The sequence below is a fragment of the Saccoglossus kowalevskii genome, chromosome 15 (assembly GCF_978046115.1).
Source record: "Saccoglossus kowalevskii chromosome 15, keSacKowa6.1, whole genome shotgun sequence".
NCBI classification, from domain to species: domain Eukaryota; kingdom Metazoa; phylum Hemichordata; class Enteropneusta; family Harrimaniidae; genus Saccoglossus; species Saccoglossus kowalevskii.
In genome coordinates, this window is record NC_140655.1 from 2,829,243 (window position 1) to 2,953,245 (window position 124,003).

Genomic DNA, 124,003 nt, shown 5'->3' on the forward strand with positions numbered 1-124,003 from the left:
GCCACTATATCCTGAGGTAAGTGGGGCTACAGACGCAATGGGGAGGTCATAGCCACTGTGTACTTGGGTAAGTGGGCTACATATGCAATGGGGATGTCATAGCCAGTGTACCCTGGAGTAAGTTGGCTATAGACACAATGGGGAGGTCATATCCACTGTACCCTGGAGTAAGTGGACTACAGACACAATGGAGAGGTCATAGCAACTGCACCCTGGAGTAAGTGGGCTACAGACGTAATGGAAAGGTCATAGCCACTGTACCCTGGGGTCAGTGGGCTACAGACGCAATGGGGAGGTCATATCCACTGTTTCCTGGGGTAAGTGGGCTACAGACACAATCGCGAGGTCATAGGAACTGTACCCTGGGGTAACTGCACTACAGACGCAATGGGGGAGGTCATAGCCACTGTACCCTGGATTAAGTGGGCTACAGAGACAATAGGGAGAGCATAGCCACTGGATCCTGGGGTAAGATGGCTACAGACACAATGGGGAAGTCATTGCCACTGTACCCTGCGGTAAGTGGGCTACAGACACATTGGGGAGGTCATAGCCACTGTACCCTGGAGTAAGTGGGTTACAGACGCAATGGGGAGGTCATAGCCACTGTACCCTGGAGGAAGTGGGTTACAGACGCAATGGGGAGGTCATAGCCACTGTACCCTGGAGTAAGTGGGCTACAGACGCAATGGGGAGGTCATAGCTACGGTACCCTGGGGTAAGTGTGCTACAGACACAATGGAGAGGTCATAGCAACTGTTCCCTGGAGTAACTGCACTACAGACGCAATGGGGATGTCATAGCCATTGTATATCGCATTATGTGGGCTACATACGCAAGGGGAGGTCATAGAAACTGTACCCTGGAGTAAGTGGGCTACATACGTAATGGAAAGGTCATAGCCACTTTGTACTTGGGTAAGTGGGCTACAGACACAATGGAGATCTCATAGCAACTGTACCCTGGAGTAGTAGGCTACAGACACAATAGGGAGGTTATAGCAAACTGTATCCTGGGGTAAGTGGGCTACAGACGTAAACGGGAAGTCATAGCCACTGTAACCTGGAGTAAGTGGGCTACAGACGCAATGGAGGGGTCATAGCCACTGTATATTGAGGTAAGTGGGCTACAGACGCAATGGGGAGGTCATAGCCACTGTACCCTTGAGTAAGTGGGCTACAGACCAATGGGGAGGTCATAGCCACTATATCCTGGAGTAAGTGGGCTACAGACACAATGGAGAGCTCATAGCAACTGTACCCTGGAGTAAGTGGGCTACAGACACAATGGAGAGCTCATAGCAACTGTACCCTGGAGTTTGTGGGCTACAGACGTAATGGAAAGGTCATAGCCACTGTACCCTGGGGTCAGTGGGCTACAGACGCAATGGGGAGGTCATATCCACTGTTTCCTGGGGTAAGTGGGCTACAGACACGATGGCGAGGTCATAGGAACTGTACCCTGGGGTAACTGCACTACAGACGCAATGAGGGAGGTCATAGCCACTGTACCCTGGGGTAAGTGGGCTACAGACACAATGGGGAGGTCATAGCCACTGTACCCTGGATTAAGTGGGCTACAGAGGCAATAGCGAGAGCATAGCCACTGGATCCTGGGGTAAGATGGCTACATCACAATGGGGAGGTCATTGTCACTGTACCCTGTGGTAAGTGGGCTAGAGACACAATGGGGATTCATAGCCACTGTACCCTGGAGTAAGTGGGTTACAGACGCAATGGGGAGGTCATAGCCACTGTACCCCGGAGTAAGTGGGTTACAGACGCAATGGGGAGGTCATAGCCACTGTACCCTGGAGTAAGTGGGCTACAGACGCAATGGGGAGGTCATAGCCACTGTACCCTGGGGTAAGTGTGCTACAGACGTAATGGGGAGGTCATAGCCACTGTACCCTGAAGTAAGTGGGATACAGACACAATGGGGGAGGTCATAGGCACTGTACCCTGGAGTAAGGGGGCTACAGACACAATGGAGAGATTTTAGCCACTGTACCCTGGAGTAAGCGGGCTACAGACGCAATGAGGAGGTCAAAGCCACTGTACCCTAAAGTAAGTGGGATACAGACACAATGGGGGAGGTCATATGCACTGTACCCTGGGGTAAGTAGGCTACAGACACAATGGAGAGGTTGTAGCCACTGTACCCTGGGGTAAGCGGGCTGCAGGCGCAATGGGGAGGTCATAGCAACTGTACCCTTGGGTAAGTGGGCTACATACGTAATGTAAAGGTCATAGCCACTGTACCCTAGAGTAAGTGGGCTACAGACGCAATGTGGAGGTCAAAGCCACTGTACCCTGAAGTAAGTGAGCTACAGATACCATGGAGAGGTTATAGCCACTGTACCCTGGAGAAAGTAGGCTACAGACGCAATTGGGAGGTCATAGCCACTGTATACTTGGGTAAGTGGGCTACAGACACAATGGAAAGGTCATAGCCACTGTACCCTGGGGTAAGTGTGCTACAGACGTAATGGGGAGGTCATAGCAACTGTACCCTGGAGTAAGTGGGCTACAGACACAGTGGAGAGGTCATAGCAACTGTACCCTTGGAGTAAGTGGGCTACAGACACAATGGAGAGGTCATATCATAGATAATGTACCCTGGAGTAAGTGGGCTACAGACACAATAGAGAGGTCATAGCAACTGTACCCCGGAGTAACAGTGCTACAGACGCAATTGGGAGGTCATAGCCACTGTACCCTGGAGTAAGTGGCCTACATACACAATGGGTAGTCATATAGCCACTGTACCCTGGAGTAAGTGGGCTACAGACGCAATTGGGAGGTCATAGCCACTGTATACTTGGGTAAGTGGGCTACAGACACAATGGAAAGGTCATAGCCACTGTACCCTGGGGTAAGTGTGCTACAGACGTAATGGGGAGGTCATAGCAACTGTACCCTGGAGTAAGTGGGCTACAGACACAATGGAGAGGTCATAGCAACTGTACCCTTGGAGCAAGTGGGCTACAGACACAATGGAGAGGTCATATCATAGCCAATGTACCCTGGAGTAAGTGGGCTACAGACACAATAGAGAGGTCATAGCAACTGTACCCCGGAGTAACAGTGCTACAGACGCAATTGGGAGGTCATAGCCACTGTACCCTGGAGTAAGTGGGCTACAGACGCGATGAGGAGGTCATATCCATTGTATCCTGGGGTAAGCGGGCTACAGACGCAATGGGGAGGTCATAGTCACTGTATCCTGGGGTAAGTGGGCTACAGACGCAATAGGGAGGTCATAGCCACTGTATCCTGAGGTAAGTGGGCTACAGACACAATGGAGAGGTCATAGCAACTGTACCCTGGAGTAACTGGGCTACAGACGCAATGGGGAGGTCGTAGCCACTGTACCCTGGAGTAAGTGGGCTACAGACGTAATGGGTAGGTCATAGCCACTGTACCCTGAGGTAAGTAGGCTACAGAAACAATGGGGAGGTCATAGCCAATGTACCCAGGAGTACGTGGGCTACATGCACAATGGAGAGGTCATAGCATCTATACCCTGGACTAAGTGGGCTACAGACGCAATGGGGAGGTCATAGCCACTGCACCCTGGAGTAAGTGGGCTACAGACACAACGGGGAGGTCATATCCACTGTACCCTGGGGTAAGTTGGCTACATACACAATGGAGAGGTTATAGCAACTGTACCCTGGAGTAAGTGGGCTACAGAAGCAACAAAGAGGTCATATCCATTGTATTCTGGGGTAAGTGGGCTACAGACGCAATGAGGAGGTCAAAGCCACTGTACAATGAAGTAAGTGGGCTACAGATACCATGGAGAGGTTATAGCCACTGTACCCTGGAGTAAGTAGGCTACAGACACATTGGGGAGGTTATAGCCACTGTATCCTGGGGTAAGTGGGCTACAGACGCAATGGGGAGGTCATAGCCACTGTACCCCGGAGTAAGCGGGCTACAGACACAATGGAGATGTCATAGCAACTGTACCCTTGAGTAACTGTAACACAATGGGGGAGGTCATAGGCACTGTACCCTGGGGTAAGTGGGCCACAAACACAATGGAGAGGTTGTAGCCACTTTACCCTGGAGTAAGTGGGCTAAAGGCGCAATGGGGAGGTCATAGCAACTGTACCCTTGGGTAAGTGGGCTACATACGTAATGGAAAGGTCATAGCCACTGTACCCTGGAGTAAGTGGGCTACAGACGCAATGTGGAGGTCAAAGCCACTGTACCTTGAAGTAAGTGGGCTACAGATACCATGGAGAGGTTATAGCCACTGTACCCTGGAGTAAGTAGGCTACAGACACATTGGGGAGGTTATAGCCACTGTATCCTGGGGTAAGTGGGCTACAGACGCAATGGGGAGGTCATAGCCACTGTACCCTGGAGTAAGCGGGCTACAGACACAATGGAGATGTCATAGCAACTGTACCCTTGAGTAACTGGGCTACAGACGCAACGGGGAGGTCATAGCCACTGTACCCTGGAGTAAGTGGGCTACAGACGTAATGGGGAGGTCATATCATAGTCAATGTACCCTGGGGTAAGTGGGCTACAGACGCAATGAGGAGGTCAAAGCCACTGTACCCTGAAGTAAGTGGGATACAGACACAATGGGGGAGGTCATAGGCACTGTACCCTGGAGTAAGTGGGCTACAGACACAATGGAGAGGTCATAGTAACTGTACCCTGGAGTAAATGGGCCACAGACACAATGGAGAGGTTGTAGCCACTTTACCCTGGAGTAAGTGGGCTACAGGCGCAATGGGGAGGTCATAGCAACTGTACCCTTGGGTAAGTGGCCTACATACGTAATGGAAAGGTCATAGCCACTGTACCCTGAAGTAAGTGGGCTACATATACCAAGGAGAGGTTATAGCCACTGTACCCTGGAGTAAGTAGGCTACATACACATTGGGGAGGTTATAGCCACTGTATCCTGGGGTAAGTGGGCTACAGACGCAATGGCGAGGTCAAAGCCACTGTACCCTGAAGTAAGTGGGCTACAGATACCATGGAGAGGTTATAGCCACTGTACCCTGGAGTAAGTAGGCTACAGACACATTGGGGAGGTCATAGCCACTGTACCCTGGAGTAAGTGGGCTACAGACGCAACGGGGAGGTCATAGCCACTGTACCCTGGAGTAAGTGGGCTACAGACGTAATGGGGAGGTCTTATCATAGCCAATGTACCCTGGAGTAAGTGGGCTACAGACACAATAGTGAGGTCATAGCAACTGTACCCCGGAGTAACAGTGCTACAGACACAATTGGGAGGTCATAGCCACTGTACCCTGGAGTAAGTGGGCTACAGACGCAATGAGGAGGTCATATCCATTGTATCCTGGGGTAAGTGGGCTACAGACGCAATGGGGAGGTCATAGTCACTGTATCCTGAGGTAAGTGGGCTACAGACACAATGGAGAGGTCATAGCAACTGTACCCTGGAGTAACTGGGCTACAGACGCAACGGGGAGGTCGTAGCCACTGTACCCTGGAGTAAGTGGGCTACAGACGTAATGGGGAGGTCATAGCCACTTTACCCTGGAGTAAGTGGGCTAAGGGCGCAATGGGGAGGTCATAGCAACTGTACCCTTGGGTAAGTGGGCTACATACGTAATGGAAAGGTCATAGCCACTGTACCCTGGAGTAAGTGGGCTACAGACGCAATGTGGAGGTCAAAGCCACTGTACCTTGAAGTAAGTGGGCTACAGATACCATGGAGAGGTTATAGCCACTGTACCCTGGAGTAAGTAGGCTACAGACACATTGGGGAGGTCATAGCCACTGTACCCTGGAGTAAGTGGGCTACAGACGCAACGGGGAGGTCATAGCCACTGTACCCTGGAGTAAGTGGGCTACAGACGTAATGGGGAGGTCTTATCATAGCCAATGTACCCTGGAGTAAGTGGGCTACAGACACAATAGTGAGGTCATAGCAACTGTACCCCGGAGTAACAGTGCTACAGACACAATTGGGAGGTCATAGCCACTGTACCCTGGAGTAAGTGGGCTACAGACGCAATGAGGAGGTCATATCCATTGTATCCTGGGGTAAGTGGGCTACAGACGCAATGGGGAGGTCATAGTCACTGTATCCTGAGGTAAGTGGGCTACAGACACAATGGAGAGGTCATAGCAACTGTACCCTGGAGTAACTGGGCTACAGACGCAACGGGGAGGTCGTAGCCACTGTACCCTGGAGTAAGTGGGCTACAGACGTAATGGGGAGGTCATAGCCACTTTACCCTGGAGTAAGTGGGCTAAGGGCGCAATGGGGAGGTCATAGCAACTGTACCCTTGGGTAAGTGGGCTACATACGTAATGGAAAGGTCATAGCCACTGTACCCTGGAGTAAGTGGGCTACAGACGCAATGTGGAGGTCAAAGCCACTGTACCTTGAAGTAAGTGGGCTACAGATACCATGGAGAGGTTATAGCCACTGTACCCTGGAGTAAGTAGGCTACAGACACATTGGGGAGGTTATAGCCACTGTATCCTTGGGTAAGTGGGCTACAGACGCAATGGGGAGGTCATAGCCACTGTACCCTGGAGTAAGCGGGCTACAGACACAATGGAGAGGTCATAGCAACTGTACCCTTGAGTAACTGGGCTACAGACGCAACGGGGAGGTCATAGCCACTGTACCCTGGAGTAAGTGGGCTACAGATGTAATGGGGAGGTCAAAGCCACAGTACCCTGAAGTAAGTGGGATACAGACACAATAGGGAGGTCATAGCCACTGTATCCTGAGGTAAGTGGGCTACAGACACAATGGAGAGATTGTAGCCACTGTACCCTGGAGTAAGTGGACTACAGACGCAATGAGGAGGTCAAAGCCACTGTACCCTGAAGTGGGATACAGACACAGTGGGGGAGGTCAAAGGCACTGTTCCCTGGGGTAAGTGGGCTACAGACACAATGGAGAGGTTGTAGCCACTGTACCCTGGAGTAAGTGGGCTACAGGCGCAATGGCGAGGTCATAGCAACTGTACCCTTGGGTAAGTGGCCTACATACGTAATGGAAAGGTCATAGCCACTGTACCCTGGAGTAAGTGGGCTACAGACGCAATGTGGAGGTCAAAGCCACTGTACCCTGAAGTAAGTGGGCTACAGATACCATGGAGAGGTTATAGCCACTGTACCCTGGAGTAAGTAGGCTACAGACACATTGGGGAGGTTATAGCCACTGTATCCTGGGGTAAGTGGGCTACAGACGCAATGGCGAGGTCATAGCCACTGTACCCTGGAGTAAGTAGGCTACAGACACAATGAAGAGGTCGTAGCAACTGTACCCTTGGAGTAACTGTGCTACAGACGCAACGGGGAGGTCATAGCCACTGTACCCTGGAGTAAGTGGGCTACAGACGCAATGTGGAAGTCATAGCAACTGTACCCTTGGGTAAGTGGGCTACATACGTAATGGAAAGGTCATAGCCACTGTACCCTGGAGTAAGTGGGCTACAGACACAATGTGGAGGTCAAAGCCACTGTACCTTGAAGTAAGTGGGCTACAGATACCATGGAGAGGTTATAGCCACTGTACCCTGGAGTAAGTAGGCTACAGACACATTGGGGAGGTTATAGCCACTGTATCCTGGGGTAAGTGGGCTACAGACGCAATGGGGAGGTCATAGCCACTGTACCCTGGAGTAAGCGGGCTACAGACACAATGGAGATGTCATAGCAACTGTACCCTTGAGTAACTGGGCTACAGACGCAACGGGGAGGTCATAGCCACTGTACCCTGGAGTAAGTGGACTACAGACGCAATGAGGAGGTCAAAGCCACTGTACCCTGAAGTGGGATACAGACACAGTGGGGGAGGTCAAAGGCACTGTTCCCTGGGGTAAGTGGGCTACAGACACAATGGAGAGGTTGTAGCCACTGTACCCTGGAGTAAGTGGGCTACAGGCGCAATGGCGAGGTCATAGCAACTGTACCCTTGGGTAAGTGGCCTACATACGTAATGGAAAGGTCATAGCCACTGTACCCTGGAGTAAGTGGGCTACAGACACAGTGGAGAGGTCATAGCAACTGTACCCTTGGAGTAAGTGGGCTACAGACACAATGGAGAGGTCATATCATAGATAATGTACCCTGGAGTAAGTGGGCTACAGACACAATAGAGAGGTCATAGCAACTGTACCCCGGAGTAACAGTGCTACAGACGCAATTGGGAGGTCATAGCCACTGTACCCTGGAGTAAGTGGCCTACATACACAATGGGTAGTCATATAGCCACTGTACCCTGGAGTAAGTGGGCTACAGACGCAATTGGGAGGTCATAGCCACTGTATACTTGGGTAAGTGGGCTACAGACACAATGGAAAGGTCATAGCCACTGTACCCTGGGGTAAGTGTGCTACAGACGTAATGGGGAGGTCATAGCAACTGTACCCTGGAGTAAGTGGGCTACAGACACAATGGAGAGGTCATAGCAACTGTACCCTTGGAGCAAGTGGGCTACAGACACAATGGAGAGGTCATATCATAGCCAATGTACCCTGGAGTAAGTGGGCTACAGACACAATAGAGAGGTCATAGCAACTGTACCCCGGAGTAACAGTGCTACAGACGCAATTGGGAGGTCATAGCCACTGTACCCTGGAGTAAGTGGGCTACAGACGCGATGAGGAGGTCATATCCATTGTATCCTGGGGTAAGCGGGCTACAGACGCAATGGGGAGGTCATAGTCACTGTATCCTGGGGTAAGTGGGCTACAGACGCAATAGGGAGGTCATAGCCACTGTATCCTGAGGTAAGTGGGCTACAGACACAATGGAGAGGTCATAGCAACTGTACCCTGGAGTAACTGGGCTACAGACGCAATGGGGAGGTCGTAGCCACTGTACCCTGGAGTAAGTGGGCTACAGACGTAATGGGTAGGTCATAGCCACTGTACCCTGAGGTAAGTAGGCTACAGAAACAATGGGGAGGTCATAGCCAATGTACCCAGGAGTACGTGGGCTACATGCACAATGGAGAGGTCATAGCATCTATACCCTGGACTAAGTGGGCTACAGACGCAATGGGGAGGTCATAGCCACTGCACCCTGGAGTAAGTGGGCTACAGACACAACGGGGAGGTCATATCCACTGTACCCTGGGGTAAGTTGGCTACATACACAATGGAGAGGTTATAGCAACTGTACCCTGGAGTAAGTGGGCTACAGAAGCAACAAAGAGGTCATATCCATTGTATTCTGGGGTAAGTGGGCTACAGACGCAATGAGGAGGTCAAAGCCACTGTACAATGAAGTAAGTGGGCTACAGATACCATGGAGAGGTTATAGCCACTGTACCCTGGAGTAAGTAGGCTACAGACACATTGGGGAGGTTATAGCCACTGTATCCTGGGGTAAGTGGGCTACAGACGCAATGGGGAGGTCATAGCCACTGTACCCCGGAGTAAGCGGGCTACAGACACAATGGAGATGTCATAGCAACTGTACCCTTGAGTAACTGTAACACAATGGGGGAGGTCATAGGCACTGTACCCTGGGGTAAGTGGGCCACAAACACAATGGAGAGGTTGTAGCCACTTTACCCTGGAGTAAGTGGGCTAAAGGCGCAATGGGGAGGTCATAGCAACTGTACCCTTGGGTAAGTGGGCTACATACGTAATGGAAAGGTCATAGCCACTGTACCCTGGAGTAAGTGGGCTACAGACGCAATGAGGAGGTCAAAGCAACTGTACCTTGAAGTAAGTGGGCTACAGATACCATGGAGAGGTTATAGCCACTGTACCCTGGAGTAAGTAGGCTACAGACACATTGGGGAGGTTATAGCCACTGTATCCTGGGGTAAGTGGGCTACAGACGCAATGGGGAGGTCATAGCCACTGTACCCTGGAGTAAGCGGGCTACAGACACAATGGAGATGTCATAGCAACTGTACCCTTGAGTAACTGGGCTACAGACGCAACGGGGAGGTCATAGCCACTGTACCCTGGAGTAAGTGGGCTACAGACGTAATGGGGAGGTCATATCATAGTCAATGTACCCTGGGGTAAGTGGGCTACAGACGCAATGAGGAGGTCAAAGCCACTGTACCCTGAAGTAAGTGGGATACAGACACAATGGGGGAGGTCATAGGCACTGTACCCTGGAGTAAGTGGGCTACAGACACAATGGAGAGGTCATAGTAACTGTACCCTGGAGTAAATGGGCCACAGACACAATGGAGAGGTTGTAGCCACTTTACCCTGGAGTAAGTGGGCTACAGGCGCAATGGGGAGGTCATAGCAACTGTACCCTTGGGTAAGTGGCCTACATACGTAATGGAAAGGTCATAGCCACTGTACCCTGAAGTAAGTGGGCTACATATACCAAGGAGAGGTTATAGCCACTGTACCCTGGAGTAAGTAGGCTACATACACATTGGGGAGGTTATAGCCACTGTATCCTGGGGTAAGTGGGCTACAGACGCAATGGCGAGGTCAAAGCCACTGTACCCTGAAGTAAGTGGGCTACAGATACCATGGAGAGGTTATAGCCACTGTACCCTGGAGTAAGTAGGCTACAGACACATTGGGGAGGTCATAGCCACTGTACCCTGGAGTAAGTGGGCTACAGACGCAACGGGGAGGTCATAGCCACTGTACCCTGGAGTAAGTGGGCTACAGACGTAATGGGGAGGTCTTATCATAGCCAATGTACCCTGGAGTAAGTGGGCTACAGACACAATAGTGAGGTCATAGCAACTGTACCCCGGAGTAACAGTGCTACAGACACAATTGGGAGGTCATAGCCACTGTACCCTGGAGTAAGTGGGCTACAGACGCAATGAGGAGGTCATATCCATTGTATCCTGGGGTAAGTGGGCTACAGACGCAATGGGGAGGTCATAGTCACTGTATCCTGGGGTAAGTGGGCTACAGACGTAATAGGGAGGTCATAGCCACTGTATCCTGAGGTAAGTGGGCTACAGACACAATGGAGAGGTCATAGCAACTGTACCCTGGAGTAACTGGGCTACAGACGCAACGGGGAGGTCGTAGCCACTGTACCCTGGAGTAAGTGGGCTACAGACGTAATGGGGAGGTCATAGCCACTTTACCCTGGAGTAAGTGGGCTAAGGGCGCAATGGGGAGGTCATAGCAACTGTACCCTTGGGTAAGTGGGCTACATACGTAATGGAAAGGTCATAGCCACTGTACCCTGGAGTAAGTGGGCTACAGACGCAATGTGGAGGTCAAAGCCACTGTACCTTGAAGTAAGTGGGCTACAGATACCATGGAGAGGTTATAGCCACTGTACCCTGGAGTAAGTAGGCTACAGACACATTGGGGAGGTTATAGCCACTGTATCCTTGGGTAAGTGGGCTACAGACGCAATGGGGAGGTCATAGCCACTGTACCCTGGAGTAAGCGGGCTACAGACACAATGGAGAGGTCATAGCAACTGTACCCTTGAGTAACTGGGCTACAGACGCAACGGGGAGGTCATAGCCACTGTACCCTGGAGTAAGTGGGCTACAGATGTAATGGGGAGGTCAAAGCCACAGTACCCTGAAGTAAGTGGGATACAGACACAATGGGGGAGGTCATAGGCACTGTACCCTGGAGTAAGTGGGCTACAGACACAATGGAGAGATTGTAGCCACTGTACCCTGGAGTAAGTGGACTACAGACGCAATGAGGAGGTCAAAGCCACTGTACCCTGAAGTGGGATACAGACACAGTGGGGGAGGTCAAAGGCACTGTTCCCTGGGGTAAGTGGGCTACAGACACAATGGAGAGGTTGTAGCCACTGTACCCTGGAGTAAGCGGGCTACAGGCGCAATGGCGAGGTCATAGCAACTGTACCCTTGGGTAAGTGGCCTACATACGTAATGGAAAGGTCATAGCCACTGTACCCTGGAGTAAGTGGGCTACAGACGCAATGTGGAGGTCAAAGCCACTGTACCCTGAAGTAAGTGGGCTACAGATACCATGGAGAGGTTATAGCCACTGTACCCTGGAGTAAGTAGGCTACAGACACATTGGGGAGGTTATAGCCACTGTATCCTGGGGTAAGTGGGCTACAGACGCAATGGCGAGGTCATAGCCACTGTACCCTGGAGTAAGTAGGCTACAGACACAATGAAGAGGTCGTAGCAACTGTACCCTTGGAGTAACTGTGCTACAGACGCAACGGGGAGGTCATAGCCACTGTACCCTGGAGTAAGTGGGCTACAGACGCAATGTGGAAGTCATAGCAACTGTACCCTTGGGTAAGTGGGCTACATACGTAATGGAAAGGTCATAGCCACTGTACCCTGGAGTAAGTGGGCTACAGACACAATGTGGAGGTCAAAGCCACTGTACCTTGAAGTAAGTGGGCTACAGATACCATGGAGAGGTTATAGCCACTGTACCCTGGAGTAAGTAGGCTACAGACACATTGGGGAGGTTATAGCCACTGTATCCTGGGGTAAGTGGGCTACAGACGCAATGGGGAGGTCATAGCCACTGTACCCTGGAGTAAGCGGGCTACAGACACAATGGAGATGTCATAGCAACTGTACCCTTGAGTAACTGGGCTACAGACGCAACGGGGAGGTCATAGCCACTGTACCCTGGAGTAAGTGGGCTACAGACGTAATGGGGAGGTCATATCATAGTCAATGTACCCTGGGGTAAGTGGGCTACAGACGCAATGAGGAGGTCAAAGCCACTGTACCCTGAAGTAAGTGGGATACAGACACAATGGGGGAGGTCATAGGCACTGTACCCTGGAGTAAGTGGGCTACAGACACAATGGAGAGGTCATAGTAACTGTACCCTGGAGTAAATGGGCCACAGACACAATGGAGAGGTTGTAGCCACTTTACCCTGGAGTAAGTGGGCTACAGGCGCAATGGGGAGGTCATAGCAAATGTACCCTTGGGTAAGTGGCCTACATACGTAATGGAAAGGTCATAGCCACTGTACCCTGAAGTAAGTGGGCTACATATACCAAGGAGAGGTTATAGCCACTGCACCCTGGAGTAAGTAGGCTACATACACATTGGGGAGGTTATAGCCACTGTATCCTGGGGTAAGTGGGCTACAGACGCAATGGCGAGGTCAAAGCCACTGTACCCTGAAGTAAGTGGGCTACAGATACCATGGAGAGGTTATAGCCACTGTACCCTGGAGTAAGTAGGCTACAGACACATTGGGGAGGTCATAGCCACTGTACCCTGGAGTAAGTGGGCTACAGACGCAACGGGGAGGTCATAGCCACTGTACCCTGGAGTAAGTGGGCTACAGACGTAATGGGGAGGTCTTATCATAGCCAATGTACCCTGGAGTAAGTGGGCTACAGACACAATAGTGAGGTCATAGCAACTGTACCCCGGAGTAACAGTGCTACAGACACAATTGGGAGGTCATAGCCACTGTACCCTGGAGTAAGTGGGCTACAGACGCAATGAGGAGGTCATATCCATTGTATCCTGGGGTAAGTGGGCTACAGACGCAATGGGGAGGTCATAGTCACTGTATCCTGGGGTAAGTGGGCTACAGACGTAATAGGGAGGTCATAGCCACTGTATCCTGAGGTAAGTGGGCTACAGACACAATGGAGAGGTCATAGCAACTGTACCCTGGAGTAACTGGGCTACAGACGCAACGGGGAGGTCGTAGCCACTGTACCCTGGAGTAAGTGGGCTACAGACGTAATGGGGAGGTCATAGCCACTTTACCCTGGAGTAAGTGGGCTAAGGGCGCAATGGGGAGGTCATAGCAACTGTACCCTTGGGTAAGTGGGCTACATACGTAATGGAAAGGTCATAGCCACTGTACCCTGGAGTAAGTGGGCTACAGACGCAATGTGGAGGTCAAAGCCACTGTACCTTGAAGTAAGTGGGCTACAGATACCATGGAGAGGTTATAGCCACTGTACCCTGGAGTAAGTAGGCTACAGACACATTGGGGAGGTTATAGCCACTGTATCCTTGGGTAAGTGGGCTACAGACGCAATGGGGAGGTCATAGCCACTGTACCCTGGAGTAAGCGGGCTACAGACACAATGGAGAGGTCATAGCAACTGTACCCTTGAGTAACTGGGCTACAGACGCAACGGGGAGGTCATAGCCACTGTACCCTGGAGTAAGTGGGCTACAGATGTAATGGGGAGGTCAAAGCCACAGTACCCTGAAGTAAGTGGGATACAGACACAATGGGGGAGGTCATAGGCACTGTACCCTGGAGTAAGTGGGCTACAGACACAATGGAGAGATTGTAGCCACTGTACCCTGGAGTAAGTGGACTACAGACGCAATGAGGAGGTCAAAGCCACTGTACCCTGAAGTGGGATACAGACACAGTGGGGGAGGTCAAAGGCACTGTTCCCTGGGGTAAGTGGGCTACAGACACAATGGAGAGGTTGTAGCCACTGTACCCTGGAGTAAGTGGGCTACAGGCGCAATGGCGAGGTCATAGCAACTGTACCCTTGGGTAAGTGGCCTACATACGTAATGGAAAGGTCATAGCCACTGTACCCTGGAGTAAGTGGGCTACAGACGCTATGTGGAGGTCAAAGCCACTGTACCCTGAAGTAAGTGGGCTACAGATACCATGGAGAGGTTATAGCCACTGTACCCTGGAGTAAGTAGGCTACAGACACATTGGGGAGGTTATAGCCACTGTATCCTGGGGTAAGTGGGCTACAGACGCAATGGCGAGGTCATAGCCACTGTACCCTGGAGTAAGTAGGCTACAGACACAATGAAGAGGTCGTAGCAACTGTACCCTTGGAGTAACTGTGCTACAGACGCAACGGGGAGGTCATAGCCACTGTACCCTGGAGTAAGTGGGCTACAGACGCAATGTGGAAGTCATAGCAACTGTACCCTTGGGTAAGTGGGCTACATACGTAATGGAAAGGTCATAGCCACTGTACCCTGGAGTAAGTGGGCTACAGACGCAATGTGGAGGTCAAAGCCACTGTACCTTGAAGTAAGTGGGCTACAGATACCATGGAGAGGTTATAGCCACTGTACCCTGGAGTAAGTAGGCTACAGACACATTGGGGAGGTTATAGCCACTGTATCCTGGGGTAAGTGGGCTACAGACGCAATGGGGAGGTCATAGCCACTGTACCCTGGAGTAAGCGGGCTACAGACACAATGGAGATGTCATAGCAACTGTACCCTTGAGTAACTGGGCTACAGACGCAACGGGGAGGTCATAGCCACTGTACCCTGGAGTAAGTGGGCTACAGACGTAATGGGGAGGTCATATCATAGTCAATGTACCCTGGGGTAAGTGGGCTACAGACGCAATGAGGAGGTCAAAGCCACTGTACCCTGAAGTAAGTGGGATACAGACACAATGGGGGAGGTCATAGGCACTGTACCCTGGAGTAAGTGGGCTACAGACACAATGGAGAGGTCATAGTAACTGTACCCTGGAGTAAATGGGCCACAGACACAATGGAGAGGTTGTAGCCACTTTACCCTGGAGTAAGTGGGCTACAGGCGCAATGGGGAGGTCATAGCAAATGTACCCTTGGGTAAGTGGCCTACATACGTAATGGAAAGGTCATAGCCACTGTACCCTGAAGTAAGTGGGCTACATATACCAAGGAGAGGTTATAGCCACTGCACCCTGGAGTAAGTAGGCTACATACACATTGGGGAGGTTATAGCCACTGTATCCTGGGGTAAGTGGGCTACAGACGCAATGGCGAGGTCAAAGCCACTGTACCCTGAAGTAAGTGGGCTACAGATACCATGGAGAGGTTATAGCCACTGTACCCTGGAGTAAGTAGGCTACAGACACATTGGGGAGGTCATAGCCACTGTACCCTGGAGTAAGTGGGCTACAGACGCAACGGGGAGGTCATAGCCACTGTACCCTGGAGTAAGTGGGCTACAGACGTAATGGGGAGGTCTTATCATAGCCAATGTACCCTGGAGTAAGTGGGCTACAGACACAATAGTGAGGTCATAGCAACTGTACCCCGGAGTAACAGTGCTACAGACACAATTGGGAGGTCATAGCCACTGTACCCTGGAGTAAGTGGGCTACAGACGCAATGAGGAGGTCATATCCATTGTATCCTGGGGTAAGTGGGCTACAGACGCAATGGGGAGGTCATAGTCACTGTATCCTGGGGTAAGTGGGCTACAGACGTAATAGGGAGGTCATAGCCACTGTATCCTGAGGTAAGTGGGCTACAGACACAATGGAGAGGTCATAGCAACTGTACCCTGGAGTAACTGGGCTACAGACGCAACGGGGAGGTCGTAGCCACTGTACCCTGGAGTAAGTGGGCTACAGACGTAATGGGGAGGTCATAGCCACTTTACCCTGGAGTAAGTGGGCTAAGGGCGCAATGGGGAGGTCATAGCAACTGTACCCTTGGGTAAGTGGGCTACATACGTAATGGAAAGGTCATAGCCACTGTACCCTGGAGTAAGTGGGCTACAGACGCAATGTGGAGGTCAAAGCCACTGTACCTTGAAGTAAGTGGGCTACAGATACCATGGAGAGGTTATAGCCACTGTACCCTGGAGTAAGTAGGCTACAGACACATTGGGGAGGTTATAGCCACTGTATCCTTGGGTAAGTGGGCTACAGACGCAATGGGGAGGTCATAGCCACTGTACCCTGGAGTAAGCGGGCTACAGACACAATGGAGAGGTCATAGCAACTGTACCCTTGAGTAACTGGGCTACAGACGCAACGGGGAGGTCATAGCCACTGTACCCTGGAGTAAGTGGGCTACAGACGTAATGGGGAGGTCAAAGCCACTGTACCCTGAAGTAAGTGGGATACAGACACAATGGGGGAGGTCATAGGCACTGTACCCTGGAGTAAGTGGGCTACAGACACAATGGAGAGATTGTAGCCACTGTACCCTGGAGTAAGTGGACTACAGACGCAATGAGGAGGTCAAAGCCACTGTACCCTGAAGTGGGATACAGACACAATGGGGGAGGTCATAGGCACTGTTCCCTGGGGTAAGTGGGCTACAGACACAATGGAGAGGTTGTAGCCACTGTACCCTGGAGTAAGTGGGCTACAGGCGCAATGGCGAGGTCATAGCAACTGTACCCTTGGGTAAGTGGCCTACATACGTAATGGAAAGGTCATAGCCACTGTACCCTGGAGTAAGTGGGCTACAGACGCAATGTGGAGGTCAAAGCCACTGTACCCTGAAGTAAGTGGGCTACAGATACCATGGAGAGGTTATAGCCACTGTACCCTGGAGTAAGTAGGCTACAGACACAATGAAGAGGTCGTAGCAACTGTACCCTTGGAGTAACTGTGCTACAGACGCAACGGGGAGGTCATAGCCACTGTACCCTGGAGTAAGTGGGCTACAGACGCAATGTGGAGGTCAAAGCCACTGTACCCTGAAGTAAGTGGGCTACAGATACCATGGAGAGGTTATAGCCACTGTACCCTGGAGTAAGTAGGCTACAGACACATTGGGGAGGTTATAGCCACTGTATCCTGGGGTAAGTGGGCTACAGACGCAATGGGGAGGTCATAGCCACTGTACCCTGGAGTAAGTGGGCTACAGACACAATGGAGAGGTCATAGCAACTGTACCCTTGGAGTAACTGGGCTACAGACGCAACGGGGAGGTCATAGCCACTGTACCCTGGAGTAAGTGGGCTACAGACGTAATGGGGAGGTCCTATCATAGCCAATGTACCCTGGAGTAAGTGGGCTACAGACACAATAGTGAGGTCATAGCAACTGTACCCCGGAGTAACAGTGCTACAGACGCAATTGGGAGGTCATAGCCACTGTACCCTGGAGTAAGTGGGCTACAGACGCAATGAGGAGGTCATATCCATTGTATCCTGGGGTAAGTGGGCTACAGACGCAATGGGGAGGTCATAGTCACTGTATCCTGGGGTAAGTGGGCTACAGACGCAATAGGGAGGTCATAGCCACTGTATCCTGAGGTAAGTGGGCTACAGACACAATGGAGAGGTCATAGCAACTGTACCCTGGAGTAAGTGGGCTACAGACGTAATGGGGAGGTCATAGCCACTGTACCCTGAGGTAAGTGGGCTACATGCACAATGGAGAGTTCATAGCAACTGTACCCTGGATTAAGTGGGCTACAGACGCAATGGGGAGGTCATAGCCACTGTACCCTGGAGTAAGTGGGCTACAGACACAACGGGGAGGTCATATCCACTGTACCCTGGGGTAAGTAGGCTACTTACACAATGGAGAGGTCATAGCAACTGTACCCTGGAGTAAATGGGCCACAGACACAATGGAGAGGTTGTAGCCACTTTACCTTGGAGTAAGTGGGCTAAGGGCGCAATGGGGAGGTCATAGCAACTGTACCCTGGAGTAAGTGGGCTACAGACACATTGGGGAGGTTATAGCCACTGTATCCTGGAGTAAGTGGGCTACAGACGCAATGGGGAGGTCATAGCCACTGTACCCTGGAGTAAGTGGGCTACAGACACAATGGAGAGGTCATAGCAACTGTACCCTTGAGTAACTGGGCTACAGACGCAACGGAGTGGTCATATCTACTGTATCCTGGGGTAAGTGGGCTACAGACGCAATGAGGAGGTCAAAGCCACTGTACCCAGAAGTAAGTTGGATACAGACACAATGGGGGAGGTCATAGGCACTGTACCCTGGAGTAAGTGGGCTACAGACACAATGGAGAGATTGTAGCCACTGTACCCTGGAGTAAGTGGGCTACAGACGCAATGAGGAGGTCAAAGCCACTGTACCCTGAAGTAAGTGGGATACAGACACAATGGGGGAGGTCATAGGCACTGTACCCTGGGGTAAGTGGGCTACAGACACAATGGAAAGGTTGTAGCCACTGTACCCTGGAGTAAGTGGGCTACAGGCGCAATGGGGAAGTCATAGCAACTGTACCCTTGGGTAAGTGGCCTACATACGTAATGGAAAGGTCATAGCCACTGTACCCTGGAGTAAGTGGGCTACAGACGCAATGTAGAGATCAAAGCCACTGTACCCTGAAGTAAGTGGGCTACAGATACCATGGAGAGGTTATAGCCACTACCCTGGAGTAAGTAGGCTACAGACACATTGGGGAGGTTATAGACACTGTATCCTGGGGTAAGTGGGCTACAGACGCAATGGCGAGGTCATAGCCACTGTACCCTGGAGTAAGTAGGCTACAGACACAATGAAGAGGTCAGAGCAACTGTACCCTTGGAGTAACTGGGCTACAGACGCAACGAGGAGGTCATAGCCACTGTACCCTGGAGTAAGTGGGCTACAGACGCAATGTGGAGGTCAAAGCCACTGTACCCTGAAGTAAGTGGGCTACATATACCATGGAGAGGTTATAGCCACTGTACCCTGGAGTAAGTAGGCTACAGACACATTGGGGAGGTTATAGCCACTGTATCCTGGGGTAAGTGGGCTACAGACGCAATGGGGAGGTCATAGCCACTGTACCCTGGAGTAAGTGGGCTACAGACACAATGGAGAGGTCATAGCAACTGTACCCTTGGAGTAACTGGGCTACAGACGTAACGGGGAGGTCATAGCCACTGTACCCTGAAGTAAGTGGGCTACAGACGTAATGGGGAGGTCATATCATAGCCAATGTACCCTGGAGTAAGTGGGCTACAGACACAATAGTGAGGTCATAGCAACTGTACCCCGGAGTAACAGTGCTACAGACGCAATTGGGAGGTCATAGCCACTGTACCCTGGAGTAAGTGGGCTACAGACGCAATGAGGAGGTCATATCCATTGTATCCTGGGGTAAGTGGGCTACAGACGCAATGGGGAGGTCATAGTCACTGTATCCTGTGGTAAGTGGGCTACAGACGCAATAGGGAGGTCATAGCCACTGTATCCTGAGGTAAGTGGGCTACAGACACAATGGAGAGGTCATAGCAACTGTACCCTGGAGAAACTGGGCTACAGACGCAACGGGGAGGTCGTAGCCACTGTACCCTGGAGTAAGTGGGATACAGACGTAATGGGGAGGTCATAGCCACTGTACCCTGAGGTAAGTGGGCTACATGCACAATGGAGAGTTCATAGCAACTGTACCCTGGATTAAGTGGGCTACAGACGCAATGGGGAGGTCATAGCCACTGTACCCTGGAGTAAGTGGGCTACAGACACAACGGGGAGGTCATATCCACTGTACCCTGTGGTAAGTGGGCTACAGACGCAATGGGGAGGTCATAGCCACTGTACCCTGGAGTAAGTGGGCTACAGACACAATGGAGAGGTCATAGCAACTGTACCCTGGAGTAACTGAGCTACAGACGCAACGGGGAGGTCGTAGCCACTGTACCCTGGAGTAAGTGGGCTACAGACGTAATGGGGAGGTCATAGCCACTGTACCCTGAGGTAAGTGGGCTACATGCACAATGGAGAGTTCATAGCAACTGTACCCTGGATTAAGTGGGCTACAGACACATTGGGGAGGTTATAGCCACTGTATCCTGGAGTAAGTGGGCTACAGACGCAATGGGGAGGTCATAGCCACTGTACCCTGGAGTAAGTGGGCTACAGACACAATGGAGAGGTCATAGCAACTGTACCCTTGAGTAACTGGGCTACAGACGCAACGGGGAGGTCATAGCCACTGTACCCTGGAGTAAGTGGGCTACAGGCGTAATGGGGAGGTCATATCATAGCCAATGTACCCTGGAGTAAGTGGGCTACAGACACAATAGAGAGGTCATAGCAACTGTTCCCTGGAGTAAGTGGGCTACAGACGCAATGGGGAGGTCATAGCCACTGTATCCTGGAGTAAGTGGGCTACAGACACAATGGAGAGGTCATATCCACTGTACCCTGGGGTAAGTGGGCTACATACACAATGGAGAGGTCATAGCAACTGCACCCTGGAGTAAGTGGGCTATAGAAGCAACGGAGAGGTCATATCTACTGTATCCTGGGGTAAGTGGGCTACAGACGCAATGAGGAGGTCAAAGCCACTGTACCCAGAAGTAAGTTGGATACAGACACAATGGGGGAGGTCATAGGCACTGTACCCTGGAGTAAGTGGGCTACAGACACAATGGAGAGATTGTAGCCACTGTACCCTGGAGTAAGTGGGCTACAGACGCAATGAGGAGGTCAAAGCCACTGTACCCTGAAGTAAGTGGGATACAGACACAATGGGGGAGGTCATAGGCACTGTACCCTGGGGTAAGTGGGCTACAGACACAATGGAAAGGTTGTAGCCACTGTACCCTGAAGTAAGTGGGCTACAGGCGCAATGGGGAAGTCATAGCAACTGTACCCTTGGGTAAGTGGCCTACATACGTAATGGAAAGGTCATAGCCACTGTACCCTGGAGTAAGTGGGCTACAGACGCAATGTAGAGATCAAAGCCACTGTACCCTGAAGTAAGTGGGCTACAGATACCATGGAGAGGTTATAGCCACTACCCTGGAGTAAGTAGGCTACAGACACATTGGGGAGGTTATAGACACTGTATCCTGGGGTAAGTGGGCTACAGACGCAATGGCGAGGTCATAGCCACTGTACCCTGGAGTAAGTAGGCTACAGACACAATGAAGAGGTCAGAGCAACTGTACCCTTGGAGTAACTGGGCTACAGACGCAACGGGGTGGTCATAGCCACTGTACCCTGGAGTAAGTGGGCTACAGACGCAATGTGGAGGTCAAAGCCACTGTACCCTGAAGTAAGTGGGCTACATATACCATGGAGAGGTTATAGCCACTGTACCCTGGAGTAAGTAGGCTACAGACACATTGGGGAGGTTATAGCCACTGTATCCTGGGGTAAGTGGGCTACAGACGCAATGGGGAGGTCATAGCCACTGTACCCTGGAGTAAGTGGGCTACAGACACAATGGAGAGGTCATAGCAACTGTACCCTTGGAGTAACTGGGCTACAGACGTAACGGGGAGGTCATAGCCACTGTACCCTGGAGTAAGTGGGCTACAGACGTAATGGGGAGGTCATATCATAGCCAATGTACCCTGGAGTAAGTGGGCTACAGACACAATAGTGAGGTCATAGCAACTGTACCCCGGAGTAACAGTGCTACAGACGCAATTGGGAGGTCATAGCCACTGTACCCTGGAGTAAGTGGGCTACAGACGCAATGAGGAGGTCATATCCATTGTATCCTGGGGTAAGTGGGCTACAGACGCAATGGGGAGGTCATAGTCACTGTATCCTGTGGTAAGTGGGCTACAGACGCAATAGGGAGGTCATAGCCACTGTATCCTGAGGTAAGTGGGCTACAGACACAATGGAGAGGTCATAGCAACTGTACCCTGGAGTAACTGGGCTACAGACGCAACGGGGAGGTCGTAGCCACTGTACCCTGGAGTAAGTGGGCTACAGACACAACGGGGAGGTCATATCCACTGTACCCTGGGGTAAGTAGGCTACATACACAATGGAGAGGTCATAGCAACTGTACCCTGGAGTAAATGGGCCACAGACACAATGGAGAGGTTGTAGCCACTTTACCCTGGAGTAAGTGGGCCAAGGGCGCAATGGGGAGGTCATAGCAACTGTACCCTTGGGTAAGTGGGCTACATACGTAATGGAAAGGTCATAGCCACTGTACCCTGGAGTAAGTGGGCTACAGACACATTGGGGAGGTTATAGCCACTGTATCCTGGGGTAAGTGGGCTACAGACGCAATGGGGAGGTCATAGCCACTGTACCCTGGAGTAAGTGGGCTACAGACACAATGGAGAGGTCATAGCAACTGTACCCTGGAGTAACTGAGCTACAGACGCAACGGGGAGGTCGTAGCCACTGTACCCTGGAGTAAGTGGGCTACAGACGTAATGGGGAGGTCATAGCCACTGTACCCTGAGGTAAGTGGGCTACATGCACAATGGAGAGTTCATAGCAACTGTACCCTGGATTAAGTGGGCTACAGACACATTGGGGAGGTTATAGCCACTGTATCCTGGAGTAAGTGGGCTACAGACGCAATGGGGAGGTCATAGCCACTGTACCCTGGAGTAAGTGGGCTACAGACACAATGGAGAGGTCATAGCAACTGTACCCTTGAGTAACTGGGCTACAGACGCAACGGGGAGGTCATAGCCACTGTACCCTGGAGTAAGTGGGCTACAGGCGTAATGGGGAGGTCATATCATAGCCAATGTACCCTGGAGTAAGTGGGCTACAGACACAATAGAGAGGTCATAGCAACTGTTCCCTGGAGTAAGTGGGCTACAGACGCAATGGGGAGGTCATAGCCACTGTATCCTGGAGTAAGTGGGCTACAGACACAATGGAGAGGTCATATCCACTGTACCCTGGGGTAAGTGGGCTACATACACAATGGAGAGGTCATAGCAACTGCACCCTGGAGTAAGTGGGCTATAGAAGCAACGGAGAGGTCATATCTACTGTATCCTGGGGTAAGTGGGCTACAGACGCAATGAGGAGGTCAAAGCCACTGTACCCAGAAGTAAGTTGGATACAGACACAATGGGGGAGGTCATAGGCACTGTACCCTGGAGTAAGTGGGCTACAGACACAATGGAGAGATTGTAGCCACTGTACCCTGGAGTAAGTGGGCTACAGACGCAATGAGGAGGTCAAAGCCACTGTACCCTGAAGTAAGTGGGATACAGACACAATGGGGGAGGTCATAGGCACTGTACCCTGGGGTAAGTGGGCTACAGACACAATGGAAAGGTTGTAGCCACTGTACCCTGGAGTAAGTGGGCTACAGGCGCAATGGGGAAGTCATAGCAACTGTACCCTTGGGTAAGTGGCCTACATACGTAATGGAAAGGTCATAGCCACTGTACCCTGGAGTAAGTGGGCTACAGACGCAATGTAGAGATCAAAGCCACTGTACCCTGAAGTAAGTGGGCTACAGATACCATGGAGAGGTTATAGCCACTACCCTGGAGTAAGTAGGCTACAGACACATTGGGGAGGTTATAGACACTGTATCCTGGGGTAAGTGGGCTACAGACGCAATGGCGAGGTCATAGCCACTGTACCCTGGAGTAAGTAGGCTACAGACACAATGAAGAGGTCAGAGCAACTGTACCCTTGGAGTAACTGGGCTACAGACGCAACGGGGTGGTCATAGCCACTGTACCCTGGAGTAAGTGGGCTACAGACGCAATGTGGAGGTCAAAGCCACTGTACCCTGAAGTAAGTGGGCTACATATACCATGGAGAGGTTATAGCCACTGTACCCTGGAGTAAGTAGGCTACAGACACATTGGGGAGGTTATAGCCACTGTATCCTGGGGTAAGTGGGCTACAGACGCAATGGGGAGGTCATAGCCACTGTACCCTGGAGTAAGTGGGCTACAGACACAATGGAGAGGTCATAGCAACTGTACCCTTGGAGTAACTGGGCTACAGACGTAACGGGGAGGTCATAGCCACTGTACCCTGGAGTAAGTGGGCTACAGACGTAATGGGGAGGTCATATCATAGCCAATGTACCCTGGAGTAAGTGGGCTACAGACACAATAGTGAGGTCATAGCAACTGTACCCCGGAGTAACAGTGCTACAGACGCAATTGGGAGGTCATAGCCACTGTACCCTGGAGTAAGTGGGCTACAGACGCAATGAGGAGGTCATATCCATTGTATCCTGGGGTAAGTGGGCTACAGACGCAATGGGGAGGTCATAGTCACTGTATCCTGTGGTAAGTGGGCTACAGACGCAATAGGGAGGTCATAGCCACTGTATCCTGAGGTAAGTGGGCTACAGACACAATGGAGAGGTCATAGCAACTGTACCCTGGAGTAACTGGGCTACAGACGCAACGGGGAGGTCGTAGCCACTGTACCCTGGAGTAAGTGGGCTACAGACACAACGGGGAGGTCATATCCACTGTACCCTGGGGTAAGTAGGCTACATACACAATGGAGAGGTCATAGCAACTGTACCCTGGAGTAAATGGGCCACAGACACAATGGAGAGGTTGTAGCCACTTTACCCTGGAGTAAGTGGGCCAAGGGCGCAATGGGGAGGTCATAGCAACTGTACTCTTGGGTAAGTGGGCTACATACGTAATGGAAAGGTCATAGCCACTGTACCCTGGAGTAAGTGGGCTACAGACACATTGGGGAGGTTATAGCCACTGTATCCTGGGGTAAGTGGGCTACAGACGCAATGGGGAGGTCATAGCCACTGTACCCTGGAGTAAGTGGGCTACAGACACAATGGAGAGGTCATAGCAACTGTACCCTGGAGTAACTGAGCTACAGACGCAACGGGGAGGTCGTAGCCACTGTACCCTGGAGTAAGTGGGCTACAGACGTAATGGGGAGGTCATAGCCACTGTACCCTGAGGTAAGTGGGCTACATGCACAATGGAGAGTTCATAGCAACTGTACCCTGGATTAAGTGGGCTACAGACACATTGGGGAGGTTATAGCCACTGTATCCTGGAGTAAGTGGGCTACAGACGCAATGGGGAGGTCATAGCCACTGTACCCTGGAGTAAGTGGGCTACAGACACAATGGAGAGGTCATAGCAACTGTACCCTTGAGTAACTGGGCTACAGACGCAACGGGGAGGTCATAGCCACTGTACCCTGGAGTAAGTGGGCTACAGGCGTAATGGGGAGGTCATATCATAGCCAATGTACCCTGGAGTAAGTGGGCTACAGACACAATAGAGAGGTCATAGCAACTGTTCCCTGGAGTAAGTGGGCTACAGACGCAATGGGGAGGTCATAGCCACTGTATCCTGGAGTAAGTGGGCTACAGACACAATGGAGAGGTCATATCCACTGTACCCTGGGGTAAGTGGGCTACATACACAATGGAGAGGTCATAGCAACTGCACCCTGGAGTAAGTGGGCTATAGAAGCAACGGAGAGGTCATATCTACTGTATCCTGGGGTAAGTGGGCTACAGACGCAATGAGGAGGTCAAAGCCACTGTACCCAGAAGTAAGTTGGATACAGACACAATGGGGGAGGTCATAGGCACTGTACCCTGGAGTAAGTGGGCTACAGACACAATGGAGAGATTGTAGCCACTGTACCCTGGAGTAAGTGGGCTACAGACGCAATGAGGAGGTCAAAGCCACTGTACCCTGAAGTAAGTGGGATACAGACACAATGGGGGAGGTCATAGGCACTGTACCCTGGGGTAAGTGGGCTACAGACACAATGGAAAGGTTGTAGCCACTGTACCCTGGAGTAAGTGGGCTACAGGCGCAATGGGGAAGTCATAGCAACTGTACCCTTGGGTAAGTGGCCTACATACGTAATGGAAAGGTCATAGCCACTGTACCCTGGAGTAAGTGGGCTACAGACGCAATGTAGAGATCAAAGCCACTGTACCCTGAAGTAAGTGGGCTACAGATACCATGGAGAGGTTATAGCCACTACCCTGGAGTAAGTAGGCTACAGACACATTGGGGAGGTTATAGACACTGTATCCTGGGGTAAGTGGGCTACAGACGCAATGGCGAGGTCATAGCCACTGTACCCTGGAGTAAGTAGGCTACAGACACAATGAAGAGGTCAGAGCAACTGTACCCTTGGAGTAACTGGGCTACAGACGCAACGGGGTGGTCATAGCCACTGTACCCTGGAGTAAGTGGGCTACAGACGCAATGTGGAGGTCAAAGCCACTGTACCCTGAAGTAAGTGGGCTACATATACCATGGAGAGGTTATAGCCACTGTACCCTGGAGTAAGTAGGCTACAGACACATTGGGGAGGTTATAGCCACTGTATCCTGGGGTAAGTGGGCTACAGACGCAATGGGGAGGTCATAGCCACTGTACCCTGGAGTAAGTGGGCTACAGACACAATGGAGAGGTCATAGCAACTGTACCCTTGGAGTAACTGGGCTACAGACGTAACGGGGAGGTCATAGCCACTGTACCCTGGAGTAAGTGGGCTACAGACGTAATGGGGAGGTCATATCATAGCCAATGTACCCTGGAGTAAGTGGGCTACAGACACAATAGTGAGGTCATAGCAACTGTACCCCGGAGTAACAGTGCTACAGACGCAATTGGGAGGTCATAGCCACTGTACCCTGGAGTAAGTGGGCTACAGACGCAATGAGGAGGTCATATCCATTGTATCCTGGGGTAAGTGGGCTACAGACGCAATGGGGAGGTCATAGTCACTGTATCCTGAGGTAAGTGGGCTACAGACACAATGGAGAGGTCATAGCAACTGTACCCTGGAGTAACTGGGCTACAGACGCAACGGGGAGGTCGTAGCCACTGTACCCTGGAGTAAGTGGGATACAGACGTAATGGGGAGGTCATAGCCACTGTACCCTGAGGTAAGTGGGCTACATGCACAATGGAGAGTTCATAGCAACTGTACCCTGGATTAAGTGGGCTACAGACGCAATGGGGAGGTCATAGCCACTGTACCCTGGAGTAAGTGGGCTACAGACACAACGGGGAGGTCATATCCACTGTACCCTGGGGTAAGTAGGCTACATACACAATGGAGAGGTCATAGCAACTGTACCCTGGAGTAAATGGGCCACAGACACAATGGAGAGGTTGTAGCCACTTTACCCTGGAGTAAGTGGGCTAAGGGCGCAATGGGGAGGTCTTAGCAACTGTACCCTTGGGTAAGTGGGCTACATACGTAATGGAAAGGTCATAGCCACTGTACCCTGGAGTAAGTGGGCTACAGACACATTGGGGAGGTTATAGCCACTGTATCCTGGGGTAAGTGGGCTACAGACGCAATGGGGAGGTCATAGCCACTGTACCCTGGAGTAAGTGGGCTACAGACACAATGGAGAGGTCATAGCAACTGTACCCTGGAGTAACTGGGCTACAGACGCAACGGGGAGGTCGTAGCCACTGTACCCTGGAGTAAGTGGGCTACAGACGTAATGGGGAGGTCATAGCCACTGTACCCTGAGGTAAGTGGGCTACATGCACAATGGAGAGTTCATAGCAACTGTACCCTGGATTAAGTGGGCTACAGACGCAATGGGGAGGTCATAGCCACTGTACCCTGGAGTAAGTGGGCTACAGACACAACGGGGAGGTCATATCCACTGTACCCTGGGGTAAGTAGGCTACATACACAATGGAGAGGTCATAGCAACTGTACCCTGGAGTAAATGGGCCACAGACACAATGGAGAGGTTGTAGTCACTTTACCTTGGAGTAAGTGGGCTAAGGGCGCAATGGGGAGGTCATAGCAACTGTACCCTGGAGTAAGTGGGCTACAGACACATTGGGGAGGTTATAGCCACTGTATCCTGGAGTAAGTGGGCTACAGACGCAATGGGGAGGTCATAGCCACTGTACCCTGGAGTAAGTGGGCTACAGACACAATGGAGAGGTCATAGCAACTGTACCCTTGAGTAACTGGGCTACAGACGCAACGGGGAGGTCATAGCCACTGTACCCTGGAGTAAGTGGGCTACAGGCGTAATGGGGAGGTCATATCATAGCCAATGTACCCTGGAGTAAGTGGGCTACAGACGCAATGGGGAGGTCATAGCCACTGTATCCTGGAGTAAGTGGGCTACAGACACAATGGAGAGGTCATATCCACTGTACCCTGGGGTAAGTGGGCTACATACACAATGGAGAGGTCATAGCAACTGCACCCTGGAGTAAGTGGGCTATAGAAGCAACGGAGAGGTCATATCTACTGTATCCTGGGGTAAGTGGGCTACAGACGCAATGAGGAGGTCAAAGCCACTGTACCCAGAAGTAAGTTGGATACAGACACAATGGGGGAGGTCATAGGTACTGTACCCTGGAGTAAGTGGGCTACAGACACAATGGAGAGATTGTAGCCACTGTACCCTGGAGTAAGTGGGCTACAGACGCAATGAGGAGGTCAAAGCCACTGTACCCTGAAGTAAGTGGGATACAGACACAATGGGGGAGGTCATAGGCACTGTACCTGGGGTAAGTGGGCTACAGACACAATGGAAAGGTTGTAGCCACTGTACCCTGGAGTAAGTGGGCTACAGGCGCAATGGGGAGGTCATAGCAACTGTACCCTTGGGTAAGTGGCCTACATACGTAATGGAAAGGTCATAGCCACTGTACCCTGGAGTAAGTGGGCTACAGACGCAATGTAGAGGTCAAAGCCACTGTACCCTGAAGTAAGTGGGCTACAGATACCATGGAGAGGTTATAGCCACTACCCTGGAGTAAGTAGGCTACAGACACATTGGGGAGGTTATAGCCACTGTATCCTGGGGTAAGTGGGCTACAGACGCAATGGCGAGGTCATAGCCACTGTACCCTGGAGTAAGTAGGCTACAGACACAATGAAGAGGTCAGAGCAACTGTACCCTTGGAGTAACTGGGCTACAGACGCAACGGGGAGGTCATAGCCACTGTACCCTGGAGTAAGTGGGCTACAGACGCAATGTGGAGGTCAAAGCCACTGTACCCTGAAGTAAGTGGGCTACATATACCATGGAGAGGTTATAGCCACTGTACCCTGGAGTAAGTAGGCTACAGACACATTGGGGAGGTTATAGCCACTGTATCCTGGGGTAAGTGGGCTACAGACGCAATGGGGAGGTCATAGCCACTGTACCCTGGAGTAAGTGGGCTACAGACACAATGGAGAGGTCATAGCAACTGTACCCTTGGAGTAACTGGGCTACAGACGTAACGGGGAGGTCATAGCCACTGTACCCTGGAGTAAGTGGGCTACAGACGTAATGGGGAGGTCATATCATAGCCAATGTACCCTGGAGTAAGTGGGCTACAGACACAATAGTGAGGTCATAGCAACTGTACCCCGGAGTAACAGTGCTACAGACGCAATTGGGAGGTCATAGCCACTGTACCCTGGAGTAAGTGGGCTACAGACGCAATGAGGAGGTCATATCCATTGTATCCTGGGGTAAGTGGGCTACAGACGCAATGGGGAGGTCATAGTCACTGTATCCTGTGGTAAGTGGGCTACAGACGCAATAGGGAGGTCATAGCCACTGTATCCTGAGGTAAGTGGGCTACAGACACAATGGAGAGTCATAGCAACTGTACCCTGGAGTAACTGGGCTACAGACGCAACGGGGAGGTCGTAGCCACTGTACCCTGGAGTAAGTGGGATACAGACGTAATGGGGAGGTCATAGCCACTGTACCCTGAGGTAAGTGGGCTACATGCACAATGGAGAGTTCATAGCAACTGTACCCTGGATTAAGTGGGCTACAGACGCAATGGGGAGGTCATATCATAGCCAATGTACCCTGGAGTAAGTGGGCTACAGACGCAATGAGGAGGTCATATCCATTGTATCCTGGGGTAAGTGGGCTACAGACGCAATGGGGAGGTCATAGTCACTGTATCCTGGGGTAAGTGGGCTACAGACGCAATAGGGAGGTCATAGCCACTGTATCCTGAGGTAAGTGGGCTACAGACACAATGGAGAGGTCATAGCAACTGTACCCTGGAGTAACTGGGCTACAGACGCAACGGGGAGGTCGTAGTCACTGTACCCTGGAGTAAGTGGGCTACAGACGTAATGGGGAGGTCATAGCCACTGTACCCTGAGGTAAGTGGGCTACATGCACAATGGAGAGTTCATAGCAACTGTACCCTGGATTAAGTGGGCTACAGACGCAATGGGGAGGTCATAGCCACTGTACCCTGGAGTAAGTGGGCTACAGACACAACGGGGAGGTCATATCCACTGTACCCTGGGGTAAGTAGGCTACATACACAATGGAGAGGTCATAGCAACTGTACCCTGGAGTAAATGGGCCACAGACACAATGGAGAGGTTGTAGCCACTTTACCCTGGAGTAAGTGGGCTAAGGGCGCAATGGGGAGGTCATAGCAACTGTACCCTTGGGTAAGTGGGCTACATACGTAATGGAAAGGTCATAGCCACTGTACCCTGGAGTAAGTGGGCTACAGACACATTGGGGAGGTTATAGCCACTGTATCCTGGAGTAAGTGGGCTACAGACGCAATGGGGAGGTCATAGCCACTGTACCCTGGAGTAAGTGGGCTACAGACACAATGGAGAGGTCATAGCAACTGTACCCTTGAGTAACTGGGCTACAGACGCAACGGGGAGGTCATAGCCACTACCCTGGAGTAAGTGGGCTACAGACGTAATGGGGAGGTCATATCATAGCCAATGTACCCTGGAGTAAGTGGGCTATAGACACAATGGAGAGGTCATAGCAACTGTACCCTGGAGTAAGTGGGCTACAGACGCAATGGGGAGGTCATAGCCACTGTATCCTGGAGTAAGTGGGCTACAGACACAATGGATAGGTCATAGCAACTGCACCCTGGAGTAAGTGGGCTATAGAAGCAACGGAGAGGTCATATCTACTGTATCCTGGGGTAAGTGGGCTACAGACGCAATGAGGAGGTCAAAGCCACTGTACCCTGAAGTAAGTTGGATACAGACACAATGGGGGAGGTCATGGGCACTGTACCCTGGAGTAAGTGGGCTACAGACACAATGGAGAGATTGTAGCCACTGTACCCTGGAGTAAGTGGGCTACAGACGCAATGAGGAGGTCAAAGCCACTGTACCCTGAAGTAAGTGGGATACAGACACAATGGGGGAGGTCATAGGCACTGTACCCTGGGGTAAGTGGGCTACAGACACAATGGAGAGGTTGTAGCCACTGTACCCTGGAGTAAGTGGGCTACAGGCGCAATGGGGAGGTCATAGCAACTGTACCCTTGGGTAAATGGGCTACATACGTAATGGAAAGGTCATAGCCACTGTACCCTGGAGTAAGTGGGCTACAGACGCAATGTGGAGGTCAAAGCCACTGTACCCTGAAGTAAGTGGGCTACAGATACCATGGAGAGGTTATAGCCACTGTACCCTGGAGTAAGTAGGCTACAGACACATTGGGGAGGTTATAGCCACTGTATCCTGGGGTAAGTGGGCTACAGACGCAATGGGGAGGTCATAGCCACTGTACCCTGGAGTAAGTGGGCTACAGACGTAATGGGGAGGTCATATCATAGCCAATGTACCCTGGAGTAAGTGGGCTACAGACACAATAGAGAGGTCATAGCAACTGTACCCCGGAGTAACAGTGCTACAGACGCAATTGGGAGGCCATAGCCACTGTACCCTGGAGTAAGTGGGCTATAGACGCAATGAGGAGGTCATATCCATTGTATCCTGGGGTAAGTGGGCTACAGACGCAATGGGGAGGTCATAGTCACTGTATCCTGGGGTAAGTGGGCTACAGACGCAATAGGGAGGTCATAGCCACTGTATCCTGAGGTAAGTGGGCTACAGACACAATGGGGAGGTCATAGCTAATGTACCCTGGAGTAAGTGGGCTACAGCCACAATGGAGAGGTCATAGCAAATGTACCCTGGAGTAACTGGGCTACAGATACAACTGGGAGGTCATAGCCACTGAACCCTGGAGTAAGTGGGCTACATACGTAATGGGGAGGTTATAGCCACTGTACTCTGGGGTAAGTGGGCTCCAGACGCAATGGGGAGGTCATAGCAACTGCACCCTGCAGTAAGTGGGCAACAGATGCAATAGAGAGGGGTCATAGCCAATGTACCCTGGGGTAAGTGGGCTACAGACGCAATAGAGAGGTCATAGCCAATGTACCAGCACTAGAATGGCTGAATTACAGACTTATAGACACAATGGGGAGTTCAACACTACTGTGCTCTGCATAGATATGTAACCAATTAATTTTAATAGCAGATAATGCCACTGAGCTATGGGCGAGTGGTTCACGTGCCAGACTCAAGGGGGAGGTGAAAGACATCCAACATTTGTGTAGAGAACAAAAGGCTCAATGTGGTCACTACACCCTGGTTAAGCATAACACAGACTCAGATCACAGATATTGTACTCCACAGATATTGTTAGGCCACGATTCAAGGAGACAGGGGTAAAACCAACATGACTTAGGCAGCCATTAAATAAAATCGCAAACAACTATCATTAGTTATGTCCACATCAAGTTTGAGTAAAATCAGCCATGACATGCCTGAAAATTGGTCACGACATTTTTTTTTTGGAGTTGGGGGATAAGTTCAAAAAATGCAAATTGGTCAATTGTACCCAAAATCAAAAATTCCACATATACGTATACTAATGTGTCATGTACCTACAAATGAATATGTTCAAAACAATCTTAAAGACAGTGTGCTCTCTAAGCAGAATCAACGCGCCACTGACACAAAATGAAATTCACATTTTATAGACAAAATAATTGTAAATAAATCTGGGGCCATAACATTTTTGTTTTTGCCTCGTGTTTAAAGAATGACCTCCCCATTCAATTCACAATTCCTACAGTCCTGTTAGAGGGCACACTGGTTAAGGTCACAGGCAAATAAAACAAACATGGCTGCCAATTGGCCATTTTGTATCAAATCACAAACTAGCAGCCTATCGGCTGAGATAACTCCGCTGTTATCAATGCACATTGCAATTAATGAACAGAAGATATCATTCGAAAATGAACGATATGTATAGTATTAAAGCAATCAGACGTTTTATAACTTTTTATCTAAAATATTCATTAAAATTAGATAATTGAAGAACAAAATCATCACGAAATGAACAAATCTGAGAGAGGTCTACCTGTATGCCTATGTAGTATATATAATATCAAAGCAATTAGACTTGCAGTTTTTAACAAGAAGTCGAAAATATCACTTTTTACCAAAAATGACAAAAATATTCATAAAAATTAGAGAATTTAAGATATCATCACAAAATGAACAAATCTGAAAGAGGTCTACCTAAGGTACCTACACACCAAGTATCAAAGTATTCGGGCTAGCGGTTTTCAAGAAGAAGTCAAAAATAGCATTTTTGACCAAAAATATTCGCTATAAATAAGACAATTGAACATATCCACATGAAATGAACAAATCTGAGAGAGAACCACCCAAGGTACCTTCCTAGAAAGTTTCACAGCTATACAGTTTGTGGTTTTTAAGAAGAAGTCGGAAATGTAAAGTTGACGACGGCGGCTACGACGCCGAACGCCGACGGACAATCAGTATTACTGTAAGCTCAGCTCGACTTCGTCGACAGCGGAGCTAAAAAAACTAATGTGCATCAGTCACCCATCTATGGAAAAGAGAAGAAAAAAGTTATTTTGAATCAGATCAGAGAAAAAATTTACATGCTTATACAATACCAAGTTTAAATAAAATCAGTCATAGCATGCCTGGAAGATGTTTGATGGTGTTCAGTCTGTCAAAGGTCAAATAAATAATAGATGTGCTTTTGTGTCAAATCAAAGAAATGGCAATAATCCAAAATATAACTCCCTGTTTCAGATATTGTACAACCGTAACTAATTAGACAATGGGAGTTACCATCATGAAATGAAAATGTCTGAGGATGGACCATCTAAAGTATTTCCCTGGTAAATTTTAAAGCAATATGGCAAAATGTTTTCAAGAATAATTAAAAAAACGTTAAGGTGATACCGCCAAACAATCAGTGACTAGCTTTGCAAAACATAGTCAACAAAAGAGCTAACTAATACAGCTAAAGTTGCTGTTATAAACACAGCCACACACTCATATGTAGTGTATTTAGTGTGATTTAGTGAGAGGTCATTTAAAGACAATGACTGTCATTCATTTATCAAAAACGCTGCTACCTTGGCTGCTTCTTTAGATTTGTTTATTTCATGAAAAATGTTAGACAATTATTCCTGAATTAAAAAACACTTGTTCAAAATATTACATATATTTATTTTATTCATTATTCAGTATTATGACATTTATTCTAAAGCCTTCCACATAAGATCTAGATAAAGATCTCTGTTAATTTTTATTATTATGTTGACATTGTGAGATTTCTTCAATTTCTCTCTCCAGTCAATCACCATTTGACCACGGGTTAGCGTTCCATTAAGCTCAACGGTTGCATACTTCTTTACTGATTCCACTATCACGTCGGGTAGCAGTACAGCGGCCATAGCAACAGTGTCACATGAACGAAAATATCTCCCCTCTATAGGAATGAGAGATTTATTGATTTGCTGCTCACGTATTCTCCTGATAAATTTGGCTTTTTCTGTTGGTTGGTTGGACCACTTTTTGAACCATTCCTAAAAAGAGAAAATAATTAAACAACAACAAAGGTATTAATTAAAATAAACCAAAATGTTTTATTTTTAAATATGTTGTTAGGTTAGACTTTTCAAAGTCAAAGCAACAAAATTTGATGCAGCTGTTTTTTGAATTTTCATTAATGGTTTCAAGAGTAAGCCAGGTACCACAAGGGTTATCATTTGGAAAAGAAAATTTACATTGTTCAACAAACTTGTAGCCAATCATATTCTAGTAAGACAGATTTGAAGTCCAGCATCACAAATTTCAGAAATGTTAACAAAATTTGATCAAGACCTTTAAGGTCACAAGGTCACTGGTTACTATGTATCTGTAAGGTGTTAATCAATATCGCTTGAAATCTGACAGTGTTTGAAAACATATCAAGAATGTAAGGGCTAAACTAGGCTTGTCACATGGTGCACTTGGACTATGCAATTAAGTGAATGCTATTGGTCAAAAATAATATGTGTATGCTGAACAACGTTCATGGAAATAAAGAATAGCAGACTTCTGTTGACATCAAGATTGTCATCTGCTAATATTTATCACTGACATGTGATCATGTTTTGACCAATGAATCATCATCACTACTCAGAATATGAACTGTTATGCTTCTTGTAGAAATTTAGATTAAAACCAAAACTTATTGATAATGTGAAAAAAAGAAAATACTATATACAGGTTGTATTATTTAAAAAGGCAAAGATGGACAAGAACAATATTATTGTTTCATACTACCGGTGGTATATCTTGCTGTACAAAATGAACTATGAACAAGTCATTGTCAATGACACGTCCCCGTTCCGTTCATATTTGAGTGACATATACATTCAAAGCAGATCATGACCGAAATGCACCTGCATATGTACAACACATTGTGCTAAATCTGAACAAAATCCATCCATGCATGACTGAGATCCGGTTCTGAAATTGTGAAAATACGTGATTTTGATGCATTTTCGGCCTTAAAATGGCCATCATTCCGCTATTGTTAAGCAGATCATGAAACAAATGCACATATCTATTTGTGACATGATGTACCATGTGTGTGTGAAGTTTGAACTTGATCAATCCAGACATGTCTTGGATACGAATCCAGAACTGAATTCTTTAACAAAATGGCCGCCAGTCGGCCATTTCGAACTTGATTCGAAAAAAAAAAAGACGTGCATCAAGGTCCTATTATGTTTAATGTATGTACCAAATTTGAACAAAATCCATCGATGCATAACTGAGATACGGGTCCGGAATGGTGAAAATGTGCGATTTCAATGCATTTTCGGCCTTAAAGCGGCCCCCATTTGGCTATCGTTAATGAGATCATGAAACAAATGCACATACATATTTGTGACATGATGTACCTTGTGTGTGTGAAGTTTGAACTTGATCAATCCAGACATGTCTCGGATACGGATCCAGAACTGAATTCTTTAAAACAAAATGACCGCCAGTCGGCTATTTCGAACTTGATCCGAAAAAAAAAATGACGTGCATCAAGGTCCTATTATGTTTAATGTATGTACCAAATTTGAATGAAATCCGTCCATGCATAACTGAGATCCGGGTCCGGAATGGTGAAAATGTGCGATTTCAATGCATTTTCGGCCTTAAAGCGGCCGCCATTTGGCTATCGTTAATGAGATCATGAAACAAATGCACATACATATTTGTGACATGATGTACCTTGTGTGTGTGAAGTTTGAACTCGATCAATCCAAGCATGTCTCAGATACGGATCCAGAACTGAATTCTTTAAAACAAAATGGCCGCCAGTCGGCCATTTCGAACCCGATCCAAAAAAAAAAATGACGTGCATCAAGGTCCTATTATGTTTAATGTATGTACCAAATTTGAACAAAATCCGTCCATGCATAACTGAGATCCGGGTCCGGAATGGTGAAAATGTGCGATTTTGATGCATTTTCGGCCTTAAAATGGCCGCTATTCGGCTATCGTTAATGAGATCATGAAACAAATGCACATACATATTTGTGACATAATGTACCTTGTGTGTGTGAAGTTTGAACTTGATCAATCCAGACATGTCTCGGATACGGATCCAGAACTGAATTCTTTAAAACAAAATGGCCGCCAGTTGGCTATTTCGAACTTGATCCGAAAAAAAAAATGACGTGCATCAAGGTCCTATTATGTTTAATGTATGTACCAAATTTGAACAAAATCCGTCCATGCATAACTGAGATCCGGGTCCGGAATGGTGAAAATGTGCGATTTTGATGCATTTTCGGCCTTAAAATGGCCGCTATTCGGCTATCGTTAATCGGATCATGAAAAAAATGCATGTGCATATGTCCCATATAATGTGTGATGTATGAGTGAAGTTTGAACTTAATCGGTCCATGCATGTTCGAGATACAGGTGATCACGGACGCACGGACGCACGGACGCACGGACGCACGGACGGACGGACGCACACAGGGCAAAACATAAGTCCCCGTTTTCGGACTGCGTCCGAACGGGGACTAATTATCCAGACATAAAAACACTATTTTTGTAACACATATCTGTGTATTCATTTGATGTTACAACGACATTGTCTAATATGCATATGTAATGATTGTTTTGGTATATACAATAATAATCACGCAATATTTTGTAATAGTGATTTTGATTTTTTGACTAATAAATACTATTGTGAGTCCTTTTTAATGTTTTTAGTTATGACAAATAATTCAAAATGTTTATATCGTGTTGAATCAAACAACAACATTAAATCATATGTTTTTTTTAAATATCTTAAGAAGAAACAAGCCATGCATGGCACAATTACTGTTAGCTATCACATTTAAGATGTATAGTTTTGTTTATAGTACACTGTAGCCTCGTTCTAACAAACTCTTTGGGGGACATACAATTAGTTTGTTATAGTGAAATGTTCACTATAATGAAGCACATAATACATTGGGTTTGTTGTGAGCGGGAGACATGCTATGTGTTCATTATATCAGGAAATTCATTATAATGGTGTTCATTATATTGAGGTTACAGTGTAATATAATTGAAACATAAACATGTCAGAGATATGAATCGAGAAGCTGATGCTTGATTATAAACATTAAAATAATTGAGATTCAGTCATCTTGTATCTGATCATCAAATGAGTAGATTATGCACTGGAACAGCATTAATTTAAAAAAAAAATGGGCACCAGTTGGCCATTTTGAATCAGATTGTCAAACCAATACATCTGTATATCTATAACATGATGTATAATGAATAAATAAAATTTGAACATAATCAGACAAAGCATGTCAGAGATATGGCACTAGAATCACATTCATTAAAACAAAATGGCACCAGTTAGTCATTTTGAATTCGATCTGAAAAACAAAATGAAGTGCATCTGGAACCCATATGGTCTAACGTATGTACCAACGAAATTGATCCATAAACAACCAAGATGCAGTTCCAGAATGCTAGAAATGTTTGATTTTTGATGATTTTTAGAACAAAAATGGCCGCCATTCGGCCATTTTGAGTTAGATCGTCAAAGCAATACATCTGTAAATCTATGACATAACGTATAGCGAATAATAATCATAATCATAAATGTCATACTAGGTGGTGTTTAAAACTGAATAAAAGTAAGAAGAATTCTTGGGATTTGTTGAACCACTTACATAGCTGGGCATGTTGTCATAGTCACAACATGTCTCCCAGGTTGCTATGGTAACAGGACACTGACACTCATTAAGAACAGCAAAAGCAGCCACAGGATCAAAATAGAAATTAAATTCAGCGCCAAGAACTATATTACCTCTACCTTGAACAAATCAAATACATAAAATGTTATTTAATTATTGTTATTAACACTATTCACTGGGTACACAGATTTTTCATTTAAGATTTTGCACTGGAAAGAAGCAATAAATCTCTCTCAAACCCATTTTATTTTTCAAAAACAGGGAATTGAAGATTTTGTCAAATTAACAAAACTAACAAAGGTCAACTCAATACATGTACACTATCATTATCAGCACTTTAGACCTAATAGTGTCATAGTAGAAGTAATTTAAGCATTGGTCTTTGGTAGCTAATTTGCATAATTTTTGGCGCATTAACTTCTCATGAACAAATTGCTATCTACACTCATCAAGGCAGCTACACACCAAAAATCAAATGAAGCGGTTCCATTCAGACTCCAGACACAGCACCAAATGAAGTGGTTCCATTCAGATTCCAGACACAGCACCAAATGAAGTGGTTCCATTCAGACTCCAGATACAGCACCAAATGAAACGGTTCCATTCAGACTCCAGACACAGCACTAAATGAAGCGGTTCCATTCAGACTCCAGACACAGCACCAAATGAAGCAGTTCCATTCAGACTCCAGACACAGCACCAAGTGAAGCGGTTCCATTCAGACTCCAGACACAGCACCAAATGAAGCGGTTCCATTCAGACTCCAGACACAGCACCAAATGAAGCGGTTCCATTCAGACTCCAGACACAGCACCAAATGAAGCGGTTCCATTCAGACTCCAGCACAGCACCAAATGAAGCGGTTCCATTCAGACTCCAGACACAGCACCAAGTGAAGCGGTTCCATTCAGACTCCAGACACAGCACCAAATGAAGCGGTTCCATTCAGACTCCAGACACAGCACCAAATGAAGTGGTTCCATTCAGACTCCAGACACAGCACCAAGTGAAGCGGTTCCATTCAGACTCCAGACACAGCACCAAATGAAGCGGTTCCATTCAGACTCCAGACACAGCACCAAATGAAGCGGTTCCATTCAGACTCCAGACATAGCACCAAATGAAGCGGTTCCATTCAGACTCCAGACACAGCACCAAATGAAGTGGTTCCATTCAGACTCCAGACACAGCACCAAATGAAGCGGTTCCATTCAGACTCCAGACACAGCACCAAATGAAGCGACTCCATTCAGACTCCAGACACAGCACCAAATGAAGCGGTTCCATTCAGACTCCAGACACAGCACCAAATGAAGCGGTTCCATTCAGACTCCAGACACAGCACCAAATGAAGTGGTTCCATTCAGACTCCAGACACAGCACCAAGTGAAGCGGTTCCATTCAGACTCCAGACACAGCACCAAATGAAGCGGTTCCATTCAGACTCCAGACACAGCACCAAATGAAGCAGTTCCATTCAGACTCCAGACACAGCACCAAATGAAGCGGTTCCATTCAGATTCCAGACACAGCACCAAATGAAGTGGTTCTATTCAGACTCCAGACACAGCACCAAATGAAGCAGTTCTATTCAGACTCCAGACACAGCACCAAATGGTAGATTCTTTTGCAATATTTGTTTTCTCATTATATGTTTTGGGTATAAACTCATGAATCTCTGCACAAAATGACAGAAACTATTTCAGAAACCATTTGAACATACTTGAGTATGATCTATAAAGATGCTACATCACAAACACTTCGAAGTGAACACAGAAACAATTTTGTATTCATGTAGTGTAACTTGACTATTTTATGAAATTATTTTTATTTATCATTACTCTGAATATTATTTAGAGTCTGTGTATTGACTGCATAATATAAACATAGGATTTTCTCAGTTCAGTGAATCCTGTTCATTTTATTAATGATAAGATTTCAGTATACCAAAATTGTTTCTGTAGTATACTGGCAGTATTCATTATTTTTAATCACAGTTCATATTACAATCAGCAAAATATGCAACCATACCTTGGTAGTTTCCACCCATCACAATCATTTCTTTCAATTTACTACTGAAATCTGCATCTAAACGCATCGCTAGAGCTATATTTGTCAGAGGACCAAGCGTTACCAGAGTCAATTCTCCCTTCATTTCATTTACATATCGTATCAAAGCATTCACTGCCATCTCAGACTTGATGTGACTTTCATCTGGTGTGTTCTCTGGGTCTGGGGCATCACCAAGGCCATCGCTACCATGGAAACCATCCTTTTTCCAATCATCTCCCGCAAGACAATGCTCTGAACCAAGATAAACAGGAATCTGGAACCAGAAAACAATTACCAGATATAAAGTTTATAGTGTGTATTGTAAACTGAGGAGATTGTATTCATCCATTATCAGAACATGTATTGACTTCACATCGCTATGTTACTCAAGTTTGTTTCCTATAAGTGTGGTACAGAAATATTATTACTGACTGAATATAGGGGTTGATTAATAGTAAAATGTATCAATCATTTTTCCAGCAATCCTTGTGCAAGATTACAATTATATGTTACAATTGGTTTTCCGGTATTCCGAATGTGTGCGAGGAAGAACAACTCCTCATATAGCAGCTGTGCCTCCCTCCCCCAGCTGTAGGCAAGTCAGGAACTGCTATACAGAAATTCATGAGTTCAAGAAAATGTGAGGAATACTGAGAATGACATTATAGCTGCATGAGTCACTCACTTAGACAAGCCAGTATAAATTACTCAATTTTTATCTACCGGTAATATAAGATGGGACTATTTTTTATCTACTTTGAACAGATACAATTGTTATGAGATAAAAATGTTTAAAAGTGTTTGTTAAGTTATAGATTCAATCTGCTACGATACGTGATTTGTACAACTAGTTTAATGCTTGAAGACAGGGGTTTATTTGAAAAAAAGTACAATCATACGACCAAACTCCCCTGACCATAATATTCACTGATAGAGGGCGCACTATCAAAATAGCAATATGGAAGCCTGTCTGTCTATAGCAATAAATAACAATATCTTAACAGTAAATGTTTGTATTAGTGACGAAGCCATTAAAATATGTCACTGTCTAACATGGTATCTTATTGTTTGCAAACAAATACCACGCTTGATATGAACTACCGATACTATTTGATGGTGAAAAAGTTGCTTCAATCATCAGTAATGTTTTCATACAAAGAAGATGGTTTTAAAACAGATACCATAACAATTCACAACTGTATAGTAGTAATTATGTTCGTTTTGGAGTGTATTTTATAGTTATTTATTATTCAGATAAGTACATCTATTCACTTATTTATAAATACTGGCATATACAATGTATATATATACATACTGAGGCCAGAGTATGATTATACACAACATTTTCAGAATCAATTGAAAATTTTGTTCAAGCAAATAATACAGAAAAACTTGTTTACATTTTAAAAATCCTGAGAACAGACCATTGATAAAAGATTTAATTAAATACATAAAAACATCATATACGACAAGAAAACAATATTATGTTAAACAAAAACTCATGGAAATGTAATATTTTAATTTTTATCTACAAGTAATATTTCTTTACTGTATCTTTATGATAAGTATAGTTCTAGTTTGTAGAATAGTTTGTTATACCTTTATTACATTTGTATTCACCTAAATTGAATTTCTTTCAATATGGTTGTAATAAAGTATTACCTTATCTTATCTAATCTTATCTTATCTTATCTCATCTTATCTAATCTTGTATATATATATTAATATGAATTGCAAGTAACATATATTGTATCTGTGTATAGATTTAAATCTTGTGTATTTTAAAAGCTGAAAGTAAAGTGTGATTTCAGAATGAATGGATTGTTTTTAAATACAGTATGTATATATTGCTTATTGAATTTTGAAGTTTTTATTAAAAATCAGTAATTTTTCTGAAGTGAGACTGGCATATTAAAACTGAGCAGACTTACATCAAGGCGATTGCATATATTCAGGATAGACTTACGTCAAGGCGATTGCATATATTCAGAATAGACTTACATCAAGGCGATTGCATATATTCAGGATAGACTTATGTCAAGGCGATTGCATATATTCAGAATAGACTTACGTCAAGGCGATTGCATATATTCAGAATAGACTTACGTCAAGGCGATTGCATATATTCAGAATAGACTTACGTCAAGACGATTGCATATATTCAGAATAGACTTACGTCAAGGCGATTGCATATATTCAGAATCCTTAGGACATTTCTGGTAACTTGCTTGGCTCTTGTGTTTCCACTGACACAGGTAATTGCAACAATTTCAACATGTGGATTGGCAAGTGCCATCATAATGGCTTCAGCATCATCAATGCCAGCATCTGTGTCAATTATCATCTTCATGGTGTTTCTGTACATGAAGAATAGAATAGATTAGAATAGAATAAAATAGATTAGAATAGAATAGATTAAAATAGAATGGAATAGAATAGATTAAAATAGAATAGGAGTTGCTCATGTCAGAGAACAATTTTTTTAAGTATAAGAACAAGGACTATTAACTCCTTGCCCGGGTTGTTGGTAACCAGTAGTCTGGGTACGAATTGAGGTGTATCGACATCTGGTGAAGCAGCAGCACTACCTGTTTCATCACTCTGGTGAACACGTAGGGCGTTGTGCCTAACCCGAACAGGGGAGGCACTCGAAATTCGAATACTTGGCCCAGCTGGGCGATTCGAAGGAGATGGCAACTCGCTGGGTGCATCGGTATGTGCAGGTAGGCCCCGCTTAAGTCTAGTGGGGCTAGCCAGTCGAAACGGTGGATGGAGAGAAGAACCCTGAATGGTGTCTCCATGTGGAGCACGAGGAGCACGTACTGATTCAGTCTGCCGAGGTCCAGAACTGGACGCCCGCCACTTGTAGATTTGGTACTACGAACACATTTGGGTAGAAGCCTGGACTTAGTTCTGGCTGATGTACCCTGTGTATGGCACCTTTTCCCAGCAAACTGCTACTTCCTGCTGATTGCTTCCGCCTTGCGGGAAGTTGTGACCTGGCCACTCGCCGAACACATGCCTGTCTCCCCGGTTGCAGAGGTGAGCGTCAAACACGCTTCCCCCGCTGCCAGGGTAGACGTCTGCCCAGGGAGGGTGAGAGAAGCCACCACCTGGCTCTTTCCTCTCTGGGGACGCGCCACTACTCTTCCCTCCCATGGAAGGGTATGAGCGCTTGCCTCCTGGCTGACTCTGGCTAGCGGACCACGCCCTAGGGCGTTGTGTTTTCTGTGCTTTGGGTGCCCTCCGCTTGCCCTTGGCAGGGCCAACTGGCTAGCAGATTCGATCTGAACCCTCTGGTTCATTGCACTCCGAAGCTCCGAGACTGTACCCACCATTCCCTGAACAAAGAGGGTGGAAGATGTCCAGTCTGCATCACTGAGGTGGGGACGTACCTCCCCCCGACTCAGCTTGTGTGTGAAAACACGTGCGTATAAGGCCGCGTCTCATACATGTAGCACAGTAGTGGCCCCGGCCAAGAGAGCCAGGTGACACTAGGGCCCACCAGTAAAAGTGTCGCCTGGTCTAGGAGGCTGGTGCGTTCTGCCTCTGAGGTCTCCTGAGTCCTGGGCGTGCACAATAATGCGCTCAAACAACTCTGCCCTCAGGGCTGGATGGGTCGTCTTCGATTGGCAAGAACGCCCATGGAACGCAGCTGTCCCCTTTTGCTCGGTTTGCCAACGGAAATTCGTGGTATCGGGGTCTGGGGAAGGAGCCTTGGGATCCGGTTGGGGGCGTTTTGGTCTCATCCCGCACTATGGGGTCTGATCCCGAAACCACACCGACCGGGTAGCGCTTGGTCATGCAGGAAGTGTTGCCTAATGTCTTCCCCACCCGGGGGCCTTAAGCATTACGTCCTCCGCAGCTGACCAACGTCCGCCCATCAACACCGTTTGCATGCTCTGCGTCCCACTCCGCACTCGGACGGACAGGGAGAGACGTGCTGACGGGGTTGCTTTGGATCCCGATGCCCCTGATCCCATAAGCGTTGAAGCAACCTTAGGTGGTCACCTTAGAATCAAGGGTGGGGGTATTTACATCATATCACTGGGATCGATGATACTCCGTATCACCCCAAAAGCGTGGCTCACCGAGTCATTACGGATGGAAGACTCTGAGGGGCCGCCCGGAGTACCGGCTGTATCCGACACGAGCGAACTGCGTTTCCTTTCACTTTAAATATGTGAGAGGGAGCGTGTTCCACTGTGCGTCTCATGACAGGGTCGGTTCCCTCTGGGGACGCCCGTGGGACGGTAAGAAGGGAGTCAAAACCCACAGCGGAGACCAGACACAAGGATAAATTCGTTACCGTTGTGCCGTTACCACGTGACGAACCCTAGCTGGCTGAAAATAGGGGGGGGTCAACGTGTGCCCTGCCCTGAAAGCCCTGCCCTGAAAGCCCTGCCCCGAGATCCGAGGCTTGGCTGCCAGCACCCGTTGGCATTTAGTGCCCAAGGCTCCAGAGGAGGCCTGGTGCAATTAGTCTGAGCCTAGGCCTCACCCAAAATTAGTGGGAGAGCCGCGGCTGGGAATGCAAACAAGTTTCTTCCTGCTTGCCCACCGAGGGGCCGCAGTGCCTGCCAGGGACGCAATTGTCCTAACAGTCTTTCGACCAAAGCCCTCAACTCGGAGGCAAACCCGGCGCCGTGCGAGGAAGGGTCCACACAGGGACCCGCAACGGGCCCCATAGGAGGAAAGCCTGCAGCCGATAAAATTGGGTAAACCATCGCCTGAAAAAACAGACTGTGAGGATGCCCGCCAATCAGCGGGGGGAGACCGAGAAAAATATTGGTACCTCCACCATCGGGCCTCCTACTCAACGTCCCGGTACACGAAGCACCAGTAGCTGAGTGTGAGGACTTTCCACTCATGCCAAACACGCAACTCACGATTTGTTTACTGGACGTGCAACCTTGCTGTGACGCCGTCAGTCCCAGCGATCTTGATGGCCCTGAAAGAAAATCTCATCAGAACTCCAGTGAAAAACACACACCTTCACGCAAAAATCCCGAACCCCGCACGCAGCTACGACAAAGTATCTTGGATGCGGGTTCTATGCTGGTAAATTTTGAATATAACCACTGCACAGTCGACTCAAAACAAGAGGAGACCAAAAAGAAAACGGCAGCGAGCCCTGGTGCTGTCATTACATCTATACATTGCTAAATACATTGTAAATAAAAGACGACATGCAATACACGAAATACAGTTGTAAAAGGTGCCACCGCGAAACCAACAAGTGGTTACGTAGAGGCGCCGGGTTTTAATTTCTTTGTTGTGAAAAATACTACACACAAAGGGGAGTTAATGTTAAGTTAGATTTCATAATAAATGTCAGTTTTCTGTCTTGTCTACCTTTTTGGCGCGCTCGTGACAGTTTTGGACACCCTGGATGATGTCACCAGTGTATCAAATCAGTACGGCCTAAACAATACTAATTGCATAATATCCAACTGTTTTATCCTAACGGAATGCTTACTACATATTATGTGAAATGGCTGCTGTTTTCTCACCTAAAATCATTCACTAGTACATCAATATTATTAAAAGTGAAAAAAGGCGTTTCAAACTTAGTTGTAAGAAGGGGAACTTGCTGGGCAGCTTGCATGGCCAATACATGTATACAAATGTATTAGTTGTCTGAAGTGTATATAAGGCACATTTTTGTACGATTTTTGACTAAATTGCCACTTGTGTACTTGTTCGTTAAGGAAGAATGAACCATAATATCAAGTTTGCCGGCGTAGCAGGTCATCGTGATCGTCACCGCCACTGGCACACGTTTGTACACTGTCGCTGGACCCCGGCACTGGACAATATTCAAGTTGGTAAGAAGTTAGAAAGAACTACAACGGGGTTGTTCTGGACTGAACAATTACTTATATGGTAGTCAGTCAAAGTGTCGACTTCTATATCGATCATCGCTGAGTTTGTCAAAATCGTATTTGATGCCTGAATTGAAAAACTTGCGTGACGGACACGTGTTCCAGAGCTGGGGTAATTAACAATATCTTGGTGTAAAGAAAATCTTGAGATTTTTGTGACGACTAAAAAAAAAATTATAAGCTTATGAATATAGTCTTGAGACTTTTGCATCTGGTGTAAAGAAAGTCTTAAGATTTTTGTATTACCGGAAGACAAAATTGTGAGAAAATCGTATATTTAGATGTAATATTCTTTATAAAGCCGAGATGTCCAGCAGTCAGACACGATACATACTTATTAGCATATAACTAGTTGTTTATCTGAAGTACGTGAACATAACATAGAAAAGCCATAAATCAAGTACACTGAGTGTTTATATACTCTCGTGAACTTGAGCGGGAAACTTTGATACAAATATGTGGTGTTGCCTCTCATGTTTGCACATAGCACGGCATTCAAGGTCTTATCCAGAATGGCAAAGGCTGGACTTCTTTTTTGTTTAAAAAAAATAATTAATTGTCAGTTTAGCCTTTTTAGTGTGATTGCAAAAACTAGCGTGATCACAAAAGAAATCCTGTGAAAATCCACTGGACTTAAAGCAATTATTTCTTTTTTGTAAAACAAAAAAGAAGTCCCGACTTTGCCAGTCTAGGTCTTATCCCGTTTTGTTACATTCAAATTGAAGCAGTATAAACAATGTGTATAGCAGCATACAACATCAGTGATAATAATAAACATTAAACCTTTCCATATATATTTCTGACAAAAATCTTGAAAAATTGCTAAATTTGTTTGGAAAAATTTCTACATGAAAAAAGTTTTATTTCGAGTATTTTGAGTATGGAGAGTTTCCGTTGGGAGGGTTTTACAGTAAATAGAAGTACAATGTATCTGAAACATAGGTGTAGTATGCGAATGTCACTGTGCGTGGGATTATCACACTGCGACACACCCGGGACTACGGGTTATTCCAGGTTTTTTTTCTATATCCACACCCCTACAGATGATTTAATTCCGAGGGGGGTCATATTTTTGATTATTTTTTTTTTCATATTATCCACACTCCCCACAGATGATGTGAATCCATGCGGTCGTAATTTTTAAGCTTCCAAGGGGTATTTTGTAAAAAAAAAAAGTGTCAGCCAAGAGACCTGGGGGAGGGTGTACGCCTTTTTAAAATGCATGCAGTCATACGTGGCTGTACCCCTGCTCGCAAACTGTTTTAATCCAAGAAAATCTATTTATTATTCTGCGACTGTGCCGATCAAGCCCACACAAACATATCAGTCGCAACTTAGAATAAAGAACAAACCAATGTGTTGAGGCAAATAATTCATGTGTATACTTGATACATTCATTTAAAAGAGTCTGACTTACATGTACTTGTACATTTCAGTTGTTCTCAAATTTCATTGGCATCCATGAACTGGAATAGTTCACATTATAAATTAAAATAAACTCAACTCGACATGTGGCTATTACATCGGACATTACAACACTTGTATACATTTTATTTATAATATTTGAAATCTCAGTATTTTACTGGCTGGCATGATTAGAAAGCTTCACGTTCATTCCCATTATTCCAACTATATTTTATTCACACGCGCAAGTCTGGTTTGCGCGCAGGTTATCATTAGAATGCCATGCACAAGTCTGATTTGGGCGTACACTCAAGTGGCATATATACAAAACTGCATCTCACCTTTTCCACAGGCAACTACCCTGTAGAGGCACCCTTACATACACGGTCATGTATGGTAGGCTCGCACGGCAATTCACATTCATTGTCAAGACCATGAATGAACACAAAGGACTGGGTCACAAAAATTTCCAATGGAAAATTAAATAAATTTGGCTTAGTCAAAAGCTTGGAAACTAGTCTATAATAGTTGGCAGAAGAACATTTCTTTTATTTGCCTGAGCCTTGGAATGAAAGTCGTACATAATATAAAATATGATTTTGTGAATATACATCATGCATGGTCTCAGATATTGTTTAGAAAGTTTAATGTTCCGCGTAGACCAAATATAATCACGCAAAGTATAAATTCAAAGTGTTTTAATACATTGGTGAGAGGTCGCATTTTACGTGAACAAGAACATGCATTTAGAAAAAAAAGCCGAAGTCAAAATTTTGTACAACATATGCCGTGACAACTGAGTGATCAGCGACATCATTTTGGGGCGCAATTGAATTCAAGTACTTCTTTGCGAAACTTGCTGCGCTGCGGTGCTGACATCAAGTGTATGTTGACCAAAGTTTGGCACGTTACCTTAGCAACCCCTTTCGTTCTTGCCTCGTGTGTCGTTCTAGTGAAATTGTTATGATATCCGACAGTACTGTAATTACGCAACTTGTACACAACTCTGTACTGGCTTTTCTAATCACGCAATTTTGTTTACAATATTGTACCGGCTCTGAATATTTCAACATTGTAATTGCTTTCATAATAATTACGCAAACTCAAGTTATTTTTACAATTGTTAGGGTACTGACCCGGGGTATTGGGTCTGTGAGTATCTCAATATTACCGACGTGATAATGTTGCATTCGCAATAATTACGCAAACTTACACATGTACGCATTTAAATCATTGAAAAAGATAGTAGTCAGGTGTCTACCGAATGTCGGGAAAATATTTTAAATACTTCATTGATGTTCCTATTGTAGTCCAGAGTTTTTTAAATCCGGTTTGGTCCCCGAAGACGAGGGTGGCCGGATTCATCTTAAACTAGTGGCAATTTAAGGTTTTTTTGGAGCATGAGATAATTGGCCGGATGCCCTTCCTGACACCAATCCACTGTTTCGGCAGTGGGCCTAGCTTTTGAAGGAAACACCCATCATGCAAGGCAGCATGTGTAGAGGTATGTGCTATACATGACCTGGTGAATTGTGAATTATTTTATTCGAAATGAAGTGAATATGCAATTTAAATAAACCATACAATAACATACCATATCATGCGCACGGTTTAAATTTTATTATAATAATATAATAAACTCTGGGCAGCGCACTTCGATTACATTATTCATGTACATTTCAACTGATAACCACATGTTTGAATTACATGCGAAAATGGGCAATGACCTCCAGAGTTCATGCACTGACATTTAAAGCGAGAGAGTTGTCATCTACGCATGCTATCATAGTGTGTCTACCCACGTTTACCCTTAGCTGAAGTTGACAATACATAAATACATACATTATGTATTAATTGGTTAACTTGTGTCTTTTGTCACACCAAAATGGTTCAATATTTCAGGGCAAAAGTATTGAGGACTGTTCACAATTATAATTATCAAACTTTTGACATATCATATGAACATTTAGGTTTTAAAGTTGTATTATGTTTTAATTTTTGTTGAAAATTGATCATTTCCTCTTTTCAGAAATATGTTTTACTATACAGCATACATGTACATTATACATGTTGGTTTGAGTTTTCAACAACTTAAGGAGTCTCAATTCAACATTGTAAATAAACTATTAAATTTTGTACTGCTGGCAGGTTCTACTGTTATCACAATACTTTTTCGCTAAGTTTCGCTTAGTTTACGCTTTTAATGTGCAGCCAGACTCCACAGGCTAATGTTGGTAAGTTACTCACTGTTGCATCATGGGATTTAAGTTGTTTTCCTAACTTAAATAACTTGGCCATTTTTCAGGCAAAACCCATAGATGTTGTCCTGGATTTTGTTTTTGGATTTAGTTAAGGGGGTCAAATTAACCTATTTACAAAGGGCTTTCAACTAAATATAAAACATAATATATACAACTTTAAATTAATGTTTTCGTGACATTAAAGCGAACCTAAATGCAGCCTGGCTTAATTTATAGTTGTGTATATTCTAAACTGTATTCGAAATAATATTGCAGTGGTTTAGTTTTGTTTTAATTATAACTGTAGCTTGGATAGGCATTTGAAGTGCTTGCAATTAAACACCATGGAGGCCATTCATGGAGGAGAATAAATAACGAACGAACATATTTAACATCCGGGTACTTTTCAAAGCTATGACGTTTTAGTATCTGATCGCATTCGTATACGCCATTGTACATAGCCGTTTATGCTGCCAAGCATTGTGTACTATTAGTATAAACTCAACTTTTATATGCACAATGTGCTTTTTAAAACTTGGGTTAGAGCCTTATGCGTTTGAACCACAGTATTCTGAGAGTGAAAGCCCAATTGCGTTGAAGTACCGTACTTCCCAGATCGTAAGCCCCTCCCGAGTATGAAGCCCATTCCTCTCTTTTTACTAGGTATTTATCGAGTTGAGAGTGTTTTTACTGGGCGTCAACGATATTCTTTAAAATATGCGTGTAAAAGGTGTGTTTCATTTCATAATAATCGTGATTGGCATGGTAGTTTGGTTCCTGCTTTTATGATGGCGAACGTACACAACGTGGTTTGCATCCTTTCTATTCTGTCATTTACTTAGGATGAACCCCGATGTTGCAATACTGGAGTAATCCATATTTCTTTGAGTAGTAGCTTTCCAAAAGCCAAAAATGTGATCGTTAAGTCGTGTACCTGGTTATTGGGCATGGTTTACCTTGAGATTATCATGAAAGGCCTAGGGTTTGAACGATGTGACATGATGTTGGCGACCGTGAAAGGTGTTTAAATTTTTCCTCCACACTCAGTTTACCCACGGTTACTATTAGCCGTCGTTTATATTTCGGAAATTGCGAATCGCCAGTTTTTAGGGAAAAAATCATTGCAATCAGTGTTACAGATCGCATTTAAACATTGCGGTAATTCACTTCCACATTGCGTTAAAAAATCGTCGTCAATAATCAGAAAATTTCATCATTACGACACATCATTTTGATTAGTTAATGAAAGACATGACCTGTTAGGTCAAATGAAGTTGTTCCAAGTCAAATCGTGCTGAAAAACCTCATGGTGGAAAATTGCTTTGCGTCGAGAGTTTGCGTACGATCAAAAACATACCAAAACCAAGATAATGATAAATGCCTTCGTCCACTGTTTCCTCACAGACCCTACCCATTATTTCACCGTAAATTCAGACGGTATGTAATTCGTATTGTAATAAAATGTGTGTGTTTTTATGAACATGTTTGTCTCTTCATTGTGTCGTGGAAATCAATGACGCATTTTTTTCAAAAAGAAGTATTATTTTCCCGAGCCCGGCGTGGTGAACGAATAATTTTTTTGGATAATTTTTCGTTGTTAGCAAGATGGTTACAGTGTTAAACCCCCAAACAAAATCATCTTTTGTGAGTTGGTCCTCGAGTATAAGCTCATCCCTTACTTTTCCCTTACGTGTTCATGCCTCCGGGCTTATGATCAGGGAAGTACGGTATACTGTGAAGATTCAGATCAGTCCAGTGTGAGTGATGAGAGAACTAGTATATCGTCGACGATGCCCCTTGTTCGGATGATAGTTTTATTTCAAATTACACGGACAATTAAACAATCTGCTTGGTGTTCTTATGACAATTGTCCCATAATTTGCCGGTGCAGCCCCGTGAATACATGAACGAAAATGTTTCCAACACCACCTACTAACTCAAGATTGCATACTCATCCATACTTTGAATAATTTGCATGCCGCACAGTGTAGCCGCCAATTTAAAGGACTATGACAGTTGTCTGGTTTTGCGTTATACGTTTCTTGAATTGTATTTTTTACTATACCTAAGTGTTCCAAATATAGCGTAGTTAGTGTGAAATCACATTTAGTTAGGGGTGCTCCTATTGGCAGCTGTTCTAGAACTCGACAGTTTGTTTACAAGACTGGACGGCTGCATAGTAGTTTTATGGTTTCTCTTCGATTTAGACGGTTTATCACTTCGCTTATACAGCAAACGTGGAGATTTGAATCTTGTATTTACCTATCTGTTAGTGAACTGTTGGAAGGAATCGTTACGCAATAAACGTATAAAGTTGCACTGTTATCGCGGTCTGCTAGTTTGTTATTGTCGGCACTTCGTCGTCTGCACGCGATCTGACGAGAACTTGTACGTACAAATAGGACGATTTATTCCCGTAGGTTATATTTTTAGTATCGATTAGGAACTTATAAAACTCATGCGGAATTACTATAGGAAGCTAGTGTTTTCGTTTATCCTAGTACGATTTGCGACTACATTAAGATAAAACTACTTAGTGCAGATATTCTGAACGATAACCGGACAAGACGAGTACAGATATTCTGAACGATAACGGGACAACGAAATATATTCATTGTTTATTTTTTATGAACTCATTGTTGTATGTATTAGTGAAGTGAATACTGGTATACGGCACCTTCACGCGGCAATAATTTGCATCCAGTGAACGTCCGTAGCTGAAAAGTAGGGTTAGGGCTTTCTACACCGATAAGCGCTGAAGAAAGTATAGTTGCAAGCAGCGGGCAGTGGAGCTTTTGTACTAACCAGGATATGCTGTAATATATTTTAACAATCTTGTGAGTTCAACTAAGAACCGGATTGATAACTTTGAATTCTTATTCCGTATTCCATTGTAAGAAAAAAAAAAAAACGTTAAACCAACAAAATGAGTTTAGACGGGGCCTCACTCAATCAACCTGATGAAAAACGTATATCCACCAAGACAGAACAGTACACAGAAGAAGAGAAAAGGCAACTAAGGGCTTCTAGGTCAGCTTTCTGCGGTAAGATAACCGAAAAGATAAATCAAATTAAAGTCTTAATCAAGAAAAGAACTAATGCACTTGAAGTGAGAAAGAGATTACAGGAATGGGAATTGACTTATGAAAATCTCAGGCAAGCTGACGACAAGTACCAAGATATATTGGAACCAGAAGAACGTCACAAGGACTATGATGAGTGGATGTTACCACGGTTGGATGAATTTGACCGCTTCAGACAATACATTGGCACATGACTGCAAGAAAGTGAGGCTCATGGAATTTTCACAGATGAGGTAGATGTTAAACCATCTGACAGTGTTTCACAAGTGAGCAGCAGTGGTTACAAGAAAACACAAAAAACAATTTCTGGTAGTGGGATCTCATCCCATAGTTGTACAAGCAGTGTTAAGAGTAATGCATCTATAGTTAGTGCTATGGCTAAAAAGGCTGAACTCGTGGCTCGTGCTGCTGTACTGAAAGAACGTCAGTTATTGGAAGAGCAGGAAATGCAGTTACGAAAGAAAAGAGATATGTTGGAGCTTGAAACAGAGATTGCTGCACAAAATGCAAAAATTGAAGTGTACCAACAGTATGAAGATGGTGGTGAAGACGATGGTGGTCATCCATTACTGCAACCACACAACAATCGGACTCAACAAAATCACAATTCAGAGCTAACCAACATTGGCAGTAATATAGGATCCAGTAGCAGTGTTAGTCATGGTTCATCTGAGCAAGACTTCTCAGCCATAATACAACAACAAAACAAGATGACTAAGTTGCTTATAGATCACAACAAGCGTGCTAGTCTTCCACCACAACAAATACCGACATTCCGCGGTGATTCATTGAAATTCAAGCAATTTTTACGTGCATTTAAGCATGGAATAGAAGCAAAAACAGATGACCCTGAAGATAGACTTTATTATTTAGAACAATATACTGAAAATGAGCCAAAGGAAATTGTAAGTAGCTGTATCCACATGGACCCTGCAGAAGGTTGTATCAAGGCCAGATCAAAGAAAGCTTAGAAAGAACTCCCATGTGCTGAGAGTATTGGAGACACATTAAATATAATTCGAAATTACTTAGCTGAAAACTAATTAATATGCAAATCAGAAAATTAATATGACCAGATTTGAGTGTAAAACTAATGAGGTCTGCACAATGTAACAGAAAATCTATGTCTCCAAGTTTAATTGAAATGTGATTAGAACCAAAAAATTATGAATTAATATGCTTATTAGGGAATTAATATGAACAGATTTTTACCCCAAACTAATTAGGTTTGTACATTGTCCTAGAGCATCTTTGTACTAAGTTTCATTAAAATGGAAATTAGTACTTTAGATATCAGTGTGAAAGCTTAAAATTGGTTAATTACGCAAATTGGGTAATTAATATGTACAGATTTTAACCCACAATTATCCAGGTCTGTCTATTGTCCTACAGCATCCATGTATAAACATTCATTGATATGTGATGATTAGTACCTGAGATATCAGTGTGAAAGTTGGAAATTGGTTAATTATGCAAATTAGTTAATTAATATGCACAAATATTTACCAAAAACTAATTGGGTCTCTGCATAATTCTAGATTCATTGAAATGTGATGATTAGTACTTTAGATATCAGTAGAAAAGCTGAAAATTAATTATGCAAATTAGGTAATTAATATGCACAATTATTTACCCTGAAACTAATCAGGTCTCTGCATAGTCCTAAAGGATCTTTGTACTAAGTTTCATTGAAATGGAATAATTAGTACTTTAGATATCAGTGTGAAAGCTTAAAATTGGTTAATTATGCAAATTAGGTAATTAATATGTACAGATTTTAACCCACATTTATCCAGGTCTGTCTATTGTCCTACAGCATCCATGTACATTCATTGATATGTGATGTTTAGTACCTGAGATATCAGTGTGAAAGTTGGTTAATTATGCAAATTAGGTGATTAATAGTCACAAATATTTACCGGAAATTAATTGGGTTTGCATAATTCTAGATTCATTGAAATGTGATGATTAGTACTTTAGATATCAGTAGAAAAGCTGAAAATTAATTATGCAAATTAGTTAATTAATATGCACAATTATTTGCCCTAAAACTAATCAGGTCTTTGCATAGTTCTAAAGGATCTATGTACCAAGTTTTATTGAAATGTGATGATTAGTACTTGAGATACCTGTGGAAAAGCTGAAAATTAATTAATTATGCAAATTGGGTGATTAATATGCACAAATATTTATCGGAAACAATCAATCTCTGCATAGTCCTTGAGTATGTAAGTACCAAGTTTCATTGAAATGTAATGCTCACTACTTATATCAAATGCTGAAAATTAATTAATTATGCAAATTAGGTAATTAATATGTACTGATATTACCATAAAAACTATCAGGTCTGTGCAGTGTCATATGACATCTATGTACCAAGTTTCATTGAAATGTGATGATTAGTACTTATATCAAATGCTGAAAAATAATTAATTATGCAAATTAGGTAATTAATATGTACTGATATTACCATAAAAACTATCAGGTCTGTGCAGTGTCATATGACATCTATGTACCAAGTTTCATTGAAATGTGATGATTAGTACTTGAGCTATCAGTGGAAAAACCGAAAATTGACTAATCATTATGCAAATTAGGTAATTAGTATCCACAGATTATTACCAAAAACTAATCAAAACCTAGCATTAGTTTAGAGCATGTATGTACAAAGTTTCATCAAAATCCAATGAGTGGTTGTTTAGATATCAGTGGAACAATCATGGAACAGCTAAAAATCAGCTAATTATCATGCAAACTAGGTAATTAATATGCACGCATTTTTACCAAAAACTAATCAAATTTTCGCATATGTTCAGAGCATCTATGTACCAAGTTTCATCAAAATCCAATGAGTGGTTCTTTAGATATCAGTGGAACAGTCATAGAACAGCTAAAAATCAGCTAATTATCATGCAAATTAGGTAATTAACGAGCATGGATTTTTACCAAAACCTAATCAAATCTGCGCATTGGCCCAGAGCATCTATGCACCAAGTTTCATCAAAAACCAATGTATGGTTCTTGAGATAGCAGTGGAACAGTCGGACACACATACACACATACACACATACACACACACACACACACACATACACCCACACACACATACACACACACACAGACACACTAACTGCAAAGACTCCCATTATGTGCTTCGCACATGGGAGTCAAAAACTGCTTGATGAGAAGTATGGCAATCCACATGTAGTAGCCAGAGCATATACTACACAAGCGGAGCAATGGCCTGATGTGAAGTCGGAAGACAAGACTGGTCTTAATAACTTCGCACTTTTCTTAACAAAATGCGATAATGCTATGAAGGGTGAAGCACACTTGAAAGAACTCGATCATCACAGAAACCTGCAGATGTTGGTCAGCAAATTACCATACAAAATGTGAGAGGGCTGGGGAAGAAAATCATATGATATTCTGCAACATGGACCAATTCAGTTCAGAGATTTGGTGGAGTATGTCAACCAAGAAGCTAAAATCATGACGAATGTCATATTTGGTGAGCTAAATAGTACACAGACAAAGGAGAAGGATAAGAAGTATAATTGGAGATCTAATGATCAAAGAAAGAAACATTCAGCATTTGCAGAAGTACTGAACAGAAAGTCAATGACACATGCCTGTGCTGTGCAGAGAAGACACACAACATACTACAATGAAGGTATTTGTAAATAAAGCCTACAAAGACAAAATGCAGTTGGTTAAGGCTAAAGGGTTGTGTTTTGGATGTCTGAAGAACTCCAAACATCTTGTGAAGGACTGCACTAGAAAGTTGACATGTGAAATATGCAAGTTGAAGCATCCTACAGTACTGCACTACGAGAAAAGAGACAAACCTGAAGAAAAGAGCTTATCTACCTCAGTTGGATGTATTGATGTTGATTGTCAAGCAGTGAAGTCTAAAAGATATATGGGAAAACCAGTGATCATACCAGTAGGCCTGAGGTGTAAATCCACAGGAACATACATACAGACGTATGCTTTTATGGACAATGCTAGTGATGCTGTGTTTTGTACTAATGCGATTAGACGACAACTGAATGTTGGTGGTCAGAGGACCAAACTTACTTTGCGAACCATATCTGGAAGCAAAGTGTCAGAAAGTTACATAGTTAAAGGCCTTGAAGTCATGGACTTGAAAGGAAAACATATCATCCAACTACCTGCTACTTACACACAGGACGAAATACCAGTGTCAAAGGACGACATCCTGAAGCAAGAGGACATTTCAGGTTGGTCTCACCTGAAGGACGTACACCTTGACAGTATTGATGCAGACATAGGCCTCTTAATTGGTAATAATGTACCAGAGGCTTTTGAGCCATGGGATGTGATCAATAGCAAAGGCGATGAACCCTATGCCATTCGTACCTTGCTGGGATGGGCTGTAAATGGTTCCCTTATGGGGGCTGGAGAAGAAATAGATGGTTATGTCTCAGAAGCATCAGTTGGTCGAATTCAAATAGGGCCACCAATGGAACAACAATTAGCAGATTTCTTCAATCACGAATTTAGTGAAAGAACAGTTGACGACAAACCTGAGAATTCTATTGAAGACAAGAAGTTTATAGCCATTATGGAAGCAGAAACAAAGCTCGTCAATGGTCACTATCAAGTGCCATTACCATTTCGTGACCATCATGTGGTTATGCCAAATAATAGATCTGTAGCTGAGCAGCGATTAAAACAACTCAAAAGAAGATTGGAAAACGATACCAAATATCGCAGTGAATATTCACAGTTCATGGAGGGTGTTATCGCTAAAGGGTTTGCTGAGAAGGTACCGGACCAGGAATTATGGGGTGAAGAAGGAAGATTGTGGTATCTTCCACACCATGCTGTCCGTCATCCTCAGAAACAGAAATTAAGAGTTGTATTTGATTGTGGAGCAGAGTTTCGGGGCACATCATTAAATAAGATGCTGTTGCAAGGACCTGACCTAACAAATTCTTTGCTAGGAGTACTTTCAAGGTTCCGACTGGAGCCCATAGCATTGATGTCAGACATAGAGGCCATGTTTTCCCAAGTTGCAGTACCTAAAGAAAACATGGATTTTCAACGCTACCTATGGTGGCCAGAGGGTGACACTACTAAACCAATGGCTGAGTATAGAATGAAAGTCCACATATCTGGTGCAACATCTTCACCGAGCTGTGCTAATCATGCATTGAAGAGAACAGCAGCAGATAATACAGATACTGACAGCAATATAGTCACTAAGACGATAAACAACAACTTCTATGTTGATGATTTACTCAAATCAGTTGCAACCATAAATGAAGGAAAGATACTAGCTGCTAAACTGATAGACACCTGTAATAAAGGAGGGTTTAGGCTAACTAAATGGATTAGTAATCAGCGACAGTTGTTGGAATCAATACCTGAAAGTGAAAGAGCACTGGAAGTGAAAGATATAGATTTAGAAAGTGACAACTTGCCGACTGAAAGAGCATTAGGCATGAAATCACTACGGGGCATAACAAAGACTAAGTGGGACTTTTAACCTTTGACCGCGAGACTTTAGAGTGCGCGTTCAAAGCGCGTTTCGCGCGCAATCAGTAGTGTATGTGGCATGTACGCGCAACTGCTTCAATATGGCATTCTTGGCGGCGTCGCAGAAAGTGGTGGCATTTTTAAGAAGTACCAAGCATAGGTATTCGAAAAATGGCGACAGAACTGCCTGTCAGTATCTTGACGAAATGACGAAGTTGTCTGATGCATTGGTCTTAAAATACAGCAACAGTTCTTGGAAGCGCCCACGATACCAACTTATTCAAGCAAAACGTTTGTATGATTCAGAGATCCAGCACTGGAAAACGTGCATCGAAAGGCGTTTAAGTATCCGTACTTCAAGCTGTAATCCATTTAGAGGTTTCTTCCAGCGAGATGTCCCTGTCGATTTGTTTAATCTAGTTATCAAAGAACTCATTATATTTCCTTTGTACGGCGTGGCAGAAGATCGGGTGCGCGGCAAGGTCGTTTATACTATTACCTACTACATGTATGAAAAGATAAACGTGATGCTCAAGTATGCTGGTCTACAAATTGCCACCAAGACATACAAAAATGGATGGACCTCAAAGATAATGATAAACAAGGACAAACCTTTTGTTATTACATACTCTCAACGAAGTGAAAAAATGACAATTTCATTTCATTATAGAGTCTATAATGAACACGGATTTCCGCAACATGTCTAGAAACTAACATTGATACATTACTGCTAAACAACGTCATTCTGTATGTTTAACAGAATAAAGTATGGAACTGTTTATAATTAACAAATTTTGTTTTGTTTTTTCCTGAGGACCATCCATTTGAGGTCAGAGGGTGTTCCCCCTCCACCCCACCTGATAGGAGGGCACCTCAAATTCCTAGCAAAATAGGTATTTTGGCTTAAGTTGGTTAAAACATGTCTCCGAATTTTTTTAAAAATAGCCACGTCCAAGTATATCTATGCTATGGAAGTTATTGAGTTATCAACTTTACAAAAGGATGTAAATACCCACAATGCTTGCTGGACATATCACCACTACTATTATAATTACAAGTAGGGGGTAGTATTATTGTTTAAAAAGACTATGATTCATCCATAATGTTATAAATTTATCAACTTAACAAATAAATGTAAAGTACCCACAATGATTGCTGGTACATAATTACAAGATTGTGAACAACTTTTAGACCTTGTTCTTGAGTGTGGTTAATAAATATAAACCAAGGTTTGGTAAACAGGTGCAAAATCAAAAATGAAATAGTTAGCATGTGTACAGCAAGGCTTACGAGGTTAAAGCAAGTGACATGCAGGTGTTTGGGTGGTTTCTAATTCATTCAGAAATTCATTATGCTCCCTTCATTAACCCTTTCACTATCGTCATTTTACAACCACAATCTGCGCTGTAGGGAAATTTGGATACCACATTTCCTCCACTAGAAGCACACCTCCAATAGAAGTGCATATATGTTTAGTAGGATTATAATAATAATGTTGTTCATTTTCACTTCAGTTAAGAGAATGTAAATGACAACACTAGTAATTACATGTACACCTGCTTTATTTCTAATACGGTACTCCAATATGGTGATAGATCTAATTTGGTGTTAGGACAGGCAAATGTACGACATGTGACCGATAATGAAACAAAGTTTGATGCATGCGTGGTAAATTAATTTTTGGAAAATTGTAACTGATACAATACAAATCAAGCACAATTTAAAAATTTAAAAGTGTTTATTTATCACCAGTATTCAAAAATGCAACTTACAATAAAAAATCATTGACATTATCATAATTCAAAACTGATAAAAAAGTTTATTTTATGTGAATATACAAATTTCATCAGTATTATGTAAAAATACTATACACCTATTTTTAAACATGCAATTTTTTTTTAAACAAGTAAATTTCAATGTTCAATTCATTGTACAATTCTAACATTTTTGAATTCTAAAATCATTTTCAAAGTTATTTTAAAAACAGAATTTCAGCAGAAATACAAAATTCATTGTTAAAAACAATTTTAGCTGTGGAAGTTAATTATTATGGCTTGACAAAGATACTTTTCGTAGTCTGAACAAGTACTGATCTACTCAAACTGAAGTATAATAACCGTATTTGTTCTATTAGAAAAGCATTGTATACAGATTTATTAAAATCTCTAGCATTTTGACCATAGAAACGCCTGTTATTTATGTTAGAGCATGCGCTACTAATAGAGCAAATACAGTAATTAAATTAAAATATTTTTCAGTTTCTCATGGTTTCGAGAAGTTTCTTGATTTTGTTTGTATACATTCCAAGCTCAAATGACCTTTCAACTTCCTCATGAAGACTATTGCTACAAAAACAACATTTTTGTTCATTTATGCCCTTGTTTAGACCACATACACATTTACCCACATTGTGGATTATAGAAGCAGGCAAAAGTTTAATTTCTTCAGATTCAACATGTCTGTAAGTGTCAAGATTTGGATTTTGTTGCCTTAAATGTACAATATCAATAAATTCATGTTCAAACACCTTGTCCCATTTGTTTTGTGTTGTGGTAAACTTGGAGTATCCCTGCAGTTTCAAGTGTTTAGCTTCTCTACCCTGAGTGGTGTTTAGACCCAGGCCCACTCCAAACTCATCATAAATTATTCTCATGTGATATGGTAAAACATAAGCCACTGTCCATTCACATAATCCAACTTTCAAAAATAATGCACATCCATTGAAGTACATGGTGCAATATTTCTGTAGGTCATCAATATCATCAACTATGATCTCAAATTTTGATGACAAAGCACTAATATGTCGTAAACAAACTCCCAAACAGCTGAAAACATGCAGTTTAAGGGTGTTCAAATGAGAATCTTTTTCTGATTGCAGTGCTAGAATAATCTCCATGAAATTCAAGGCAAATTTTTGAGAATCTTCACCAGTAAATCTCATGTCTAATGCAATTCCCTTCTTTCTTTTTTCTGAAAACCACTTTCTGATTCTCAAAGCAACTTTTCCAGCTCTTGCTTGGGTTTTAATAGCTTGGTAATATTTCATAAAAACGCAATCTAGTGGCAAATCAGCAATTGTTAATGCTTTATCCAATATTTTATTATCAGTTTTTGCCATGGCTTCCTGAAACAAGTACTTATTAAAGTGTTGCCAAGAGTTATTTTTTACATGCAAAGGGTCAAGTCTACCTTTGTCTATGAACTCCCCTAACAAAGGTACATGTTCCTGCCTTGATTTCAGACTGGCTATATATTTTGTAATTTTGGTGCGATCAAAAACTTTCTGTTTATATATCTCAATTTTCTTGGCAGCCATTACCCTTTCACTATATTTCCATGGTTGCCATTTATTATATTTTGCATCTGTACCAATACTACCTCCAATGTATCCAATTTCATCCTTTCTAACATTTGCATAACTTGAAGGATACATTGCAGCATTGTTTAATTCGCCGCATGCAGTGGCAAACCATTTTTGATCACATGGTAACAAACCAATACTAAATGAGCATGAAATTCCATCAATTTCAAAAACTTTCTTTTCCACATCACATATGTCTTTTTTTAATGTTTTAGTATATTCTAGTAAAGTAGGGTGACCTTCTTTACATTCTGCACCAACAAGAAGGAAATTGTGGTCGCAACTAGCAACGCGATGTCCAGAATTCAAAATTGAGACCAAAAAAGATGTTGATTGTCCGTACTTGCCAAATGGTGCTCCATCAGCACCAACTGCAAACTGAAAATTACCTTTTTTTTTATCAAACCAATTTAAATTAAATCCATCTAGTGAGCTTTCAAGAGTTAGATACAGTTTACCAAGTGCGACTAAAAGATCCTCCAAGTTTCTTTTCTTACCCTTTATCCCACTGCCAATATCCACAGTATGTGGTTTAACTACTGACTTCATATAGGATACTACAGATCTGTATGGTAGTATTGGTATACTTGCTATCATAGTCATAGGATTAGAATACCTCAGTGACCTAATATAAGATAACTGATTCTTGCGTACGCTGTTATATTTTCGTTTTGATATCAGTCCACCCTGATAGAGCGTGGCTAAACTATAAACTGACCTTGTTAGTGTTTTTTCTAACTCTATTTCATGTCTGGTGTTCATGCAACTGATGGGGGATGTGATTTTGGGTAAAACCTTTTTCATAACAGTTGGGGACTTTGAAAAATAACCTGGCATAATTTCTGTAGGGCATTTATTGACAAAGGTGGTCCATAAACCATCAATAACTGGTTTGGGAACACAATCACTGTCCTGGTCATCATTTCCATGAACACCTTTTAGTATATCACATGTCTGTTTTCGACGCCTTAGTTCCTGCTTACGAGATAGGAGCAAGTGGTCACTGTTGTGTTCATCACAAATACTTGGCTTTAAGCATGTACTACTTTGAACATTCAATTTTGTACACGTGTTTCTTAATTCTTCACACTGAAAATAAAAAAAAGTGTGGTTCAGCATAATTACTTATGTTACCATAGTTATTAAAGAAACTGCATAACACCAATCACAACATATGCAAACACGTCAATATTGTGTATGTGCTAATATGATCACTGTCAGTTTACTCATAAAGATAAATATTAATTCCTAAATGTATGTCACTACAAAGAGAGAAAGTTAAACCGTAGCTTACAAACTGCCAAGGGAATTCCATACAAATAAACATCAAGTGCAATCCTTGGGATTAAAATATTGCCATTTAAACTGTTGATTAGCTAAATAGGAGTACTAATAATAGATGAGTTTCAAAAACTTGCTTCATATTTTCTATAACAAAATTACTTATCCAATGCGACTGCACAATTTTTTTTTTCAAATTCACTGCTATATATTACAATGACCAATTCATAAAATGATGGATTACCTTTGCAGTGAAATGGCACATTTGACTGTAATAGACACATTTGAATAACCGTAATACATTTTTAAATAAATAGCCAAATTTTCCAAAACAAAAAATACCAGCTGTGTACAAAAACATTTTTAAACCCAAAGGAAACACTAACAGTATGACAACTATAATTTAAATTATGGTGTAATTTAGCATACAGCTGGTTAATACTAGGACACATGAACTACAAAATGCAATATGCTCAAATATAGTTTAAAATGAACATACCTTTTTATTGCGTCTTTTTATTTTCTTTTCCAAAGACAGTTTTCTTCTCTGTGCTTCAGCAGCATCAGTTCTAAGAGATGTTATGGATCTATCAGCAATTTCCTTTTCATGTTTCAAACGCTTTGATTTCTCAGAACACTCATCCAATTGTTTCTGTAGCTCATGAACACTCGCATTGCCAGAGATCTGCATCTCGGTGAATAACAGTTTCCTTGCAGCCCACTTACCAATGTTGAACCTGTTATTCTTTTTTGGCATAGCTGTTATCAAATAACACAATTTTGAAATACATGTAGTTCGAAACATTTTAATATTATTTAATTAATTCATTATAGAATCAATAATTTTTCATTTTTTCACTTCGCTGAGAGTAGGTAATAACAAAAGGGTTTGTCCTAATTGTGTATCATTATCTTTGAGGTCCATCCATTTTTGTATGTTTTGGTGGCAATTTGTAGACCAGCATACTTGAACATCAGGTTTATCTTTTCATCAGAAAAGAAATATAATGAGTTCTTTGATAACTAGATTGAACAAATCGGCAGGGACATTTCACCGCCACTTTCTGTGATGTCATTATAGTCAGCTCAACTGACAGACTTCAAAGTCCAAAATGTTTATGTTCGTCATTTCAATATATGGTATGCACTTCAAATACATGTCATTCAGTTGACAAATAACATGTAGAGGTATGGCTTCTGTACAGTAACTGAAAAAGAAGAAACAATGTTTAAAGTATTAAAATATTGAAGATACCATATGGCAGTCTTAATATGATTGAATCACATAAATCATAACTCAGTGCACAAATGTAAACAGAACGCTATACTGTTAATATTGCTGCGCGCCCTGTTTGAATTCTTTGTAAATAAATAACATTTCAGTACGCATTGACGTACTCAAACACGGCACTGGGCTGATTGTCCGTCTTTAAAATAAAATAATTTTTTGTGAGGAGTTTATTAAAATATTTGGATAGGAAAATACCACATGTTTTAGTTTATCTAAACGGATAAAAAATAAACACTTGCAAAACAACAGACATTTTAAATCAGTCACAAAAGTAGACGTGGTCTCAGCGCGCGGACCCAGTTCTTTTATTTCCACGCATAATCGCGAATCCAGGCATTCAAAAACGAATTAGACTTTACAATATCATTTGTTTTCCTATTTTCAGACATTTAAACTAGAACAAAAGGTGCGAAACCTAACCCATTCACACATATACATGTTTACGAACACTGGTGCAGCGAGTGTGCGTATGTAACGTCCGTTGTACACGTTGACTGACCACCGGGATCCGCAAAATGAAACATAACACCCGTCCCCGGCATCCGTCTAACTTTTTCAAAAGGCGGCCATTTAGCTCAGTACTGCACAAACAACACCGTTGTTTACTTGAATACAAACGTATCGTTTCGGTTTGTGGTTTAAAAATCATAATTGTAAATTATATGATCAAAACTGATGGTGGGTGAAAATGAATTTGTCGCTACATCGAATAAATTTATCAAAAAATACTCACCAACATAGGAAAATGCATTCACCGTTGCATTGTCTCTGCTCACACCTTTCCACAAAGGTATGTCCTTGTTACCAAAGGATGTTATACAGTCTCATAACCAATTTCGAAAATAAATTATCATAGTGAAATTTGGGATTTATCCAATACCCAAATCAATCGACGAGTCTGGTACCATGCGCGCTGACAATGCGCGTGCACGTACAATTCTCGCAAAATATCGTTAAAATCTCGCGGTATATACACGTCCGCCCCCAGCGGCCTTATATCCCGTTGTGAATGGAATGTTGAAGCTGATACCTTTGGTTTCCAGAATAAATACAAGGAAAAACCTGCAACAAGGTGAGGGATATTAAGTCTTGTAAGCTCGATTTATGACCCCTTGGGTTTGGCTGCACCTGCTGTTTTGAGACCCAAAATAATACTGCAAGATTTGTGTAGACAGAAGCTTGGATGGGATGAAGAGATTCCTGATAAACATCAAAAGCGTTGGCAAGAATGGCTGTACAACTTGCCCAAATTAGGAGAACATTTTGAAGTCAGGAGATGTATTAAGCCAAATGACTTTGGCACACCAGTAGAAACGCAATTGCATCATTTTTCCGATGCGAGTAATTTAGGCTATAGTGCTGTGTCCTATATGAGGATGATAAATGAAGAAGGCCAAATACATTGTTCTTTCATCATGGGTAAATCAAGAGTGACACCCCTCAAGCAAGTCACTATACCACGTTTGGAGTTGTCAGCCGCCACAGTTGCTGTTCGTATGGATAAGCTGATCAAGAAGGAATTGGACATCCAATTTGACTCGACACACTATTGGACTGATAGCATGACTGTGTTGAGGTATATCAAGAATGAGACTGCAAGGTTTCATACCTTCATAGCCAATAGAGTAGCTGTGATTCATGAAGCATCCAATCCAGACCAATGGTCCTATGTCAACACTAGTCATAATCCAGCAGATGATGGTTCCAGGGGGCAGTCAATTCAGGTGTTTCTGAAAAGCCAGAGATGGAGTACCGGACCTGAATTAGTTTGGGAAACACAAGACCAGTGGCCTGTTAGATCTTGCGATATGCAACTGAAAGATGGAGATCTGGAGGTCAAAAAACATGTGATTGTGAATGCAGTATCTACCAATGACTCAGAGAAGCTAATTAATGAGTTGTTTGAGCGGTATTCAAGTTGGTACAAACTAAAGCGAGCAGTATCATGGATCTTGAAGATAAAGAAGGCGTTGTTGAAACATTGCAGGAACGAGCAAGATAACTTTTCAACGGGTATCACTGTTCAAGATCTTCAAGAAGCTGAACATGTGATTATTAACTGTGTTCAACAAGAAGCATTTGGTGAAGAAATACATAGTGTGAGAAGTGCAAAAAAAATGGTAAAGCGAAGTAGCCACATTATACAAGCTAGATCCAGTGTTTGGAGAGGATGGTTTGTTGCGGGTCGGGGGAAGACTATGTCAAGCGAAGATGGCAGAAGAATCAAAGCATCAACTAATTCTGCCGAAGGGAGTACATGTGTCGATGCTTATACTTCGTGAAATTCATGAATCAGGTGGACACTTCGGAAGAGGATATATATTGTCCAAGTTGAGAGAGAAATATTGGATTCCAAATGCCAATTCAGCAACAAGAAAGTTGATTCATAATTGTGTGACATGCAGACGGTATAGAGCCAGAATTGGTGAACAAAAAATGGCTGACTTGCCATCAGACAGACTGGAGGCGAATGACCCACCATTCACCCGTGTAGGTTTGGACTACTTTGGGCCAATTGAAGTGAAACAGAAACATGGTATCGTGAAAAGATATGGAGCTGTTTTTACCTGTGAGGGCAGTACATATAGAGAAAGCAGAATCGTTGAGCACTGATTCATTCATCAATGCATTACGAAGATTTATTGCAAGGCGAGGTGCTGTGAAACTAATTAGGTCAGATAATGGTAGCAACTTTGTGGGAGCACAATGAGAGCTGAAAGAAGAATTGCAGAATTGGAACCAGTCGAAAATTAATGGGTTCTTACTACAGAAGGGAATAGACTGGAGATTCAATCCTCCCTCCGGTTCTCACTTTGGTGGGGTTTGGGAGAGACAGATTCGCACAATCAGACAAATCTTGCAAGAAATTACAAAACAGCAACAATTAGATGACGATGGTCTGCAGACATTCTTCTGTGAAGTTGAGCAGATAATAAACAGTAGGCCAATCACAAAGCCTTCTGAAGATGCTGGAGATTTGGAAGCGTTAACACCTAACATGCTGCTCACAATGAAGTCCACGGCTTTAGCTCCTTGCCTGACTGGAAAGCATGATATGTATGCTAGACGTAGATGGCGGCAAATCCAATACATGTCAGACTTGTTTTGGCATCGCTGGGTAAGGGAGTATTTGCCTTCCCTACAAGAACGACAGAAGTGGCTGAAAACCCATCCGAACTTGAAGGTAGAGGATGTGGTGCTAATCAAAGATATGAACACTCCAAGATGTGTGTGGCCTATGGCCAGAATTGTTGAAGTAATGCCTGACCATAAGGGAGTGGTGCGGCGAGTGTTGGTCAAGACTAACCATAATGTCTTGGAACGGCCATACAACAAACTCTGCATGTTATTGGAGGCAGAGTAAATAACATTGATCTCAAACAGTGAAAGTTAATTCACTGTGTTCAGCGTTGGTTGGTATTGACATTGTCTAGGAGTCCTATGAAGAGGACCTACATATTAGATGGCATATTTGGTGAAGTCTGGAGAGATCCAGTGTGATGAAAAGAAGATTACAATCAATAAGAAGATTTGATGTTGTTTTTATTATAATTGTTCAAATTAATTAAGTAGATTTTTCGAATTGTTGTTTTATGTACTTTATCGAATTGCTTTGTTGGTATATACCTTATTGAATAGCCACTTGATGTGTACTTTATCAAACTTTATTTGAAATGCGTCTTTAGACCTTTAGAGTGATTTATTGGCGTCTTAATGTATAAGTATGTAGAAATTGTTATATGCATTATACATATTACCAATTTAGGGGCTGGTGTGTAGCCGCCAATTTAAAGGACTATGACAGTTGTCTGGTTTTGCGTTATACGTTTCTTGAATTGTATTTTTTACTATACCTAAGTGTTCCAAATATAGCGTAGTTAGTGTGAAATCACATTTAGTTAGGGGTGCTCCTATTGGCAGCTGTTCTAGAACTCAACAGTTTGTTTACAAGACTGGACGGCTGCATAGTAGTTTTATGGTTTCTCTTCGATTTAGACAGTTTATCACTTCGCTTATACAGCAAACGTGGAGATTTGAATCTTGTATTTACCTACCTGTTAGTGAACTGTTGGAAGGAATCGTTACGCAATAAACGTATAAAGTTGCACTGTTATCACGGTCTGCTAGTTTGTTATTGTCGGCACTTCGTCGTCTGCACGCGATCTGACGAGAACTTGTACGTACAAATAGGACGATTTATTCCGGTAGGTTATATTTTTAGTATCGATTAGGAACTTATAAAACTCATGCGGAATTACTATAGGAAGCTAGTGTTTTCGTTTATCCTAGTACGATTTGCGACTACACACAGTGCAGTACTGGAAACAGCATTTATTAGACAGTTGGACAAAAAACAAAACAAAATGCCTGTCTCGATCGATCATTAACGTAAAAGTCGAAACAACCTAGACTAGAAGTCAGTTCACCAGTTCGGCCAACTATGGTACATTTAATCAGACACCGGTACATTTAATCAGACACTATTTCGTCATCATGCTTTTCTTACCTTACCTTTATAATCAATATACTTAACTTGATAAATACAAACACCAAAATAGGCTCTATTTAGTTCCCCTTTAAATCCAAAGCAGTAAACCCGTGTATTAAAGTTTTACCAATAGTCATTAGACCTTGCTTGCTTTTATGTATAAAGCAAATTGTGAGCAATAAAAAATGTTATTATATAACACTACATGTATATATGCACTCTAGATGTATATTTTTGCATTTACACTGAGCCCCATATTGTTTCATACACATGATTTGTGAATCAATCCGCAAATTACCTGACCATTCAGTTGAACGTACTTCTACATTGCAATTAGTAGAGACATATCACAATAAAAAAAAATCAACACCAATGACAAAAGTCATTCAACTAATTTTCGGACCAATTTGCAAATCAGGTGCACAAAACAATGTGGGACACACACATCTTTCAAGGTGACGTCATAATATTATGACATCACTCTAGTTGTGCAGACCCCCCCCCCCTCCAAAAAAATCATTGACTCCTTCCAACTGCACTGCTCTTCGCAACATACCATCCCAATTCACCAATTTCTTTTTTATAATTAGAAGACCCAAGTAGGCCACTTGCAAGTCAAACTGTTTTTTTCCCTGAGGGGTTCTGTTTTTGTGAATAATAATAATAACTTTATTGTCAACCTATCTCCATTGAGATCTGGACTAGCATACAATAAAGATTAAAAGATACAGAAAATATAAATTTAAAATACAACAACAATAAATAAAAGTAAAACCGAATAAGAAAAAATAACTGTTAAAAAAAAGTCTTTGACAAAGTAGTAAATAAATAGTTTACATATAAATGTAAGAATGCATTATATTTTCAGGGCAGCTGGCAATCTCTATATATTTTCTTTTCTCATAAGAAAGCATTTGTGAATGTATTTTGATATTTTGAGAATCAGTTTTTCATCTTTGTTATTTAGAAGAGTTTCTAATTTCTCTCTATTGGTATTGTTTTTAGGCTGTATGTTTAATTTTTTGAATATATCGTTTCTTTCATTTATGTATAATTTACAATTTAGAAGAAAGTGTATTTCATCCTCTACTTCATTAGTTTTACAAATGGGACATTTTCTATTGGATATATCTATGTTGCTGTGTCTTCCTGTTTCTATCTGTAAAACGTGCGCACTGATTCTTAATTTTGTCATTGTAGCTCTATGTGATGGGTTTTTAACAACTTCTAAATATTTTTCAAAAATATTATCAGTTTTTAGTAGCCTGTATGTACGGAGTTTGTTTTTATGATTTTTTCCTTTATTGTCATCATGCATTTCATTTTTAGCAAGTTCAGTGTACATACTTTTTAATTTGTCAGACACTGTGTTTATGATATTGTCACCATTGGCATCTACATCAAGTAGATTGAAAATGTTTTTAACGCCGGTGACCCAATTTTGGGTATTCTGACTATCTAAATGGTTTCCAAGACTGAATGCTTCTGCCACCAGTGTGTTATGGGGCATTTTATTTATTTTAAGCCAATATTTTAGCATTTGCTTTATGCTAGAGAGAATCAGAGGGTATCTGCCCAATTCTAGCATGCATGCCAAGTTTGTTGCTTTGCAGTTTACCTTCAATAAGAATTTACAAAACTTCACATGAAGTTTCTCCATTGGAGAAGAGGTGTCTAACATAAATTTCTTTGAATTGATGAAGTTGGATGTCCATATCTCACTGCAATACAAAAGAATGGGTTTGATGATTGAATCAAACATTTTCAAATATATTTTTATAGGGAAATTGTTTTCAGAAATCAGTAATTGTTTAATTTTGAAACTTGCTTTCATATCCCTGTTTTTTAAATCTATTTGTGCCATGTCAAGTTTTCCAGTTGAATGTAGTTTAATTCCAAGATAAGTATAATTTGATACTATTTCTAGTTTCTGGTTTTTTACATGAAATTTAATTTTTTTAAATAGTTTGCCAGATTTATTGAATATGATTACTTTTGATTTTGTTATATTTATCTCTAATTTCCATTTATGGCAGTATGTAGATAGTGCATTTAAAGCATTCTGTAGGCCCTGTTTTGTCTGTGAGAGAATTAATAAATCATCAGCATAGAGTAGGCATGAAAGGTGATTGTTTAGTAAGGTAGGTGGATCATTGTCAGATAAGTCTATATGATGTTTGATGTCATTTATGTAGAGGTTGAATAGTAATGGACTTAGTCCGTCGCCTTGTCTTATACCTCTTTTTACAGGGAAATTCTGTGTATCCGAGGGGTATAACTTTTTCACATATCTATCCGTATACGTCAAATCAGTAAAGTTTCCAGGGGGTGTGTTTGTTAACAAAAATCCGACACCTAAATAGTGGATTTGAATCCATAGGGTGTCATAACCTTAATATCCATCCGAAGCGGGGGTGGATAAAAACTGGTATGACCCTACCCGGAAGTCCCGGTAGCGCTCGCCCCGCTAACTCTAATGACCTTGGCAATTTGATAGTATCATAACGCAAATGGGTGAATAAAAAAAAAATACACCGTGACCAAATTTCACAAAGAAGACACGTTATTCAATAGTAACATGAGATGTACGCAAGCAATCGAGGCCGTCTGATAGTTAGGGCTGTCCCGTGCTTGGGCCAGGGAGTGTACATGCGATTATCTGGATCGTCTTTAACTGCTTTACATTTATTTATTTATTTATTTACTTATTGACTCTTACACAATCCCCGGAGGGAAAGAAAATGGTCACAAAGTACAAGGAGAAATATATATATATAAAAAACAAAAAACAAAAACACAATATACTAAATAACAAATAACAAATACAATCACTAAATTACTAAATAATACAAAATCTCTAAAATACAATCTAATATAAAATTACAAAATTGACAGCAGGCATTAAGATGTCAAGTAAGACCCTGCTTCCTGACTTCAAAGCTTTTACTTATGAACTGTGCTACTGGTATAATAATGTTTTCATTCTGTAACAATTCCATGAATTTTTTCTCTGCAGGTTTATTTTCAAATGCTGGGATCATATCCTTAGCTTTATTGAACAGTTTGGCACGCAACTCATTATATTTGTTGCATTCCAGCAGAAAATGCATTTCATCCTCAATTAGACCTTTGTTACACATGTCACAAACCCTGTTGTTTAGTGGGATTTTTTTATGACGACCCATTTCAATTTTGAGACTATGGTCACTAAGACGAAATTTGGTAAGCACACTACGCAGTTCAAAGTTTTTTAGCTTGACTAAATATGGCTCAAGTTTTAAATCTGATTTGATTAGCCGATATGTTCTTAGTTTGTTTTTCTCATTTGCTTTGGTGCGGTTATCATTATGGACCTCACCTTTCCATCTTGTTAGAAATAAATCCTTGATGCCTAAATCAATTTGTTTCATTTGTGCCGAGGTTAATTTATCACAGTTGTTAACTGAATGATATAGTTGGATATTGTTTAATAATGATGTCACTTCTAGATACCATTTACTTTTAATGCTTTGGTTAACCACAAAAGCTTCCTTGAGTAACGCATTATTAGAATTCATGGCCCGACTGTAATATTTAATTATTTGTTTTTTTATAAATACGTCTAGGGGGTATCTGCCTAACTCGCTATACATGGCCATAATTGGTGTGTGTTGTGACACCCCCAGTAGATACCGACAATAACTTAATTGAACGTCTTAAATAGGTGATTTAGTGGAGAACTCATCACCCCAAACATCACAACCATAAATGAGGATAGGTCTGATGAGTTTGTCAAAAAGGGAAATTGAAACTTTTATACTTATGTTTTGTATTGAGCCAAGCTTTGCTTTCATTGAAAACAGAGCTTTTTGAGCCTTACGTTTAAGGTTTTTTAGGCCATCCTTAAATTTACCATTGGCACTAATGACTAGTCCCAGATAGTTATAAGATTTAACTGTATCAAGTTCGATACCTCCAAGAAAAAATGTATCATTATTCAAACGTCTGTTTGATTTATTGAAAATTAAAATTTTGGTTTTGTCAGTGTTGACAGAGAGCTTCCACGTTTTAGCATACAATGCCAAACTATCAAGACATGTCTGTAATCCCTGTTTAGTTTTAGAAAGTATCACAATATCATCGGCATAGAGTAGACAGCTGACATGCGAGTTTTCTAAATAAGGAGGATCACAGGTATTAGGATTGAAAATAGTGGGCAGGTCATTTAAAAAAAGATTGAAGAGAGTTGGACTAAGATTACATCCCTGTTTAACACCAATATTGGACTGAAATTGTTTTGTTAAGCCTTCTTTACATTTAACTTTATATTTTACTTTACTGTACATGTTTTTGATAGTTTTATACATTTTTCCAGTTATACCATATTTGATTAATTTTTTGAATAGACCATCATGCCAGACACTGTCAAAAGCCTTTCTAAGGTCAATAAAGCAGGCATATAATTTTTTTGATTTTTTAATATTTGTGTTATTTTGTTTATTGGCGCACTCTGACTTACCACTGTAGAGATATTTATTTACCAGGGTTTTTAGTATGAAAAGATTGTCTGTAGTTCGACAATCATGCCTGAATCCGAACTGTCGACCGGAAAGAATGTTATTAGAGTCTAAAAATGATGTCAGCCTAATATTTAGAATACTATTGAATAACTTGCCAAGACAGCTAGAGATGGCAATTCCCCTGTAGTTGGCCGGGTTATTTTTCGACCCAGATTTGTGGATTGGTACCAACAGGCCAGTGCTCCAAGAATGTGGATAGTTATTTGAACTATAAACAATATTAAAGAGTTTATGTATTGCATCTAATAAGTGATGTTCACCGTATTTTAACAATTCATTGCAAATTCTATCTTCTGCCGAAGCCTTGTTACTTTTAAGAAGTCTAATGGCTTTAGTTATTTCATTTTTTAAGATTGGTCTGTCTAAATAGGGGTTGCTACTTGCACTCTTTTCACTATTCTCCAGTTCATTCGCAATCTCAGAGTTTGATGTACTGCTATCAGTATTAAGTAGAGTCTTAAAGTAAACCAACCAATCACCAGGTTGAACATTCCCGTTATTATTACTGGGGTTCTCGCCATTCATATCACGAAGAATCTTCCAAAATTTAGATGTGTCTGATTTAGAATTTTCCAATTCTTTGAGTTGTGCAATCATTTTCTGATTACTTTTATGTTTGATTAGTTTTTTATACTGTTTACGGGTTTGAAAGAATTTCCCTCGGATATATGGATCTTGAGGATACTTTTGTAATAAACGTGATAGGCTCCTTAACTCCTTACGAAGGGACCAACAATCCTGGTCAAACCAGTTTTTTTGTTTACTTTTGCGTTTATTTTTTTTAAGTTTAGGAGTAATTTTCTTTAGACATTTGTCTGCAATATTTGTAATTAAATTTTCAAAATCTGTGACTGCAGTTTCTGACTCATAAATGCTATAAGGTTTGCTCATAAAATTCTTAATTTCATTATTATTTAACTTTTCAAGGTTTGTTTGATAATTGTCCTTAGCCTGGTCATTCCACATATATTTTGATGGTAAAGGATCTAATTTATCATTGCTTTTATTATTTTCATTTAGACACATGTTAACATTAAACTTCATAGATAAAGTTAAAGCACAGTGGTCTGATAAATGAGACAAATCGGCTACTTTAAAATATTGTAATGAGTCGCATAAGTTCTTAGAAGTTATCCCGTAATCGATTGTACTGCTACCCCGGGGAGTGTGACATGTGTATTTTCCTGCAGAGTCACCAATAGTTCTACCATTCAGAAACGGAGTTACAAACGGAACCATGTAACGTAAATGTATTACGTGGAATGCGGTCACCAAATGGCGCTTATTCACGAGAAATTTGTAACTCTCGCTATACCTCCCCGCGCGCTGCCCTGAGTGTCGGAACACTCAATACAGGAACTATTTAGTACATTGCATTTCGGAACATAGGGATTTCGAAACATGGGGCGGTCACCACAATTGATACCAGTCATGGTGGTTGCTGACCTCTGGCCACAAACAAGTAAACATGTAAAGTGTTTTACATTACCTTCAACGTCTATGCTTGTCACAACGAACCTCCGGGATGAATTTTAGTGTCCACGACTCATGACCCCAAACTGATTTGTAATAAAAAAAGATTATTCAATTGTCGTCGTAAGCGGGCGCACGAGGTGAGATCGTCAGCACGGTAATCTTTTTTTTTTTTTATATCTTGGCCCGCCGCTGAAAGTTTTTAAAGGGCGGCAGTCGTCGCGCCGCGTCCTGGTCGATATGGGACTTATAGCGACATATACAACGCGTGTAAAATATTGTTTATTTACATGAAATTCGAACACGCGCTGCGCGACGACCACCGCGCTTTAAATTCGTCCTCAAATAATTACAATACAATACCATTGACTTTCCATTTACAGACATTTGGAAGACATGTATCATTCCAGGGGGGGAGTTGCATGGCATGATTGGTTGAAATAATCGTATCAACTGTATGAATTAATTACTAAGTATTCACGAACAATGAAAAACTCATCTTTTTAATAAAATTGTACCACAATGCTTTCCTATCGCTTACAATGTAATTTTAAATTGACTCTGATTATTGATTCTGTCGTTATGAGCTGAAAAATTGAAAAACTGATGTAAAAGTGTTTTTGAGACAAATTTTTGATCAAAGTCACCACAATTTTGTTTTTAACATGATAATAGCAAGTTAAGGAATTTATAGACAATGCAGACATGTTGATATTTAATTTTTGTACTATTGCTCAAAATTGCTCATAATGTTTTCAATAACTTTTATTAGTGAAAAGTTACTTAACGGATGATAGTCGTTGCCAACGCATGCGCGAGCTATGGGTCTCACATAAACAAACATGGGAACTTTGACTGTTGTGCAGACCAACAAGTCTAAACTGAGGCATTAATTAGATAATTTTGTTGGTGGTTGGAAGGTACGGAAGGAGTCATTGGCAGTAGTTAGTGCAAGTGGCACCAAGGGCAAAACTTGTATTCATCATTTTATTAGAAAAGCGCATTGGATTGTGGGAAATTCAACGTTTATCAAAACAAATGTCACACACCTGCATGGTGCGCATTAAATGTTAAAGCTGTTACCTCGCTACATTTCCAGGAAAGTTTGCATGGGCCCATATCTAATTTGTATAATTAGGTTTAAATAATGACCTAATCGTCCTAAAAGGCTGAGTCCTGTTCAATGTGAGACTCATAACAACAGACAAACAAGCCCTAGGTGATATAGATGAAAGATATTTTTTATGTAGAATTCAATTCTGAAAATTCTAAAAATAAAATCATTTTTTTAAGATAATGTTACAAATTGCTTAAAAAGGAATTTGTGCAGTATATAAACCGGTATATAAAACAGATTCAAAATTGGTTGATGTCGGTTTGTTATTGAAATGTGTCTCTTGCGCAGTCATATTTTCATGTGTTTGGAATAATATCTCAAAACACACCATGAATGAAGTTGAGAAATCCAGTTATCTTAAAACATGTGTATACTAAACTAAAGCAGCAATGATTTATTAAACTCGTAAATTTGTTTTATGGCAACCACGAACAATGATAATACTCCCGGAAGACTTGACTGTGACCTTTGAGGTCAAATTCTTAAGACCTGAAATGACGCTGTCTGAATGATGAAGAATATTCAAATGTTCCATAGCCAAAATATTATGTGTATGATTGTTGCAATTCTCAAACCTCAGCCTCAGCCTTCCAATGCAACATTTCCAACGTTTCTGGCAACATCTCAGTTCTAACACTTCATTTGTTTCCGTCTTTGCTGACGACTTTTACTACTCAGTTTATTCTTCAAACTCTCCTAACAACTTCCCAAACAACTTTCTACTTTGTATACGACTGTTCCATCTTCTCAAATTATTGGTCAAACTTTTCAAATAACTTTCTACTTTGTATACGACTGTTCCATCTTCTCAAATTATTGGTCAAACTTTTCAAATAACTTTCTACTTTGTATACGACTGTTCCATCTTCTCAAATTATTGGTCAAACTTTTCAAACAACTTTCTACTTTGTATACGACTGTTCCATCTTTTCAAATTATTGGTCAAACTTTTCAAATAACTTTCTACTTTGTATACGACTGTTCCATCTTCTCAAATTATTTTTCAAACTTTTCAAATAACTTTCTACTTTGTATACGACTGTTCCATCTTCTCAAATTATTGGTCAAACTTTTCAAACAACTTTCTACTTTGTATACGACTGTTCCATCTTCTCAAATTATTGGTCAAACTTTTCAAACAACTTTCTACTTTGTATACGACTGTTCCATCTTCTCAAATTATTGGTCAAACTTTCCAAACAACTCTCTACTTTGTATACGACTGTTCCATCTTCTCAAATTATTGGTCAAACTTTTCAAATAACTTTCTACTTTGTATACGACTGTTCCATCTTCTCAAATTATTGGTCAAACTTTTCAAACAACTTTCTACTTTGTATACGACTGTTCCATCTTCTCAAATTATTGGTCAAACTTTTCAAACAACTTTCTACTTTGTATACGACTGTTCCATCTTCTCAAATTATTGGTCAAACTTTTCAAATAACTTTCTACTTTGTATACGACTGTTCCATCTTCTCAAATTATTGGTCAAACTTTTCAAATAACTTTCTACTTTGTATACGACTGTTCCATCTTTTCAAATTATTGGTCAAACTTTTCAAATAACTTTCTACTTTGTATACGACTGTTCCATCTTCTCAAATTATTGGTCAAACTTTTCAAACAACTTTCTACTTTGTATACGACTGTTCCATCTTCTCAAATTATTGGTCAAACTTTTCAAATAACTTTCTACTTTGTATACGACTGTTCCATCTTCTCAAATTATTGGTCAAACTTTTCAAACAATTTTCTACTTTGTATACGACTGTTCCATCTTCTCAAATTATTGGTCAAACTTTTCAAATAACTTTCTACTTTGTATACGACTGTTCCATCTTCTCAAATTATTGGTCAAACTTTTCAAATAACTTTCTACTTTGTATACGACTGTTCCATCTTCTCAAATTATTGGTCAAACTTTTCAAATAAATTTCTACTTTGTATACGACTGTTCCATCTTCTCAAATTATTGGTCAAACTTTTCAAATAACTTTCTACTTTGTATACGATTGTTCCATCTTCTCAAATTATTGGTCAAACTTTTCAAATAACTTTCTACTTTGTATACGACTGTTCCATCTTCTCAAATTATTGGTCAAACTTTTCAAATAACTTTCTACTTTGTATACGACTGTTCCATCTTCTCAAATTATTGGTCAAACTTTTCAAATAACTTTCTACTTTGTATACGACTGTTCCATCTTTTCAAATTATTGGTCAAACTTTTCAAATAACTTTCTACTTTGTATACGACTGTTCCATCTTCTCAAATTATTGGTCAAACTTTTCAAATAACTTTCTACTTTGTATATGACTGTTCCATCTTCTCAAATTATTGGTCAAACTTTTCAAATAACTTTCTACTTTGTATACGACTGTTCCATCTTCTCAAATTATTGGTCAAACTTTCCAAACAACTCTCTACTTTGTATACGACTGTTCCATCTTCTCAAATTATTGGTCAAACTTTTCAAACAACTTTCTACTTTGTATACGACTGTTCCATCTTCTCAAATTATTGGTCAAACTTTTCAAATAACTTTCTACTTTGTATACGACTGTTCCATCTTCTCAAATTATTGGTCAAACTTTCCAAACAACTTTCTACTTTGTATACGACTGTTCCATCTTCTCAAATTATTGGTCAAACTTTTCAAACAACTTTCTACTTTGTATACGACTGTTCCATCTTCTCAAATTATTGGTCAAACTTTTCAAATAACTTTCTACTTTGTATACGACTGTTCCATCTTCTCAAATTATTGGTAAAACTTTTCAAATAACTTTCTACTTTGTATACGACTGTTCCATCTTCTCAAATTATTGGTCAAACTTTTCAAATAACTTTCTACTTTGTATACGACTGTTCCATCTTCTCAAATTATTGGTCAAACTTTTCAAATAACTTTCTACTTTGTATACGACTGTTCCATCTTCTCAAATTATTGGTCAAACTTTCCAAACAACTCTCTACTTTGTATACGACTGTTCCATCTTCTCAAATTATTGGTCAAACTTTTCAAATAACTTTCTACTTTGTATATGACTGTTCCATCTTCTCAAATTATTGGTCAAACTTTTCAATAACTTTCTACTTTGTATACGACTGTTCCATCTTCTCAAATTATTGGTCAAACTTTTCAAACAACTTTCTACTTTGTATACGACTGTTCTATCTTCTCAAATTATTGGTCAAACTTTCCAAACAACTCTCTACTTTGTATACGACTGTTCCATCTTCTCAAATTATTGGTCAAACTTTTCAAATAACTTTCTACTTTGTATACGACTGTTCCATCTTCTCAAATTATTGGTCAAACTTTTCAAATAACTTTCTACTTTGTATACGATTGTTCCATCTTCTCAAATTATTGGTCAAACTTTTCAAATAACTTTCTACTTTGTATACGACTGTTCCATCTTCTCAAATTATTGGTCAAACTTTTCAAATAACTTTCTACTTTGTATACGATTGTTCCATCTTCTCAAATTATTGGTCAAACTTTTCAAATAACTTTCTACTTTGTATACGACTGTTCCATCTTCTCAAATTATTGGTCAAACTTTTCAAATAACTTTCTACTTTGTATACGACTGTTCCATCTTCTCAAATTATTGGTGAAACTTTTCAAATAACATTCTACTTTGTATACGACTGTTCCATCTTCTCAAATTATTGGTCAAACTTTTCAAACAACTCTCTACTTTGTATACGACTGTTCCATCTTCTCAAATTATTGGTCAAACTTTTCAAATAACTTTCTACTTTGTATACGATTGTTCCATCTTCTCAAATTATTGGTCAAACTTTTCAAATAACTTTCTACTTTGTATACGACTGTTCCATCTTCTCAAATTATTGGTCAAACTTTTCAAATAACTTTCTACTTTGTATACGATTGTTCCATCTTCTCAAATTATTGGTCAAACTTTTCAAATAACTTTCTACTTTGTATACGACTGTTCCATCTTCTCAAATTATTGGTCAAACTTTTCAAATAACTTTCTACTTTGTATACGACTGTTCCATCTTCTCAAATTATTGGTCAAACTTTTCAAACAACTTTCTACTTTGTATACGACTGTTCCATCTTCTCAAATTATTGGTCAAACTTTTCAAACAACTTTCTACTTTGTATACGACTGTTCCATCTTCTCAAATTATTGGTCAAACTTTTCAAACAACTTTCTACTTTGTATACGACTGTTCCATCTTCTCAAATTATTGGTCAAACTTTTCAAACAACTTTCTACTTTGTATACGACTGTTCCATCTTCTCAAATTATTGGTCAAACTTTTCAAATAACTTTCTACTTTGTATACGACTGTTCCATCTTCTCAAATTATTGGTCAAACTTTTCAAATAACTTTCTACTTTGTATACGACTGTTCCATCTTCTCAAATTATTGGTCAAACTTTTCAAATAACTTTCTACTTTGTATACGACTGTTCCATCTTCTCAAATTATTGGTCAAACTTTTCAAATAACTTTCTACTTTGTATACGACTGTTCCATCTTCTCAAATTATTGGTCAAACTTTCCAAACAACTCTCTACTTTGTATACGACTGTTCCATCTTCTCAAATTATTGGTCAAACTTTTCAAATAACTTTCTACTTTGTATACGACTGTTCCATCTTCTCAAATTATTGGTCAAACTTTTCAAATAACTTTCTACTTTGTATACGACTGTTCCATCTTCTCAAATTATTGGTCAAACTTTTCAAACAACTTTCTACTTTGTATACGACTGTTCCATCTTCTCAAATTATTGGTCAAACTTTCCAAACAACTCTCTACTTTGTATACGACTGTTCCATCTTCTCAAATTATTGGTCAAACTTTTCAAATAACTTTCTACTTTGTATACGACTGTTCCATCTTCTCAAATTATTGGTCAAACTTTTCAAACAACTTTCTACTTTGTCTACGACTGTTCCATCTTCTCAAATTATTGGTCAAACTTTTCAAACAACTTTCTATACGACTGTTCCATCTTCTCAAATTATTGGTCAAACTTTTCAAACAACTCTCACGCATCACAAGCCAATTTTTGGTTTTCATCTTTTCAATTAATTTACCAAACTTTAAAATAAAATCTTTCCATCTACTCATTTAATTTTTTGACAATTTCAAATCAATTTCCCTTCATCCGATGGACCTTTCAACCTTTTCAATTTATATTTCAAATGCGTTCACACCTTCCATAGCCACACTCATCTTTACAGACGACTTTTCTGACTCCTCAATTTATTTTTCTAAACTCCAAAATAGCATTCCTGTCTTATATATCGGATATTTCCTTCTTCTCAATTTTTTTTTTTTCAAACAACTTTTTCACTTTCTAATGCAACTGCCTTCTCAATATATTTTTTAATTTTCTAGACGACTTTCCTTTTTCTATCACAACTTTCCCAACTTAGACGCCTTTTCCCATCTTCTAAGTTTATTTTTTAAATTTCCTGGCTTTGAAAAATGACTTTCACAGCCTTGTTGTACTTTCCCTTCTTCTGAATTTATTTTGTAAAATATTCCCCACTTCAAAGCAGCTTTCCAAATTCTGTAGATGACTTCCCAGTCTCAATTTATTATTTTTATAAGTTTTGAAATAACTTTCCTGCCTTACAAAACAACTATCCAAACATTGCAGATTACTTTTCTGTCTTTTATATTTTTTTTTTTATTTTTTCAAACAACTTTCCCACTCTCTAATTCATTTATACTGAGTGCAGTATACATTAATAATAACCAATAATGCAACAAACAAGTCAGTCATTTTGAAATGGATCTTTACTGACTTTATAACTTGTGTGTACAGGTTGATTTGAACCTTATTCAGAATGGCAGAAATTAAAAAATAAAATGACACACACCAAGGTACCATTATGTATGCACCAAGTCGACCATTTTGAATCCGAATTACAATACAAAGTAATATGCATCACAGTCCCATTATGTTCCATGTATGTACACAGTTTGAATGAAATCAGTCCATGCATGCATGAGATTCAGCTCTCAAACGAAATATTTTCAATGGATAAACAGCCCACAAAACAAGCACCTGGCTAAGTAGTCCATATGGCTAGTGCATAGCTAAGAACTGCTTATTAAGCAGTATCATAAAAGAAAACAGAGTTTACAGAGCATATGGTAATGAAACTCTATAAATATCAGCATCGTTCACAGTTTAAGCAGCATTGGTGGAATAAGTGAATCTTTGGCGTCTTTTCCTTTCAAGATTTCTACTAGAGTCAGAGCAAATTCAAAAGCTGTACCAGGACCACGACTGCTAACAAGATTGCCATCTACAACCACTCTGTCTTCGCTGTAATGGTATGAATCTGTCAAACCAACAGCACAAGATAAGATTAGACAAGCCATGCATGGCACAGTCCCCGTTAGTTATCAAATTTGAGATATATAGTTATGTTTATAGTAATATAGCTGGAATATAACCATGTCAGGAATATGATTTTTTTAACATTAAAATGATTGACATTTGTATCTGATCCTCAAACAAGTACTTGTCCATATTGAGAGATATTGCTCTGGAACAGCATTCAAAATCAGCCATTTTGAATACATGTATATATATATATATATATATATATATATATATATATATATATATATATATATATATATATATATATATAACATGATGTATAACGAATATATAAAATTTGAATATAATCAGTCAAAGTATTTAAGAGTTATGGCTCTAGAAGCCCAATCATTAAAACAAAATGGCCGCCAGTCAGCTATTTTGAATCCAATCTGAAAATAAAATGACATGCATCAGGAACCTGTAATGTCTAACGTGTGTTATAAGTTTGAACGAAATCCATCCATAAATGCCAGAAATGCTTGTTATTTGATGATTTTTTAGTACAAAAATGACAACCATTCGGCCATTTTGAATAGGATCGTCAAACTAATATATCTATGACATGATGTATAATGAATATTTAAAATTTGAACATAATCAGTCAAAACAATATATTGGAGATATGGCACGAGAACCACATTGATTAATACAAAATGGCCGCCAGTCGGCCATTTTGAATGTTATCTGAAAAACAAAATTATTTGCATCAAGGTCCCATAATGTCTAATGTATATACCAAGTTTGAGCAAAATCGATCTGTAAACAGCCGAGAAATGGTTGCTTTTTATGATTTTTTAGCACAAAATGGCCACCATTCGGCCATCTTGAATCAGATCGTAAAACAAAATGATGTGCATCAAGGTCCTATAATGTCCAACGTATATACAAGGTTTGAACAAAATCCATCTGTAAACAACCGGGAAATGCTCGATTTTGATTATTTTTAGCACAAAAATGGCCGCCATTCAGCCATCTTGAATCAGATCATGAAACAAATTGACGTGCATATGTATGATATCATGTACGATGTATGTGTGAAGTTTGATTGTGATTGGTCCAGGCATTTCTAAGATATAGGTCCGGACGCATGCACAGACGCATACAAGCACGCACACACGGACGCACGGAGGTCAAAACATAAGTCCCTGTTTTCGGACTGCGTTCGAACGGGGACTAAAAATGTGGTCAGAATCAAGCAACAATCTCTCTATATGCATTTGAAGAGCTTTCTCGTGTAACATCTGTTAGTATGCAAAGGACCTAGTAACATTTATAATTCCAAGTAATTATTCAATACAGAACATATTTTAAAACATGTTCATCCCTGTTCATATGAATGTGACGTAAAAACACATAAATTTATAATAGATAGGAATCATGTATCAAATGTATTGTATTTTATTACTGTTCTATATAGAACTCTACACCTGTCCTACCAGGTATTTAAAATGCCAAAAAATGACCATGCTCACGTAATTCTCATGTGTGCGCGTGAGAATGGGTATTTTTACGTGTGTTCTGACGTAACACAGTACACTTCAAGGGTGACAAAGATAAATGCATTAGCGTGCGTGAGAATGAATGTTTTTAGTGTGTTCTCACATGAAAAAGAAAAATGCGTGAGAACCCTTATACGGTTTTGTGTCCCAATCTCACGTGCGTGAGAATGATTGTTTTTAGTGCTTTTTCACATACATTGAAAATGCATGAGAATCCTTATAGGGTTTTACGTGCGTGAGAATGATTGTTTTGTTTTTTAGTATGTTCTCACGTAAAAAAGAGAAATGCGTCATCACGTGCATGAGAATGATTGTTTTTAGTGTGTACTCACGTGAAAAAAAAAATGCATGAGAACATGCGTGACCCTTATAGGGTTTTGCATCCCAATCTCATGTCCGTGAGAATGATTGTTATTAGTGGGTTCTTACGTACATAGAAAATGCGTGAGAATTCTTATAGGGTTTTGCGTGCGTGAGAATGATTGTTTTGTTTTTAGTATGTTCTCATGTGAAAAAGAGAAATGCGTCAGAACGTGCATGACCCTTATAGGGTTTTGCGTCCCAATCTCACGTGCATGAGAATGATTTTAGAATGATTGTTTTTCAGTGTGTTCTCACGTAAAAAGAGAAATGTGTGAGAACGTGCATGAAAATGATTGTTTTTAGTGCGTTCTTATACAGTTTTGTGTCCCAATCTCACGTCCATGTGACAATGGCTTATTTCCGGCCCAACTCACGTACGTGAGAAAGACGAGAGAATAGTCACATGTCAAACTGTAGTTCAAAAACTCAGTGACTAGCATGCATGAATTGTGTTATTCCTCAGAAATAAATGAGAAACCACTATGTCATGCTGTAATGCAATACAGAAGAAGAAGAGTTTTGGATTCCACTGCTTCTGTATATTTAAAGGGTGGTGGTCGTCGCAATGTGCATGTGTGACATGTTGATAAACATTGATTTTCCCACAATCCAATGCGCTCTTCTAATGGAAATCAAAAGTATGAGGTTTGACCTGGGCGCAACTTGCACTAATTACCGCCGGTACTCCTATACCTTCCAATCACCTAAAAATACTTAATTAAAGCTTGGTAATATCTCAGTTTGTACTCGTTGATCTGCGCAACAGTCAAAGTCGTCATCTTTGTTTATATGAGACCCATATATCTCGAGCATGCGTGGCGCAACGACTACCGCCCTTTAACACAATTACATCTGTGTGTATTTCCAACAATAAACATAGATCCCTCAAATAAAATAACAATTTAATTGTCCATGACCTGAATAGGAAATATCAATAGAAAGCATTTAGATCCTTGTTGAGTAGACATACCTTCTAGTTTGGATTTCATTGATGGATGTGATGTCAATGACTTTCCTTTACCAATGTCATGACTTAATAGAGCAGTGGGTCCTATAAATAGAAACAAATGTCATATTCAACTCAGAACAATACACACATTATTACAAGTATTATTCAGTCTTTGTTATTGATTTACTCATAAACTGATGTCCACACACTGTAAATTGTTAATAGAGACTGACATTACTTATAACCAACATATTATATTCTGCCAGTTTGCCTCAAATAACTCAAAGTGATCAAAAAAACTAGATGTAAAATTCAACATCAGAAAAGTTGATTGATTTAAGATCTGACATCGGACAAAACTGGTTTAACTCTAATATTACCAAATCCCTAATCTCTATTTGAAAACTAAAGTTTAATGGTACTACAAATAGTTATTACTGTGGAAGTAACCTAACCAGCAGTAGTAATATTGAGATTAACTTAATAGAAAACTGTTCCATTTGAACTATCAATATTGCTATTTTATTACGTTTTTATTCACAGTAATGAAATATTAGTCATAAAACAAATATTTTATTATGAAGTAGGGGTAATGGGTACACAACACTAAATAAAACCATCAAGAACCTTAACCTGCACAGATAGCTGCCACAACTTTACCACTTGAATAGTGTGACAATAGCACTTCTTTCACTTTGGCAGACTAGAAAAAAACAAATTTTAAAATTTTAAATTCTGAATACTGGTAACAACTAAATATACATTGTATGATGTGTTATAGGTGTTAAACAAGTGTTGACATTGCTCAGTCCATGTTCTGTATTTAATGCCAAATATCATCACCAGTAGCAATCCAGTAGTATGCGTGTACATTATGGCTAAATGTCAAGCATATTTGGTTGAATCACTAAAAAATGTGAACCAAAATCCAGTATGTAGAATCATTGTACCGAGTTTGAACAAAATCAAGCTAGCCCTCTAAGAGGAACAGTTGTTAAAATGACATGCATCTGTAATCACACATTTACAAACTGCAATTTCAGGATTGTAAACAAATTGGCCATCAGTTTGACAAATTTGATTGAATCACAAAATAACATAATTTACTGTATTACCCAGTAGCTAAGAGTATAATACTTGTATGCACACTTTATACTTAATCAGGAAATATATCAGTGAGGAAACGGCATGGACATGAATAAAAACAAAATAGCCGCCAGTTGGTCATTTTTGTATGAATCTCAAAAAAATATGCCATGTGTCTGTAACTCAATATGCATGATCATGATACAAAATTTGATGAAAATTGCCCTGTTCATCTCTGAGGAGTATTCCCAGACAGGAGAGCCTCGACAGGATTAAGTATCAGATTTTTGCAATTTTGAGGACCAAAATGGCTGCCAGTCAGCCATCAAATGGTAATGAAAATTGATGAGCATATGTAAGTCATCATACATTGTCTGTGTATTTGAATGTGATTGGTCAAAGCATGTCTGTGAATTGGCTCTGGGCATACTAACTGACGGACGGTTGGATGGACAGAAACCAAATATATTTTGTGGGATCTATGAGGAAAATTGATAATAAGCATTACCAAAGGTCTTCTCTAGTCAATAAAAATTCCTCTACTGATCTGAATGAAACATGGGGTAAATGTTATTAAAAATCATTAAAGCGATTTGATTGATAAAATTCACTTCACACATTTGGTCTGAACTCAAAATTATTACTTGTAATCAGCCAGTGTACACTTACTTGGGATAGATTCTGAGCACCTTTAGCCCCTCCAGGGAGAACCACAGCATCATATTGGCCCTGTTGAATAAAAAGTACATGATATTGAACATAAAATTCTGTTTTTCATATCATTGGAATTTGAATTTTTTTTTTCATTTTGTTGCTTAGAATAAATGGTGAATGTAACTAATGCAGGCTTTGTATATTAGTGTTCTCTGTCATACATTTTACTATTTTGTATATGATTCCATTTCAAGTATCTATTAAAATGAGTATGCAGCACAGACTGCACTCAACATTAATACCAAGAAAATAGAAATGTTGAAAGTAAACAACAAAACCACAATAGTCAAAGACAGCCACAAGTTAAGTGAACTAATTTAACTATTTAGATGCCAATGTCAGAAAACAAGGTGGTTGTGGTGGGTTTTTTAACAACATAATTCACAAAGCAAGGATAGTTTCTATCTAGCTCAAGACAATTTGGAACTCTCGCAAGGTTATATTAAAGTGGAGAGGTCATCATCTGCTCATGTCCCAAGCGACGATAACAGTGCATGCCAAATATGCAAAGACTCATGGGTAGAAGCTTGTTTGTAAACAACGACACATTATGGTCTTTTGCTGGGTGTGCTTTAAGAAGCAAAATATGATTGTTCATATCACAAGACTCAAAATCAGATGGCCATATATGTTGTATCCATGGTGATATACTTAAGAAAACCAACATAAAATGGATTAGTGATGTAGGAGTACAAAATGTCAAGTATCTACTCCATTATTATTACTTATTGACACAGATTATGATTCAATTTATTTTATTTTGTGATTTTGCAAGTAGCGTAATTGTATATGATGCATTGTTTTATGTAACATTAAATAAAATCAATATTCAATGTTTCTAGGAAAATCAAGTTATTGTCAATGTTTTTACTGACTTGGTCAGCTATTAACAATGAAAAAAGTACATTATGTTTGGGAATTACAACTTTATTCCACAAAAGATTATAAGGATACATGAAAATAAAACCAATATGGCTACTAACATAACTTGAATATAACTTTAATTCAAATCTTAATATCTTAAACATTGAATACATATAAATCAAATTTAGATAAAATCCAAATCACAAACTATTTATCCAAGTTTGAAAAAAAAATGTTTGAGTTATTGTAATCAACAAAAAATGTTTTCAAATTTAACAAAAACAAGCCATGCATGGCACAGTCCCTGTTAGTTATCAAATTTAAAGTGGGAGGGTCACGATAACAACACACACTAAAAACGCAAAGGCTCGTGTGAGACGCTTGTTTGTAAACAATGACACTCTGATCTGAAAAATAAAATGACGTGCATCAGGAATGTAAGTACCAAGTTTGAACAAAATTTATTCATAAACGCCAAGATTCAGTTCTGTAATGCCAAAAATGCTTTATTTTTGATGATTTGTTAGCACAAAAATGGCTGCCATTTGGCCATTTTGAATCAGATAGTCAAACCAATATATCTATGTCATGATGTATAATAAATACATAAAATTTGAACATAATCAGTCAAAGCATGGCAGAGATATGGCACTAGAACTGCATTCATTATAACAAAATGGCCGCCAGTCAGGTCCAACGTATGTACCAAGTGTAAACAAAATCCATCCATAAAAGCTTGATTTTGATGATTTTTTAGCACAAAAATGGCTACCATTCGACCATCTTGAATCAGATCGTGAAACAAATTGATGTGTTTATGTATAATATTACGTATGATGTATGTGTGAAGTTTGATTGTGATTGTCTAAGATACACACACGCAAGCCTTTGTTCAAATGTTGATTTTTGGAGTTTTAATAGGACCTAAGATGGTGAATAAACAAAAAAACTGGTCAATGTGCATATCTCTCATTATGACTTTGTACATGGATTAAAACATTTACCTGCTTCATAGCATCATCCAGACTGCTATCTGGTTTTATGACAACATTTCTACTGCAGTTTACAGTCTGGTCACCAGTTAAACCAGCCACTGTGACATTTATCTATACAAATGAAATTTACACAATACAGTTATCTATAAACTACATACATCTTTTCAGTGATATTACCTTTAATATATACCTGCTAATTAAATGGTCCACCTAATATACTAAATATTATTATTATTGTTATTATTATTATTATTATTATTATTATTATTATTATTACCACAAAAATTAAAGAGGGGGGTTGTCAAAAATACATGTAGTATTGTAATGTAATTGGTAAAATGTCTCTTATCCTGAGATACCCCCGGTGAAAGTTGACGTGCTGCATATTATCGTCCGATAATGCATGGCAATCACGTGACGTAACGCACAAACACTTAAGGCATCTGCATAGTACACATGAAAGTATTTAAAATTGCAATGATATAGGTAATACGAAAATTGAACGTGGGTATAATAAAGTAAGTGGGCGTGGTCGATTCGCACCAATACAAGCTACTGTTTTGCTAATCTTATTCGCTATTCTTGTTTATGTACCAAGGTCACAGGAGACCCAAGTTCTGCTCATATGACAGTTGGAGCATGGAGTTTTATATCTCTATTGCTGGAGTCATCATTTCATCGGGAATTTTAGTAGTTGGATATCTAGAGGATACAGTCAGAAAAGAACTTACACCGCCTCGCCTAAGTACATCTACTGTAATCACGACTTCCATCTCCTCTGCTCCTTCAGCTAAAATTACTAAAGCTGACATTATTGTACTAAGTCAAATGTTCAATGATTAAATTTCTAAAATGCGATTTGCTTTTCTCAGCCTTGTGGTGGTCGTAGTTTGACCTTTATTCCGAAACCATGTGTTTGTTGTATCAATGCTCCACTGAGCTACCCCGTGACGTCATGAAATCGAACCTTGCAAAACTAAAATGTACGTAGCATTCGGGAATTAGTCTCCTATAAATAGTTCTTATTAAAATAGAAGTACTAATTTCCGTTAATTTAACTATTTGTATTCCACGTAGCCGTGTTTTTTTCTTCAGGGAGTCGGTATGTTTACAGAGACTCGTTGCTAAGAATATAATCTGTTTTGTCGCTAGGAAATACTGCACATGCGCATACTTCTTAGCGGCAGTGTTTTGGAAATTATCACTGGGACAGTTACAGTTTTATTGCGGTTGGGGGAAAATTGAGCCGGTAAACAGAGGCATAACCATCTCCGACCGACTAACTCGAGGCCAAGGTACATGAAAGACCATTTTTGAAGCATATTGAGGTTTGTTTTCCCTAAAAGTGTTCTGAAATCGGAAAGCTACAGAAAACAAGTGTGGCACCGCCAACTCGTATTCGCTGTGACAGATCATCATTCTAAGACCACAAGACGAGGTTTATCGACTATGAAGGGATACCTACGGGGCGGTGAAGTTATATTCCCGCTTAATGTGCCCAACGTAACGACTGTCGGGAGAGAAGGATGTGATCTTACGATTGAAGTATGTATAATTTAATTTTGTATATCATGTTATCCATATCAGTCTGTATGTATGGCATTTGCCATCTTCCAATAGTTCATCAAATGACTGTTTTATTGTTGTACCATGAACACTTTTATAATGCAGCACCTACACAGAGTCTATGATTTGATACATGTTGTAACAAAACAGTTTGAGAGAATATGAATGATTGCAGTCATTTGTACCATCATTGTATCATAATGTTTTGCAAAATGCTGCCTTATCAAGCGTGTTGTTTGTAAAAACACTCAGTTAAAAAGTAAAACCTACATTTGTATGGCGTTATCAAGAAAACAATTATACAATGTAATTGATAAAATAATTTCATCAAAATACTAACCAAAGATGTTGCAATGGAATAACATTTGTTAAGAAGAGATGAACCAAATTAATAAAAATTAAAACTAAGTTGATGTACATAAAACGATATATTCTAATACCAGGTGCTACCAAATATTGAAATGCCGCGTTCTCATTGACTGATCTGTACAACAGGCAGTCCTGTTATCAGATGATATCCGGTCAGTAAAAACATGAACATACAAACATGAATGTGTGTGACCTCATGTCCACGCAATGTTTCCTCAAATTTGTATAAATCATCTAAACAGCAAAGGTTCCATGATTCTTTCACTTTAAACAATTTTTCATTTAGAAAATAACTTATAAGTGTGTTTTCACATGTTGTTTTCTCATATCGCTATATACACAAAACCAAAATACAAGCGTTGACAACAAGCTTACCATTATCACATTGTTCATTCATGTATATTTCTATAATTGAAATAAAAGACTCCACGTAGCTCATTTTTGATGGAGATGTTTGTTTGAATAATTGGCTCAACCATGTCTTGTTCATTATTACACACTTCCCTGTCCTGTTATCACACAATATTGAACAGTGTGTCATTCTTTATTCTCTCAGTAACTCTTCAATTAAAATAATTGCATCTTTTATGGTCATTCGCCCATTCCTCGCCATCTTTATAGAATCAATTACCAAATGACATCTGTTCTGCACCAAATGTTAACATCTTCAAAACCAAACTCAAATCTTACCTGTTTCAGTAAGCCTATCTGTGAAACTAAGCGTCATTGAGCATCACTGCGATGGATACTAAGCGCTATATAAACTTGTATTTATTATTATTATTATTTATGCTGTGATCTAGAAATGAATTCAGGTCAATAACACTGACAACCAACTGTTGCAACAAACTATTATTATGTCATTTACAATTTCAGTCCAAAATAATAATACTACCGTTATTTTAAAAGTAGTAAACAAATAAAAACTGGTCAGACTAATAAATGTGATATTGTAGGTGATATTTGGTGAGAGAGAGAACCACAATACTTGTTTAGTCTTTTAAAATAGTGTTTCATTCCCTTCCATCATTGTATCCACAGGAAATAACACTATTTGATTGGCAAAAATAGGTCACATGACCTACTCACTCTCAACACAATCTCAGTGGCCTCTCAGGTCTCTTGTGTTCTTCATTACAGCCAAATGTCACATAAATCACTTGAATCAGAAAAAAATGAAATGAAAATAAATTTGGTGTTTCCTGTCTTTTATTTTTTTTTGCAACACCTGTTATTGCTAGAACTAAATCAATGTTTAACTACAGATGCAAAAAATAATTTCTAATTTACGTTTGGAATATTTTCACGTAAGTGGTCATCATCACTACTCAAAAATAAATAAATGAAGTATAATGATGGAATGACCACAGTTAAATTAATTTGCATAGAAATAAATAATTTTGAGCTCATTTTTGCAAAAAATAAACTTGATTTCCCCAAAGATATAGGTAGGTTGGGTTAGTGGCCTAAACACAGTCAGCTCTGTAAAATATATTTTGGTTGCCAGCCATCACAAAGCTTTAGCAAACACAAAAAACACAAATAGTGAATAAGTTCCAAACTTTACCAACCAAACCATCTGTTCACATAATTTCTTAACATTTCTTAATGTAACATTTCTCAATGAAATTCAATCAAATTTTGCATTCTTTCATAAATAATTCATGTGCATATGAATGCTTAATTATTTATTTCGTGAAAAAAAAAGAATTGAAACAAAAACAGTTTTTTTACAGTAATGTCATCACTTATTGGCTTCTAGCGCTGAATGATGAATTCAATTTAAAAAACCCAACATACACATCAGTAAACTATGAAAATGAGGTGTTTATCGGATTTTGTCACAAAGTATAAACATCAGTCACCAAGTGAAAATAACTTTCATATTCACTGAAAGTCAGGGATAATATTTAACAAATGTCAGTTGATTTATTATGATACAACATTAAAGTGTCCGTGAAATGCCGGTGCCCTACTTTTTAAAATAGACAGATAAGATATAAATTTAAACGTGTATTGGACAGCGTTACAAGAATTATTTGGTTTGAAAGAGAAGTTTTTTATATTGGTGTTTTATGAATCTGTGGCCACTTTGCTTCGCAAATTACACAACTACTTGCATGTTCATGACTGGCTCTAGAAATATGAAGAATGTTTCAGTTTTCAAGCACACAACTGTGGAAAAGTACTGGGTACTGTTATCACTCTTCACGAGAGAAAGCGGCAATTACGAGAAAGTGCCAGACGACTGCGCAATGTTCAGACATTGTGGTTATAGTTATTTATTGATACATTTCCTGCAGAAGACAAAATATCAACAACAAAAATAAATAAATAATGAATGTAGAAATCACTTGTTGTTTTAAGCTACTGCTCTCACCTTAAATATAACACAAATAATGGATTGGTGAAACCTTGTAGAGATGAAAGTAATGTGATTGAAAACTGCATCTATTAGTTGTATGACATTGTGTTTGGTTTGGTGTGTATAGAAACTATAGTGGGTATTGATTCTATTGTCTGCGTCGCATACACCCCACATTGTGATGACAGTGAATGTATTGTTGTACACAGTCAGAAATGTTGGTATCTGTGGTGATGAGTTATTCCTCTTGAGAAATACTGTACATGTTCAATGTGCTAAAGTGACTCTGTATAAAAAAAAATGGTTTATCGGATCTGATTTATCAGATTATCTGTTCAGATAATCTGATTGTGTAATTAGTATGTCTAATTTTTACGAAAATCAGACATACTAATTTCATCAAATTAATATGATTAGATATATCAGATCATGTGATCACTGTCAGTTTTTAAGCTAGTACAAACAGATGGTTTTGATAAAGACTTTACAATTAACATTATATTTACTCTATTTCTACGACAGCATTTTATCGGTGCCCAACGGCTCAAGCCCTCAAAAATTGTTGTGTTCAGCTTGAGCTAAGTCTGACTCTTTGGGTTGAACTCTTCTAAGACTGTGTCTGACATGACCCTGACTGTGTAAAGTTAAAGAAAACCATAGAATTGGGATGGTCATCAGATGACATCAATTTCTGGGAGGTGTTGCCATCTAGATACAAAACAGATTCTCAAATATTGATTCCCAATTGATTCGAAATTAACACCAAGTGTTGTCAGGATATCAAACAATAGAAATGTCGACGGAGAGAATTTTGCTGCAATTTTTTCTTGTTTTATGATCCCTGAGCTTCATTAGTGACCTATTTTTTTAAAGAAATAATTAGTATTTATGATAATTATTCGAAAAATAATCACAAACGTTCATCGACACTTTATAAGAACCTTTCACAGCGAAACTATTCTGAAAACCCCCAATCAAATGGATAAATCGCCGAGGCAAAACTTTTTGATTTGTTATTTTGACAGGGTTCAGTTAATCTCCAGTCACATGACCCTTATGTAAGCAATCTTATGTAAACATGAATTATTTCAGCTTTCAGAAAATATATAGTTTGCCATAAATATGTTTTGATTTGAATTGCTCAGATCATTTTAACTAAACGATGGGATTTCCCCTGTTGCTAAGGGAGTTGTTCCGTGTGGCTCTAAACACACAGGGCCAAACTCAGTTTCGTTCTGCCCCAATCCATATAAATCACTGCCCAAGAATTAATATCCTGTTAAAACCATATTCAGGTGAGTATTTATCTGAATTTATTTTCTAAACATATTAGATGAATGAAGATAGAAACAAAGTTAAAATTATTGATTTCATTGATTTTCTCTTTAAAAACTATACATAACTTATAAACTACATCTAAACTACCGGTATGTTGTTATAAAAAGAAAGCAAAGCTAGTAAGTTGAGGAGCTGGGGAGTTAAGTTATGCTTGAGCTGTACTGTACTGTCTAAAAAGTACCAGTAGCTTAGGATATTTTGTCCAAAACGGCAACTAATGTCATTTCTAATTATTTGCTATATTTTGGGTGTAAAACAGTAAATTTAACAGAAACCCTTAGGCCCTTTGTCTGAAAATGATTCAAGAAAATTAGAACATTTTGAAAAAAAATTTGAATCACTTATGTACATGTATGAATATCCAGTCATAGAACATGTCAATGTGTTACTGCAGTCATTTATTGTTACACACAGAACATGTCAATGTGTTACTGCAGTCATTTATTGTTACACACAGAACATGTCAATGTGTTACTGCAGTCATTTATTGTTACACACAGAACATGTCAATGTGTTACTGCAGTCATTTATTGTTACACACAGAACATGTCAATGTGTTACTGCAGTCATTTATTGTTACACACAGAACATGTCAATGTGATACTGCAGTCATTTATTGTTACACACAGAACATGTCAATGTGTTACTGCAGTCATTTATTGTTACACGCAGAACATGTCAATGTGATACTGCAGTCATTTATTGTTACACACAGAACATGTCAATGTGTTACTGCAGTCATTTATTGTTACACACAGAACATGTCAATGTGTTACTGCAGTCATTTATTGTTACACACAGAACATGTCAATGTGATACTGCAGTCATTTATTGTTACACACAGAACATGTCAATGTGTTACTGCAGTCATTTATTGTTACACACAGAACATGTCAATGTGTTACTGCAGTCATTTATTGTTACACACAGAACATGTCAATGTGATACTGCAGTCATTTATTGTTACACACAGAACATGTCAATGTGTTACTGCAGTCATTTATTGTTACACACAGAACATGTCAATGTGTTACTGCAGTCATTTATTGTTACACACAGAACATGTCAATGTGTTACTGCAGTCATTTATTGTTACACACAGAACATGTCAATGTGTTACTGCAGTCATTTATTGTTACACACAGAACATGTCAATGTGTTACTGCAGTCATTTATTGTTACACACAGAACATGTCAATGTGTTACTGCAGTCATTTATTGTTACACACAGAACATGTCAATGTGTTACTGCAGTCATTTATTGTTACACACAGAACAGAACAAATAACAAAATGTGCTTAATTGTAGTTATATGAACATTACTGGACTTCTATCAGAGATGTGATTCTAATAAAGCAAAGATGTATGAGAATGATTGAAAGAAACACTGTGACAACAATTAGTTTTAAACTCAATAACTATTTATAAGTACACTCATTATATAAAATGCTTGGCTACAAATCTGAAAAGACAGTTGATGGTAAATTACATTTGTTTAAATTCAGAGTCGTAAATCATTTTTCTACCACTGTGACAAAGAAACATGGAAACAATATGGCAGATAATGGTGTGTATAACACATGTATGCATATGTTATGTAGCTATGTTGAATATATATAAATATACAACAGTATTGCCATGACTTAGTCACAATTAAGATACAATGTCAGCTCTCAGAAAGCCAAGGATAATTATCAGCAGTTTTGAATGTAGGAAACCAAGTAAAAGTAATTAGTGTATATCATGGTGTTATGCTTGATTTATTTCCCAGTCTATCACATTGTAAAATATATTATTGACGTACAGTGTAATTGTACAAAACAGTTATTCTGCACAACACTAAATTTGAATTTAGACTGGTACATTTGGAAACATCTTTCTTACTTTACCATTACGTAAAACTAGAAGTCTCTGTATGTTTTAAGTTTGTTTGGTTCTGTGGGTGAACACCATTGCTGAATAGTTTTGTGGGTCACCATTCAAATTGCTGAATACTTTAAGTTCCCTGGGACGTAATTTGTATTCACTCACAAAGTAATATGATCAATTGTAACAATAGTTTCACAATGTTCTCTGCTTGTAGTACTGTATAAATATTTCACTGAGTCAGTTATCACTTTAAGGGATGTACCATTAATTTTTCTTTGAAGAGAGGGTGCCTATATATTTCATGTCTATTTATATTTCCAGGTAATATGATACATACACATTTATATATGGACAGTGATTTTCTATTATTTTGAGGATCAACCACATTTCCATTTTTTTTCTTAATCTTTTCACAACAAGACTTTCTCGTCCAAATTTTTCTGTACTTCTTTCTTATATTGTTCAATATTTCTGGAAGTGAACCGTAATTTTGGAGCCAACAGACAAAATTTGAGTCAATTTTCAGTTTTTACTCACAAAATTTGAATATTTTTGTCCAAATCTTCTGAAGAAAAGTGCAGACTATAAACAGGACTATTTTATGAATTTGTGATGAAAAGAGATATCTGGTGGTGAAAAGTCTAATAACAGAGATAGCATACATGGTTTTAGAAAGATTGTGATCCAAGCGTAACTCAGCATAGCTTGTTTTAAGTGAGCTGAATGCTAGCTTTGCTTGCTTTTAAAACAGCTACATATAATGGGACTATTTCGTGAATTTGTGATGAAAAGAGGGAACTTGTGGTGAAGAGGTTAATGGAAAACAGAAATACATCACTGATTGTACCCTGGCCCTACCAACATGTACCGGTACATATGTATAAAGTTAATACTGGATTTATTTTATTATAGTTTTATTTTCATTTATATTTGCTGATATCAGCCATAAGCAATGTGTTAAATGAAAACCCAATGAATATTCATAGTACATAGTATGTCACAATATAATTTAGTAACCTGGCAACATTTTATTTGCTACAATTGAACCCACCTGAATATCTGCCCTTCTACAGTATGCACTTTGACTGCAAACATATTACAGGTAATTTGCATTATGACAATGTAGTCTTAAGTGTCTATGGCAACAATGGTTGCTTTTCATGGCCTTTATTTGACCTCCTTGGTTACATGAAAACAATTTGATTATTATCTTTTTGTAATTGTTCAATGTTGATAGATCAGTCTTGTATATTATTTGGATACCAGGATGCGACACAAATACATTCAATTGCTAAATCATAGTCGTAAACAGTCATAGTCTAGTAATAAACCTTTTCACTACCATTTCCATCTTTTCATCACAAATTCATAAAATAGTCCGGTTCATAGTCTGCACTTTCCTCCAGAAGATTAGGACGAAAATAGCCAAATCTTTTGACTCAATTTTTGTTTTTGGCTCCAAAATTAGGGTTCACTTCCAGAAATATTTAAAAAAATTGGGTGAAAAGGTCTGGTGGTGAAAAAGTTAAAAGGACAGACTAAAAACTCCATTAGAAAATACATTGTAGAATATTTAAACAGTGTTAATTGGATTAAGTTACATTTGTTCATGCATTGTCCCAATTATCAGTCTTATAGATATACAATTGATATTAAATATGAAATTCCTAACTGCAATAATAGATGATTTTCACATGTTTGAGTGCATTGTTGAGTAACAGTGAAGACCATATTATTAAACAGGTTGGGGAATACATAACTTGTTTAAATTTAGAAACAAAAACAAAATTTGTTGTGAATCTCCATGAAATTTATTACTAAGCACTTACTAAACCTTGTTTTATTTATTTTTTCCTTATTTGTCATAACGTTATTTGTTGATTGCTTCATACCAATTATTCCTATTTTTTGTAGTCTTGTAATGTGGAACTGACTCACGCTGTCATCGAACTCAACGAAGTAGAAAACTGTTTTGTTCTTCAAGATTTAAATACTGCACAAGGGACGTATGTAAATGATTGTAGAGTACAGAATGCTGCAGTGAGGCTAGCCCCTGGTGATGTCATCAGATTTGGCTTCTCTGGATTGCCTTATGAATTAGAAATAGAAAATGCACCACAGGTAAGAATAACAATGAAAGTAATGAGAGGTCTTGTGAATATCGAAATATCAACAAGTGATTTATTCATTATTTGTAATTTAAATTGAGTGTTCTTAATCAGGCTACAACATTACATGAATATACTGTAGTCTGTCACACTTAAAGTGCCTGTGAAATGGCTGTTATTTTCACGCCTAAAATTATCCATTGATACATAAATATTATTATTTTTTTTATGTTTCTAAGCATGAATTATTTTTTTAAGTGAAAAAATGTGTTTTAAACTCAATCTACGGCAACTTTATTTTTTGTGTATTTTAAAACGAGGCTCCTCATTTGCTTCTTATTTGCATACAGAAATTCCCCTTGTGACGTCAGAAGGGGAAGTCGCATGGCAGCTTGCATTGCTGATACGTGTAAATAAGGCAAATTTCTTCTGCAGTTTTCTCGTCTTTGATTAAATTTTCACTTATGTACTTGTTCGTCGAGGAGGAATGGACCATAATGAACACATAGTATCAATTTTTGTTGCATGGGGTTGAGTTAGATGCGAAATATGTTCGTTCTGGTGTAGCTGGTCACCGTGATCGTCAGCGGCGCACGTTTGTATACTGTCGCTGGACAAAATAGAATTTGACGTCGGAATTATCTCGTTATTTAGCAGGTTACTAGGCACACAACTACACTGTTTTATTTCATCGATCGTCTGGGTAAAACTTTCAAAATTAAAATAAAGGAGAACATATTTTGACATTCTAAACATTAGACCATAGTGATCACTATAAAATAATTTAAAAAACGACAAATCACAGTTACTAAATGACTGCCGCGTGGAAATAAATTGAAAATTTGTTGAAATAGGTGAACGCGTCAGGTCACGACGAAGGCAAGTGCGTTAAAAGCGGCGTTTAATTGGATAAAAAAAATAATCGAGATCGACACACATACAGATAAATTCAGAGTGGATTCGAGTTAGCGTGATCCATGGCGTGATTGTCATAATTATAACATCATATTAAAACTTTATTTGGTGGAAACACATTGACCAAGCCCGGATTCTTATTTCATAAATTATTACGCAGATCAAGCTGCAAGCATGGAGGTAAAAAAAGAACAGAGGTGTGAATTCGACATTCAACACCAATCACCAAACACTTCAGAAATTTTTAGCCTTCGAAAATGAAAACAATTAGCAGTGTGTAAGTGCTGTGTAATTTCCTGTTTGTCTGACGCTTCGTTTTCGTGTCACTGTCAAAATTATTGCTACCTTTTACTTAACAGGGACTAAATGGTCTCTATAAAACGATAATCACGATCGCAAAAAAGTCAACTCATTTGAAACACTTGCCTGACGTCTCTCTCTCTCTTCTGAAATCAGCCTCGGTGATCCTAGTCCGGAATCTATTTCTTTCAAAAGTGTTGCGCCAGGTTTATGTTGTCGGCATTTCTCTTTAAACCTAGTTGTTTTTTCATGGACGAGGACAGTTTTTCCAAAAAAAGGAATCTGAGGTTAAGTGGCTTTCGTCCACTGATGTCGCACCTTCGAATCGATTAGAAATGTGTGAATACTTACACTATGACTACGTTTCACTGCAACTGCCCACAACACAACATCTTAAAACTCTCTCTCAAAAAAAAAGAAAATAGACAAAAAAAAACGCCGACTGAAAAATGTATATCGGTTAAAAGTATACTGAATGACCAGTGTTATTACAGCTCAGGGGTATGACTTCCTCTCACATTTTGGCATTTGGTGGCGCACTTTCGGCGAGAGTCGGAAATCCGGAAACAGTCGACCGTTTCAGGATAGGTGGGCATGGCTACAACACGAGAAATATCCGAAATTTACTTGGATACGAGTAATCATTTTCAGCAAAAAAATCAATAACTGCCCATTTCAGTGGGACACAGATCTAAAATGGGAAACGTGAGGGTGGGCATTGCACAGGCACTTTAATCTCTATTAACATTCTGAACCATATTAGTAATCCCATAGCAACTCTTAATTGGTTTTCATTGTCATTTGTGATGATTACCATGGTGAATGAGTAGCATACTTATATAGACATATCACAATTTCAGGGCGTGAACTCATTTTCAAGGCATTTTTTTTTAAATTGGCTTAGCGTACTGGATTACTAGAGAGAAAATCTGTGTGTTTCACATTGATGCCTTGGTAAAGTTCAAACCCTGCAGAATAACTGTCAAAAGTTGGTGATCAGAGTAACTGCTGAACAATGCGGCATTGTTTGTGTTGTAACCAGGTGTGTTTACTTAGTGACTACTACTGTAGGTAAAACATGGTGACTGTCAATAAAAGAATGTGTGTAGAGATGGGGGCGCTTCGAGAATTATCATGCCTGTATTACCACATTCTCAGTACTCCAAAAGAACATTATACAAATAGTAAATTGTATTTGTATTCTGAATCATTAAAATAATTCACCTTTTGTAATTTATGTAAGAGTATGCGAGAGAATATATGGTAGTTATTTTGTTTTGTTGCAAGACAAAATAATAGTAACTTTTCATTGACTTGTGTAATTCTGAAAACAGGGACTTATAATGTCACTCTGTCTGTGTGTCTATCTCTGTGTGTGTACAATTATCCTGGACATGTCTTGACGGATCATGGTTGAATTTCCCACATACATTATCATTCTTTGGATATGCAATTTTTGCATGGTACGATTCAAAATAATTTGATGAGAATTTATCAAAATCAAGAATTTCTACCATATAAGAACCTTATCTTGATTATGTATACATGGATTTCATTCACACTTGGTTCATGCATTGGACATCATGGATGCACATTACTTGTTTTGCAGATCAGTTTCAAACTGGCGACAATTTTATTTTAACAAATGCTTTTCCAATGACGTATCTCTCATATGTTTTGTTATCACGGGACACGTGTACTCTGATATGAATTCTCACTGATAATGAACACAAACCGTGTCATGTCATGACTTGTTCAACAGTGGGTTGAAATTAACCCTGTGTCGTACCCTGCAGTTCACTATGTGTGATTACCCTACAATACTGTTTAAATGCTTTGACATAAATTAAAGATAACTTTGTATCTTGTCAAGGTGATATACATGTAAGGCTTAAACTTTGGAGTTGAGAAGCAACTCAATTTCAAGCACCAATTGATAAACATTTTTGTAGCATAGTGAATTTTATATTTATTTGATTGAAACATTTCTATAATAAAATTAATTAATTAATTTGAAATGTGACTTATTTTGGCCATGGACAACACCTGTAAGTGCATATGCTAGAGCTAATATATGGTCTGTATTTTTCAAAGGACATCAGGGCATACTCTTTGATGCCTTTCTGAAGTTCTAACCTGATGTATGATTATTTATTTATTAGATAAGTCACCCACCTGTACAACAAAGACCTGCCTGGAGCCAACCACTATCATCAGATCCAACAAGTATCTCCGCATCACAGCTTCCTTATTTGGCAACCACAGTAACACCTTCTGCTCCATCATCATGGACACAACCAGCACCAGTCTTACCCAGACCACCACTTTCATTGAGGACCAGGCCTGCAAGTGCAGGTTCTAGAAAGTCTAGTGTTAGCAGTACTCAGGGTAGTCATCATGTCAGTCCTGTAGAGAGTCCTAAAGTCCAGCACAGAAGTAAGTTAAGGCAGTGTGTACATATGGTATTTGGGCAGTGTGCCTGAGTGTGTATGGTGCATGAATGCATGTGTGGAGAATTTATAAAATATATGTTGTATTGAGCTGCATGAAAACTGGCTATTCAAACCAAATGTAGCTATCTAAGCAGTAGACCCCGATCTGGCCTATTGCAAGTATAAGAAATGTCTGAATGACTCTGGCACCAAGACAAGTCTGTGCATATCTGGTATTAAGTATAGGACATCACTCCATAATAAAATGATATTCTACAGAGTTCATATGTAGATTATTGTCAGGGTTTTTATTTTTAGTCAGATTGGATATCCGACACTGACTGTAGGACTCCCACCAGCAGTGAAAATATGCAAAGATAACATTTATATTGTTTACTTTACAGCAATTGGTGGATGGACAAGTACAACAGGTGCACGTACAACTATCACATCAGCTGTTGGTGGCAGTCCTATTACAAGACAATCACCTAGCAATGAACTTCTAGCTGTATCTGAAAAGGTAAGACCACCAGTCACTGGCAGCATACTGGTTGTTGTATTGATTGGTAGACCCAAGGATGGCGTGTTAATTTCCATATTGCCATTATGATAGGAAGCCAGTCACATAGCTCTGTCACGTAGATTGAACATGAATATGGTTTTTGTGGTAAAAGAAAAGTTGAACGAGAGAAGTGACATTCAATGTTCTTAAATGTCAGTAATTCATATTCTATCTAAACAAGTTGACGGTCATCCTTTATGTTACAGGATCAGCGTCTACAACGCATGGGTGATGAACTTAGCCGATTGGCTGTCTTTGAATCTGAGTCCAATCGTAAAGACGCTGTGATCTCAACATTGCGAGATGAAATTGATCAGCTCCAGAAAAGCCTCTCAGAACAAAATCAGCTGAGTAGCAAAGACAATGATGATCTCCAACGCAAATTTATTGTGATAGAGAGTGAAGTGGCTGCCAAGAAATTAGAAATCCATGCCCTAAAAGAACAGGTAATAAATCTGTGATAACAACGATTATCATATGTGACCAACTGTGATAGCATATTGTTTTAGTTGTGATCACATTTTGCAGTACTCGTTCCACACCACATATCTTTTGACTTGTTGTGTTCAACAACAAAAAATGGCACACAAACAGTATGGGACTGCATCCTCTGTAAATTAAATTATTTGATTAGAATGGAACATGATTTTGTGATCATCTCAATAGCATTACAAAAATCTCATCCACATCAACATGTACTCAGGTTTTGAAAAAATTGCACACTTTGTTGCAACAGTACAATCTAATTATTTTCTGAAAAAAATAGTATGTTAATTATATGAGTTGAATATAAAAAAATGAAGACCATTTTAATGTAATAGAAAACAAAAGTAATTTTCTTCTGTCCACCACATGCTAAGTCACAGTCCCTATAATGTAGTATCTAGTATTCAAACAGGCTAGCCACTAAGGAATTAACTTCTCCAACTCTGTCTGTGGATAGCTGAATTGACTGAATGGTATAATACTTGTTTGTTTCAGATGAGTAGAATGAAAATAGAAAGCCAAGATCCCAATGAGAATCCTGCTATCTTACGTAGTGTAGTGTTAGAACGTGAACGTGAAATCACAATGTTGAAACAAGAAATGGAGCGTGGTAAAAAAGAGAAAGTAACGAGTCAAGGCTTAGTTGTTACATTACAGCGAGATGTATCTAACAAGGATTCTACCATAAATAGACTTATGGGGGAAATTGAAAGACTCAAAAAAGAAATACGAGAAAAAGATGTTGCCATGGCAGCCATGTCAGCTAAGGTATGTTGAATCATGGATCTTACTGAATAAATACAGTACAGTATATATTTTTATACTTTAGTCCAATGTAAATTTCACATTATTTTATTTTTCTAAGAATCCCAGTAATACCTTAATTTTTAATTCTAACACAAAGTGTGGTAGTTGGGATAGGGTTTAGGTGTACTTTATAAAATATAAATTTTTATTAAAGTTTATATTTGGTTTTTACATTCATATTTTATTAGCTCCGCTGTTGACTTTGTCGAGCGGAGCTTATCATATGAGTCATTGTCCGTCGTCGTCGTCCGTGTCAATGTTTTACTTTTTCGACTTCTTCTTGAAAACTACAAGCCTGAATGCTTTGATACTTTGTGTATAAGTACCTTGGTTAGACCTCTCTCAGATTTGTTCATTTCATGATGATATCTTCAATTCTCTAATTTTGGTGAATATATTTGTAATTTTTGGTAAAAAGTGATATTTTCGACTTCTTGTTAAAAACCGCAAGTCCAATTGCTTTGATATTACATATATAGGTACTACATAAGGACCTCTCTTAGATTTTTTCATTTTGTAATGATATCTTTAATTCTCTAATTTTAGTGAATATTTTTGTCATTTTTGGTAAAAAGTGATATTTTCGACTTCTTGTTAAAAACCGCAAGTCCAATTGCTTTGATATTACATATATAAGTACTAAATGTGGACCTCTTTCAGATTTGTTCATTTTGTAATGATATCTTTAATTCTCTAATTTCGGTGAATATTTTTGTCATTTTTGGTAAAAAGTGATATTTTTGACTTTTTGTTGAAAACCGCAAGTCTGATTGCTTTTATATTACATACAACATGTATATAGGTACTACATGTGGACCTCTTTCAGATTTGTTAATTTTGTGGTGATATCTTCAATTATCTAATTTTGATGATTATTTTTGGTGAAAAGTGATATTTTTGAATTCTTGTTGAAAACAGCAAGTCCTGTTGCTTTGATACTATGCATATTGTTCATTTTCTAATGATATCTTCTGTTCTTTACTTGCATTTTGCATTGCTAACAGTGGAGCTATCTCAGCCGACAGGCTGCTTGTTTATACATCTCCTGAGTTAAAAACTGTCTGTTCATTACACAGGCAGGATAATGCATGTCAGCAAAGTACCTGTCCCTGTCTAAATGTCTTTGTTCACAAACAAACAAACAATATTCTTGGGACATACGTAAACTTTATAATAAACTTTTTCAACCTGACTTGTGACTATATTCAGCTGTCCACAGAGACAAGTAATTTGTGAGTTTACCTCCAAACTAAAATCTTCCTATCTGGTGCAAAGTAGACAAGCATTAATTTTGTCTCCTCACTAAAATTGATTGTATTACACACACTCATGCAATACTGTAAACCACTTAATTTTTGCTGCTTGAAATTTTATCGATTTTATGATAATATGAAAATGAAATATTACAAAAGTCACTGACACTTCAGAGAAATTTTCACTGCTACAATATCATGCAATTTTCACTGACTCGTGCAACTCTCATGAAAATGAAATGGGTTTACAGTACACCTTGTAATGAACTGTTATGTTGCATTACATAATTTGTTTGTGTATTTTTTTATTTTCATTAACCCATTCTGCATGTTGTGTGCATACTGGTGTAATGTTGCCTTCTAACACATACACGGTGAGCAATAGTTTTAATATGTAAACTGTCCTCTTATCTTATCTGTATTTCATAGATATCCTCTTTGGAGGTAGAACGAAAGGTTTGTTCTTTTCATATAGTGACTCTTTATTCAAGCCCACTTTGCTATACCTTGCATGGTGTGTTCAATGCTCCCTTTCTCTCCAACTGGTTTCTATTATACTACATGTAAATGTCCAAATGCACTTCTCTCTAACACTCGTCCTGTTTGGTTTGGACTTGTCACACTCAGGAGTCATTTTATTTTTAGTAGAAATATTCAACTTGTATATATTTATGTATTAGTTTTCACGAGTAAAGGAGAATAAGAGACATGAAGAAGAATTACAGATGAGAGAAAAGGAAATCATTAGTTTGAAACATGTAAGTATTTCTCTGTTTACATCAACCACAACAATCCTTAGATTGAAACATTCCCAGACAGTTTACTAGACATTTTGTAGTGACCACTGTAGATGCAATATGGTTACATGTCACATGACCAGGGTGTATATAATTCACAGTAGTAACGTTTAGTGTGAAATATCACTAACTGATATGTGATATGCAAGATAACTGTCATCACCCTATGTGTGCTCAAATAGTATAGATGGAACAAAACAAATTGTGAGACAGTACTGTTTTTATCACTGTGATATCAGAAATTAAGACTGGATAACAACAATTACTTGCATGGTGCAATGACAATAACTTCTAATAATGACGACTATAAAAAGGAAAGAAAAATATTGGACGTAATTGCAGATGCATATTCAGTGTCTAATTAACATATATTCCTTAGTTTCTTACAATCAAGATTTCTCTGTCATTTTGGTCTTTGGAGTTGATCAAGTGATATAAAGATTATCACCTGATTTTACTTGTTCATAGAGCTGATTACTTGTGGCGAATTTTCCACTCATCGATAATGCTAGTCTATGATGTCACATCAATCAGCTCTATGATCAAGTGATATCAGGTGATAACCTCTAAATGCATGCATACATGAGCAATTGGACTTAACTATTAATTGGTCACATGGAGAATTACATTTACACACTTGTTCAAGGGGATTGGTGCTTTGTTAAACACCCACGCCCCTAAAACATGTGATTTTTGGAGCTGAGTACCCTGGGCACTAATTTGGATGAGTATTGTACTTTAGTAGATTATCGTGTTAATTGATTGGATAATCTGGTTGCTGTTTACCAAATCAAATATCAAAATATGTCTGTTCCTACATACAAAGTTGGTTTTGTCGCTGAATGAGTTGTTGTTGTTGTTAAATCACTGTTCTATTGTTTGTATAGAAACTGAAAGGTGCAGAGAATACAATCACTGAACATGCTGATACCATGGAAACATTCAAGAATGAAATTGAGCGTTTGAAACAGTTGTTGGAAGAACATAAATTGGTGGAGGTCAAGCTCAAAGCAGAATTGGAACATGCCAAGTCACAGTTCTTAGACATGCAGCGCTCTGAGAGACTGGGAAAGGTTGACATGGAACAAGTACAGAAAAGAGTAAGACAATATTTCATAGTGGATATAGTGGTTTGTATTTTGGTGACACACAACGACACCATTATAATAATAATTTCATTGCATCATTATAAAAATAAAATAAAGCAATAAAAAACAGGCAAAAACAATAAAATAAAATTATTTGTTGATAAGATTACGTTTGAACACTATTTGAATCAGTGGTTCATATCCTAAATCTGTGTATTAAGCAATTCTATTTTGTCTGCCTATGTTTTGTCTGCCTATGTTTTATCTGGCTATGTTTATCTGCCTATGTTTGTCTGCCTATGTTTATCTGCCTATGTTTGTCTGCCTATGTTTGTCTGCCTATGTTTGTCTGGCTATGTTTATCTGCCTATGTTTGTCTGCCTATGTTTGTCTGCCTATGTTTATCTGCCTATCTTTTGTCTGTTTTTCTGAAAATTTAAATATCATATATGGTGATGAAAGTTCGGGCAGAATAACTATTTTTAATATAAATGATATTTAATATCATTTTTACAAAATTATATTTTCAGCATGTTCTGAGAATGATTTTTTCATTTATTACAAAGTGTGCATGTGACTTTAATTGATTTCATCTAATATTCAGATGTTGTTACTTTCAGTTGGAGAGATTCAGAAATCGTGTTGTTCAGCAGACTTTCTGTGCACCAGGAATCAAGGCTCCTGACAACACAGATAAAGTCTCTGATGATGAACTCATTGATACTATCAAACTGTTAATCGATGATCGCAGTGAAGCACGTAACAAAGTCCGAGAACTGAAAGACACTCTGAAAATACATGATACAGCAAAGAAGGATTCAAGTAAGAGTATGAAATCAATGAAACAGCATCTAGAAGCAGCAAAGGTAAATCTATATAAAGTAATTTGTGTATCAGTCATTACAGTAATGATTGGAATTGACTGCAATGAATACACTGAATCTGTTATAGTAGTTGATCCAAATTTACCAATGAAATTAAAGAATTTATACTTTATTTTAGCTGGAATTTCAGTCTTTTGTATGCAAATTATTTTCACTTATTTATTTCTTTTTGATGAGTTGCATGTAAAATATAGAAAAAACAAATATTCACTAGATGTTATTTTCACTGAATCATTTCTTCAGTGGAAATAGCGAAAATAAAGTATTTGTCAGTATATGACCTAACAAAAAAATTTATATCTGATATGGAGCAGTTTGAGCCAAATTAAAATTTTGCACTACTGAGCATATTCCTGCATATGTGTTCACATTATGAGATAAGTATTTCTATTGTATACAGTGGGAAACTATTATTATACTAAAACTCACTTTCTATACATGTAATTAAATTTAACAAGTAGAATATGAATGATGTTTTAATAATATCACTTTTTCATGTCACTGAACAAAATTTTGATAACTTAAGGCATATTTTCGCCATAGAAACCAATGCAAAAATTAAATCTCTTTTTCTCGAAAAATTGTCTAATGAAACCATAACGAAAACATTATACTCTTCATTTACTGGAACATTCTTAAGATTTGTTATAATGAAATGTACTTGTGTTTATTTCAGACTCGTTTACAGGGTAATCGTAACTCTAATATTATAAAACAAGAATTAAAACTGTTACAATCCGTAACAGTTGATGATTCACTTCATTGGATAAAAGATGCATTCACTAATTTATTTAATGAAGAGTTGACATGGTTACAAGGAATTGAAGACTCACTTGAAATGTGTGGTTATAACATAAAGTCATCGGATCAAGGTCAGTATTACCAAGATTATTTCTTACTTACTTCACAGATGACAGTATTTTTTCATTCTAAAGTTAAAGTTAAAGTTTGATTTTTTGGAAAAAAAACTACTACACCAACAATACTTGCAGCTCTGCATGACTAAAGTCTAACTTATAAAAATTAATCACATGTTTGTGATGTAATTGGAAAGAAAGTCTTGACAATTATTAAGAATTATAGGTATATTGAGAGTTATAATATGTGATGATTCATTTTTTAGTACAATCTGTAACTGTATTTGCTCAAATAGAAGCACATCTCCAATTTAATTTAATTTAATGTTACATGAATACTGATTCATTAAAATATGATTTATTTTGAACATATGCAAACCTCTTGTCATGTGCTATTTTAGAGAAAATAGCGCTACTAATAGAGCAAATATGGTAAACAGAATTGGAAAACTTTGCCTCAGTATTAACTACCATCTGTCCTCCTTCAAAAAAAAACAGTTGATGGCTGCAAAATGTTTGTCTCTGATATTGAAGCAGTTGTTTGAAGAATGAATTCATTTTGTTTTTAAGGTCCTGCCAAATATATTGAAAACCTTCAAATCAGAGTGGAAAATGAAATTAAAGAAAAGGAGGATATTAAGTTAAAACTGACAACTATTGAATCTGAAGTGAGAAGTGAAATGAACAGTCAAGTCAGTGACTTGAAACGTGAACATGAAATGCATGTCAGTGATGTAGTAGAAAAGATACGAGCTGAAGGTGAGTTGACAAAATGGTGTTAAAGGAAATACTTTTTTGTAAGATGGCTCAATACAAAATGACAGTAAATAAACATCCCTAGTTAACAGTCATAACTAACACCTCATCACAAAAGGAATGATCTAGACAAACATGTTTAATTTCTCAAATGTAAATGCATGTTTTTATTAATCTTATACAAACTAGTCACAACACATTTGTGTTTCAGTCGTGCGTTATTCATATGTTTATACAATGTCACTTTGAACTGCTTAATTTTCACTGCTAGGTTTTTTACGATTTGATGGCATGGTAAAGACAAAATTTGTAGATTCGCTGACACTTCATTTCGTAAAACCGCTTTTTGATTTTTACTGACAAAAGAAATGTCTCTTCTGAAATAAAGTATGTGAATGTCTTCTTCAAATAATGCATGATGTAACCCAGCTTCTCCCCCCCATTTTTCTGCCCTCCCCTTCCCTCAATACAAACTATGATACTGGTAATTAATATCAGAATTATATATGTGTTTGTACAGCTGATCAGAAAGTTCACTTGGCTGTTGATGAAGTGAGACAAGCTGAAATGGAGAAAAGATTAGAGGCAATAGAAGCTGAAAAGCTGAAGAGACAAGATTTACAACAAACAATAGATGAAATGAGACAGGTAATTGGAATAATCAGAGATTCAAATATGCGGTGATCAAACCAGCTGACCTTTGTGCATCAGTCATAATAGTAATACATCATGGTATTCTCACTATCAAAATTTCTCAATTATTTTTGATAAAAACTAGTAGAATAAAATGCTACTGGTATAGCAGTAACCATTTAATTTGTACTGCTAGAAACTTGTAGAAAATAAATTGTGCAAGTCACTGAGAAATTTTCATTGCTACAAAATTTCATATTTTTCACTGACATACAAATTTTTGAAATTAAAAAGTGGTTTACAGTATACATATTATATTTCTGAGATTAACATGTTATTATGTACTTGTGTTGCTAGGCGGTAACTATGAAAGGTGAACAAGAGAAGGAACACATGACTGTTGTCACAGAGATAGAACAACAAATGGAAGAGATGAGAGTGGTGGAAATGAAGTTGAAAGATGAGATGGTGAACAAAGAAATTCAGTTTAAAGAGGAGATGAAGCAACTACGGGATCAACATGAGGATGAGAAGAGATCTCATTACACTGAGGTAGCTGCTTACAAGGAGCAAGTAAGACAGCACGCTGTGACCATTGTTGCTATGGAGGAGAGGTTATTAAAGATCACCCAGCAACAGAAAGAAATGGAAGAAGAAAGGAGTGATTTGAAACAACAAATTGAGAGAATACGTTCTAAACCTGTTCCACCGCCAAAACCAGCTGTGCCATCAAAACCAGTCATAGTTCAAGCCGGTCCTGATATACAGGCATTAGAACAACTTGTTCAAGTTTTAAGGTGAATTTAAGATTCAAGTCTTGTTTACTAGTGTACCCAACTACACTAGTGTTGTGTACATACAGTGGTTTGTGATGTTTTTGAATTAAAAAAGAAAAATAGCAGCATTACATATTGCTTAGTAGCATTCTGTGTTTGATTTGTCAAGGGTGGGGGAGTGTAGCAATAGTTGGGTTTCCCGCTTTTCGACAGTTAGCAATTTTTAAAATCACTAAATTTTTATAAAGAAAGTGTTTTTTTATTTCTATGAATTACATTTTCTGATTGCGTCAAGATGTGACAAAAATCACTATTTCTGGTTGCGTAATTTTGAAAACTCCTTCTGTCAATCGTGTGACAAAATGGCATAGAGGGCGCACTGCTCATGACATAGCAATGGTACATATAGTACAGAACACAGATTGTTAATTACCACAACACCTCAATATATATATACTTGTGTTACACCATTATATTCAACATTTATGCATAGACAAGACAGAATGATTTACATATTCACATCAATTTGGTGTGGTTTTTGAGGAATTTTACTTGATATCCTAAATCTTTTTGTGATCTCAATGATTTTCTCATTGTTAATAATTTGTTGTATTTTTCAGACGAGAGTCAAATGATTACAAGAAAGAAATGCAAGACCAGCAGGACATTATATTAGGACTGAGAAGAGATCTGGCAGGGGCATCAGCCAGGTTATCTGACATGACTGGTATGTCAAGTTTGTTGTGTTCTGGCATATGTGTGCATAAATTATTTTGAAATTATAAATAAGGTCATTCAATTTGAGAAAAGTGATTATTGCACTTGCCTGTCTCTCTCACAAATCAAGATTTACAATAAAGAAATTATCACTCTCCCAATTTGAAAAGATTTTATAGCTTGGCTCCCATATTTGAAAAAACCATATCTATCTTATCTGTTATTTTCATATTACAACACTGTAATGTCTACATATATTTACAATCACTAGGTGAACTGAGTGAGCGTCAGAAACAGGAAATGGAAAACAATCTCACTCTGATGAAAGATATGGAACAAGAACTGATGACACAGCGACAACAAATGGCTAAGTTGTCAGAACTTGTTGACAAACAAACAAATGAAGCAAGAAAACTCCAGGCAGAACTCAGGTATCTTTTGTTACAAGTTGTACATATTCACGATGTTCAAACCATGATTCGCTGTCTTTTATGTTGTAAACCATTCATTGAATGTCATGTAACATTGTATTTGTATTAGAAACACATCTCTGTAACCTTGCTTATTTCTGACCTTTTTTTTAACAATTTCTTATCTAAATTAATTCTTATTTGTGAATGAAGTAATTGAAAAGCTTTTAAATATGCAAATCTATTTCTAATGCCAAAATATTGATGTTTTTTTCCATTGTTTCAATTATCATGATTTGTATTACTTTGATCAAACTGAAGTATTTGATTGCAGTGATGAGAGAAAACTGTTGTCAAGATCACAAAATGAAAACAAGCAGAAATCAGAGGAGGTTGTGGCATTGCAAAGTCAGTTGTCTTCAGTACAACAAACACAACAAGAAATAACTGTCAAAAAAGAACAAGAAGTAAGAGAATACAAATAATTATGTACAAAATTGATTGATTTTCATGAATTACAAATTACATGTAATTTAGTTAAGTTGACAACATTTTAAGAATAAATCTTGAATTATATGATGACATATACTTCCCTATTAGCAGATGGTGATCATCTTTTTCCTTTGCAAGTATTCACACTAGTACCAACACTCTTGTCATCGGTCACAATTGTTATTCAGTACAAATATTAGAAATTAGAAGTTGTTATCCACTTATATGATGATATGTGAATACTATCTATATTTATTTATTTATTTATTTATTTATTTATTTATTTATTTATTTATTTATTTATTTATTTATTTATTTATTTATTTATTTATTTATTTATTTATTTATTTATTTATTTATTTATTTATTTATTTATTTATTTATTTATTTATTTATTTATTTATTTATTTATTTATTTATTTATTTATTTATTTATTTATTTATCTATTTATTTATAGGGTGTAATTGCTACTGAGTTGGCGTCATTTGGTGCTCAGTGTCGTGGTGAGAGACATGAACAAGTTATAGCCAGACAAAGAGAAGCTTTGGCTGAACTCAGATCAAGAATCAAAGGTTTAGAACAATCAAGACCCCCAAGTAAGTGATTGATCATTGCAGTTATTTAATGAACTTCAAAATACTTATTTTTGTATTGCAGGGTTTAATATAAACACTTTCCAAGCCTTGTCTGATCACTGCTGTTGGTGGAGGGCTTGAGGAATCTTGAATCAGTTTCTATCACCGGTGCATTTTACCTCAATCTGTGGGATTTGGTGTTTTTATATGCGCTATATTATTAATAGTTTTAGTATTTCATTTATTTATATTTTAAAGTGGGAGGGTTGTCACCTGCGCACACATGGGAATTTAGTCCCAAGCGATGATAACAAGACATGCTAAACAATGACATGCTATGGCCATTTGGCGCATGCTCAGGTGACGACTTCCTCGCTTTAAGTTAAAAATTCAGCAAATGTGTTAAATAGCAATGGGAATGTTACCAAAAACAACAAAATAAGAAAGCGCTTGAATATAATTACCGTAAAAACACTATTAATTCGCGGTAGTAAAAGTAATTATTTTTTCAAGTGCGCGAATTAATAGCATAAAAAGGAATTATTGGTTTTTGGTGCGCAAATTAAAAAGAGCTGTTTTCATATAAATTTATTAGTGATTTGTTTTGTTTTCCAATGAACACGATTACAGGACCTTGTTTTAGTGCCTCTGAGACTAGTGGCCAGCAACATTCATGGCGTATAGTCGGGCAGAGAACACGCATTGCGTCAAGGACCACGCACAATGTTACACTTGAAATGGAACAGTGAAATGGCAAAGGTCACTCTGTACACAAACAAACAATGAACACGATGCTACAAAGTAGCCGTCCGGCTGCACTGCCTTTTTTTTATTTTTCTAGGCAGTACCGACAGACACAAATTATTAATTGTTCGACAGGTCGTTGGCAGTGAAGCCGTCAAATGAATCACCATCTTCATCGTCGTTGTCTAAAATCAGATCGACAATGATTTCTGCTATTTCAGTGTTGCTTCGGATAAGGTGGTCTTCTGCCCCGTTGATTGCATTTTTGTAGCCATGTGTTCATTGTTTACATGATTGTTTTTTTTTTTGTCAAGCACTTTCATCTATGATAAAAATGTGACATGAGGTCAATCGCCCAAACAATCAAAAACATCAATTTATGTACCATAGGGCGGTTCACTTAAATGACGTCATAGAATAAAATCACTTTTCAAAATGGCGGCACATGGTCAATGCAACCCTGTGGACGAAAAGCCCTGTACTAAGCTTTCCATCACAGAAATTCATAATCGATGTACTGACCAATGGATATTTATCGACTTAGTAATAATCTTGCCCAACATCTGTAGTGTCATGGGGGAATGATTTTTTTCAGGTCAAATCTTGAGTTATAAACTTTATTCTGGCCCGCGAATTAATAGGATACAATTTTTATAATAAACATATTTTTGAACGCCACCAATTAAAAGAATACATTTTAAAAATTAGCATTCGAAAATAAAATGGGTGCGCGAATTAATAGAGGCCGCAAATTAATCAAGTTATTACGGTACATGAATGTTTTGTTGTATCACTTTCTATGGAACATTCAGCGTAATGAATTGCACAAACCAAAGCAGAAGAAATATTTTCTGGTTAAGTGAGTTTGTAATGATCTGTTTGTTTGTTTTTTGAGTAGCACTAACATTCACCGTATGAGTGTTTTAAAAATACAATAATATTTGAATATTCAAATTCCCCCATATAAGAGAATGAATTAAGTTCACTTAGTTGATGCTTAGTGAATGTATTATGAATAGACGAGACAAAAAGTTAAGATGTTCCACGTTGCTAAAACACGCACCACTGTACCTTGTATTTCTATGGGCTTTGTGCGAGCTGTTGTGGAACACCAGTCGAAGGGCCGATGAAAAAAAGCTAAATTCAAGAAAACAACACAAGTAATTCTGAATAACTAAATTTATATATGTTGCACACCCAGGGGTAATCTTGTTACACTGTTCAGGGGAGCTTAACAACCATCGCAAAGTACCATTTTTGGCCTTTGTTTTCACCATGATGGTTGCCAGGCGGTGATGCCCGCATGTCAGCCCCTGAGAATAGCTAGTATCAATGTACATGTCACAATTATCCCTATTGTCTGGTTTCATCTCATATCTCATATTAATAGTCACTTGTTATTTTCATAACCAAATTTACATTTATTTATCTTTTTCAGTTCCTTCCGGTGATCAAGCCTTGCAGCAGGTCGTCCTTCTCAAAAAAGAACTTGCTGAGATGCGAGCACAACAGGTGTCTCTTAGCGGTAGTAATGGTTTTAACATCCAGGATGCAACGCTGGACCAGAAGATTGCAGAGGCCAGAGGACAAATACCCCCCTCAGTGTCAGACACTGCCATAGAGAGGAGTGCTCGTATAGAGACACAAGAAGCTCTTGAAGAAAGTGAAAAAACAGTAAGTTAAATTACTGCTTAGAAGTGAAATCACTTTATGTGTGAATTTGTATCCTGTCTATGTTTGTATTTGTTATTGTCAATGGATAAAAAACTGGTTTTATAATTTGTTATATCAATGTAAGGCAATGCAGAGCTCTGAGGTCATTACTGAAGTTGTATATAGGTCCTAGGACAGTGATATGAATTACAGAAAATATGTACTTGAACGTTCAAATTTCAAAGATTTTCAATGCCTGTAAATCTACAGTTTGTATCATTTCCTTGAGTCCTACATGTGTTTGTGGAGCACCAAGTTTCTCTATCATCAGTTTCAGTACCATGAGATCAATATATTTGTCTCTGCCAATGTCATACCTATATGAATATTAAATACAAACATTCGAAAGAAAGGAATACTTTCGTTTCTCAAAAAAAGTGATCTCTCCAATCTGTATGTCATGTCATGTCATGGTGGTTTATTTGCATATTGTTACAGCCGTTCTGAGAATTATTCGAACAGCCAGTTAGCAAAATGACTTGCAACTTTGCAAAACACTTTGGTCTTTGCCCAATCTAGACTTGTCGGCGCCACTTGAGTGACGGGCGCGTGGTTTGGGATTACTATTTCATAGGGGTTGTCAGCTTGGTGAATTGTAAGTATTATCTAGCGTGCGTTCACAGCAACCATTCTTTATTTTTATGATTATATTGTAATTATTTTCAGTAATTTTGAAAATCACAAGATGGATGTTGCTTAAATCTGTCGAAAAATGTCAACCCCTCGCTCATTTTAGTCAGTTGTACCTGTTACAAAAATGGACTAGACATAATAACGGTCGTTATACCCCGTCATTTTCAAAAGTGATTTGATCAAGCTCAGACTAGTAATATTAGTCTGAGGATCAAGGAAGTCACTTTTGATTTGACAAAATCCATCAAACCATTATAATCGAGTTTTCCGTCTATGTATTCCTGACGTACTCACAGCACCAGTAATGTAAAAACAACTTTTAGTTTGGCGCGAAACTGCAGCGCGTCCCGCTAAGAAACTTTACTTTGAGCCTTCCCGCCAACGACGAGTTCATTAATACATGGGGTTACTCAACACTCGGGAGTTGTTTTGTAAATTACGGTATGTCAGGTGGACTCAGATGGTTATAAAAATTTTAAATAACACTTTGAATGCATATACAACATATAACCTGTTAATATATGGTAACCAGCGCGTGTCGTTTTGAAAACAGCGTTTTACCCGCATCTTGCAAGATTATGGAATGATTCCAATTGTGGGAGTGTCAATACAACGGCGCCATCAAGTCTAGATTGGAAAAGACCCAATTGTTTTGCAAAGTTCCAACATATATTGCTAACTGACTGTCCGAATAATTCTCAGAACGGCTGTAATGACCTGTGCCCTCATGCAAACTACTTGACTCTGAGCCAAACTGTTTATATTCAGCTTACTTTCTTGTGGTGTTTCTAATGACTCTAATAAAGGTGCTGTTGTCTTTCTCTCTTTTCACAGTATTTGGAATTAGCTAAGGCGATGGCGAATCAACTAGACCTTGGTGAAATCAGTGGTTTGCAATCCGTTACACACCTTCCACGTGACAGGCGCGAGCGGCTATCCAGTGAGCGTCAGAGAATGATTGAATTGATGGTCAGTAGATTACGTGTGTTGCATCAAAGATTGGAAAGAAAAGACGAGCTGCTACAAGACTATGAGAAAGATTTAGCAAGACTACGACAAGCAGAACACATTGCCAATGAGAAAGCTGTACAAGTGGAGAGTCTCGCTGTACGTATAAACTCATACATCATTATATTTTTCTCACCGTTCTTGTTTTACATAATTTGTAATTTTAAATTTTCAAAGAGTGTAAAATTTACAGGTACATTAATTTTTTCCGGATTTCAGAGAGCAGCTCAATAAATATTTATTCAGATGACATATAAAACTCTTGCTTATTTCAGAGTGAGGTTAGAAGCCGTTCAGAAGAAAATCAGTACTTGCGTGAAACGCTGCGAAGAACGCGAGATGTATTGGAACAGGAGAAGAGACTAAATGGTGCAATCAAAAACAAAAAGGTAATTAGTGAAATTAAATGATCACATTGTTTACATGCACACATTGTTTTAAAATTAAGTTTATTTTCTCCTTCAACTCAACACAATATATTTATTATCTGAGGGAATTTCATAATGAATTGAACTTTAATTAAATTAGTCTCTGTCTGGTACTCTACAATGAATAGCTTGAAGCTTATTATATTTTTTGTGACTCTACATTGTGTGTATACAAAGTAAACTAACATATAATACTTGTGTTCTGATGTATTTCTTATAGACATACCATATGGAAAAAGATGAGAAAAATTTGCGTACATGGCCTCGACATAGGTGTTATGAAGATGATCTGGTGCCAACAAAAGAAAAAAAGAAAAAAGAACAAAAAGACAAAATACTAAGAAAAAGTTATGAAATTGAGACATTAAAAACAGTAAGTAATACATACCACATTGTGACACTTGACAACCCACTGCACATCATGTGTTTATCCAAACTTACACATTGCTATTCACTGATTCATTGTAGGAACTGAATTCAAAAGACCAGCAGTTATGTGATACCACAGCAAAATTAATCAATTTGGAAAACAGTCTATCTCAGGTGAGAATAAAAAATTGTTTGTACTTTTTTGATTGAGAGATGCAGTAGTATATGATATCTTGTATTTGTACATGAAAATATTTGTGCAAAATTGTGTATGTAGATTAACAGTTATTTGTGTTTTGTTATAGCCTACAAGATCAGACTATCGCACTGCAGCAGAAACTATAGAAACTTATCACACTCAGTTGGAATGAGATATTGATCACAGTTAGCTTTGATGGAAGCGCTAGTATCTGCTAATCAAATTAGAAATATTTGCTAGAAACCACCATGATGTAATAATTAAATGAAATCAATTAGGACTGTAATTAAGCAAATTAGCAATTATTTTATTTGAAGACTGATTATGAAGAGTCCTATTATGTACAACTCAGTAATATTTAAACAAGTTTGTGTGACGTCATTCTTAAATGGACAATGCAGCTATTTTAGCTAACTGGCTTGTCACTTTTATAAGGTGCTTCTTTTTAGCAAAAATTAGTTTCGATGGTGGGATTTTTAAATGTAAGTGTTTTAATACTGAAGGAGGCAGCTATGTCATGTTGCATATATCATGCAGTTCTAGAATTTGAAAGGTGTCATGCAAAGTTCTAGAAAATGAACAATCAGTCTAACAAACCATTGTTGCAAAGTGGTCTATTAGAATCACTATTAAATTGTGAAGAAATGAATTGTTTAAATGATCAGTGTAAAAAAATTACTGTTACAAAGTGGTTTAACCTCCAGCAATTGAAAAACGACCTGGAAATTTATTTCATTTCACTTATATGAACCCTGATGTAAATACAACCAAGGATGAAATAGCGTGATTATTAATTATACATTCAAAATGTAGGAATACTTGATGTGTCAACTGTCCTTGACATCTTGTTCAGTAATTTGTATGAAGCATGTGAATTAGATTGTGCTGCCACAGAAATGAGACGTCTGAGTAAATAATGAAACACAAACATGATATTATTACTACATCACACAGTGTTCATGCAATGGTCACACTATTCTGTACATGGTTGTACATGCAATGGACACACTATTCTGTACATGGTTGTACATGCAATGGACACACTATTCTGTACATGGTTGTACATGCAATGGACACACTATTCTGTACATGGTTGTACATGCAATGGACACACTATTCTGTACATGGTTGTACATGCAATGGACACACTATTCTGTACATGGTTGTATATGCAATGGTCACACTATTCTGTACATGGTTGTACATGCAATGGTCACACTATTCTGTACATGGTTGTACATGCAATGGACACACTATTCTGTACATGGTTGTATATGCAATGGACACACTATTCTGTACATGGTTGTATATGCAATGGACACACTATTCTGTACATGGTTGTACATGCAATGGACACACTATTCTGTACATGGTTGTATATGCAATGGACACACTATTCTGTACATGGTTGTATATCCATTGACCATTGTCCATCAGTTTACAAACTATCATCAAATGTTACTTGAAAACCATAACATGTTTGCCAAATAAGTTTAAAAATTAGTTTCTGTACATTCTGTGAAACTTGAAAACCATCTTACCTCCTGATTTGGCATGTTTCACTTATAGATAGGGGTGGCAGATGCAATAATATTAACTATCATGTTGAACATGTCTTTAAAATAGTGAATACAAATTTTAAGATGAAAATATTTTTTTTTTGATAAACACATAGTTTGAAGAATTGCATGAACAATTATTAATATGCAAAATTGCTATTTAATTTTTCTTTTCATTAAAATGAAGCGCTGCATACAAGCGTATTATAACTAGTATATAATTGGAATAGGTATTGTAATATATATTGTGAAGATTGTAAATAGAATTAAAAATTATTGTAATTTTGATAAAAATATCACTAGATTATATCATAGAATGAAATTAAAGCCTGTCAGATATAAGAATGCTGTCCCAGTGGGCAGGTGAATACAGATTCTAAGTATTTACTACTGGGATAAATTGCTAATGTCAGAAAATTGCTTTTAGAATTTTTAAGAACTATAAAATTTATAGTAAATGATAATTTTACTTTATGATTTATTGTGCTTGTGACAGGAACACTTTTATCCTTCAACCAGTTCAGTATATAGATAACTTTAATTTGTTTGTTTTATTTCCACTAGTCAGAGGTTTATCTTTCTGTGCAGAGTTTTAATTCTCATTTCACTTTTAAAATGTAATTTTATTTTACATATTTCTCAATACTGATCATATCCACCAATAACAAGCAATAATAATTTTGATACAGTTTAGTTGTTTTGTGAGTACAACAGTTTTAAACAGTTGTTTTAAACTGATACTGAAGCTGTACAGTCGGTTTTAAATTTATATGTGGTACAATGCCTGAATTGAAGGGATTTTTAAATTGAATATGATTGAATATACAGATTTAAAAAATAATGATACAAATTTTGGATATGTAGATTTTCATCACATGATAAGATTATATGATGTAGATATTGTAATCAATTGTAATACATACATGTACTTTTTTATTTTCAGTTTGAAATCATTTCATTTACAAATAAATGCTTAACTGCTTTCAAAGAATATTTGTTTTATAATGTGATTTATTTTTTTGTGGAAGAATGAGTTTTATTGTCGATTTATCCATACTGGTTAGCTGATTTTGACTGAGGTAACATTTGACCAGTGTGTGCACTTTTGTTTTTCTATTGACTCATTTCATTGCTTTTATTACTTTGCCCATACCATCGAGAATGGAAGGAAAAGGTATATTAAGGGAAAGATTTTTGTCCAGCGTCATTGTTGTTGTCGTCGTTAATAATTAGCCTTTGCAGACGAAGTCTGACGAAGGCTTCTAGATTGGCTTTCGTCGTAGTTTACAAGTTACATGAGATTAATACTATGGTAGTTTACAAGATACATGAGATTAATACTATGGTAGTTTACAAGATACATGAGATTAATACTATGGTAGTTTACAAGATACATTAGATTAATACTATGGTAGTTTACAAGATACATGAGATTAATACTATGGTAGTTTACAAGATACATGAGATTAATACTATGGTAGTTTACAAGATACATGAGATTAATACTATGGTAGTTTACAAGATACATGAGATTAATACTATGGTAGTTTACAAGATACATGAGATTAATACTATGGTAGTTTACAAGATACATGAGATTAATACTATGGTAGTTTACAAGATACATGAGATTAATACTATGGTAGTTTACAAGATACATGAGATTAATACTATGGTAGTTTACAAGTTACATGAGATTAATACTATGGTAGTTTACAAGTTACATGAGATTAATACTATGGTAGTTTACAAGTTACATGAGATTAATACTATGGTAGTTTACAAGTTACATGAGATTAATACTATGGTAGTTTACAAGATACATGAGATTAATACTATGGTAGTTTACAAGATACATGAGATTAATACTATGGTAGTTTACAAGTTACATGAGATTAATACTATGGTAGTTTACAAGATACATGAGATTAATACTATGGTAGTTTACAAGATACATGAGATTAATACTATGGTAGTTTACAAGATACATGAGATTAATACTATGGTAGTTTACAAGATACATGAGATTAATACTATGGTAGTTTACAAGATACATGAGATTAATACTATGGTAGTTTACAAGATACATGAGATTAATACTATGGTAGTTTACAAGTTACATGAGATTAATACTATGGTAGTTTACAAGTTACATGAGATTAATACTATGGTAGTTTACAAGATACATGAGATTAATACTATGGTAGTTTACAAGATACATGAGATTAATACTATGGTAGTTTACAAGTTACATGAGATTAATACTATGGTAGTTTACAAGTTACATGAGATTAATACTATGGTAGTTTACAAGTTACATGAGATTAATACTATGGTAGTTTACAAGATACATGAGATTAATACTATGGTAGTTTACAAGTTACATGAGATTAATACTATGGTAGTTTACAAGATACATGAGATTAATACTATGGTAGTTTACAAGTTACATGAGATTAATACTATGGTAGTTTACAAGTTACATGAGATTAATACTATGGTAGTTTACAAGTTACATGAGATTAATACTATGGTAGTTTACAAGATACATGAGATTAATACTATGGTAGTTTACAAGATACATGAGATTAATACTATGGTAGTTTACAAGATACATGAGATTAATACTATGGTAGTTTACAAGTTACATGAGATTAATACTATGGTAGTTTACAAGATACATGAGATTAATACTATGGTAGTTTACAAGTTACATGAGATTAATACTATGGTAGTTTACAAGATACATGAGATTAATACTATGGTAGTTTACAAGATACATGAGATTAATACTATGGTAGTTTACAAGATACATGAGATTAATACTATGGTAGTTTACAAGTTACATGAGATTAATACTATGGTAGTTTACAAGTTACATGAGATTAATACTATGGTAGTTTACAAGTTACATGAGATTAATACTATGGTAGTTTACAAGATACATGAGATTAATACTATGGTAGTTTACAAGTTACATGAGATTAATACTATGGTAGTTTACAAGATACATGAGATTAATACTATGGTAGTTTACAAGTTACATGAGATTAATACTATGGTAGTTTACAAGATACATGAGATTAATACTATGGTAGTTTACAAGATACATGAGATTAATACTATGGTAGTTTACAAGATACATGAGATTAATACTATGGTAGTTTACAAGTTACATGAGATTAATACTATGGTAGTTTACAAGTTACATGAGATTAATACTATGGTAGTTTACAAGATACATGAGATTAATACTATGGTAGTTTACAAGTTGAGTAAGATATGCAATCTCCATACGAATACAACATTGTTGTTTACAAGATACAAAAAACATACAGCCTGAACGATAGGTCACATGCCGTTATGGATATTAAAAACTGCTAATGTTTCATTATGGCTATTAAAAACTGCTAATGTTTTATTATGGCTATTAAAAACTGCTAATGTTGTATTATACCAGTAGTTATTAAAAACTGCTAATGTTTTATTATGGCTATTAAAAACTGCTAATGTTTCATTATGGCTATTAAAAACTGCTAATGTTGTATTATACCAGTAGTTATTAAAAACTGCTAATGTTTTATTATGGCTATTAAAAACTGCTAATGTTTTATTATGGCTATTAAAAACTGCTAATGTTGTATTATACCGGTAGTTATTAAAAACTGCTAATGTTTTATTATGGCTATTAAAAACTGCTAATGTTTCATTATGGCTATTAACAACTGCTAATGTTTCATTATGGCTATTAACAACTGCTAATGTTGTATTATGGCTATTAACAACTGCTAATGTTTT

General features: G+C 39.2%; 7 protein-coding genes across 8 annotated transcripts; 4 read left to right on the top strand and 3 right to left on the bottom strand.

The window, feature by feature from the left end:
- Nucleotides 1–34,537: 34,537 nt before the first annotated feature.
- LOC100375206 (nucleoside hydrolase-like) lies at nucleotides 34,538–75,307 on the bottom strand. The gene is made up of 5 exons (XM_085490805.1): nucleotides 75,229–75,307; nucleotides 42,818–42,998; nucleotides 40,621–40,915; nucleotides 38,566–38,708; nucleotides 34,538–34,920 (listed from the first exon to the last, which is right to left on the bottom strand). The coding sequence occupies exons 2-5, from the start codon at nucleotides 42,989–42,991 to the stop codon at nucleotides 34,591–34,593; spliced, it is 942 nt and encodes a 313-aa protein (XP_085346931.1). The 5' UTR covers nucleotides 42,992–42,998; nucleotides 75,229–75,307; the 3' UTR covers nucleotides 34,538–34,590.
- LOC146733862 (uncharacterized) lies at nucleotides 56,921–58,768 on the top strand. Its single transcript, XM_085490783.1, has one exon. The coding sequence runs from the start codon at nucleotides 56,921–56,923 to the stop codon at nucleotides 58,766–58,768; it is 1,848 nt and encodes a 615-aa protein (XP_085346909.1).
- LOC144344810 (uncharacterized) lies at nucleotides 60,760–64,157 on the bottom strand. Its single transcript, XM_085490784.1, has 2 exons — nucleotides 63,900–64,157; nucleotides 60,760–63,208 (listed from the first exon to the last, which is right to left on the bottom strand). The coding sequence occupies exons 1-2, from the start codon at nucleotides 64,155–64,157 to the stop codon at nucleotides 61,013–61,015; spliced, it is 2,454 nt and encodes an 817-aa protein (XP_085346910.1). The 3' UTR covers nucleotides 60,760–61,012.
- On the top strand, nucleotides 66,107–66,973 carry LOC146733863 (uncharacterized). Its single transcript, XM_085490785.1, has one exon. It carries the CDS (start codon nucleotides 66,107–66,109, stop codon nucleotides 66,971–66,973), a length of 867 nt encoding a protein of 288 aa, XP_085346911.1.
- On the top strand, nucleotides 67,128–68,055 carry LOC146733864 (uncharacterized). Its single transcript, XM_085490786.1, has 2 exons — nucleotides 67,128–67,292; nucleotides 67,462–68,055. The coding sequence occupies exons 1-2, from the start codon at nucleotides 67,128–67,130 to the stop codon at nucleotides 68,053–68,055; spliced, it is 759 nt and encodes a 252-aa protein (XP_085346912.1).
- Nucleotides 75,308–82,110: 6,803 nt separating the features above from the next.
- On the bottom strand, nucleotides 82,111–90,101 carry LOC100374964 (Parkinson disease protein 7 homolog). The gene is made up of 6 exons (XM_002731747.4): nucleotides 89,928–90,101; nucleotides 89,206–89,307; nucleotides 87,293–87,352; nucleotides 86,171–86,240; nucleotides 85,559–85,639; nucleotides 82,111–82,679 (listed from the first exon to the last, which is right to left on the bottom strand). The coding sequence occupies exons 1-6, from the start codon at nucleotides 90,006–90,008 to the stop codon at nucleotides 82,519–82,521; spliced, it is 555 nt and encodes a 184-aa protein (XP_002731793.1). The 5' UTR covers nucleotides 90,009–90,101; the 3' UTR covers nucleotides 82,111–82,518.
- A 271-nt stretch (nucleotides 90,102–90,372) lies between these two features.
- On the top strand, nucleotides 90,373–121,196 carry LOC100375356 (forkhead-associated domain-containing protein 1-like). 2 transcript variants are annotated; one of them, XM_085508616.1, is made up of 23 exons: nucleotides 90,373–90,741; nucleotides 98,618–98,824; nucleotides 102,189–102,462; nucleotides 102,863–102,978; nucleotides 103,227–103,466; nucleotides 104,002–104,274; nucleotides 106,247–106,324; nucleotides 107,251–107,463; nucleotides 108,072–108,317; nucleotides 109,012–109,207; nucleotides 109,763–109,951; nucleotides 110,469–110,596; nucleotides 110,939–111,378; nucleotides 111,978–112,084; nucleotides 112,346–112,505; nucleotides 112,819–112,951; nucleotides 113,435–113,573; nucleotides 115,735–115,970; nucleotides 117,477–117,749; nucleotides 117,926–118,039; nucleotides 118,299–118,451; nucleotides 118,547–118,621; nucleotides 118,753–121,196. In XM_085508616.1, the coding sequence occupies exons 1-23, from the start codon at nucleotides 90,646–90,648 to the stop codon at nucleotides 118,816–118,818; spliced, it is 4,152 nt and encodes a 1,383-aa protein (XP_085364742.1). In that variant the 5' UTR covers nucleotides 90,373–90,645; the 3' UTR covers nucleotides 118,819–121,196. The 2 variants fall into 2 exon arrangements, with proteins under 2 accessions (XP_085364742.1, XP_085364743.1); XM_085508617.1 differs by having other exon boundaries at nucleotides 106,262–106,324.
- The last annotated feature ends 2,807 nt before the right edge of the window (nucleotides 121,197–124,003 follow it).

Coding starts and splice junctions, on each gene's coding strand:
- LOC100375206 (XM_085490805.1), bottom strand. CDS start 42,991: ATGAAGATGATAATTGACACAGATGCTGGCATTGATGATGCTGAAGCC. Junction 40,916..42,817: donor ATATATGCAATCGCCTTGAC/GTAAGTCTATTC, acceptor TTCTGGTTCCAG/ATTCCTGTTTATCTTGGTTC. Junction 34,921..38,565: donor ATGACAACATGCCCAGCTAT/GTAAGTGGTTCA, acceptor TTCTCTTTTTAG/GAATGGTTCAAAAAGTGGTC.
- LOC146733862 (XM_085490783.1), top strand. CDS start 56,921: ATGAAGGTATTTGTAAATAAAGCCTACAAAGACAAAATGCAGTTGGTT.
- LOC144344810 (XM_085490784.1), bottom strand. CDS start 64,157: ATGCCAAAAAAGAATAACAGGTTCAACATTGGTAAGTGGGCTGCAAGG. Junction 63,209..63,899: donor TAAAAAGACGCAATAAAAAG/GTATGTTCATTT, acceptor TTTTATTTTCAG/TGTGAAGAATTAAGAAACAC.
- LOC146733863 (XM_085490785.1), top strand. CDS start 66,107: ATGGGTAAATCAAGAGTGACACCCCTCAAGCAAGTCACTATACCACGT.
- LOC146733864 (XM_085490786.1), top strand. CDS start 67,128: ATGGCTGACTTGCCATCAGACAGACTGGAGGCGAATGACCCACCATTC. Junction 67,293..67,461: donor CATATAGAGAAAGCAGAATC/GTTGAGCACTGA, acceptor TTCTTACTACAG/AAGGGAATAGACTGGAGATT.
- LOC100374964 (XM_002731747.4), bottom strand. CDS start 90,008: ATGTCAGCTTTAGTAATTTTAGCTGAAGGAGCAGAGGAGATGGAAGTC. Junction 87,353..89,205: donor TGGATGATGCTATGAAGCAG/GTAAATGTTTTA, acceptor TTTATTCAACAG/GGCCAATATGATGCTGTGGT. Junction 86,241..87,292: donor GTGCTCAGAATCTATCCCAA/GTAAGTGTACAC, acceptor GTTTTTTTCTAG/TCTGCCAAAGTGAAAGAAGT.
- LOC100375356 (XM_085508616.1), top strand. CDS start 90,646: ATGAAGGGATACCTACGGGGCGGTGAAGTTATATTCCCGCTTAATGTG. Junction 109,208..109,762: donor CATAAAGTCATCGGATCAAG/GTCAGTATTACC, acceptor TTTGTTTTTAAG/GTCCTGCCAAATATATTGAA. Junction 112,952..113,434: donor CTGTCAAAAAAGAACAAGAA/GTAAGAGAATAC, acceptor ATTTATTTATAG/GGTGTAATTGCTACTGAGTT.